This window comes from Lactuca saligna, chromosome 5 (genome assembly GCF_052625555.1).
Source record: "Lactuca saligna cultivar CGN05327 chromosome 5, ASM5262555v1, whole genome shotgun sequence".
Taxonomy (NCBI): Eukaryota; Viridiplantae; Streptophyta; class Magnoliopsida; order Asterales; family Asteraceae; genus Lactuca; species Lactuca saligna.
Genome location: NC_136421.1, coordinates 261,417,872 through 261,562,050, shown reverse-complemented (window position 1 = coordinate 261,562,050; position 144,179 = coordinate 261,417,872). Strand labels below are relative to the sequence as shown.

General features: G+C 36.0%; 5 protein-coding genes and 3 pseudogenes across 6 annotated transcripts; 5 read left to right on the top strand and 3 right to left on the bottom strand.

Annotated features, from left to right (window-relative positions):
* The first annotated feature begins 29,418 nt into the window (after positions 1-29,418).
* Positions 29,419-32,253, top strand: LOC145047595 (putative elongation factor 1-gamma 1). The gene is made up of 8 exons (XM_078995900.1): positions 29,419-29,550; positions 29,659-29,703; positions 30,376-30,525; positions 30,621-30,681; positions 30,770-30,822; positions 30,910-31,011; positions 31,121-31,619; positions 31,718-32,253. Exons 2-8 carry the CDS (start codon positions 29,695-29,697, stop codon positions 32,095-32,097), a joined length of 1,254 nt encoding a protein of 417 aa, XP_078852026.1. The 5' UTR covers positions 29,419-29,550; positions 29,659-29,694; the 3' UTR covers positions 32,098-32,253.
* A 5,318-nt stretch (positions 32,254-37,571) lies between these two features.
* Positions 37,572-38,406, top strand: LOC145047593 (uncharacterized). The gene is made up of 2 exons (XM_078995897.1): positions 37,572-37,736; positions 38,152-38,406. The coding sequence occupies exons 1-2, from the start codon at positions 37,661-37,663 to the stop codon at positions 38,388-38,390; spliced, it is 315 nt and encodes a 104-aa protein (XP_078852023.1). The 5' UTR covers positions 37,572-37,660; the 3' UTR covers positions 38,391-38,406.
* Positions 38,407-39,707: 1,301 nt separating this feature from the next.
* On the bottom strand, positions 39,708-42,727 carry LOC145047592 (stromal 70 kDa heat shock-related protein, chloroplastic-like). The gene is made up of 8 exons (XM_078995896.1): positions 42,044-42,727; positions 41,708-41,960; positions 41,530-41,609; positions 41,299-41,441; positions 41,112-41,210; positions 40,847-41,036; positions 40,385-40,783; positions 39,708-40,320 (listed from the first exon to the last, which is right to left on the bottom strand). Exons 1-8 carry the CDS (start codon positions 42,581-42,583, stop codon positions 39,913-39,915), a joined length of 2,112 nt encoding a protein of 703 aa, XP_078852022.1. The 5' UTR covers positions 42,584-42,727; the 3' UTR covers positions 39,708-39,912.
* Positions 42,728-46,015: 3,288 nt separating this feature from the next.
* On the bottom strand, positions 46,016-46,913 carry LOC145046589 (uncharacterized; annotated as a pseudogene).
* A 3,643-nt stretch (positions 46,914-50,556) lies between these two features.
* On the bottom strand, positions 50,557-55,738 carry LOC145047591 (shaggy-related protein kinase kappa-like). The gene is made up of 13 exons (XM_078995895.1): positions 55,424-55,738; positions 54,369-54,634; positions 54,074-54,166; positions 53,905-53,964; positions 53,007-53,279; positions 52,185-52,259; positions 52,033-52,089; positions 51,794-51,934; positions 51,679-51,729; positions 51,483-51,578; positions 51,296-51,379; positions 51,083-51,185; positions 50,557-50,824 (listed from the first exon to the last, which is right to left on the bottom strand). Exons 2-13 carry the CDS (start codon positions 54,522-54,524, stop codon positions 50,733-50,735), a joined length of 1,281 nt encoding a protein of 426 aa, XP_078852021.1. The 5' UTR covers positions 54,525-54,634; positions 55,424-55,738; the 3' UTR covers positions 50,557-50,732.
* A 20,140-nt stretch (positions 55,739-75,878) lies between these two features.
* On the top strand, positions 75,879-77,675 carry LOC145046588 (putative inactive ATP-dependent zinc metalloprotease FTSHI 3, chloroplastic; annotated as a pseudogene). The gene is made up of 4 exons (XR_013682031.1): positions 75,879-76,461; positions 76,547-76,871; positions 76,976-77,279; positions 77,361-77,675. The product of XR_013682031.1 is annotated as a putative inactive ATP-dependent zinc metalloprotease FTSHI 3, chloroplastic (transcript).
* Positions 77,676-78,989: 1,314 nt separating this feature from the next.
* Positions 78,990-79,988, top strand: LOC145046587 (uncharacterized). The gene is made up of 2 exons (XM_078994873.1): positions 78,990-79,611; positions 79,858-79,988. Exons 1-2 carry the CDS (start codon positions 78,990-78,992, stop codon positions 79,986-79,988), a joined length of 753 nt encoding a protein of 250 aa, XP_078850999.1.
* A 9,756-nt stretch (positions 79,989-89,744) lies between these two features.
* On the top strand, positions 89,745-90,593 carry LOC144997607 (cyclin-dependent kinase F-4 pseudogene; annotated as a pseudogene).
* The last annotated feature ends 53,586 nt before the right edge of the window (positions 90,594-144,179 follow it).

Sequence of the window (144,179 nt, the reverse complement as noted above, 5' to 3'; positions counted from 1 at the left end):
AGTCGTTCGGTACAAAAATATATCAACTCGTCGAGTCAGATGATGGACTCGCCGAGTAGCAGCGCGCATTCTCAAAATATCTGGAAATACAAAGCGACTCGTCGAGTCAGCTTAGTGCACTCGACGAGTTGGCACCTGAATGTAAAATCTAGGTATGTGGCAACTGTTTGAGTCCCTAACAACTTCATTAACGCTTCCTCACATGCAGACTCAATCGCTCACACTCCTAAGACCGGACTTGACACTTTGACGTTAAAAACTCGCTTCCTTGACTCGCTCTCACACGTAAAAACATCCATGCTTTACCTCATCCTAAGCAATCAAAATGCAATCCTGAAAATAACTAAAGCAAACAACTATTAAACAAAATAATATCTTAAAGCATACACACCAAAAATAAAACAAAATAAAAATGCAAATTGTTTAAACACAAAAACACAAAAATTAATCCTCATCCTCCTCATCATCGACGTTGGCTCCACTTCCTCCCGCTCCGCTATGGCGTGCACTAATCCTCTCGTCCCACGATGGAATGTATGGATAATTCCCACCATCAATATGTGGAATATTGAAGTGGTCAAAAAGTCGTATGTGGAATTGATTGCTAAAATTTAGCCCCCGCGCCATTTGGTCTTGCATCCGCCTCATCTCTATATTGTACCAATCCATTGGTACATCTCCAGTCTCTACCGGAATCACTGGCGGCTCATCCTCCATATCCCTTTCCCTTCGCGATCGCACCCTCCTTCCCGGTGCTTCGGGACCTACAACCGGGTCATCATTTGGGATGGCATAATGGCCACCACCATAGTCTTCAATAATTCGGGCCCTGCGGAAAAGAATGGGATTAAATGGGGGTGTCGGTATCAAAGTCATGAGGTTCCAGGCACCACGGTTCATCAACCCGAATGAATTAGCCAATCGGGTGACAAACATGCCTCCATTGATGCGCGATGTTTTGCGATCTTTGACCGCACCCGCTGAAAGGTATGAAGCAATGCACCACGGGATGTTGCAAAAGACGCCTGGTGTGATAATGCTCCAAAGGTAGAAAACATCAAGGTTGGAAACCTTGTCATCGTCCTTCCTCTGGTTGATGGTGGAAGAAATAAGTCGGTGAATGAGGCGGTGGATCGGGGATCGGATGCTCCCTTCCTGCGCGGACTTCGGGATATAAACTTTATTCCCAATAGTGTGCCACCAACCCGTGCTAGTAACCCCATCGGGAAACACCATGTGAGTGGTTGCCAAAAAGGCCCGAAAGAGGTTCGTAGAAACCAACGGTTGATCATAAATCCCTAGCCGGCAAGCAAGATCCACCACCGAGCATTTATGATACTCGCCCCCAAGACAAAATGTGAAACTTGCCGGATGATACAAATCTACTCCACCGGTAAAAGATACCGTGGAAAAGAACTCCAAGCAAAGCTCCAAATACACCGGCTCTTGCATGCGGAAGACCCGGCTCCATCCATCACATATCATTGACTCGTCGTCATGTTGAAACTCCTTTAAAAGGTATGGAGCTAATTCCTCTTCATATTGCACCGTTTGCAACCATTCCCAATCTATTCTGTTCGGGACATAGACCTCCTTCTTTTTAATATCGGCAAGCTTCTTTTTCCACTTCCGCATTGTTGAAGCGGACTCGATTTGCGGGAAATTTAACCATGGAAATTCCTCTTGGCTACCCCTTGAAGATTGTCCTCTTCTAAACATGATTCCTGCAAAACATATAAACCATACCCAGAAAACACAGAATGTTAACTAATCGGACTGTTTCTGCAACTCGACTGGACTCGTCGAGTCCATGCCCGACTCGGCGAGTCGCGGGACCTGTACGAGTCAGTCGACGGGTCTCACCAAATTGAACCATGTAATCTCTAAATTCTTGCAAGGTTTTTGTTCAGGGACTTCCTACTAAGTAATAAGGCCACAATAAACGTTCAAAACAACAAGATTCATGACAAAATCGAAAACCTAGAATTTAGTCACTATTTCAAAAACGGGTTTTTTTCATGAAATTGCAAGTGTAGATGGCCTTATAATCACTCTCTATCTAGAAAACAAGAAGAAAGTTGTTACCTTTTTAGTTTAATTCTTGAAGATTTGGAAGAAAGGTTGAAGAAGTCTTGAATGCTTGAGAGAGGATTGTACCCGGCGAGTGTAGTGTGAAAACTGAACTTTTAGGGTTAAAACCCTATTAGATGTAAAAGTAATTTCGAAAATGTTTATTTTTTTTCTGTAAATAAGCTCGACTCGTCGAGTCAGGGTCAGACTCGGCGAGTCCCAGCGAGCAGTTAATTTTTTTTTCTGAGATCAGTATGTACTCGTCGAGTCAGGGTCAGACTCGGCGAGTTGTTTGTAAAACATTTCTAATTTTTGAAATTTTGTTATTTATTCAAAATATTCTCACCCCACTCTTAAGCTAGGCGCTCCCTTAAGCAGACAAGTCCGATGATTTGGAAGATTAACATTGAAACACAAAACAAAAACAATAAATGAAAAAAAACTAAAGAGTAAAAGAAAGCAAACTCTAACGACGGGTTGCCTCCCGCCAAGCGCTTCTTTTTGAGGAGTCATTAGCTAGACTCCTTCCCATTTACGTTTTGTCGCCTTCAAGCATCGGGAATGTGCGCCGTACTTTTTGCGGTTTATACTTAGTCTTGTAGGCGTGAATCTTTTTCTTGTAAGCCCTTTTCAATTCGTCTCTTCTCTTTTTCGCTGTATCATCCTCAGCTGGTTGGGCCTCTCTTTTCCTCTTCTTCTTTTTCAACCCATGCTTTTTCACCAATTTTTGAACCTCCTTTTCTTTAAATTTGATAACTTCATACTTCATATTGGTCCGTGCTCTAGGTTTAGTGGTGAATTGGTGATCAGCTTCCGCTCCGCTTCCATTTATGGCTTCATCCTCTTTTGTGCTCGACTCTTTTCCAAATGGCATCGTATCAAGGCATGCCACGTTGGCGTGTTGGACCTCCATTCCTTTTACTTCTTCTGCCGATCGTTCTTCCAAAGAATCACTAACAGTAACTGAATCCAGGGTATGTGAAGAACGGTCAACAAACAAATCAGCTTGGGTCAAGTTTGTCTCCAAATCGACTGGACTCGTCGAGTCCATTATGTCGACTCGGCGAGTTGGGTCGGGTTCCATCAATTCTGGATCGTTGTCTGAGTCGGCTTCTTCCAGTAGCTTTTCTAGCTCCTCCAAGTCTTTGTCAGCATCTGCAACTTCTTCGGAGTGTAGCGTGAACTTACTTGGGTCTTCTTTTAATAAAATATCAAGCTCTCTTTGCAATACCTCATCATCTACTTGGATAAATGAGATTTCTTCTCTCTTTTCTTCTTCTTGCTTGATCTCTGGATTAGATTTAAACATCACCGACTCATCACCCACTCTTAATGTCAAAGTAGATTCGGATATGTCAATTAGGGCACATGCGGTGTTTAAGAATGTTCTTCCCAAAATAATTGGTATTTCGGGGTCTTCTTTCATCTCCACCACCACGAAGTCTACTGGGAAAATAAACTTGTCTACTTTGATAAGGAGATTTTCACATATGCCTTGTGGATGAATAATTGTTTTATTTGCCAAATGGATTCTCATATTTACCGGCTTTGGTGCTGGTAAATTCAGCTTCTTAAAGAATGAATAGGGCATCAAATTAATGCTTGCCCCTGAATCAGCCAAAGCTCGTGTAGAAACATCATTGCCAAATTGGCACGGAATTACTATATTACCCGGATCACCCTTCTTCTCAGGCAGCTCACTCATTAATATCTCTGCGACTTCAGCAAGATCTTTCCTAGCAGCAAACAAACCTTTAAGCAAGTTAAAGTATTTGGGAGTCTGGAGCATTGTGTCCACGAATGGCATATTGACTTGTAAAGCTTTGACATGCTCCATGAAGGTTCTATAGGCTTGAACTTTTTCTGAAGGAATGGCTCTGGATGGGTATGGCAAAGGAGGATTGTATGTCTTCAGAAAACTGGCTTTTTTATCATTCCCGACTGGACTCGTCGAGTCCATTTTGGTGAATCGGCGAGTCGGATCGAGTTCTTCTCGTTCTGGTTCTTCTTCCTTTTCTGCCTTCCCTTTGGAAACCCTTAGTGTTTCTGCCAATTCTTCTTCACCGCTGGAAGTTATAACGCTCACGTTCTCGTTCCTTGGATTGGGTTGGGTGTCGCTCGGAAGTTGGCCCGGTCTTCTTTCGTTTACTTGATGTGCAAGTTGGCCCAGCTGTTTCTCTATGTTGAGAATAGAGGCTTGCTGATTCGTCAACATGTTTCTGGTTTCTTGCATTGCCACATCATGATCATTATGCCTTTTCTCGGACGCGCTTATGAATTTTGTAAGTATGTCTTCTAAGTTCGTCTTCTTGTCCGTCACCGGTTCTTCCTTTTGATAATAACCCCTCTCCCTCTGCTTATATTTTTCTTCCTTAGCCTTTCTGTACTCTTCGTATGGGAGCCATTCCTTCTTCGGTTTCCTCCAGTCTTCATCGTATCTATCGCCGCTGGAGTAGAATACTTGAGCTTTCTTATTTCCATTCTCATCTCGATCACATTCCTTGGTAAGATGGGGACCGCCACAATTTTCACATCCGACTCTAATAGCATGGATCGTTTGATCCATTTTCGTCATTCTTCGGTCTAGGCTATCGAGTTTAGCTATCACCGCCGCCATACCATCGTTTACCGAATTTACTGCGCCGCGACTCACTTCATTCCTCGGGTTGTGGTATTCTCTAGAGTGCCTAGAGAATTCTTCAATTAACTCCTTTATGTCTCGAGGTGTCTTTCGAGTGAGTGGGCCTTGTGAATCGAGTAATTGCCTCGTGGTGACATTAACTCCATCATAAAAGATAGAGACCTCTTGTTGGCTATTGAGATCGTGGTGGGGGCAATTTCGAAGTAGGCTCTTGTATCTTTCCCAAGCTTCATATAGGGATTCGCCGGGTTGTTGCTCGAAGTTGGCAATGGCTTTCTTTAGCTTGGCTATTTTGGAAGGTGGACAGAAGTGATCTATGAACTCTTCTTTCATTTTGGCCCATGTAGTAACTGATCCGGGAGGGAGTGACTTCAACCAATCCTTTGCAGCTCCTTTGAACGTGACAGGAAGCATGCGTAGCAGCTGGACCTCGCGGGGCACATTAGGTACATTGAAGTAATCCGCCACATCATTTACTTCATCTAAGTGCTTATAGGCGTCTTCATGATCTCTCCCGTGAAATGGTATCTCCTTGAGTTGAGCGAGAATATGGCCCTTTAGTTCGAACGTAGCGGTAGCGGGGATTGCGGGTTGCACAAGTCCCGGGCCGGTGTCATCACGCATCCTTTTCTTCCACTCCCCCATGGGGATCTCGTCAATATTAGCCATTGCGGTGGCTAAGTCTTCTTCAAACTCGGATGTGTGCTCGCTTTCTTCTTCGGTCTCGTATTCGGTGTCTTTCGGGATCGGATCTTCGGTTGACAACGACGCACTGGATGCTCCTGCTTTGCTGCTCCTCTTCTTGCCAAAAACGGATTTGAAGTTTTTGAGTGGTGAGTTCTTTGAAGAAGTGGTTTCTCCAACGGTTTTGCCCTTGTTTCTTCTTAATGCGGTTTCCGGATCTTCAAGAGGAGGAATTAGAGGCGTAGCAGATCCTCGGGTCATGAACTAACTGCAACTTAAAACAAAACAGAACGCGTAAAAAAGAACAAAAATTTAATCTGATTCAGCGTTAGACTCGCCGAGTTCACGTTAAAATCAGTGTTTTTTTTTTTTAGTATAACTTAAACAAAAATTGAAATAGAAATTAACTTTGCGTAAGATGAATCTTACACAAAGGATCGATTGAATTAGAATTTAATGCTAATTTTAGAACCGTTCCCCGGCAACGGCGCCAAAAACTTGATGTGTGTAAAACTCACTTAGTTTTAATCCTACTTTAATTATCAAATAACACACAAAAGGCAGTGAACCTATCAATTGTGGTATAGCTAAATAAGCAGGGTATCGAACACAGGGAACGGCAAATTAAATTAAAAACTAATTCTATCTAAATTACTTTAGCAAATAAGGGTTTTTCTCTAGTTTTACAAGACTATAAACTTACTAAACAAAACTAATGCAAGGCTAGAAAAGAGCAAATTGACTAGATTCAATAATGGGAAAGAAACTTCTGTTTAGTTCAACTCGGTTAACTTTATGGTTGCTTTTAAGGTAATAGTGCAATGGATTAATTCTTTCGTTGGTTACCGATTCAAGTGATTAAGTTGTGTTCACTACCTTAATCCTTAGCAAATAAACTAATTCAAACAGTGGCCAATTGCTTTACTTAATTATATTTACTAGATTAATTATTCGGGTTAAGTTAGACTTGCAATAGCTAATTAAATTGTTATTCTTAATTAACCTCTTGTTCGATAGTCATCTTACAAGCTTGCACATGAATTTACTCAATTTCCTTATTAATCCTAGTTTCATATTCATTGATCCTAGACATATGATATAGTGGTCACTTATCATATGAGGTTGATAATTAATAGATGTTCATGCTAATTAACTATCTTCCTATTAACAGAAAATAAATTATCATTCATACACAAGGTTCTTTAGCAAGCTAAAATAACAATTAATCACCAACTTAGAATTAATCCTACCAATCAATCAAACCATATTGTCAACTTTGTATCCCCAAACAGAAGTATAAAGAAATTAGTTCATAACTAAGGTGAATAACAGCAAACAAATAAGTTCAAGTTGCTTAATCATATTGACAAAACAAAAGAATTAAGTAGAATGATGAAATTACGCCTCAATTACTCCCGGAATTGGATTCTAGCTTCTTTGGTCGACTTCTAGGGATTCTTCTGGCTTCTTATTTGCAGCTAAACACTTCTGAAACTTCCCAGAATTCTCCCGTTTTCGCATTATAGAGTTATCTTTATATATGCATACCGACTCGTCGAGTCATATGGCGACTCGTCGAGTCCCTCTCACATTAGTCGTAACCTGATAACTGTCTTGACTTCCGAATGCTTATCTTTCTGAATCCGCGACCGGACTCGTCGAGTCAAGAGACAACTCGACAAGTAGAAGCCTTTTTTGGTTGTTTTCTTTCTTCGTTCCACTCTTGAGCTCTTAACCGCTTCTCTTGCTCCCTTTCGCTTCCGAGCTTCATCTTTGGACTGAAAAACATAATTTAACACTTTTAAGTACCTTTTGTCCATAATATGCAACAATTTAGCTAATATATGAATAATAAACTACACTTAATATACACTAAATATGCACATATCATGCGGCAAGGGTCATGATGGAGTGTGTAGTGCGGGATCTTGCTACAAATGTGGCAAGGAGGGGCATATCGCCAAGGACTGCCCCAAGGGGTTTGCAGTATGTTTTCACTGCAACCAGACCGGACACCGGAAGGCGGAGTGTCCGTAGTTGCGGGGATCAGCTCAGGGAGCACCTCAGGGATTTTCCCCTGCCACCATCAGAGCTACCGGGAGTGGGCCAGTGAAGGCCGAGGCGCCGAGGGCACGTGGGAGAGCATTTCAGTTGACCGCGGAGGAGGTCCGTGCAGCGCCCGATGTCGTGGCTAGTATGTATTATTTCGTGTATTTATTATAATGTTGAAATATTATGCTTATATTATGTTATGCATAGGTACTTTTATTGTGAATTATGTACCTTCCTTGGTATTATTTGACTCGGGTGCGAGTCGGTCCTTTTATCTTTGGCTTTTAGTCAGCACATCAGTATTAGTCGCGAGACGCTAAGTCGGCCTCTGAGAGTTTCTATAGCTGACGAGAAGGCGATATATGCCACGTAGGTGATCCGTGGGTGCGTACTCGAGATTTTCGGTGTTGAGCTCCCGATTGATTTGGTTCCTATTTCCATGGGGGATGTTTGTGTCATCGTGGGTATGGACTGGTTGAGCAAGTTCGGTGTGGTTATCGACTGTGAGCGACAGCTAGTGACCATACGAGACCCTAGTAGGGGAGTTCTTACAGTGTACGGTGAGGGTACCCGTTCTGGATCAGCATTTTGTTCGGCCGCTAGGGTGAGGCAGTGTTTACAGCAGGGCTGTAAGGGTTTTGTGGCGTACGTTTCAGATACGCGGGTTGATTCCAGGAGGCCGAGGTCGGTGGAGGAGGTTCCTATAGTGCGTGAGTTTTCGAATGTTTTTCCAGAGGAGTTGCCGGGGGTGCCTCCTGTGAGGCAAGTAGAGTTCGGTATTGATTTGGTCCCGGGGGTCGCGCCTATCGCTAAGATGCCTTACCGTCTTGCACCTCCAGAGATGCAAGAGTTATCCGCAGCTTCAGGAGCTGCTGGGTAAAGGGTTTATTCGGCCAAGTAGCTCGCCATGGGGAGCGCCCATTCTGTTTGTAAAGAAGAAGGATGGTTCACATCGGATGTGTATTGATTACCGAGAGTTGAACAAGCTGACGGTCAAGAACCGTTACCCGTTGCCGAGGATCGACGATTTGTTCGACCAGTTGCAGGGAGCATCTTGGTTCTCCAAGATCAATTTGAGGTCTGGATACCATCAGGTGAGGGTACGAGATGAGGACGTCCAGAAGATAGCGTTTAGGACGCGTTATGGGCATTATGAGTTTGTGGTGATGCCTTTCGGGCTCACCAATGCTCTGGCAGTGTTCATGGATCTCATGAACCGGGTATGCAGGCCGATGTTGGATCGGTCGGTGATCGTATTTATTGATGACATTTTGGTATATTCGAGATCTAGGGAGCAGCATGAGGATCATTTGAGGGAGATCCTCGGAGTTCTGAGATCGGAGAGGCTTTATGCCAAATTCTCCAAGTGTGATTTCTGGTTGCGAGAGGTCCAGTTCATTGGACATCTTGTTAACCAGGATGAGATATTGGTCGATCCGGCCAAAGTGGAGGCAGTGATGAGTTGGAAGGTGCCAAGGTCACCCTCCGAGATCAGGAGTTTTCTAGGTTTGGTTGGTTATTATCGGAGATTTATCAGGGATTTCTCTAAGATCGCAGTGCCACTCACTAAGTTGACCCGGAAGGGTGTTGCTTTTTCATGGGGTCCCGAGCAGCAGGCTTCCTTTGAGACGCTTCGCCAAAGGTTATGTGAGGCCCCGGTGTTAGCCCTCCCGGAGGGAATGGAGGACTTTGTTGTATACTGCGATGCATCGATTTTGGGTTTGGGACCGGTACTGATGCAAAGAGGGCATGTAATAGCGTATGCATCGAGGCAGTTGAAGCCTCATGAGTCGAGGTATCCTACCCATGACCTAGAGTTGGGGGCAGTGGTGTTCGCCCTCAAGATTTGGCGCCATTATTTGTATTGGGTTTGGTGTATGATATACACGGACCATAAGAGTCTGAAGTATTTGATGGATCAGCCCAACCTAAATATGCGGCAGAGGAGGTGGTTGGATGTGGTTAAAGATTATGATTGTGAGATCCTGTACCATCCGGGCAAGGCTAATATGGTAGCCGACGCCCTGAGTCGTCAGGCGGAAAGTGCCCCGTTGCGAGGTGTATGTTTGCTTTTGACCGTGATGACTCCGGTGTTGGACACCATTCGAGGAGCACAGGCTGAGGCAGTGAGGTCGGAAAACCAGAAGAGAGAGCGAGTTTTTGGATTGGTATCGGAGTTCGTTACTGATGGTCGGGGGCTTATGACTTTTCAGGGGCGTATTTGGGTACCGTTCGTGGGAGGTACGCGTGCCATTTTGATGGAAGAGGCTCATCGGTCGAAATTCTCAATCCATCCCGAGGCCACTAAGATGTATTTGGATTTGAGGAAGGAGTATTGGTGGCCCTGTATGAAGAGAGATGTTGCGTGGTTCATCGAGAGGTGCTTAACCTGCCGTAAGGTTAAGGCCGAACATTAGAGGCCGCATGGTAAGTTGCAGCCATTGGAGGTTCCTGAATGGAAGTGGGAACATATCACCATGGATTTTATCACTAAATTTCCAAGGACTGCTCGGGGAGTTGATGCAATTCGGGTGATTGTGGATAGGTTGACGAAGAGCGCTCACTTCCTTGCCATCAGTGAGAGTTCTTCCGCAGAGAAGTTAGTAGCGATATATGTGAGGGAAGTGGTATCTCGGCATGGGGTGCCGATCTCGATTGTCTCCGAACGGGACGTGCGTTTCACTTACAGGTTCTGGAAGAAGTTCCCCGAGGAGTTGGGTACTAGGCTGCATTTTAGTACCACATATCACCCCCAGACAGACGGACGATTCAGACCCTCGAGGACATGCTCCGAGCATGTGTTTTGGATTTCGGGGGAAGTTGGGATACGTATTTTCCATTGGCCGAGTTTTCTTACAACAACAGCCATCATTCGAGCATCGGTATGCCACCCTTTGAGCTGTTGTACGGGAGGAAGTGTCGGACCACCATTTGCTGGGGAGAAGTCAGGCAGCATGTTATGAGCAATACGAAGATAGTGCTTCAGACGATAGAGCAGATCCAACAGGTCAGACAGAGGTTACTGACTACTCAGAGTCGACAGAAGAGTTATGCGGACAGACGCCGGTCCGAACTTGAGTTCCAGGTCGATGATTTTTTGCTCCTGAAGGTCTCTCCTTTGAAGGGAGTGATCCGATTCAGGAAGAGGGGCAAGTTGGGGCCCCGATATATCGGACCATTTCGGGTAGTTGCTGTTGGATTAGTGTCTAAGTCCATAACTATTTTGGTATGTACTTGACCCGATGGTGCATGGTCCTTTTGGGTTGCCTTCACCAAAGCAACTTGATTGGAGAAATAAATAGAGAGAGAGGTTATTTTGATTTATTAATATGTTATAAGAATAATATATTAAAGGAGAAATCATATTTGTTTAATTAATACTGGTCAATAATTAATTAGGAATTAATTTTGTGATCAAGTGTAATTAATTAAACTAGAGGGGCTGATTTGTAATTATGTGATAGTTAAAAAATAAGGTAAGGATTATCTTATTATTAGGTTGGACGAATTTAAGGTGATAAGGCCTTAGAATTTGACTATGATAAGGATTCAAGGATTATCTTATGGGTTGCTTTGTGGATAAGCAACTAGATAAGGATAATGACTGAAACCCTATCTCTACACCTATATAAAGACCCTAAGGCTCATGAATTCGTGTATCCCTTCCCAAGAAGTCCTAAGGACGAATTCCAACCTCTCTCCTCTCTCTTGATACCTTCTCCATTTGCTCTTGGTGTTTGTAAGCCATTAGAGGAGTGACACTTGTGACTCTAAGCATTCCAAAGTCAATTCAAGGTGGAATTAGGATTGTTATTGCTATATAACAATCAAGGTATGTTCTTAAACCTTATTATATGTTAATATCGATTTCCATATGCTAGAATTAGGGTTTGAAGTCTTGGATTCAAAGCATGTACAATAGAGAAACCTAGATCCAAGCATTAGGGTTTGTATGAGCACATAGGATGTCTTATGACCAAAAACCCATCAGTGGTATCAGAGCCTAGGATGGTTTCAATTGTATTGATGCATTGTATATCTAAAAAATTCGTTTTTTTGGTGTTCTAGAGGCTAGACTCGCTGAGTCCATAGCTGAACTCGCCGAGTCCAGGCTTGACTCGACGAGTCAACTCGTCAGATAGTGCTTATCTCGGGATTTCTTGTTGTTTTTGCATTAGGATAGTTACCTTATCATATTAGATCAATATAAATCCGATTTTATGATATATATGACTATATTCTTGATCTAATTAAAGATAATTATCAATTAATAAGATAATTGTATCCTTATAAGATAATTGATTAATTATTTTGAGTAAATTGATAAATTGTTTTGCAAGAAATCATTAAACAAATCAAATATTGATAATTATGTAATTAAATGTTAGTTTAGATTATTTGTTATTTGATCCTTGTTGTTATGAAAAGTTTCATATTTTGCCCTTTAGGTTTTATAGTTTAAATTTGAACCCAAAAGTTTTGTTGTTTTAAAATTTAAATAGTTAAAACCCTAATGTTTTGAAAAAGGTTTCAAAACTTGTCCTCAAGTTTTGGAATTTAAAAGTTGATTAAGAGTTTAATTAGGAATGTTAAATTGTAAAACCCTAGTAATGTTTTGAAAAGTTCAATTCACACCTTTATGGTTTTATTAATTAATTAAGGAGTATAATTAAAAGAGATTTAATAAATCCATAAAAGTTTAGGTTAACCATTTAATTGAATTATAAGTGTAATTGTTAAAGTTAACCACATAGTATTTTAAAAGTGTAAAATGCGCCCTATACTATATATAACATTAAAAGTCTAACATTATATATATGTATAAGCAAAAGTCAGTCTTACCGTTAGTAGGCCTCATTCACGAAGCTGGTCTATAAGGGGTGTTTAACGAAATTGTCTATAATATAGCGATTGAATGGGTATCCACTCTTACCCACCGCACTCTTGACTAGTGGAGGGTCGTTAGCCGAACGGGTAGGATATGACGAAACCTTCCATTATAAGTATTATGAATTACTAAAGTAACTAAATGTTTTTCTAAATCTTAGTTACTTAGGCAAAAGTGAATTGATGCAATTCCATGAAATTACACTTTGTGCCCTTGCGAAGACGTTAGTGGAGCGTGTGTGGTTTACCGGCACACTAAATGGTTCTAAGCAAAGGTAGCAAATGGTGACTCAATGTTTTTCATATTTCGGTGGAGCGTGTGTGGTTTACCGGCACATTGAATAGGTGACTGTAACATGTGAGGGCACCGTGTAAATTTGCATGGTTATTCACACCCGCTTTGTGATCCTCGACATCCCAGTCACAAACAAGAGGGGCATATCGAGATTTAAACATGTCATTGAAATGTTCAATGAATCTCAAAGGATCTAGGAGTTTTCATAGATTTAAAACTTAAATTTCTTTTTCGTTTTTCATGGTGGAAATTAGTGAATCGTCATTCACTTACCTTCAAATATTCTGCAAGTAGATTACGACATCCCTTTTCTAGGTTGTAGCGTATTGTGTTGGGTCCTAGCCTTGGTATCTCATTTGGGTGATTTACTAAGGACTCAATCGATCAACTAACTTGAATTTCGTGTTCTCCCGTTTTGTAGATGTCAAAGTTCGACAACTATAGTCTTCCCAAATCCCGTGGAACAAGCATTCCACATGAAGATGATATTCCACGATTCGATCGAGGAACAAGAAATCATGTTTCACTTCCTCCTCCTCCTCCAATTATTCTCCCTAACCCACAAGATTGTAAAATTGAAAGGTTCAATATCACTCAAGCCCTTTTGGCAAGTAAACATAAAGAAGGCAAGTCGGTGTGTGCACACATCTTAGGGATGAAGTCACACATTGATAGGTTAAGAATGATGGGATCCGTTGTCGGTGCAACGATGGCTGTTGATTGGGTTCTTCAGTCACTTCCTAACTCATATAGTGAGTTCGTAAGAGAGTACTATATGATGAACCACGACGTGACCCTTATTGATATCACATATATGCTTATTGCTGCTGAATCAGCAATGGTTTGGCGCAATAGAAAAGCAAAGTTGATTGGTGAATCTACCTTCAAGACCTCTATGGATATAGACAATGGTAATGAAAGACATGCAATGATCGAAAAGTTTGATCATAAGAGAAAGGCGATGTCTGAAGTAGTTCCATGTGTTGTTCCAAAAGAGTCAATTTGCTTTTATTGCCAAAAGAAGGGGCATTAGAGACGAAGTTGCCCTATTTACCTAAGAGATCTAAGAGATGGGAGAGTCAAAAGTATGGCTACGCTTCAGGTAAAATCCACTATCTAACTCCGTTAAGTTCCTATTCATTGATTCTTAATACATGATGTGATAAGATTGCATTTGAATGTTTTGAAGGATCGGTGAAAAGAAGGAAGCTTGATAAGAGAGCAAGATGAATCTAATCACAAGAGATGGATCTTGATCGCATGGACTTGAAGATTGGATTTTGAGCTTAGATAGTTATGATAGAGTTGTTAGAAATTTTCCTTTTACATAGTTTTTCAATAGATTTTGCATTGTAAGGACAAATGTTTTCCGTTGTTTTTATAAATAAAATAAATTTTGACTTATTTATTTGTTTATTTCCTTGCAATGAAATCGTTATGAAAATTGATGTTTGAATATTTCTACAACGAATGGATATGATTCTTAGTTATGTTATTTATGGAAATGTCAAGAATTTACCAAGTAGGGAGAGTTTCTCATCGCCCAAAGTTTCAATTGGACAGAAATTTGGAATCACGCAACTTGGTTGCATGATGAATGAGAAATTTCATATTTGGAAATTAGACTAATTCGTTGACAAGGTGTCAAGTGAAGAACTAGGAAATCAAGCACACAAAGTTGCGTGTTGATTAAGTTCACCATAAGAGTAACAAAGATATTCGTCATGATTTACTAAAGGTTTAGTAAATATGATTATACTTATAAGAATAGGTGTAATTTTGAATTGATTAAAGGGTTTAGATCAATAGCAAAACGAATAAGAAGAATTAAGTAGGCAGAAAGATAAGAGTGCCTCCATTCTAAGAAGAAGGGAGAGTACCTTTTATGCTTTATGATAGGTCTTAATGATTAAGAACCATATCTCAATTGATCCTCTAAGAGAGTCTTAGTACAATTGTATGTCTAAGAAGAGGATTCAAGAATTGAAGAAATGGTTAAATCAAGAAGTCAATCATACTTCATTCCAATAAAAAGTCTTAAAGTTAAGATTGTGACAATGAGTGAAAAGTATTAAAAGGTTTATAACATTCATCAAATGTGGAAAGTTGTGATGTCTTGAAGAAGACAAAGATCAACTAGGACCAATTTATGAAGTGTTTTGATAAAAGCTATACTAACTCTTGAATATTTGTTTGTCAAGAAATCTTCATTGACAAGAGAATCTTATATGTCAAGGAGTCTGTGGGAGTCTTAATGGTCTTGAAGAGTTTCAAGAACAAATCAAATAAACCTTATCAATCATCACTAGCACACGAGTAGAGTTTTACAACCTATCGTGTTAACATTATTTTGTTTCTGTGTTGTTTCCAATTGAGTTAATTATGCATGAGATTTCTTTGAGTTCTCATTTTGAACGCGTAAAAGGCAAAACATCTTGATCAATGAAAGGTACATTGATAGGAAAAGGTGAGTTGCTTAACTACTTGGAAGACGTGGTGGGCAGCTGTGTTACCATAAGGCAAGAAATCAAGATTAAAAGAGTTCGGTCCATATGAGTTTGCATTTGTTGTAAATTCTGGTTTTAACAAATTGTAACGCCCGTGTTTCTAGGCTTGCCATTTTTAGCAATGTAATAGTCTAGGTTAACCTTGTAACTCAACTTGAAATAATAAGAATGTATTATTTGTGAATTATTTGAATTATGTGATTTATGTGTGTATTTTCTTAATTTTTATAATTTAATGAATTAAGAATAAAATGAGCGTCAAAATTTAAGTGTGAGATAAGCCTGACATCTTTGCATAAAGTTGTAGTGGTCGAAACAAGGAATCCGGAGATATAAGGAATGCCAAAATCCGAGTTATAACGAAGAAGTTATGACCTGTCGAAGTTTCGCGACAGAACCGACATGACGCCGAGTGACGTAAAATATGAATTTAAGATAGAGCGATATTTAGCCTTAGCGATCTAAACAAAAGTCGTAGATTTCGTTAAACCGAGAGCGTGCATAAAAGGAACGCCCAAATCTGACTTCGTATGAGGAAGTTATGATTTTCTGAAGTTTCGACTTAGCAGTATACAGCCCGAATACTCGATTTGAGATCGAGCGGTTTTTAGCCGAAACAATCTAAATGAGAATCGAAGATCTTGTTGTTAGTAGCGAAGCAATGAAAAGTTAGGCGAGAACGGACATCAGACGAAGAAGTTATGAATTTATAACGAAGTTTTTCTGTCCCGGCCTTCTAAAAATAAATAATAAAAATAAAAGTCAAAATTAGCCGACGGAGTCTAAATGAAAGTTGTAGAGTATGGTCTGACCTTCGCGTGGATATAAAGAACGTCGAAAACGGAGCTCGTATGCAAAAGTTACGCAATTTAGAAGTTTGACAAGTCAATTACGTCCCGCGTAATTTGAGTACGCCCCGCGTACTCAGTCGGATGCAACTTGTCTGACCAATACTCGAGTGCCACCAGTCGACGCACGCAGTGACGTCAAAGTACGCCCCGCGTAATTTGAGTACGCCCCGCGTAATCCCAGACCCAGCAGCCTATAAATAGGACTCGAATTCAGCCATTTTCTCTTGTTCAAACTCTTCCCTCTCTCTAAGTTTTGCCTCGTTTTGCGTGTCGTTTATACCCCAAAGCCCCGGTAATATTCCCGAGCCCCGAAGTAAGATCCAAAGCCCTGAGGATCCCGAAGAGCGTTATTCCCGAGCCGAAACGCTGCCCGCGAGGAGCCCGGTTTTGTGAAGATCTTCCAGATCTACGGAGAAACACCTCTTCTGCAAGCCGTAGTGCTGCCCGATCATCTTTTGATCAAGTGAGTGTGTAGTTATTTTCTTTCCAACGCAATATTATGAAGTATTTCATATAAAATACGTGTTATGTGTATATATTTGGTTTTTATACGTGTGAGTGTATATTCACTCTCTTCTATCTTATAGATCTGATGTATTCTCTATGAAATACGTGTTATGTGTGTATGCCTCATCTGTTATGTGGAATATGTGTTGATTAAAACATGTTATACAGGTTTTTAAACTATGTATACAAACGTATATTTTTATCTACTAATATGTTGGGTAGAACATGGGTAGATAATTGGTGTGTAATAAACAGATGAGAGGCCTCGGTGTTATTGGTGTTATTCTAGTCATTCAGCAGAGTATGGATGACGACCACGGACTATTCTAGACTGTCCTGTGGAACACTAGCAGGCTCATTACCTGTAGGTGTTGTGAACGACGTGTTCACCGGTGTACTCTATCCCCCACATGGTTGCCTTTAGGACACTTATTGTTGAGGAAGCCCCTCTGCAGTGATGTCCGTCCCGATGAAAAATCCTGAAATAGGTTCCTTATAATAGACGTTATTTTTAGGAACGTAAGGTGAGGATAACGGGAATGGGTAATCGGGTTTATTGTTGATTGTTGAAATTAAATATAATTATTGTGGGTTGAAAACCCTATATGCTCACCAGGCTCCCAAGCCTGACCCACTCAGTTGATTTATTTTACAGGAAGTGGCGCAAGAGCTTAAGATGGGCGAACATCAAGTTGTTTTGTTTACAAGTCTGTATATGTATATATTTGTTGAATGACTTGTAATGATATCGTTTATGCTTTATGATCTGTATCGGAACATGACATCCCGTCTTTTGATTATGAAATGAAATCATATTTCTTTATGAAATGTTTTGATAAATATCTATTTTATCATGTTTTGTTTTTGGGAACAAATTCCGCATCTCTTTTAAAATTAAAAGGATTTACTCTGAAAATTATTTTAAAAAACATAAATGAAATCGGTCTTTTCTGGCCGAGATTTTGGGGATGTCACAGTTGGTATCAGAGCATTAGTTTAAGCGAACTAGGAATTTGTAGGATTTCTAAACTTAAACTTAGCATTCTAAGTGGAGATTGCGAGGTGTGTGTCTGTTGGATCTTAGACACAAGCACTAGTTTATTTTAGGAAAGTTGCCTAAAATGCTTTTATGTGCTAAATGATATATGTTGCCATATATGATATTATTTGTTCGGATCTACGGTTTGTTGCCAACCGGATCTGAAGGTTTATGTGTTTAGGATTCTAAGCGTATGTATACGATATTAGAACTAGCATGTAATCGTTTGGAGTAATAAGGTGAAATTATTCGGTGTAAAGATCAAAATGGTGAGAACAAGAAGCGGATTTGGAAATCCTAATGAAAACAGGAATCAACCACCTGTAATCAAGCAAGTACCTGTCGTAGCTGCTGCACCTGAGCCGCTAACAATGGTTGGTGTACAAATGATGATTCAAATGATGTTGGATCATCAGATGGAAGAAACAATGACGCCTGCTTAGGCAGAATCGTGAAGAACCGTCGATTCAAGCGGAAGAGCCCGAGGAGAATGGAGGGCAGTCTGAAGGAGAAAACTTTAGTGGGATCATTGGTCAAGAAGAACAACCAGTGGTTAGACGCAATAAACAGTATGGAGGAAATGATGGTCGTGGGTGCAAGTATAAGGATTTCATGGCATCCAAACCACCATGCCTATCCGGAAGCCCGACGCCGGTGCAAGTTATGGATTGGATCTCCGAAATGGAGACTATGTTTGAAAGTTGCGAATGCAGCAACAGGCAGAAGACCGCTCTTGCGATCCCTCTGCTAAAATCTGGTGTGTTGAGTTGGTGGAAGCTGTTAGCTGACTCTATGCCCAAGGGAGAAGCAAGCAAAATGTCTTGGGAAGACTTTCTGGAACAACTAAAACTGCAATATTGCTCCGAGCAGGACCTTCTGGAAATCAGTAATGAGTTTCAGAATTTGAAGAAAGGGAAATTGAGCGTTACTGAATACGCTACAAGTTTCACGGAAAAGATGAAGTTTATCCCATATTTGGTGCCTACAGAACTCTTTAAGGTCAACAAGTTTGCCCTTAGACTACCAGCGGACTATGGTCCAATGGTTAAGCAAGCAACCACATTGAAAGCCGCCATCTGGGCTACTGGAAATGTTGAGACCCAGATCAGGGAAAAAGGTCTGGAAAGGTCAGAGGTTGGTGAGAAAAGGAAAATCGATGGATTTTCAGGGTCCAGCAAGAAAAGTAAATTCTCGAAGTCTAGTTCGAGAGGAAGTGGAGGAAAGGTAGAGGCAAAATGGTGCGACAAGTGCAAGAAGAAGCATCATGGGAAGTGTGGCGGGGAAACCACATGCTACAAATGTGGAAAGCCAGGGCATTATGCCAACGAATGCACTTTCACCAAGAATGTTTGTTATGGTTGCGGTGAGGAGGGGCACATCTCAAGAGATTGTATGAAGAAGAAGGAGGCAGCAAGACCCAACATTCCGCCAAAGCCAAAGGCGAGAGCATTCCAGATGACACTGGAAGCTACTAAAGATGAAGCTGATGTCGCTTCAGGTACCTTTCTCGTTAACAAATTGCCTGCCCAAATTTTATTTGATTCTGGAGCCAACTACTCCTTTATATCGCATGAATTTGGTAGAAAACTAGCTTTGCCTATTGTGAGACTAGATAATGCTTTATTAGTCGAAGTTGCTAGTGGCAAGATTGTACCTGTTATCCATCGTATGAAAAACATTTTAATTGATTTGAAAGGGAATAAGTTCCACGAGGAATTATTACCTATAGAACTTAATGGTTTCGACATCGTTTTGGGAATGGATTGGCTTAGTGCCAATGATGCCAAAATTTTATGCAAGAAGAAAATAGTGAAAGTGAATCCGCCTGGAAAGGAATCGTTTATGGTGTATGGAGATAAACGCAGAGTAAATTCTGGAATCATTTCCCTAATGAAAGCCAGAAAATGTTTGACCAAGGGATGTACATCATACTTAGCATTCGTGATCGATGCTAAGAAGGAAAAGAAGGTGATGCAAAATATTCCCGTTGTGTGTGATTATCCAGAAGTATTTCTCGAAGATCTTCCTGGATTACCGCCCGATCGACAAGTAGAATTTCGTATTGACTTGTTGCCCGGAACAACACCAATTGCAAAAGCACCTTATCGATTAGCACCGACGGAGATGAAGGAGCTAATGATGCAACTTCAGGAGTTATTGGACAAAGGTTTCATTAGACCTAGTTCATCGCCCTGGGCAGCTCCGGTGTTATTCGTAAAGAAGAAAGATGGAAGCATGAGGATGTGCATTGATTACCGAGAGCTGAATAAGGCAACAATAAAGAATAGATATCCGTTGCCGAGGATTGATGACCTATTCGATCAGCTACAAGGTTCAAGTTATTTCTCAAAGATCGACTTGAGGTCAGGATATCATCAGCTAAAAGTAAGAGAGCAGGATATAGAGAAGACCGTATTCAGAACCCGATATGGACACTATGAGTTTTTGGTTATGTCGTTTGGACTAACCAATGCTCCAGCAGCATTCATGGATTTAATGAACAGGGTTTGTAATCCGTTCCTTGATAAATCTGTGATAGTGTTCATTGATGACATTCTGATTTATTCAAAAAGCCAAGAGGAGCATGGCAGACACTTACGAGAAGTTTTGGAAGTCTTGAAGAAGGAGAAGTTGTATGGGAAGTTCTCCAAATGTGATTTTTGGATTCGAGAAGTCCAATTCTTGGGTCACGTGGTCAACCAAGAAGGTATAATGGTTGATCCAGCAAAGATTGAAGCTGTAATGAAGTGGGAACAACCAAAAAGTCCCACGGAGATTCGAAGCTTTTTAGGATTAGCCGGATATTACCGAAGGTTTATCCAAGGCTTTTCTTCGATCGCTAGTCCATTAACAGCTTTGACCCACAAAGGAGCTACTTATGCTTGGAGTGATAAGCATAAAGAAGCATTCGAGAAGCTAAAGAAGAAACTATGCGAGGCACCGATACTTTCTCTACCCGATGGAGTTGAAGACTTTGCTGTTTATAGCGACGCGTCTGGTGTTGGATTGGGTTGTGTTTTGACCCAAAGAGATAAGGTGATCGCATATGCATCTCGACAGCTGAAAGAGCATGAAAAGAACTACCCGACTCATGATTTGGAGTTGGCATCGGTGTCCCAGAAGTACCGGCCCCATCAAATCGTGACTGGAATGGTGGTGGAAAGGAAACCGAATACTGAAATCCCTGATGGGCAAAGAATGCATTCAACGCATTCCCTTGCCACCGCTGTTGCGCGTCCACATGTGCAACATACACGCTAAGGTTCTGGACCCTCAAGTCAAGACGATCAATGCCCTGAGCCAAATAACGCATATCAATCTCCGGCTCAGGTCCCTGCTGCGCTCCCCGAGGAGCAGGTCAACGCCGCGGGACCCGTCTCGGCTGTGGCTCGGCGGCACCCTCCTCATCCGCCACATCATCTGCTCGAACCCTCAAAACACCATCTCCGCCCCGCTCTAATACGCGCATCGACTCCAATAGCTGAAGACTCATCGGCCTCATGTCGTGAAACACCATTGATCTCGTGATCTCACGTGTCATCAACTGATATGATCTAGCTAATCGTGTGATAAAATGCCCTCCGCATATCGGGCTATCTCCCCGAAGTCCCCTGGCCCTCCGTCCCAAGTATGCAGCTAAAGCAACTGGAAGGTTCAGGTGCCTCCCTGGAGTAACTAGTGCCCATAGGAAATACAGGTCCGTCGAAGGCACTCTCTCACTATTCTTGTGATGCGTGAGAGACATAGAAATCAACCGGTGCAACATTCGGTATGTAGTAGACCGAATCATCCCCCCTCGAGCGGTAGATGGTGTATAAATTCCTCCCGTAATATCGGCCCAAAAAGTGTTCTCATTGTAGTCCTCCGGCCGCTCCGTGAGACAGTCAGCAAGAAATGTCGGGAAGTGGACACTCCTTGTCTCATCGGCTGTGTAAATACCCACCCGAGTAGCAAGCTCTATCACGCTGGATTCCCGGCTCACTCCTCCCAGTCTGAAAGCAAAGGCTGTCCTGTCATTGAGTGACTTCCTAGGATCATAGGAAACTGTAGCATAGAACTCCAGCAAAAACTCTCGATATACCGGCTCCTGGATCCTGAACAAACGCACCCATCCCTGACACACAAACAATTCCACTCCACTCGCGTCCGAGTGTGTGTATTGCAAAAATTCCTGGATCAATGCAGCAAGTCCAGTCCTGGTAGCCAACTCCCAGTCGAAAGAGGGTGCAATATCAATCTCCTTTGTGAGAAGCAGGCTCAAGTTGGTGCTATAATGCGCCCTAGTAGCATCGCTCAGTGTTTGCGGAAATTGTAAAAAGCGATGATCGGTCACATCCTCGGGAGGGTTGGTTCTTTGTGCCCTTCGAGCCATAATCTGCATATATTAACACAAAAACACAAAACCAACAAAATATGGCAGCATTAATAGATTTTTAAACCAAAAAAAAAAATGGGGCTGGATAGGTGCAGTACGCTGGGCGTACGTCCACGCTTGTGATTCTGTGTCCTGGTCCCAGTCCCTTTCTTGTGCTAAGGTCATTATCCATATCCAAATAAACCTTGAGGTTCAAGGCAGTAGAAAACAAACGAAAAAAAATCGAAGTCACCCTTTAAACTTATGACCAAAAAGATAACTCAATCCCTTATTAGTTCCTGATTTATTCAAGATTGGCAAACAATTAACATAAAAACTTCACAGGGCATTCAATCAAAATTTTTTTTTTCTTTTTGGGCGTACGCTTGGCGTGCGACCCCAAGCGTAAATCGATGAACGTGGGGCGGAATTAAGACGAAATTAGGTTCGAGGGTTTAATGTATTAACCGAAATCGGTCCATTCAAGCCCTAATCAACACATACATTTGCGAAATCGACCCTAATTCGAAAAATATATAAACCCTAGATTTCAAGCAAAAGCTAAATGCAGCTTATTCCTTTGAATTAAACACAAATCCAAGCTATTGAGTATCCGAAATACTTACTTGTGTGGTGGATTTAACAAGAAACGAGAGAGAAGCAGGAATCTTGGAGAGGGCTGCCGTCACAGTTTGCGCGAGAGTAGAAGAGGGAAAAGAATAAAGAAGAAGTCAAAGGGTCAAAAGATATACCTGGTCACCGTGTTACGCGGGGCGTAACTCAAGAGTACGCGGGGCGTACCCCAACCCCCTGAAATGTTCATTCGCGATCCGGGGCATATTACGCATGGCGTAAGTAAACTTACGCGGGGCGTAATTTTAAATGAAAATTTCCCTTTCTTCTTTTAATTGAATCATTTCATCTAGGAACTTAAAACTTATTTAATTTTTCCTTTTTAATTTCTTAAGCTAATGATGACTTCACGATGAGTGATAAAAAAAATTGAGATGTCATAATCACTTATCTTTGTCAAGATCAAACAACAATGGTTGATCAAAAACCTTTGCATGCAAGAATTGGTTTGCGAAAACACCCACTTTCGGGACCCGTTAGAATATTTCCTTTGTTTTCCTTGCACCATTAACTAGAAGCGGAACAAGAAGTGACCTAACTAGTCAAGAACATCAAGAGCTCGGTCTTCCACTTAACCACCACAATACGCCTTGCTATACTACGCCTCATGGATTGAGTTGGACAAATCAACAAAGTAGTAGGCTAAGCAGGTCAAGAATTCCCTAATCGCTTTCATTCTCGAAACCCATGCAAAAAGTAAAGTCAAGCAATGTGTACAATCCCAAATTCCTGCAAAATAAAAACAAGAACCTTCCCGACAAGTGAAAAGATATCATCGAAAATCAAACTAAAAAAAAAAAATAAAAATTGAGAACTAACTAAAAACAAATAACGAATAATCAAATAAAATAAATTAATGACAAGCCGTTCCCCGGCAACGGCGCCAAAAACTTGATGTGCACGAAAGTACCCATTAATTTTAATATTTATAACCTAACAAACTTAGACTAACTATGCACTTATAGGCAGTGTACCTAGTCAGATTACAGTATAGCTTAGGTAAGTCGGGTGTCGATCACAGGGAACGGTGGATTAATTTAATATATTTAATTATAGGTTACATGTCACACAAAAAGAATAATTTAATAAATCTCAAACTAATATTTAATTAACCATTCTCGATAAACTAACAGGAAAAACAAATCTCTTTAGGTACTTTGGTTTAGACAAATTTCACCTTGAAAACATAAACAATTGCATACACAAATTCATTTATTCATGTTCACCGATTCCTAAATTGATTAGATTCATGTTCACTATAACTAATCCTTTAGCAAACAAGTTAATTCAAACAGTGATCAATTGATTAAACTAACATGCTTCCTAGTGTTCAGTTCGTATCAAGCAAGACTTGTAAATTTAGTTAATTTAAACATTTAATTAACCTCTTGTTGATGGTCATCAAACAAGGCTCACACATTAACTTACTTATTCCCATGTTAATCCTAGTTTCACATTCGTTATTTCTAGTCTTATAATCTCAATGGTCATCAAAAATCATAAGAGACAAGCAAATCAAGCAGGTTTTCATACAACTTAATTCACTTAACAATTAACAGCAAATAATCATCATTAACACATGAGGATCTTTGAACAAGCTTGGCAAGATAAATTAAACACAAATAAATTCTTTAACATAACAATTAGTCTAAGAATCAAAACTTCATTCAATCATAAACACAAAGTAAAAGGTTTTTACACCCAAATCATAAACTAAATACAAAAAGTACCATAAGGAAGTGCTAAACATGGTCACGTTAGCAATCCATATGATTACCGACATGTATCCGCTCTCCAATCCTTCAGATCTCTGCTCCCGTTAGCTTAACGGCCTTCCGGCCGCCTTCTAGACCCTCAAAACGGCTTAACAGAAGTTAATTGTCGACTAAATTAGGTTAGAAGTCGAATCCCCCCTCCTGGTTGGCTAAAAATCGACATTTATAATCCTTGTGGCCGACCTAAGTACGCTGGGCGTACTATGGATTACGCGGCGCGTACTATGGATAATCACGCGATCATGCATATCCGGTGCAAGCAGGTACGCGGGGCGTACTCTTAAGGTACGCGGGGCGTAACCGCGACCTCAGCCCCCTTTTCTTTCTTTTAGCTTCTAAGCCCAGTTTCCGCTTCAGTCTTTTCTCTTGTGCTTTATTGACAACAAATAGCTGCAAAACATAATTCAAAGCATTATGAGTACTCTTTAGTTCTAAAATAGAATAAATAAGACCAAAATATTAAGATAAAGTGCATAAAAATATATCTAAAAATACACATATCACCCGCCATCTGTCGGTCTCGGTCGAAGTACCACCATTCTGCAAAACATCATAATAATCATTAGTGATACTGCTACTTTCTGAGGGATCTCAACTACTTACAGGTTCCTTGGTCTCGTCTTGGCCTTCCTCGGCTAGGGTACGGATCCTCTGCTTTCAGTAGTACGGGCCCATACTACCTTTCACATCTATCCGTACCTTCTCCGAGAAATTCCTCGACTTCACCAGATCCCCTTTACTACTGCTACTCCCTGCTATTCTCATCCTAGGCTTGCCCTAGGGAAAACTCAAGTTCAACACGACTGGTCCTCATCTGCTGTAGGACTCCTCATAATGCCAGTTAGCCACCACCTAAACACCATCACATGTGATGAGGATTAGATAATCCTTCAAGTAAAAGATCCGTCCCTACAACGGTTGGACTCAAACAAGAGCTGCGCAATAGGGCCAGTTCCAGTACTTTGGGATTATTCAAACCTGATTACATGTGGTGTGACGTGTTCACCTAGTGGCTAACTCCCATTACTCAGAACCCCACCAAGCATGAAGCAAGCAGCATTCGGTTAAGGGGAAACAGACTCAAGCCAAAACTATTCTTATAACAAGAAACGGCACTAGCATAAGATGCTAAGCTCATACTATCAGGCATAACCTAAACAGGCTATCCTACTGCTGTCTACTCAATTCTAGCATGCAATACTCATAAAGCTGTAACACATAAGCAGGCACATAAGGCATCACTCCTAGATCCTTAGCCCTATTCTAGCATGCGGTTCTACGTAAGCTGATAAACATAACATAAACTTGTATGGGTACTATGGGGAATACTTACTTGAGCTCGGCCGGTCGCGCACGTCACACACTTCGCTCTTTCTTATGACTCTTTTCCGAGTTTTTAGAGAACATTTTCTTTTGGAAAATCTTTCAATCCCTCGATTTGAGTTCAGACACTCCCGAAGGCGTGTCCGAATCCCTCAAACCAGGGCTCTGATACCAACTTGTAACGACCCAATTTTCATGTCCAAAAATTTCATTTTAAAATATTACTTTTAGAAAACATTAATAAATAAAAACATTGTTTGATCACGCCATAACACATCGCAAACCATGTTTTAGTAATCAAGCCATACAACCCATCAAATATCAGAGTACAATCCCAGTGAATCTCGTAAATGCGGAAACCGAAGAGTGTGTGTGTGACATGCTGCTACCGTGCCGGCTCCTTTCCCCTAGCTGAGGAGGTACCTGAAACCAAAACTGAAACCGTAAGCACAAAGCTTAGTGAGCTCCCCCACAATACCCCATACCATACAACATATAACAAATAACATGCAATTAGGAGATACGGGCCCCGCCCACACCCGTGAAGATACGGGCCCCGCCCACACCTCACTTTCTAAGAGATACGGGCCCCGCCCACACTCGTGAAGATACGGGCCCCGCCCACACTTCGCTACCTGGGAGATACGGGCCTAGCCCACACTCCATTCTCGGAGAGATACGGGCCTCGCCCACACCCAACCGTCAACACATATCATACAAGTATCACGCAGACAACAAGTGTAAACAGTTCTATCATACTGGTATATATCACAATCAACTCGACTAATAGATACGGGCTCGGCCCACACTACAATACTAACGTCTCATCTACACGGGCCGACCTTGGTGCCTTAGACCCGTTACTACTGAAAGGAAACTCACCTCGAAATAGCTGCTGGTCTGTGTGGGAATTGATCACCTACTACTGCTGCTGCTGCTCCGGAAACTCCCCGGCTGTAATTCCCACAATATACTTAATCATACCCTGCTAACTGTCCTTTGGGTAAAAAGACCATTTTACCCCTGGTCTAGCCCTAAGTCAAATCGAAGTCAACTTTTAGTTGACCCGACTCGCCGAGTGGATCTCCACTCGCCGAGTCCCTAGCAAACTATTGTCTTGGGTCCCTGATTCTACTCGTCGAGTTGGGCTATGACTCGACGAGTTCATCTTCTAAACTGTCATTCAACTCCTTCATCCTACTCGCCGAGTTGTATGAACAACTCGTCGAGTTCATCTTCATCCGAAGAACACATATGCTAAGACTCGCCGAGTTGTATGAACAACTCGCCGAGTCTATTCTTGATCTATGAAGATTGCCTTGGACTCGCCGAGTCAGGGCATTGACTCGCCGAGTCCTATCATGAGTGAGTCCAACTTTCAACTCACCGAGTCACCCCCTGTGACTCACGGCTCAACTCGATACGTCTAAAAAGGACCAATTTGGTGACTCGCGAGCCGACTCGCCGAGTCACATGAACGACTCGCCGAGTCGTCGCCATGCATCCACTAGATACACCGATTTGTTTGATTTCAGTCCATGCCATTCATAGATCTGGGCTTCTAAGACACGAATCATACGTAAAGTTTCCAACTTTACGTGTAGATCTTCACTAATATGGATTTTAGGGTCCAAAATGCCTCAAAAAGGGTAGATCTAGGATGAACAAGCCACATGGGTCCATAAAGCTAACAGATCTGAGCTCTTGGAGCTCAATCTTGCCTAGATCTAAAGGCCAACCCACTTATTACGAAACATTAAGCACAAACAAGCTTGGGGAATGGCTCAAGAGTGTCTTAAATGAAATCTTAAGCATAGAAACAAGGGGGAAACGAGATATACCTCAATGAAACCGCTGAAAAACACAATGATGCTTGGATGGCTCTCCTTCCTCTTGATCTCTTTCCCCTTCTTGCCTCAAAACCTTCAAGAATCCACACAAGAGCCTCAAATTCACAAGAAACAAGCTTAGGACGAGTTAGGACGAGGGTTGGGAGCTCTGGGGGTGAATGGGGGCTGGCAAGAGGCAGATATGAGGTTTAAATAGGGTGCAAACCCCTGAAACTTAGGGTTTCATCCAACAGCGGTGACTCGCCGAGTCGCCAACTTAAACGTGTCCTGGGTCTCGTCCCTACTCGGCGAGTCGGACCTTGTGACTCGCCGAGTCCAAGGCTAAAATAGGGCAATACTCAAATAAAATTCACATACCGGAAACTAGGTGCTACACTTAGACTCGCCGAGTCGCTATAGTGCACTTGCCGAGTCTGGTCAAAGTTGACCGTTGACCGTTGACCAAAGTTGACTTGTTAAGAGTAGTCAACCTTAGTTGGGAAAGTGTTAATTAGAGATGTATTGTGATTTAGGAGGACTATAGCTCGGGAGATCGAGCACTAGTGATTTCAGGATTCACGACTTACCGAGACATGCGAGGTGAGTCTTCTCACTATACTTTACCTTGAGTAGGTAACCAGAGTTATGTGATAGAGTATTTGTATGCTATGTATGTTATATGTTGTACTGCATTATTTCTATGTGATTTATGCTGTGCATGTTTACAGAGTTAGAACCTGAGGGTTCACAGAGTTTGGGTGCACGGACCCACAGAGTTATAGCCTCGAGTGGCTAATATGTGTTATATATGGTATTTTAGGAAACTCACTAAGCTTTGTGCTTACAATGTTTGATGTTATTGTTTCAGGTACTAGTGACGACGGCGGGAAGGCGCCGACTTGATCCGTACACACACGGAGTTTATACAGTTGTGATCTTGGGATTTTGTATTTACTTGAATTGGATAATTAAATATGGTTGTTTTATGAATATTAAATGAATTATGTTTTATGAAAAATTTGTTTTGAAATTTACGGTGTTACAGTATATATATATATATATATATATATATATATATATATATATATATATATATATATATATATATATATATATATATCAGTGTTGCAGAAATTGGCTTTGGCAGCTGATTAATCATTTGACGGCCTCGAACCGATTACGATTAGGGTGCTTGGCGGAAATTGATCGAAATCTGTCAAACTCGGGTTGGCGGTCCTCAGCGGTCTTAGGCGGGAAATATTTAAAAAATTAAAACAAAAAATTATTTTCAAATATTACACCAAAATTTTAAAATTTTACAATTTTAAGCTTTCAAATTTTAAAATATTATACTAAAATTTTAAAATTTTCAAAATTTTAACATTTAAAATTTCCAATTACTTAATTTTTTAGGAAATATTAATTTTTTAAAATAATTTTATTAATAATTTAGGGTTCCTGATTAATCACCGATTAATCCCCGTCAAATCTGATTAATCGTTTATCGCTAGTCGACCGTCGAACGATTTCTACAACCTTGATATATATATATATATATATATATATATATATATATATATATATATATATATATATATATATATATAAAAGGCAAAACTTCATAAATCATCCATAAATGACGAAAATATCATTCATTTAACTGACAAAAGATGACGGAATGAACAATAATATTATACATTAAAAGTTTTGAAAGCATAGAAATACACTAATTTGGAGACTAAAAACCAAATACACTAATTTTGTCTCTTTTTGTCCAAACTGATTTAGCAAAACCAGCCAGATAAAGAACCCGGTTTTTAAAAACCTGTTTGCCCTCGTTGGGAAGAGAGGACCAAATCGATGATTAAAAATCGAATATTCCAATTTGGGAATTGGGCATCAGCAATCAAATAGGAATATACGATAACAAGACAGATTGAAGTATTGAATGGTGATGTAATTGGGCTGGGCCTCGTAATATTTTACTATGATCTGCTGTTAATAGTGGAAGGCTTACTCTGTCTTTTAATATGCCCGGCTACCTCTATACCAAAACCCTAGATTTGTATTTGTCACTGCTTTGGGAGTAAACGCTCGTACCAGGTATCCTTTTTCTGCTCAATTGTTCACCATATATACTTATAGTCTCATTTAGTCGCCTTACTCTTCTTTACACCCTGATATACTGTTGAATTTTCTTTGTTACTGTAGATCGGCATCAGAAGGCGATCGTTTGTTCCTTAAGCAATGGCGCTGGTGAGTTTTTTGTTCGTTTTTGTGTTAGTTTTGATTAGTTGATGTTTTTATGTGCTGAGTTTGTGATGGATCTCTGTTGTTTTGTATACAACTTGTGCGGATGAGGCTTCGGATATGCATTTTTTCGTAGATCGCTTTGTTTCAATATTCATGTTGTTTGTGTAATCAATCGATCATGCTTGGTCTGTGCACTAATTTTGCTAGTCCATGTGGGTGATTTTGTTTCATAATCAACTGGAAATGACAGATATTAATCATATATTCAATATCCTATTTGTTTATATTCTCGATGAGACCAAATTTATAAGACATTGACATCCAATTATCTGATAGGGAGATAAGGATTCAGCGGTTTAGTAGGCCTCGGGAAATGTTAATCATGCTTTTTGCTCTAAACGGAATATCATTGTTAATGTTATTTACTTTTGAGTCTTATGTTTTCTCATGCAGCCTTTTCAACATCCTGAAGCTCATAAGTATTTTATACAACAAAATCAATAGCTGAAACTTCTATTATTGTTGCCTTTACTTGTATGCTATTTTTTTGGTAGATATATTGGCTTCTGATTCATATAAATTGACGTTTTAGTGTCTGCTGGTTTGTGATCATTTGGTATTTACATTCTTGTGTCAGTTATTTGCTAATCATATGATGTATTCTGCTTGTTGCAGATTATGCATGCTGGGGCAAACAACAAGAATGTTTACAAGTCATTAATTGTGGCAGAATATGTTGGTGTTGAGATTAAAATGGATGAAAACTTTCAGATGGGTGTGTCTAATAAGACTCCTGAATTTCTTAAAATGAACCCTATTGGAAAGGTATTTTCCTCTTTATTTATAATCCAATTAAAACGTTCTACGAAAAGCAAAATTTTATATAATGTTTTATACTGTATGCTTCATCATTGATGCAGGTCCCTGTTCTTGAGACTCCTGAGGGTGGAATATTTGAGAGTAATGCTATTGCTCGCTATGGTGAGGCTCCAAATAGCCATTGTTTCTAATCTTGTTTTGGTTTTGACTTTTGAGTAATGAGCTTACTTTGTTATGTTTTATGCTGCAGTTGCTCGTTTGAAACCTGGAAATTCCCTTTTTGGTTCTTCACCAATAGAATATGTAACTTTTATGTGCTCTTTAATGATTATTAAGGAATAATTATACTTATTAGAAAGCTTACCTATCTTTTGAAAATATTTTATACAGGGCCAAATTGAGCAGTGGATCGACTTTGCAACCTTGGAGCTTGATGCAAGTATGAGGGGTTGGGCCATACCAAGGTTTGGATATGCCACCTACATCAAACCTGTTAGTCACTCCTGCTCTTTTCATAATGTTATTTTGAACTTTTAATGTTTCTTTTCCATGGGTTTTTGTGAAATGCTTTAAATGACAATCTTGTGTGCATGTTTTGAAGGTTGAGGAGAGTTATATTGCTGCTACCAAGAGAGGTCTTGGTGCTCTAAACACATATCTTGCTTCACATACTTTCTTGGTTGGTGAAGGTGTTACTTTGGCTGACATCATCTTGACATGCAACCTTGTGATGGGTTTTAAATTTTTGCTCACAAAGAGTTTCACAGCTGAGTTTCCTCATGTTGAGAGGTATTTCTGGACCATGGTTAATCAACCAAAATTCAGTAAAATAATCGGAGAAGTTGTACAAACCGAAGCTGTTATTCCTCTTCCTTCAGCCAAGAAACCAGAGGATAAACCAAAACCCGAGCCTAAAAAGGAAGTCAAGAAAGAAGAAGCCCCTAAACCCAAGCCTGAAGTTGCCCCAGAGGAGGAAGAGGCACCAAAGCCTAAGGCAAAGAATCCTCTTGATTTATTGCCTCCGAGTCCTATGGTTTTGGATGACTGGAAGAGGCTTTACTCAAACACCAAAACTAACTTCCGTGAGGTTGCAATCAAAGGTATTTTCATTTTTTATTTTTTTATTTTTTCCTAAAAGATCAGTCTTTTCAAACTAACACTTGGCTGATATATTATATATTTATTGATTTTGTTGAAGGTTTTTGGGACATGTATGATCCAGAGGGATACTCTCTTTGGTTTTGCAACTACAAGTACAATGATGAGAACACTGTCTCATTTGTGACCATGAATAAGGTTGGTGGATTCCTTCAGCGTATGGATCTTGCAAGGAAATACGCGTTTGGAAAGATGTTGATTATTGGAAACGAGCCTCCATTCAAGGTCAAGGGTTTGTGGCTTTTCCGTGGGACTGAAATCCCAAAATTTGTGATGGATGAGTGTTATGACATGGAGCTTTATGAGTGGACCAAGGTTGACCTTTCTGATGAGGCACAAAAGGAGCGTGTGAATCAGATGATTGAAGATTTTGAGCCTTTTGAGGGTGAAGCACTTTTGGATGCCAAATGCTTCAAGTGAGGGGAAATGCTGGGACCCTTGACCATCAATTATTGTTGGTGATGGTGTAGATTTTTCTACAAAGTGTGTTTTTAGATATATGTTGACTTTGTTTTGTTTTGCTTTGTTTCATGATGATTACTAGCATATTATATAAACCAAACCAGTTTTGTTTTTTGGGTCTAGAGTATACATTTGCATCCCACAGTTGGTTATTGCTCCTTCTGCATTTGAAATGTGTGGCTTACAGGTTGGATAATGTTTGTCTTTCAAAACCTGGAAGAATACATGATATTTGCTAATTATTGGAAACAATAACTAGAGTTTCATCTATGTATGTCTATCGAGTGGGTTTCTTTAGATCCTGCAACAAGTTAAACTGCAACACCTATTGTAGTCTAAAAAACCTTTTTAAGTGTGTTATACATCCCAATGGAGTAGTAATCTTTTGCTTGTTTGCAATGTATTGATTAACCATATAATGTACTTGGTCTATTTAAGGGTTTGGAAATTCTACCTTATTACGTAATTGTATGATATATGCAATGTGATGTTTGGCCATTTCATCTCAATTCAAATGTGTTTACATATAATAACACATTAGTAAGTCGTTTTTTTGATTCATACCAATTGTTGCTGCTCTTACTCTATTAGGGTTGAGCATTTGGACCGGTGGACCGAACCGGATCGGACTGTTTTTTTGGACCCCCGGGCTGGTTTTCGATTCTAGGAATCCATCAAAACCGGTCCGGTCCGGTTTTTATTGGGTTTAGAATCTGTTTGATTTGATTTTAATTTTTTTTTTTGTAATTTGTGAAAATTTTTAAACAACTATAACTCATTTGTTTTCAATCAAATTGACATCCGTTTTTTTTTTCAACGTTTAATTTACAGTTTTTAGATGAATTTAGATTATAATTTTGTTGATTTTGGTATTTTATTTGATGAGTTACAGTTTTTTAAAGTTGAGCTATCAAAGCTGAAAATTTTCAGTTCTTCAGCAACATTTTTAAAATTTTGTAATCTTTGAAAATTTTTGAATAACAACTCATTTGTTTTAAGTTGGATTGACACACGGTTTTCTCCAACGTTTAATTTACAGTTTGTAGATGAATTTCGACTATAATTTTGTTGATTTTTGTATTATATTCAATGAGTTATAATCTTTCAAAGTTGGGCAATCAAAGCTGAAAATTTTCAAATTTTCATCAACATTTTTAAAATTTTATAATGTGTGAAATTTTTTAAACCATAACCCATTCGTTTTAAGTCGGATTGACCTGCGGTTTTTTCCAACATTTAGTTTACATTTTGTAGAGGAATTTACACTACATTTTTGTTGATTTTGGTATTATATTTAGTGAGTTACAATCCTTCAAAATTGAGTTATCAAAGCTGAAATATTTCAATTTTTTAACTATTATTTTAGACTATAATTCTGAAATTTTATTTATCTTTGACAGATAAATCACATGAAAAGGATTTTGGTGAACTTGGTTTATATGTTAGTTGTTTTTATTTGGAAAATTAATTTTGCAAGTTATAATATATTTTAACATCAAGGTAGATTAGTTACGCATGAAACGGAAACGTAATCATTTTGACAAGTTGTATCGTATTAAACACAATAACATACTTGTTTTAGTGAGTTCTATCAAACCCAAAAAATTATTTTAACGACTTGTACGCTATGCAATTAAAGTTGTACCAGTCCAAACGGGTCGAAGAACTGAAAAATCCGGACCTGGACTCGGACCCGAACACGGACACGGACATAGACACGACTCATCCGGTCCGGTCCACGGTCCACAACATTCACCATAACCGGTCCGATCCAAGAGTCGGTCTGGTCTGATTTGGTCCAAATGCTCACCCCTACTCTACCTTCTACGTGAAACGTTGCAGAAGACAAACATGTAATTTATAATGATTCCGAATGAAAAGGGCAAAAATGATAAATTTATAATGCTTCAAATGAAAAACAACAAACAACATTAAGGATTAATCCATAATTTGTAGTCAGAGAGTGATTAAGCAATGTTGAACTAGAGGATATGCACTTTTCAAGATTAGCCAAAACAACTTAGAATCTTCTTACTAGACATGCCTGATTTTGCTTTGACGAGATCATGTTGAGAATATCTTATAATTTATTTATTTTTTCTATTAGATGCATTGTTGCTTTATTATCTAGCAAATAACAAGATGCTTGCGAGGAGTCGGTTTGTTTTATTTCTTAATGTAACAATTCATTCTCTAATTCAACATTGTTTTCATGAGATAGTCTATTGAACAAATATATTACTTGCGAATGTCTTGCAATATTCTCATATATCTGTATTTATTGGAATTCATTGAACATAACATCTGTTTCCGATTAAGTTTTACGGGTTTTTCTTGAATTTTCATTAATTTTTGCGAATTCTTTTTATAAGATTGAATGTTTGGCAACATAATTTTTCATAGTTTTTAATTTTTTCCACATAAATTCGTTTTATATCTAACGTTTTCTCTATTTTGTGTTTTAGGCACGCACATGTTGACTTCTTTTGTTCAAACTCCACGGGATGTTATAAGTTTTTAACTCGATCATTTTATGCAGGTCTCTATCATAGTGGTAATATTCGTTTGGACAAAAGAGAGCATGTACCAAATGGTGGATCGTGTATGCATACAATTATAGTTATGTCAACCATCTGGTTATCAGGATCGGTCTGACCAGTTGAACCATCAAACTAGTAATATGACCAATTCAATATTCAATTTGGTTTTCGAAACATGCTTTTATCATTTCACATTTTGATTTAGGAAAAGATTCATTTGAGAATCACATCGATGCCAATTAGTTTTGGGAAAATGACTTAAGGTAACTAACTATTTCAGTTGTCCATATATAGGTAATGTTCTTTTTGTTGTACACATTAAGGTAACTAACTTGTTTTGTTTGTGCACATTTAGGTAATATGACTGGCTATCACATGTTTTTGCTTATGTGGCATCCACCTGGCATATGACTTGAATACGTTGCACCTACGTGGCATGGTGCATATATTGTCTTCATTCGATTACACTATAACTGTGTCATACGATTCCACCCCCAATTCTAAACCCTAGATCGATCGACGATGACTTCTTCTTCCTCATCTTATTCTTCAAAATGACAAGATGAATTTCAAGCTGATGATCTATGTGATTGCGGTTTACCATCTCGTGTGAAGATTTCAAGAACTCTTGCAACATATTCAACAATATTGATTTACCATCGAGTTTTGACAAACTCTAAATTTTCTTCCGTGGTTGTCAGGAGTTCTTGAAATCTTCACACGTGATGGTAAGCCGCAATCACATGGATGATCAGCTTGAAATTCATCTTGTTATTTTGAAGAATAAGATGAGGAAGAAGAAACAAAACAAGTCATATGCCAGGTGGATGCCACGTAGGTGCAACGTATTCAAATAACATGCTAGGTGGATGTCACATAAGCAAAAACAGGTGATAGTCTGTCATATTACCTAAATGTGAACAAACAGATGAAGTTAGTTACCTTAATGTGTAAAAAAAAAGAACATTACCTATATACGGACAACTGAAATAGTTAGTTACCTTAATAAGTCATTTTCCCATATATGCACCATGCCACGTAGGTGCAACGTATTCAAGTCATATGCCAGATGGATGCCACATAAGCAAAAACAAGTGATAGTCGGTCATATTACCTAAATGTGAACAAACAAAACAAGTTAGTTACCTTAATGTGTACAAAAAAAAGAACATTACCTATATATAGACAATTGAAATAATTAGTTACCTTAATAAGTTATTTTCCCATTAGTTTTATGATAAAATAAATTTAACAAAATTATGTCTATATTGCCTTTGATTAAAAAAATTGAAATGAAATGTGAGAAGTTATAATTTTACTTAAAATTATCATTACTAGGACTATACCATTGAATAACATGCACTTATGCTTTAGTATAAATACTTACAAAATAAATCTAACATTTAGTAAAATAAAATCTAGACCAACCTCCATTTAAATCACCTTTATAACAATTACAATATTCTAATCTAATAAATAAAAATGAATTTGCCATATGTTTTTCTTTCGTTTAATTGACTACATGTCATTTTATCATAATTTTGACATATATTTATTTTTCACTAGGTTATAACCCGTGTAACACACGGGATGACAACTAAAACAAATTTAGAATTAATAATACATTTTCAAAGTTTGAGGGCACTTCATACACATTAGACTAATTTTTAAACACTTACATAAATTAAAATTTCTTTTTCTTTTATCAAACATAAATTATTCTATGTTATTACATATAACTAAAGCCCACCTATTTTAAACTTATAAGGCACCGATAAAAAATAAAAATAAACCCCTTTTGACTCTAAAATACCCACTTTTGAAATCTCATCCAAAATTCGGAAAGTCCTTTGATCTTATATTTGCATGATTTCATTCTTGGTTTATTACTGATTTTTAGGGATTTGTATTATCAAGAGAATAGGCAACCAACTTATCTATATGCTACAATTCTAAAGTTGTTGATTTTATGCAAATATAGTTACAAAAATAAATTTTGAAACGGATTTTTTTGGTTTAAGTTGAATAATAAGAAAATAGAAAAATGACACATGACAATATGGCTTTTGAAAAATTGATGTGCCAAAAAATGGTTTTGTTTATTAAAAAAGGTAGAAGGTGGATTTTCAATATATTATTGATTTAGTTTTCATAAATTAAACCTATTATAATGACTATTAATTTCAATTTTGAAATTTCAATTTCAGTTTCAAATAAATCTCGCTATTCTAATAAAAGAATAGGTTTAATCTCATATTGACAAGTGTCATGCAATTAGAACCCCTCATTAATGCTATATATCATTTATCATGCCACTTGTCAACTTATTAATTATTCATTTCAAATTTCAAATTTTAAATTTCTCACTCTAATTTTATTAAATTAATAATTGATTCTTCATTTTAAATTTCAAAATTTAAATTTTCTTCCTTTAATTATATTAAATTAATAACATTAGATTAAAAACTAAAATAAAATTAATATAAATTATAAAATGATATAACTCCACGTATTTATTTAAATCAATGATTATAATTTTATATAACTAAAAAAATAGCTTTGAAGTAATAATTTATTTAAAATATCTTATTAATGATTTTGATTTTTTAATACGAAAGTTTAATTAATTTTATAACCATGGTTATCACAGGTTATAAACTAGTTTATAGTTTATATATGTTTAATATTTTGTTATAATTAATCCGTTTAGTACATTAGTCTGATAACTAAATACATAATTTTTATTTATTTGTTTATTTTCTGGATGTTTTTTTTCTCATAATATTTCAAATTTAAATATACTTCCTATCTAAAATATCCTATTTATTTAATCGAAAATGATAAATTTGGAAATTAGTTTTTTGGAACCCAAGTTTACTGTGACTTGTAAATAACGCTGAATGATGCAACTTATTATATGAACACTTGTCTGCCATATCCGGAAAACCCTGGCAATTTTGCGTTGATATTATCAGAGAGAGATGACGGAGATCTCGCGTCGGAGTTCGCTCCGCTTCTTATTATTCTTTTCCTCGATTTCTCTACAATTCTTTGCTGGTTCGTTCCTCAGATCTCTACACTACAACTATCTTTGTCTTTGGTTTAATCTGTTTACTCAATTGCTTGTTTTCTTCAAAGATCTACGCCTGAATACGTCAATTATAATAACAAAATCGCGAGTCAGTAGAAATTTTCTGTTCATCTCGCTTTAACAGTAAATAGGGAGGTTTTGATATATGCGTTTTAATATTCGATTGCGTTTATGCATATGTTTATCTTCCTAGATTCTGACATAATATGTGTTCTGGTGTTTATTCCGATTGCGTTTATGCACATGTTAATGAAATTTAACCTATTGCATATGATGAATTTAAGTTGCCAATTTAAATCGGCTCCTGTGGTGTTACACCATTGAGTTACTACAGTTATCTGTTGTCATAATTCATTTGTGCTGTGTTATAAATCATTTCAGGGTTTTCAGAGGATTCAAATTCCAAAGATGTGACAAAAGTTGATGCTCATTCTTCTTCAAGTAGCAAAAAAGGATCTACAATTCTGATAACATTCATCACGATTGGGGCATTTGCTGGTTTGTCATTTTTCCTCTACAGGTTATGGCAAAAGAAGAAACGTGATGAACAATATGCTCGTCTACTAAAGCTGTTTGAACAAGATGATGAGCTTGAGCTTGAACTTGGTCTTCGTGATTAAGTTAACTTCAATCAAGGTAAGCTCCCATACCCTTTAATATTTTGATTCCTATATGTACAATATATAACAAGTTTTTGTAGCTTAATTCACCCAAAACTGATTTTTTTTTTAATCAGAACAAAGGTGTAAGTGGTAGTTGTGCATCAGGAAGGCGACTCCCAGCATTTGTTTCTGGAATTAAGCAATTGTATAAATTTTATAGCGTGTGATTGAAATTTGTATGATTTTTAACAACATGATGACAAAAGATGTACTCATCTTTTTTTCAATGCTTTTATCTGTTTTGTTTATGAAAATATATGTTTTATAGGAACCACCATACTTTTGACATGTTGCTGAAGTCAGTTTATGGATAACAGTTAAATTAGTATTGTCATAATATCATTTTGTAGTTATATTATTTATAGACTTTAGGAGAAAGAAGATTTTGTAAGGTACTTGTTTTGACATATACTAAAAGCCAAGGTTATCCAATTAAACCCGTTACCTATTTTGTCTGGTCTGCCTACTTTGCATCTTTTGACATCTATCCACAAAAATATAACCGCTTTTGAGTCGAAAAAAAAAAAAAAAAAAAAAAAAAAAAAAAAAAAAAAAAAAAAACTATCTATGCTGGGTCTGATTTGGTTGGATTCATATTTATTTTACTTGTGAAATGGTTTAATGTTATCCCAAATTTTATTTTCTAGCATTACGACATGAATAGTTAAAAGGCATGTCACAGATTTTCTTGGAAAGTTATTCTTTTAACAATGTCACATTTCCGTTATTATAACTATATACAACGGTTGTTGAGACTCAAACACTTGATCTTTGATTTATTGATGTACATAAACCCATAACAAGCTATCGATCATGATAACATAGATGTGAATTCTAGAGACAATAATACGTTTATTTAACAATAAAAATAAACAAAATGTTCTCCAATGAATTAAATGTCGCAAAAAATCAGTTAAAAAAAGACAAGTCGAATGGGCCAGGTAGGCACATGGTGTGAATTTGAAAGTTATCTAACATGTATTTATAATGCTTACGATCTCTAAATCAATTTTAATAAACTATTATTATATTAAGTTTGTTACTGTATAAAAATCTAAAAAAAGATAAACTGTTGAGCTTGAGCATACTATTAGCAACCAGGACCCACCAATCAATTATCGCCTCTACCATCTTCAGAAAGCATATTATATTATGAATTGAAGTATTATCAATTAAAAAAATTCATTAAGTCATGATAAAAGAAAATACGAACATCTTACATATAAGAAACATATTTTATGAATCAACGGAAAAAGATGAACCAGAACAAGGACAAAAACGAAATCCATGTCATCTCCGTTCTCAAAAATTCAATATGTCAAGTGCCAACACTTATTATACTTCTACCTATAGCGAAGGAAAATTTCAATTCTTTCTGTCCCTTTTCAACTCTAAAACAACATAATCATCGTAGATCCAAAAATAGAAAATCCCTTATACACAACTTTTAACAATAAAAAATCAATCACATGACTCACTTTCACTTGCTGTCAGTGAAATCTGCATCAATAACATCTCCCTCAGAAGCAGAAGTAGGACCCTTGCCCGATGCTTCTGAGCCCTCAGCACCCGGGGTCTCACCGGGCCCAGGTGCACCTGCACCAGGCTGGTTGTAAAGTGACTGCCCGAGCTGCATAACTTCTTGGTTTAGGGCAGCCATGGCATCTTTTATGCTCTGTGTTGACCCGCCCGAAATGGCCTCCTTCAGCAACCCAAGCTTCTCCTCCACCTTCTCTTTCACCGGAGCAGGAACCTTCTCTCCCAATTCTTTCAGCTGTTTCTCTGTCTGGTAAACCACTGAATCAGCTTGGTTCTTTGTGTCTATGGCTTCTCTTTTCTCCTTGTCTTCTTTCGCAAACTTCTCAGCTTCATTCACCATTCTTTTTACCTGTTTCATCATATTATATTAGTAGCCAAAAAAAAAAACTGAGCCTAGAATAATTAACACATACCTCATCATCAGGGAGTGTGCTAGCACCAGTAATGGTGATATCTTGCTTCTTTCCTGTGCCTTTTTCGATTGCAGTTACAGACAAGATACCATTTGCATCAATGTCAAATTTGACTTCAATTTGTGGGACCCCACGTGGAGCAGGAGGAATTCCATCTAGACGGAAGCTTCCAAGAGACTTGTTGTCTCTAACGAATTCTCTCTCACCTTGAAGAACATTGATTTCAACACTTGTTTGGCCATCAGCAGCTGTTGAGAACACCTCTGATTTTGAACTTGGGAGAGTTGTGTTTCTTGGTATGATCTTTGTCATCACACCACCAAGGGTCTCAAGTCCAATCGACAATGGTGTCACATCAAGTAGCACAATATCACTCACATCTCCCGCCAAAACACCAGCCTAAAAACAAAAGAATTGATTGGATGGAATGGAATGGAATGGAATGGAATGAAGTTTTTATACCTGAACTGCAGCTCCCAAAGCAACAACTTCATCCGGATTGACAGTAACATTTGGTTCTTTTCCAGTTAAGCTCTTAACAACTTCTTGGACAGATGGAATTCGTGTTGAGCCACCAACAAGGATCACTTCATCAAGATCCTTGAATGATAGCTTTGCATCTCTCAATGAATTTTCAACTGGGGTTTTAAGCCTGAAAGAATGATCCATACTTTATCAGTTTTAAGTTTTAACAACAGTTGGAAAATAAAAAGACTCATTCACTAACCTATCAAGTAGATCTGAGCAAAGTTCTTCAAACTTTGCCCTTGTGAGGGTGGTATCAATGTGTTTAGGGCCATCAGCTGTGGCTGTAATGAAAGGCAAGCTAGGAAGAAAATAAACCACAAATCAGTAAAACTCATTTGCTAGAAAGTAAGAACAGCAATAAAAACTTTTTTAAATGATTCATGTACCTGATATTTGCCTGTGTCAAAGTAGAAAGTTCCATCTTAGCCTTTTCAGCTGTCTCAGTCAAACGCTGCAGGGCTTGCTTGTCCTTTAGTAGATCTATGCCTTCATCTTTCTTGAAGCTTGCAGCAAGCCAATCAACTATTCTCTACATGGAAGTGTAAAAAAAGCTTATAGCAATGAAATTATAAAAGGTAGTAAATGGACAATGGTATTGGATCTAAAACAATACTAACCTTATCAAAATCATCACCACCAAGATGTGTGTCTCCGGAAGTAGAAAGCACTTCAAAAACTCCATCACCAACCTCAAGAACTACAATCCACAAAATGAGAAACAAACATCAGAAAACAGATTTACAATAAAACATCATATTGGATTGAAAACCAAGTTATTTCAAGTCGTCCCCTCACCTGAAACATCGAAAGTACCACCTCCAAGGTCAAACACTAATATGGTTTCATTGTTTTTCCTTTCAAAACCATAAGCTAGTGATGCAGCGGTGGGCTCATTGATAATACGAAGAACTTCAAGACCAGCAATGCGACCTGCATCTTTTGTTGCTGTTCTTTGGGAATCATTGAAATAAGCAGGAACTGTTACAACAGCTTTCGTGACCTTATCATTCAGAAACTTCGAAGCATCGTCCACAAGCTTCCTCAAAACCTGATAATGGAGATGCAACAAGTTAAGCCAAATTAGGGCAAAAATATCTTACAAATTAAGTGGTATAGGGAGAACTGGTGTACCTGTGCTGAAATTTCCTCAGCGGCAAACTGTTTTCCAATAGCAGGGCAATCGAGCTTAACGTTCCCGTTCTCGTCACGCACAACCGTATACGAAATCTGCTTTGACTCCTCGTCCACCTCCGACATCTTCCTACCGATAAACCTCTTCACTGAAAAGAAGGTGTTCTCAGGATTCACAACGGCCTGCCTCTTAGCAATCTGTCCAACCAACCTATCTCCGTTCTTCGTGTACGCCACAACCGACGGCGTCGTCCTCTGCCCCTCGGCGTTGGTCACGATGACAGGCTTCCCACCTTCCATCGCACCAACAGCAGAGTTGGTAGTTCCGAGATCGATTCCCACAACTTTCTCAGCGACGACTCTAAGAGGACCATTGCTACGATTTCTTCTACTCTTGTTAAGTTTCGCAAATGATATTTGCTGTGAAAAGGAGACAGAATTCCTTAAACCTTGGCCGAATAAGACTGTTTTGGGGAACTTGATAGTAGAAGCAAAAGGTTTGCCTCCAAGAGGGTGAATCTGAGCTGTTGTTGACGCCATATGTTGCTGCTCAGGTTGAGAAGTGAAATCCTGAGCCGCTTAAACCCTAGAAAATTTGGGCAAGACGAAGGAGTAAATGGGAAAGGAAATTGAGAAGAAGATAATGTAAGGACAGAGGGTTGGGTCTTGGGTGGGTCGGAGGTCCTGTTAACAAAGCTTAAACCAACATGATAAGAAATGTAAAGCATAGGGTAGATATTAAACTTTTTGGCATAATTTAAAAATAGAGGGGCTTTTATGATACTCTCAATATTCAAGGGGCGATTTTGAATTCGACATTGTTGAGGGTGTTTCGACTTGGACTTGTGGAAGTGGCGATTTTGAATTTGACATTGTTGAGGGTGTTTCGGGACTTATGGAAACGACAATGTTTACCAAAACTTTTGAGTTTTTGGCCATAGGCAAAGTTTTTGGTCATAGGCTTTGTTAAGGTGATTTTTTCGGTTTAACAAAACTCAAAAACTAAACTTTTGGTGATTTGGATTGAGTTATAAAACTCAAAAGGGAATATTACTTATGAAGGTAATTAACTTTTCGGTATGTTTACATCTGGGTAATTATCTTTTTTTTTTACACATTTGAGTAACAAACTTGTTGGAAGTGTTCACATATAACAATTATGACCTGTTATAACATGTTAAATCATAGATGTAAACGCTTTCAACAAGTTCGTTACCTAGATGTGTAAAAAAAATAGTTAACCAAATATGAACAAAACGAAAAGTAAAAATTAAATTACACGAATAGTCCCTGTAGTTTGGGGGAATTTGTATTTTTGGTCCCTAACTTATTTTTTTAACTTGGATGGTCCCTACTATTTATTTTTGTTGCGCGTTTGGTCCCTGACTTACCTAAAAAGACTATTGTGCCCTTATTAATTTATTTTTTAATTAATTTTCTTATTTATTTATTTATTTTTTACATATTTAAAAAAAATTAATAGACCACACATATTTGTATCTCCTCGGATGATCCCTACTATTTATTTTTTAATTAATTTATTTTTTTTAACTCGGATGGTCCCTACTGTTTAATTTTGTTACGAGCTTGGTCTATGTCTTACCTAAAAAGACTATTGTGCCCTTATTAATTTATTTTTTTAAATAATTTTCTTGTTTATGTACTTATACTTTATGTATTTAAGAAAAAATAGTAGATCCCGCATATATGTATCTCCTCACCATCCCGTCTCTCATCCTTCTCAGCTTCTATTTATTTTCCATTTTTATTGATATCGACGTCTTCATCGTCACTTCTTTTTTCGGTCCTTTAACTCTGTCGAATCAATACCACAACCCACTAATGATGAAGAGACTGTAGGTTATGGTGTTGGTTCGCTAGAGTTGAAGTACCAAAAAAAGAAGGATGGTGAAGACGTCGATGTTACTAAAGATGGAAAAGAAATAGAAGTTTGGGAGGATAAGAGATGAGAAGGTGACCGGTAAGACCCAAATTAAAATTTTCAAATGTGGTTTCAGGATTACGGTGAAGAGATACAGATATGTGGGGTATATTAATTTTTTTAAATATATAAATAAGAAAATTAATTAAAAACAATTAATAAGGGCAAAATAATCTTTTTAGGTAAGACATGAACCAAACGCGTAACAAAAATAAACAGTAGAGCCCTTCCGAGTTAAAAAAATAAATTAATTAAAAAATAAACAGTAGGGTGGTCTATTAATTTTTTTAAATATACAAAAAATAAATAGATAAATAAGAAAATTAATTAAAAAATAAATTAATAAGGCACAATAGTCTCATTAGGTAAGACATGAACCAAACGCGCAACAAAAATAAGCAATAAGGACCATCCAAGTTTAAAAAAAAATAAGTTATGGACCAAAAACACAAATTACTCTAAACCATAGAGACCATTCGTGTAATTTATTTTTTACTTTTCGTTTTGTTCATATTTAGGTAACTATTTTTTTTTTTGTACACATCTAGGTAACGAACTTGTTGAAAACGTTTACATCTAGGATTTAACCTGCTATAGCAGGTCATAATGGTTATATGTAAACATTTCCAACAAGTTTGTTACCTAAATGTGTACAAAAAAAAGATAGTTACCCAGATGTGAACATACCGAAAAGTTAATTACCTTCATAAGTCATATTCCCAACTCAAAATTAAACTCAAAATTGTAATATATTTTGTATGTCAAAATTAAATTCAAAAGGGATTTGAGCTTATTGATATAAAATTCAAAAAACATCTTCTAGGATTTTCATGAAATTCAAAAAACATCTTCTAGGATTTTCATGAAACTAAAAGGGACTTGAGCTAAACTGATACAAGTTATTAGATACGATACACACAATGGAAATGACAATGTTGACCAAAACTTTGACTAGGATTTGAACGTATAATTGTAACATATTTTAATATTTTGTATGTGAATAAGATCGAATTATTTTGACCATAGGCTTTGTTAAGGTGATTTTTTCAGTGCGGTCTAACAAAACTCAAAAACTAAACTTATGGTGATTTGGATCGGGTTATAAAACTCAAAATTGTAATATATTTTGTATGTCAAAATTAAATTCAAAAGGGACTTGAGCTTATCGACATAAAATTCAAAAAACACCTTCTAGGATTTTCATGAGATCAAAAGGGACTTGAGCTAAACTGGTACAAGTTATCAGGTGCGAAACACACAATCACATAAGCTAGCTACTTTGATTTGGGTCACAACTACTAGCGGTGGTCAAGGGGTAACGGAGAGGTTGTAAAGCACACTGGGGAAGTGGATGACATGATAGTGCATGTGTAGTGATACAAATGGGGTTGTGTATAAATATACATTTTTTGTTGGTGCGCTTTTGGTGCCAAAAACCTATTTTAAGTACCATTAAACTATCTCCATCAGCAACCCAGCCCAATCCAACTTTTTAATAAAAAACTATTTTCTCTCTTTTCCACTTATACAACCCAACTCAATCCAATTTTTTACACCCATTAGCAACCCAACCCAAACACATTTTTCCTTAAAAAATATGATTTATTTTACTAAAAACTACTAGAAATATTAAAATTAAATATTTTATTTTGAAACAACTAAATTATTTATTTCAAGCATGAAATTATTAAAAATTATTTTACATTCCTGAAAAATACTTAATAAAATAGATAAAATAAATTACAAATACGGAAGATGCAAACTATATAATTATTCCTCAGTGTTGAATTTTTTCCATATATGCTCAATCAAATCGTCTTTTAGAGCGTTATGATCATCTCTATTGCGAACTTGTACCCTATTGGTCATATAACTGGATAGATCTGCAATTCATTGAGTAGAGTATTCAAATGATTGTTCGTCTTCTGCTGTTATAAATTCGGATGGATCATAATAATGAAGGTATGTGTATCGTTCATCCTCAACTATCATATTATGAATAATGATATATGCAATCATAATTTTACCCATCATATCTTTGTCCCACACAAGACAAGGGCGATGAAAAAAAATACAAAACGAGCTTGTAAAACTCCAAATGTTCGTTCAACATCTTTTCTAGCAGCCTCTTGATGTTCAGCGAATTACTTGTGTTTTTGAAGTTGTGGAGAACTTATTGACTTGACAAAGGCAGCCCATGAAGGATATATGCCATCAGTGAGATAATAAGCCATATGATTTTCTCGATCGACCTGCCAAGACATCATGAAAAAGAGGAAATCTTTGGAGGACGTTAATATCATTGCATGAACCCGATGTTCCGAAGAATGCATGTCATATCCATAAGTCATACGATGCAACAGCTTCCAAAATTATTGTTGTCTTACCGCTTCTACCTACATATTGTCCAGCCCAAGCTGTCGGACATTTTTTCCATTCCAAGTGCATGCAGTCAATACTGCCTACCATACCTGGAAATCCATGTTCTTCTCCAACATGGAGCAGTCATGCCAAATCATCTTGATTGGGGCGTCTAAGGTACTCTTCACGAAATCATGAAATAACACCTTCCACAAACTTTACAAGAGCATCCCTTGTTATAGTCTCACTCATTCTCAAATATTCATCATGTGCATCTACTGATGTCCCATATGCCAACACCCGCATAGCTCCGGTACATTTTTGTAATGGTGAAAGACCTTGTTTGCCTGTGGCATCACGTCTTTGTTGAAAATATCAGTCATTGGCTATAACAGCTTCCACTATACGGAAAAATAGTGGTTTTCCCATTCGAAATCTACCTCGAATTTTTTCTTCACCATACGTTGGGTTGTCAACAAAGTAGTCTTTCATCAAACGTGTCTTACCCTGCTCACGTTCCCAATCACAATACCTCCTTCTTGCTCTTGGGTGATCTCTTATGCTCATAATTGGTATGCTTATGAGTAACTCACTCATGATAACATCAAGTTGTCGATTTTGTTTAACAACTCATGCTTCCCATTCATCATATTCATTCACATTTGATGAACCGGAACCATCTGATGAGTTTGCATTATGAGACATTTTTCAAATACATTAGAAATGAAGAGTGAAATGAAGAGTTAAAGGTGGATATGAAAGTATGTAGTGGTGTCTCTGAAAGATGATAAACAACCCTACATTTAATAAAGATGATAATGACAACTCTGCATTCAGTAAAATAGCTTACAAATACATAATAAAATAGCTTACAAATACATTAAAGCACACTGAAAATAAAACATACACTAAACTGTAATCAGTTTCCATAAAACTTAGACATTAGAAAAAGTTTTATGTTTTCTTCTTCAGGCGACAATTGCTTATTCTGTAGGAGTGTGTTCAAATGCAAATTATGCATCTTTATTAGCTTCCCTTCATCCATTTTTTGCTCCCTTTGTTGATCCAAGTCAATTCTTTTTTTCATTACTTCTACTTCACTATCTCTACTAAGCCCCATCGCACGAAGTTCTGCAACAACTTCATTAGAAGACTTACATTTTTCTTTTCTTTTAGCTGCATCTTTACCTGTTGGACGGTTAATTGTTAAACCACCAATACTTGCCCCTTCTGTGTTGGATTGGACACAATAGTATCCTTCTTCAGTTGACCTTGATCTTTTTGTGCTACCACCACTTTCTTCATCATCCACTTTATATTCAGGACGTTATCGTGTTGCATCATGACCTAGTTATAGATCCCATTTTCGATGCTTACACATAACCTCATTAAAAACAATCGTGTCATTGAACTTGCTTCCAGGTGTCTCATATAACTTATGAGCTTCATTCTCAACATCTTTCATACTCATTCCACTTATTCTTTTTCTATATGCTTCTTAATAAACACCAACCCATTTTCCAGCACTTTCATTAAGTTGTTTATAACGACCTTTCATTTGAGCTATGTTCATATTACCAAGCTTTCCTGGGTTTTCTGCTTGATTTACATCATATAGCTCCTTCACTTGTGCCCATATTGATGTTTTCTTTTGGTTTTTTCCACGACGCTTATCTTCACTAACGATGCAATATGCTGACATTAAAGCGATATCTTCATCAGCATCTCATTTATCGCCTCTTGGGTTTTTTCCGATATTTTGTGAGGTTTGAATATTTTCAGCGATAGGGAATTGATTCAAATTTAGGAAAAATTGAGAGCTTTCATAATCTTGAAAGTTTTAATAATCTTGATAATCGTCAAGATTTAAAACGAAATTTGGATCCATGGTATCAAAGAAATAAAAAGGTTTAGAAAGGAAGAGTTAAGATGAGATATGAACTATATCAATATTATACTCTATTTATAGAGAATAAAAACCATGAATTTTAATATTTTAAAAAAAAAAGTTTACTAAAATAATATTGGATTTTTAAATATAATAACTCTTACCTAAAAATCTAAAAAATATATATACAGTTCCCCTTTCAATTTATAACATGTGGCAAGATAAGATGTGGTGAACTTTTGTGAACTTTGGGTCGTCCATGTGGCCTAGGCCACAGATATTAATTTATTTTTTTTAAATTAAAATGGGTGATCCGCCCGTCCATGTGTGCCGATTGGGGTAGTCTTAATCACAAGTCATCCATATGCCAAAAACCTTTTTAGATTTGTGTCATTTTGTTATATCAAAATTGCGTTTCGGACCATGGTTGGTTGGGTTTGATCTGAACTTACCCTTACCCTTCTCTACTTAAAAGACTTTCTCTTCGGTTTTTAATGAGAGATCACCCATCTCCTTTGCTAAAGCTTCGTGCTCTAACTACAAGTTTTCAAATTCAATAAGTGATGGTTAGGTAGATCATCCTTGTATTGAAGCCACAAAACTTCTAAATTCATGTTTTAAACCATGAATGATGATTCCTTTCATCATTGGTTCGCTGATATGTATATATATATGAGGATCAAAACCAGAGATATCTCTACATATGGACTTTACTTTGTGAAAGTATTTGGGAATAGACATGTCATATTTAAGCACTAAGGTGCTGTTTGTTTTTTCGAAGCGAAAATTAATGAAGTCTGCAGATCACCTCTGCAATCCTCTGTAGCAGAAGAGGTGGAACAAACGGCTGCAACCTATAATAATAAGAAGCATGTTTGTTTTTTAACATCTACAGACTGCTGCAGTAAACTAAAATTTAAATAAACTAATTTTATAAATTGAAAATAGTTCTCAACACTTAAACTTAATAATTCTAGTCTTAAAACATTGAAATAATAATAACAAGAACATGTATATATATATATATATATATATATATATATATATATATATATATATATATATATATATATATATATATATATATATAACTTAAAAAAAAAAAAAAAAAAAAAAAAAAAAAAAACCTTAAAAAAATATAAAAGAAGCTAATAGTTTTATTCTAGAAAAAAAACTAATTTTAAAAAACATTAAAAAGAAAAATAATAAAAAAATTAAGAAAATATTGCAAACGTTGTCTACAAAGTTCGTAAAAAATTACACACGTTAAAAAAAGATGTAACTGAAACTGAAAATATTATTAATAAAACAGTAAAAATAATTAAAAAAATCAAGTTAAAAAAAATCATGGAAATTATAAAAACAAAATGTATCACATCCGTAAATAAAAATTTAAGAAAATCAAAGTTTAAAAAAAAAAATTAAAAAAAAAAAGTTATACAAAAATTCTTAAAAAAACACTTAGAAAAAATGAAAGCTGAAGAGGTTAGAAGAGGTAAGTCAAGTGCTGCGCCACGCAGCACATACGCAAAGGTTTTATAGTCTGAAGTCTTCCAAAAAATAAACTACTGCGAGAGGGAGAGGGAAAGTGTTGCGTGTGTGCTGCGCCGCGCAGCAATAAGTGGTTTGAAGATGTTTTTATAGAAAAACAAACAACACCTAAGAGAAATTTGATTTCAAGGAGTTGAAGTTTTGTGTGAAGAGAAACAACGCATATAGAGTATCACATGCTTCTTAGGAGTCATCACATCTCTAATATGTTCTAATACATCTTATCCAAGGGTTGTCTTCAAAATAAAGATAGCCTTTAACCGCCTTGATCTTCCACATTAATAGAACTCCATTGTCGTAACAGTTAGACAACTCACAACTTGCACAAATATTGTCCCTGCATATATGAGATAATGCAAGTCGATCAAGAGTTGTAGTTTTGGTTATTAAGTTTCTTGACACCACATACTACTTGAAAACTCAGCCATTGATGAAGCCTCTAATACCGGTTTGTTAACTTGATGATCGGAACTTTCCTTGTACACAACAAAGAACTACAATGCAAGGAATTAAAGAAGGAAAAAACATATTACACACAAGTTGTATGTGCTATCATATTCAACGTGCAACTAAAGGGTGCCATATATAAAGGTAAAGACATGCATGCATGAGCTTGAACATTGAGAGGCGTTGCAAGTCAATATGAGGAAATAAATCAATAGTCCCCCAAACAAAAAAGGAAGAATTGAACCTGAGATTTCACCTAAAGATTCTCACCTACTTACTGCTAGGGCATAGGGACAATATACTAGGATGAATACGACACCAAAATGGAAGGAAATCAATTAACAAATACAACAAACCACAAAAATATATATTACGATTTAAAAACTTTAGGCTCACTTTCTATACCCAACTCAGCCTCATATCATAACAACAAGCTCATACGTAACAATAACATACAAGTAATAAGAAGCATATTGGTGCAGACACAAAATAGCCCAAATTCACTGAATGTTTAAAGCCATGAACAAGTTCTGTTTCCGAGCATGCTCTGGGATAAGCCTGTGAACAGTCTCTCTTGGAATTCCAGCAAGCTCTGTAACACAAAAACACAAAAATCATATATCTGAATTTAAAACATTTTCTTTTTTGGAAGCTTTACAATTTAAATACCAATGTTCCATAAAAAGATGATGCAACATTTGCTTCTTTAGACAGATTTCAAATGTTTGAAGTTACTCATTTGCCATTATTATCATTATTTATTAACTCATTTGTGTCTACAAGATTCTTTAATAGAAAGAATAATACCAATTTAAATTATTATTAATTAGGTTATGAATGTAACTCTTACCTTGTGGTTTAAAATTAAAGAGTGGAGGAAGGGGACGATTATTGGGAAGACGGGTAGCTGGGTCCCTCAATTCATCAAAGAAGGGGTGGACACATGCTTCCAACTGCAAAAAATGGTAAATTTATAAAAATATTTTAAAAAAAAATAAAATAAAACAATCACCACTTCATTCACCTATACAGCTAAAGTTTCATTTATAAAATTTAAACTCACAGCAGTGCAGCGCAAATTGGGTGAATACTGAAAAAACCTACAAACAAGATCCACTGCTTCAGGAGGTAATCGCTTCTGAAAAACCTGAAAAAAGTAGAAGAAAAATGTTAAATATTTATCAAATAAAGAAATAATTTTAAGGATCCATGTGAAGTATTGGTATAATTAAAGAGTTGTATTAACCAACCTTGTGCCATGGATGAGGCTTAATTTGAGGAAACCTGAACTCAGTGTAGTTTGGATTCATACACTTTATCTCCTCTCTTGTAGGTGTTCCCAAAACCTATATAAACAATTACACAAACTTATATTTTATGTTTTATATATCTCTACAAAATGTAATTTTTTTTATATATATATATATATATGAAACCAAAACTTACCTTGATAATCTCAACCAATTGATCAACACCACTTTCTCCAGGAAACAGAGGCTGCAAACAAAATAAAATTTTTAAAAAATTAAAAAAAAAATTGAAAAGAAAAGTAGAAGAGTACCTGTCCAAGTAGTAGTTCAGCCATGACACAGCCTGTTGACCATATGTCTATGGCTGTTGTATATTCAGTGGCACCAAATATCAGCTCTGGGGCACGATAATATCTTGAACAGATATATGAAACATTAGGCTCTCCTTTCACCTGAAAAAAAATAAAATAATTAATAATACTTAAAAATAGTACATAACTCAAAAAGTACATAACATATTGAGTTACTATGCACTGTTGATAAGACTTACTAGAACTTTAGCACTTCCAAAGTCACAAAGTTTCAGCTGATGTGTGTGTGGATTCACCTGAAAGTAGCAAATAAGATTTAACACAACACAACCAAATAACAATAATTAAAAAAAAAAATAATAAGTGCATAAATCATCAAGACTAATCTTACAAGTAAATTCTGTGGTTTGATGTCACGGTGACATATCCCGATACAATTATGAATATATGCAAGTGCCCTGCATATCTGCACCAAAAAGTATATAAAAGATTCAAAAAAAAAAATTAAAACTGGAGCTACATTTTCATGTCCTATTTGTAAATTGGATCTTTAATCTTTTCATATCTAATCTGAAAATAATTATGTCCCATATATACCATAAATTAGAAACGGTCTAAGCAAAAAATAAAAATAAGACTAAATTAACAAAATTGGTCCCCAAGTATCGCTGATTTTTGCAATTTGGGTCCAAAAGGTTTAATCATGCATATTAAAAAAAACAAAAAAGGGTAATATAGTCATTTTAAGTGGAACACAGACCAAAACATTCAAAAACCTCAGATAATGACCAAAATTGCAAGAGAAAACTTTTTGGGACCAAATTTGCCAAAAATAGTGATACTTAGGGACTAATATTGTACTTTAATTTAGAGTTAATAAAAAAAAAATTGGTCCCCAAGTATAGCCGATTTGTATTTGTAATTTGGTCCCAAAAAGTTTGCTTGTAATTTCGGTCCTAATTTGAGGTTTATGTAACTTTTTTGGTCCATGTTTCAAATAATATGACTATTTTTGGGACCAAAATTGCAAAAACCAACAACACCAAGTGACCAAAAGTAGTCATTTTACTTTGTTCCTGGACCAAAAACATTAGAAAAACCTCAAATAAGGACCAAAATTTCAAAAGAAAACTTATCGGGACCACATTTGCAAAAGCAAAGTAAAATCAGGGACCAAAGATGTAACATAAAGTGAGGTAGCAGTAGCACATGCCTGATAGGTATACAACTTGACATATATCAATGGCATTCGTTGGTTCATCCTAGTGTAATGCCTTGCAGTTCGGCTAACAGTTTCAGGAACAAAATCAAGAACAAGATTGAGGTAAAGCTCCTCTTTTTCAGTGGTTGAAAAGAACGAATGCTTTAATGCCACAACATTTGGATGATCCAACATTTGCATGATTTGTAGCTCCCTGTTCTTGTAACGCTTGTCTTGAAGAACTTTCTTGATTGCCACAATTTCCCCTGTTTCTCTGCATTTAGCCTACACCAATATTACAAAAAATGCATCAACTTATCAGAAACTGAACCAAACCACCATCTTCATAAATGATGTTGAAAGTTGGAAGCCAATAATAGATGAGGGTAGATTTGTAAAATGCTAAGACTTAATGGGACAATTTGTGTTAAAAGGAAACACCCATATATTGTTTCTTTTTCACTTAATGAGCTTGATAGGTTAAGCACTTAATCTGGATAGCTATATATGATTGTTTCTGTTTTACTTGATCTGAACAGAATGACTTAATGGGTTAAGCCAAAAACCTTGCTTAACGTATTAACACACCAACCCTTTTCACCTATTTGCCTCTCTTATCTTTTTTTTTCACCTAACTGATCTCACGTGAATATAGATGAATATAGTGAAACTATTTGTTACAATGCAAGGGTAAAATAATTATTTAGTTTCATTCAGATGGTTTATTCATTCTAGAAAAGAAACAAACAGACCTTATCACCTTATGTAAACACCATTTTATTCAAACAGACATCATTACCCATTCAGCCACTTTACTCATACATGACTCAATGAGGAAAAAAAGAAACAACTCCTATGTCTTCTCATTAAGCCCATTAAGACAAAAACGAAACAACTGAGCCATACTTACTTGAAAAACAACACCAAAAGAGCCAGTCCCAATCACATGCTCTGCTATGTAGCTCACAGTCTGTCATAAAAAGAAAAAAAAAAAAAAAAAAAGGATATTTTAGCATATATAACATATTTTCATGAGAATCCATGTAAATATTACAAGTTTAAAACTTATTACTTCTCACCTGTTCAGGTTGACCATTACGCCCTCCAGTTGTTGTTCTTATCACATGTCCAGCTTCTGTACCCGCCCCATGTATCATCACTGGTTCACTATCCTGGAATATTAAATTCAATTTTCAATAAAATAATTCAACTCATCACTAATTATAGACCCCATTTGTTACAAACAAACAACTACTGTGTTTGGCATGCATAGGACTAAGACAAAGATAAATGGGACAAAAGTAGAATTATTTGTCCAACTCAAAAGACACAAATGCCCTCATCATAGAAAATATCCCAAGAGAAAGTACTTACACTGACTTTGTCATCATCACGTTCCACCTTGTCTCTAATACGCATTTCAAGCATTCCCCTCCCCAATCGATCAACTGCAGCACTAGACGATTCATTAAAGCCACTAACTGTTCTTGAACTCCCAACTCCCCCATGTCCTAGGCTAGCAGAGGCCATCTTCTAGTTCTTTTCTTATGCCAAATGATGCCTAAAACTTTCTAATAATTGTTACCCTTCACAAACACTTTTGTGTCCCTCAAGATTATTCCACTCACAAACATGTGCTCCTGACAAAACATAACAAACCACAGATTAAAATAGTAAGTTTCTCGCATAATCTTTGATGTAAATGAAACAATGTATGTGACGAAATTGATTACAAATGCAGCATAAATGGTAAGCTAGATGTTATGATCACCTAACAATAGCAAGAGAAACTTCTGATGCATGCATCAAATCTAGATTAGTCAAGCATAAATAAACAAATGAAAGGAAATATTCAAAACACTTATTCTATTGCTTTTTGAGAATTCTAGATAATAATAATAATAATAACAAAAGAAATCAGGCCGTCCTTGTTCCAACCAATCATTTAATAGTTTGAATTGGTTTTGGAAAGGGATTATGTAATAGTGAATCAAAATAAATTAATTAGCTAAGTAAGAGAGAGTTCTTGGATTTGGAGTTGGAGTTGCAAATAACATCAACCTGAAATAGTTAATAGAATCAGGCAAAATAATGAAAGTGTTTATTTGATGGCTAAATGCCAAATACAGAACTGATTATTGTCGTTTTATGTAATCGCTCTAAAAATTACATCCAAACATCCCATGTAAAAGGGAATCATAAATCAATTATTCGTCAGAAATAGCTTGATGGCGTATGAACCACAAAAATAGTATAATTCACCATCAGTCAGATCCAAGTACAATCTAATCGAAATTAATCTACAAAAAAGCATAATAAATCTGAATTTTAAACGATCAGTCATTCTTCAACCCATCATGTAGTGGATCGGAGATGATTTCGATCATCCAGGAGCTAATCGGTGTAAAAAGCAAAGTTAAATCACTCACCGTGCCGAATTTCGCAGAGAATTGGGAGCAGGTATTGTGCATTTCACTGTAGTTTGTTGAAATAGACGAGTGACAGTTTCTTGATCCGATTGCTTTATCGTTTTGGGTGTTGGGGGGGTTTTCTTCTTTATTTTACCATTATCTGTAATTGGGTTTTCTCTCTCCACCAGTTTACTGCGTCTTCTTGAGAGATAGCGAGAGGGTTTTTTGGAATTTTGATCTTTTGGGTGTGGGATACTATCACAAACTTGCAACTGAGAGATGATAAAAGTCTTTTGCGTTTCTTTGTTTGCTGACAAGTAGGGTGTCAGATCTTTGTTTTCATTTCACTCTTTCATTAAATAAACGGGATAATAAACTCATAAATTACCATATTTTTTAATTTAGTTTATTATTTTTCTATAGTCTATACTAGTATTAAATAAGGATATTCGATTTCTCGTTAAATTATATTATACAATCATTTTGTTAAACCATTATATATATATATATATATATATATATATATATATATATATATATATATATATATATATATATATATATATATATATATATATATATATATATATCAATTAAATGCAACTGGTATTCGTACACATTTGAAATACATTATTAATTTTTAATAAATGTTTTACATTGGTTGATAATATTATTGGTTTTTGAATAATTGATATGTACGTGTACGTTATATATTAATTGAAACGTTACGTGTTATTTAAACAAACGAGAGTGAAAAACTAATACATTGTTTCTTATATTATTATTATTTTTTAAGTAGTGTTACATATTTCAACAAAAAAAATCTCGTATATTTTGATAAATGCATTAATCATATTATTTTCATTGGTTGTAACAAGTTTAACTAAATAGTTAATTCAACTGTGAGGTCATTCATGATGGTCTTTCCAACTACTACATTCTTCTACATCTACATCACCACCACAAAGAGAAAACTCATGGTCAAATGTTGTGACCACAACCACAGAGGGTTGGGATAGTATGTACAGCCGTTGGTTGTGGCCACGGCGAACCTCGTGTTCAGTATACCAGAAAGTCTGAGATAGAAAGAAAAAAGCAAAACGCAAAAATTAAAATATATTTCTAATAAAAAAAATTAATCATATCGTTATGTCGTATTCGATGCTATATTATGTGAAGTAATGAAACCTCATGTATAAGTTAATATTTCACTAAATCGGTCAATATCACAATAAATTTGATTATTTGTATTAAAAAAAAAAAAAAAAAAAAAAAAAAAAAAAAGTAAATCCGATGTAAGCAATGCATATTGTCCCAAATTTTTGTTGCGTACTCTAGGAACATAAATGAATATTGGCCTTTAAGTTTCGTTAATAATCAAGATCTCCAAAAATAATGTTGCATGCTTTCATCTTTAAAATTGGTGCCTATGACAAGTTAAAGGGATGCTTGGATTGTTTATCTAAAATAATTTATGTTTTTCTTAAAACGCTTATAAAACTTTGGTTGAATTAAAGTTATTTTTTTTTTAATATTTTGATTAGTTTGTGTAGGTGTTGTATGTTTTTTTATCTCGAGATTTTCTTGGTCTTTTTTGTTCTTATCGTGCACACCACAAACATACATTATGTTTCGCAAATTGTTTGTTTTTTTAAGAGTGCAGATCTGAACTAGAGACTTCAAATATCTTTAGATATTTTCTAACCTAAAAAAAACATATATTTTTGTATGTTTTTTTTTTTTAAAACTTAGATTTATTCTAACATTATCTATGATAAACAATTTGAAAAAAAAAGTTACAATATTTAAAGAAATAATGTTCGATGACACAATCATGATATTTCTGACAAATTTATAAATAAATATTTAATTACAATAATGATCCTTAGAGTTGTTTATATAGATATTAAAATAAAATCCTAATATTGTTATATTTGTTTGTACTGAATTTTATAAAATACTATTTAATGTAGTATCATTCATTTTTTTGGAAAAATATTTATGCCTAATTTTAATTGATTTAATTGAAAAAGCAAAATAAAAATTTTCATTTTGAATCAAAGTTTATTTCCATCCATTTATGTGTTAAATTCTTTTATTCCTAATTACAATGTTTCAGTGTAATTTTGCGACCAAAGTTTGTTGGTTTTTATCAAATATATACATTACTTTATACCATTTTATTTTCACTTATTATACAATAATATATAAAAGTTAATCTACATTTGTTAATTATTTATAATAAAGTCAAAAATTATTGAAACAGTCATTTAATTTTTTTAAATTAGTTTAATTAGATTTTAGTTTATTCTAGCAGCTACCAAATATTAAAAAACAAACAATCTTCTTCTTTCAAACTGCAAACATTTGATCTCACTCTTCTACTACAGAGGTCTACAAATGCGGTCCATAGATTGCAGACATTGTCTCAGAAAAAATAAACATCACCTACAATCACGAGTAAGAAAAATGGCCCCAATCGTTATTATGAGTTTTGAGGTGAGTCTTCTCACTATACTTACCATATGTGGTATCTTTGTGTGAACGAGATGTCTTATGTGCTTATCTGTATATCATGATATTCTGCATTATGTCTTTGTGATTTATGTTGAGTATTATTATTATTAGCTTCCTGAGTTAGGACCGGAGGGTCCACCCGAGTTATGGGACCAGAGGGTCCCACTAAGGCACATTGACCGGAGGGTCTTATCTGAGTATATCTATGAGAGGCTACTGAGATTTGTATGATATTTTGGGGAACTCACTAAGCTTCGTTCTTACCGTGTTGTGTGTTATGTGTTTCAGGTACTTTTCGTGATATCGGGAAGGCGTCGACTCGATTGTACACATGAGAGAAAGAGTTATGTTTAGAGGATCCTGGTTTTGTGATAAACAATCTTAAATAAAAATATGTTGAAATTTTGTTACTAGTGATTTTGAGGAAAAGTGACATATGTTTATTGTGTTTAGAAATGAAAAATTAGTTTTAAATTTTACGGTGTTACAAGTTGGTATCAGAGCCTGGTTTAAGAGATTCAGATGCACCTCGGGTGTGTCTGGACTCAAACTAAGGATTTGAGAAAAAATTTCAAAAGAAAAGATTTTCTGAAACGAGTAAGAGTTCTAAGAGAAAAACGAGAAGAAGCAGTGTGTACAATCAGCGAGAGCCTGAACGGTGATTTCCCAAAACAACCTTACTTCTTTATTTGTGTTATGAGTTATTATTGAGATATTAGTGATGCATACTAGAAGATAGGCTAGGTATTTCATATATTAGGGCTAGAGTTTTCTGATTGTGATGCCTTAGCCTAGGGATTCTCGTTATCTGTTATGTGCCTTGAGTATGTGTTGAGTAAGAGTATCTAGCAGGAATCACACTCTATCACATTTGGAGGTGCCAGTTAGAATCCCTAGGCCCTCTTCTAACGAGTTTCAATGGAGCATACCGTGAGAAGGAATCACACTCTATCACATTTGGAGGTGCCAGTTAGAATCCCTAGGCCCTCTTCTAACGAGTATCTAGCAGGAATCACACTCTATCACACTCTGGCACCTCCAAATGTGATAGAGTTAGAATCCCTAGGCCCTCTTCTAACTGGCACCTCCAAGTGTGATAGAGTGTATCTAGCAGCAAATGTGATAGAGTGTGGGGACAGAGGGCCAAGTCGAACGAGTTTCAATGGAGCATACCGTGAGAAGGAAATCAGGTTAGTTTCCGAGAGATTTTTGGAGGTGCCAGTTAGAATTGCAAGACTTAGGGATGAGTAGAGTTGATGCTTATTAGAAGATTGTGGTTTGAGTTGAGCAAACGACCGATAGACGAGACATCACCTTCTGTGACAAAAGTTGTGTTGTCCTTGTTTTGGGGTAGAAGAAAAAGAGATAGCGAGTTCCCGTTTCAGATTTTGGAGGCAATCTTTGTGGGGGTAGCATAGGGTTGCAACCTTTCTGCCAGAGTATTAGGGCAGTATGTTGTTGCAAGGTATTTCTTATGTCATGAGAGAGTCGTTAGTGAGATTGAGATGGGAGAGACTAGAAAGGTGCCTTTTGTGTGAGACATGTTTTTTGGCAGCATTTCCAGGTGATCAAGAGGAGTACATCGGGGCGGTGGCCCTCGTTGTCTACGTTATGTATCGACTGTGAGAGTAAGGTCTCTTGCTTTTATATTTTCCCACGATGGGAGGTTCATCTAGGAATCAGAGATGAGGTGTGTGATAGTACATTCTTTCTAGATTGAGAGTTAGGACTGTTTCGGAGCAGTTAGGGTATCCAACGGTGTGTCGGTCTGAAGCATTCAAGATGACTAGAGGCAATCACGTTGGGAGGATTCTGAGGTTTTGTTTGAGATACATTATATTTGGAGTTGCTTGGCTTCCATCGGGAAGATCATTGAATGATTGTGTGGTCCGTTTCAAGAGTCGAGTGTGATGTACCTGGTGAAACAGTCTATGAAGTAGATTGTTGGTATGCCTAGGGTGATGGTTCGAACCCTAAGTGGGGGGGGGGGATCCAGGTATTTTATTGAAGGGATCAGAGATTTGTTCAAGGGCAGTTAAAGAACTGGATATAAAGACATGCGGTACAAAGACATGAGACAAGGGTTTATTGGTGGTCGAGGCGAGGTGCAGAGCGAGATAATGCATGTGATACGTGTTCAATAAAGGACAAGTGTCTCTACGGCAGGTGGCCGTTGGTACGAGACCTTGTGGTGGTTAGGAATTATTCAATGTTGTAATGGTAAATTCGAGGTGGTTGGCTCGAAGGGATAGTTTCGACGGTTGAGAACTTCGGGCTTAACGTATGGGTTGTTATATGCACCTTGGGAAAGGGCAGAAGTTGATTGGGCAACCAACTTCAGGGTTGGTATGAGTATTCTTGCATGGGTTTTGAGAAATATAGGAGGGAGTCTCATATTGTCGTCAAATGTTCTGGGTCATTGACGATTTCCTCCGTATTTCAAATTGAGAGTTGGAATATTTTGAAGTTACGAGCTGTACGAGAAGAAGATCTGTTGGGAGGTTCTGAAAGGATGCATTACGGTATCTGAGTATGGTGTCGTAGGTAGGAGGTCAGTGGTTGAGGCAAGACATCGTGAGATTCTATGATGGTGTACCGAGGTATTCGAGTATGATTCCCTAAATTTCGGATCATTCTAAGACTTGAGTTATGGGATGGCAATAGGAGCATCAAGTGACTATGGTTTCAACGGGAGCCCTTCAGCTATTATGATCAAACGGGAGTATCCAAGAGTGTAAATTTCAGTGGGAAAAGTGTTTGGTTGCGACTGTTATCGTCAGGAGTAGTGATGCTTAACTCGGGTGGGTGTGTATACCTATCTATGTTGGATCGTGGAGTATTCAGTAGTGAACTCAGTGGAGTGATGACTCGGGAATGAGATTATGGGGTGATAAGAGGGAGAGTGGATTTGAGTGGGAGTAATCACTTTGGGTTATCAGGAAAAACCATGGAGTGAGCCCATGGTGAGTTAACGAGAAAGTGTTGTGATACTGTCGTAGTATTCACCAGTCAGCGAGAGAGTGTTGTGATACTGCAGGGAGCTGTAGTATTCACCAGTCAACGAAAGAGTGTTGTGATATTGCGGGAAGCAGTAGTATTCACGAGTCAGCTAGAAAGTGATGTAGGCTTGCGGGGAGCCGTAGTCTTCTCGGGTTAGTGAAAGGGAATGTTATGATCCTATGGAGATCCATCTTATTTGCTAGTCAGAGCATGACATAGAAGACTTTTTAGGCTTGGGCAGCCTTATTATTTGAGTTTTTGAGAACTTGGTGGTTGGACCAGGGAGCGAGATTGGGGTCTCCATATTGGTCAGGAATTGTTATAGGCTGAGTTAAGGCGTGGTTATTGCAATTGGAAGGAATTAGAGAAGTGATGTACGCGTGGATAACGGGTCATGGTTCATGGGTTAAGTGCTTCATTGGGACGAGTGGTTCCAATTTTGTGTTGAATCAGATTCTCGAGTTTGAGTTTGACTCTAACGGTGTATTGAGTAGGCGAAATGAGATTCCGGATTCAGAGATGGATATCCTTTTTGGAGGGGTATTGTTTGTCATCTAACGTCTCAAACATGAGTGGCTCAGTTCGTTGGTATGGGAAGGACTAAGAGATGCATGAAACTTATGAATAATAGACGACAGAGGTCGAGGATGAGACAATTTCAGTTGGGATTTTAGTATTCGCTTGGGGTAAAGCGAACCTCGTAACTCGTGTGACAGCATGGGCCGAGATAGTTATTGTGAGAAGGAAGCCAGTGAGATGTTTTGGGTATGCTTTGGGACACCTTTGAAGGTTCAACTATTGGGTCGGGAGTTGACCTGGTGCTCAAGTGTTGAATGGATATTTGAAAGGAAGCTTGCGCTTATGATTATAGATATCAGAATTCAGAGGACACTTCCGAGTGAGAATGATCATTTTCTTATGTATGAGGACATGGTGTTGATAGTTCATTGTTCATATGGGTTCCAACAACAGTTCAGTGGATGAGTCCCTGGTGGAATGTGACCCCCCTTTCGTTCCTTTGGAGTATGGAATGGGTTGATTAGTATTTCTGGTATGAGTAATTGGTAGCCAATTATTGGCCATGGACTCGATTCTACCAAGTCGCAGCAAGAGAATCAGAAGGATAATGAGTTATCTGGGTCTATTATTCTGGGAGCGATAAGCATGGTGATATCGTGCGAGGGCGGTCTAGCAGGGAGACCGACCACTTGAGTTTTCTAGGTTCTAGAGAGTCAGATCGGGTATCGTAGCGGCAGAGGAGTCTGTACTTGTTCGGGATTGGGAGCTCCTATTTGGGTTCAGGTTTCCTTAGAGGAAGATAGTTGTGTGGTATGATATCCTCTCGGTGGTGTTTGCGGGTTTTTGGGTTTGATCTATGTGTTGATATGGGCGATTTCAAAGATGAAATCTAATTCAAGTGGGTGAGAATTGTAACATCCGGAATCCTAGGTATATTAACGGTGTGTTTATTTTGGGGTTTATTGAGTGACTCGACGAGTTGTGAGTCCAACTCGTCGAGTAGAGTCGAGATGACTGCGTGGGTTTAATGAGCGAACTCAATGAGTCGGAGAGCCGACTCGCCGAGTAGGTGATGTGTAGTGAAACCCTAATTCCCCGTGTTTGGGGCCTATATAAGGGAACTTAGAGCCTCATTTGTGGCTCATGAGTTGCCTAACTTCACCGAGAGAAACCCTAGTCGCCTTTTTGAGCTAAAAGAGAGAATGTTGAGCTTATAGTGAGTATTTTGGTGCATCTTTGGAAGGGAAGAGATGGAATTCAAGCAAGGAATAAGAAGAGGCTATTAGATATGTTGCTTGTCATCCAAGATCTTCTATAAAAGGCGGAGGCTAATTCGAGATTTTCGTGTGTGAGATTATTACTTGTAAGCTTTTGAGGTGAGTCTTCTCACTATACTTACCATGTGTGGTATCTTTGTGCGAACGAGATGTCTTATGTGCTTATCTGTAGGGATGTCACCGGGGGCAAACGGGGCGGGGAGTGCATCTCCCGCCCCCGCCCCCGAAATTTCTCTATTCCCTCGCCCCCGCCCCCCCCCCCGGAATCTTCAACGTTCCTACCCACGCCCCCGCCCCCGAATCCCCTTTATTACCCACGCCCCCGCCCCCAATTGATTTTGGGCTACTTTTTTTTGGGCTATAAGAAGTTGTTATTTAGGCGAAAATAAGTTATTTTTTAGGTCACAAATAATTATTTATAGCAAAATTTTATATGTTAAAAATAAAAAAGTTATGGAATTTTAAAAAATTATACTAACAACTTAAAAACATGTTTTTTGATGAATTTTGGAAGCTCCAAATCATGTTATTGTTTATTATATTTATATAATTAATATATGTAAATATACGTGTAATTTATTAACGGGGTCCCCATGGGGATTTCGGGACGGGATTGCCTACCCCCGCCCCCGCCCCCGAAATTAAAACGGGGGTTAACCTTGCCCCGCCCCCGTCCCCGCCCCTGATTTTTTTAAAAAAACTCCCCCATACGGGACGGGGCCCCCACGGGAACGGGGTCCCACGGGACTTTTTGACATCCCTACTTATCTGTATATCGTGATATTCTGCATTATGTCTTTGTGATTTATGTTGAGTATTATTATTATGAGCTTTCTGAGTTAAGACCGGAGGGTCCACCCGAGTTATGGGACCGATGGGTCCCACTGAGATATATTGACCGGAGGGTCTTATCTGAGTATAGCCATGAGAGGCTACTGATATGTGTGTGGTATTTTGGGGAACTCACTAAGCTTCGTGCTTACCATGTTATGTGTTATGTGTTTTCAGGTACTTTTCATGATATTAGGAAGGCGTCGGCTCGATTGTACACACGAGAGAAAGAGTTATGTTTGGAGGATCGTGGTTTTGTGATAAACAATCTTAAATAAAAATATGTTGAAATTTTGTTACTAGTGATTTTTAGGAAAAGTGACATATATTTATTGTGTTTAGAAATGAAAAATTCGTTTTAAATTTTACGGTGTTACAATTTTAGCAATATTTAGCCTTTCTCCATGCCCTAAACCTCTTCCTAAGACTAGTTTTGGGTGTTTAAGCCTCTTGAGGCCTTGCATGTACATAAAGTTAGCAACTTTACGTGGTAACTACACCCTAGGAGGCTAGGTCTACAGTTTGGAGCCTTGGTTTCGCGTAAAGCATCTGAATGAGAAAAGGGATGAATGAAATCGATGAGTTGCATAACCTACTCGACAAGTTGGATAGGGTTTACCTGCCTTCTGGATTCTGAGTGAACTCAGCGAGTAGGTGAGATGACTCGACAAGTTGATTAGGGTTTTCATAGTCTTCTGGACACTGAAGAACTCGACGGGTTACTCAGGTAACTCGGCGAGTTGACTCAAGTTTTTGGTTTCTGAGTTCTGAGGTAACTCAACAAGTCAGTAGATGAACTCCACGAGTTGGGTCAACATGGACTGTTGACCCTGACCATTGACTTTGACTTTGACCAAGGGTTGACCAAGTTAACTTCTGAGGGTATTTTGGTAATTTGGGATTATAATGGAATCAGTCATATGGTGGTTATAGGCAGTTGAGTTTGGAGCCTAGAGTTAGGGTTTGATCTTCTTGCTTCAGCACTACTTGTTTTCCTCACTATACTTAGGGGTCGAAGGCACCAAGGTCGACCCATTAGATATGATATTCTAGTAGTTGATGATATGCTGAGTATGAGTTAGTTATGCATGCTAGTTTGTTATGCCATTCTAGTAGATCTATAGGACTACCTATGATATTGTCTGATTATTTGTATGTGCATTTAGTTGTTACATGTCGATATGTTGTGTGGGTAGGGTTGACGTTGTACTGCTCAGTGCAGTGACCAAAAAATCCTGGAGTATGCCAGATATGAGTTGAGGGCCAGGAGAGCATGCCAGACTCATACTGAGGACTCTTAAGCATTCCAGATGCAAGCTGAGGACCAAGGGAGCATGCCAGACTCGCATTGAGGGTTGATCAGTTATGTTCTAGTCTTAGGACTGAAGGGGCAAGACAGTCATAAGTTATAGGCTCGAGGGCAAGCCAAACTTATGTTGTGGGCTCGAGAGCAAGCCAGATGTGAAATTTATGCCTGTAAGGCAAGCCAGACTCATATTGTTGGCTCGGGGGTAATCCATTCTAAAGAGATGTTGACCCATTACATGTTGTTATTATCTGTGTTATTTGTTATGTATCAGTATTTTGGGGGAACTCACTAAGCTTTGGGCTTACAGTTTTGGATTTTGTTTCATGTACTTCGGATGACCACGGGAAGGCAAATGGCTTAATCATGCACCTCCTCACATTTTATGATTTTGATTTCTGGAATACTCTAATATGAAACTGACGTGAAAACAATTTGTAATTAAATGGTGTTTTTGGATGTTTGAATTTTTTTTTTTAAAATTTTCATGAATTTTATGGATGTTATAGGTTGTAGGTACGGGGATAAGTCGGGGTTTTCAGTACCGGGACTTCGATAACACGAAGCCCCCAAATTTCGATGGGATTCAGGACCCGATCATAGCCATGAGGTGGCTATCTGACGTGGAGGGATGCTTCTTCAAATGCTCATGTCTAACTGACCAGAAGGTCAAGTGTGCTCTGAACCTGCTAAGGTCCGGGGCAAAGGACTGGTGGAGATTGATGATGGGGTCGTACTATAACGAGCAAAGAGTTGTGGTTAATTGGGATCAGTTCAGGGAGATGTTTCACACTCACTACATTCCACGGGTTGAGCGAGAGCGGCTAGCACATGAGTTATTGGAGTTGAGACAGGGTACGGAGTCCCTGACGAAGATCACCCGTATGTTCACTAAGAAAGCGATGTTTTTCCTGGAGTTTGCTTATGAGCAGGCTCAGATGACTCGTTATCTGAGCATGATCAAGACTGACATCAGACAGTTTGTTGCTACCCAATGATGCGATACATTAATGGAGTTACAGGAGGCCGCTAGGCGGCGTGAGCTTGAGATTGATTTGCAGTTGAGAGAGTAGAGGAAGGCCCGACGCAGTCGCAGTCGGCGCCGAAGCGGTCCAAGACCACTAATTCTAGGACTGGAGGTCAGCGCGACTGCACTTGTGGGAAGTACGGGAATGCTCATTTTGGGGTTTGTCGAGTTGGTAGTGGGTGCTACAAATGTGGCAAGGAGGGATTGTCACCAATCCTCCCCGATTCCGCGTGTGAGGATATGTTACCACTATGATCATATTGGCCACATGATGGCCAACTGTCCGTTGCTCCACGCCAAGCCGGCACAGGCTCCCATGCCAGCTACACTGAGGATTATAGACGGGAGTCAGGATAAAGCAGAGCCCCCGAGGGTTCGGGGACGTGCCTTTCAACTCACAACCGAGGAGGCCAGGACAACACTAAATACGGTTGTTGGTATATTTCTATCTCTTATCCTGTTGATTGTATTGTTTTATGCTTATATGTTTGTACCTGTGATTAGGTACATTTATAGTGAACTCCTTACTTGCGTTAGTATTATTTGACTTCGGGGCAAGTTGGTCATTTGTCTCTCAATCGTTCAGTAGAGAGTTCGGTTTTCCTATAGGAGAGCTAGAGTGTCCGTTGCGAGTCTCTATTGCTAACGAACACGAGATTTCTGCTTCTTCAGTCTATTAGGGTTGCGTTATGGAGATCTTCGGGGTATCCTTCTCGATAAACTTGATTCTAATTCCCATGGGGGAAATATGTGTGATTGTGGATATGGACTGGTTTAATCGTTTTGGTGCCATGATTGACTGTGAGGGTCAGCGGGTGGTAGTTCGAACCCCAAGTGGGGGAGAACTGGTTATCTACGACAAGGGCACCATATTGGGTTCAGGGTTTTGCTCAGCTGCCAGGGCTCGACAGTATATTCAACACGGGTGTGCGTGTTATTTGGCATATGTAGTGGATACGTGGGTCAGGGATCAGGTTTTGGTTTCAGATGTTCCTGTTTTCAGAGAGTTCGTTGATGTGTTTTCAAAGGAGTTACCCAGATTGCCTCCTGAGAGGTAGGTCAAGTTCAAGATCCACCTGAGATGCAAGAACTGTCATCTCAGCTATAGGAGCTGATAGGCAAGCAATTGATTTGTCTCAAGTATCATCACAACACCCTAACAATATACATATGCATGGTGGTCTCTCATTCCTCAATCCTAGAGGAAATCTAACTATTTAATATCTAGCCTACCAGCCTCACACAACCCACCCATGAAAATTCCACCAACCCTATAGCACTCGTGTATGCTAGTCATACATAACTCTGGACCCTATAGACTTCTGAATACCTGATCCTACCCTAATCCCTTCATCAAACAAGAACAGGAAATAAGGCTAAACCAAACATTCTCAAGCTATAAGATCTTAATTATATACAACCGTGATGTATACACAAGCAACTACAGTAATGATGCCAATTTCATATAAAAAACCCTAGGCTATCAGGCAACATGCAATCAGACAATTCTATCATGCAATTCTTGAAGTTCCCTAGCCTAGTACTAGTATGTTGTTCTAACATATCACAATACCAAATAACCATTTGGTATTTTGGGGTCTACCCGTGAGATCCGAATGATAGTACACTTTCATCCTCCTTTATGATTTTGAAAACATTTTTTTTTAAATTACTGTTTTAAAATATTGTCCTCAGTTTGAGACTGGAGACACATAAGTGTTTCCTCCAATTCACTCAAACCAAGGCTCTGATACCAACTTGTAGCATCTATAAAAAATCAGGCCAAATTTAAACTTTTTCAAAACATTTCAAAACCATTAATCATTACAAATCTTGTTTTCAAAATAGTATAGTGTTAGAGTATTCCAAAATCAATACATAAGAACATAAAATATGAGGAGTTGTACGATCACGCATTCGCGTTTCCGCGATCATCAGAGGTACTTGAAACATAATAAACAATTGTAAGCCCGAAGCTTAGTGAGTTTCCCCAAAATACCAATGGCATACAAATATAACCATATCATATAACGTATATGCAAACAACATGCATAATGAACCATCAGTATGACTGGACCGACTCCCAATCCTTAGTTTATCTGGACCGCTCTCCGAGCCCTCAGCACGTCTGGACCGCCCTCCTCAGGGCCTTCAGCCTATCCGGATGCTCGCTGGGCCTTCGGCCTGACTAGATTTTCCTGGCCTGGTCCTATTGTCTACCCGGTCAGCCCAGGGTGTCTTGGCCTACTACACACAACAGGACCTGCCTCAACCCTTTCCCCCCAAAACCAACGAACATGTACACATACATAAAAATAAATAATCATGCAGATCTAACAGATCACTAATCATGGCAACCATCTTATAACCAGGATACTGATCTAACCAATCTCTAACATAGCAACCATCACATAACCATGATACTGATCTAATCAATCACTAGCATAGCAGACATCCTACAACCATGATACATATCATAAAGCATAACGTGCAATGAACCCATATACAAATCCGAAAAGGGCCGGTATTGGTGCCTTCAACCTTGTTAGTATAGTGAGGACAACTCACCTTGCAAGTGTCGAATCGAAGTGATAAACTCAAACTCTTGAACCACGACCACAAACTCCACCACCTATATTTACCATAAGGCCATTTCCATAAATTTCGAATTTACCAAAAAACCCCAGAAGTCAACTAGTCAACCATTGGTCAAAGTCTAGGTAAATGGTCAAGGTCAACAGTCCATGTTGACCCGACTCTTCGAGTGTAGTTCACCGACTCGTCGAGTCCTTCCTGAACTCGAGCAGTCGTGAAATCCCCAGTTAACTCGTCGATTTTCCCTGAAACTCGAGGAGTTCATGCATGTCCAAATGTCGGGAAAACCTTAGCTGACTCGCCGAGTCATCCTACTAACTCATCGAGTCCATGCAGAAATCCTTGCATGACAATCTTCATCGGACTTGCTCAGTTGGCCATGCAACTTGTCGAGTCCCTTTAGTCATTTCTCCATTCAGATGCTTTTTAAGCCACTCCAACGCTCCATATTGCAGATCTAAGCTCTTAAGGCATATTTCTTACGTAAAGTTACAAACTTTACGTACATGCAAGGTGATAATGGCCTAAATCAAGCTAAATGAATGTTCTAAGGGATGAAGAAGGTATTAACTCACTAAAGGTTGAAACTTTATGATCTTACAGACCAAGATAAGCCTAGATCTGAAGTTGCAACTTCAAATCACGCCTAATACCCAAAATAACATATCAACATTGCCAAAGTGGCCCTAATCTCATACATGCATAGATCTAGATAGAAGAAGGTCAAGGTACCTCAAAAACGATGCTAAGATGAAGAAGAGCTCGGATCTACAACCTTCTTCTTGTTCCAAGCTTGAGTACTTCAATATCTTCCTTCCACAATCCACCATAAGGTTTAATATCACACAAAAAGAGAGAAAAATGGCGATTTAGGGTTCCTGGACTCTCAAGGGACTGTAGGGGAGGCTAATGACCCTTTAAATAGGGTGCAAAATCCCGAAAATTAGGGTTTCATCCTCCAGCTCCAACTCTTCGAGTCATGTCTCCGACTCGGTGAGTTGGTCATTTAAACACGTGGCCCCAAACGTTCCTACTCGACGAGTCAGGGCATCCAACTCGTCGAGTAGACCTTTTAATATAAAGAAAATAAAGCTGTAAAATTAATACATGAGAGTCGGGGCGTTACACAAACCCTAATTTTTAGGGTTTAGCACTATTTAAACATCTTTATGAGCTCAAGGCTCTTTCATTTCTCAGCCTCCATTGCCTTCTAGCCTCATTTCGGAAACCCTAATCTCATTTTGACTGTTTGAGAGATTTAAGGGTTCTTTTTGGTGTGTTCTTGCTCATTTTCAAGAAAAGGTTGCTTGGTGCTAGCTTGTGGTTCAAAGGAGGACGTTTAGATCCAGACTTTTGACATTATTTCTAGCTCATTCAAGGTATAGAGTTCTCATCTTGACTTCTTATTGTTAAGTTTGAGTTTAGAGCAAGATTAAGGATTTTTTATGGTGTATTAAGTTCTCCTTGTGAGTTTGAGCCACTCCATGAGTTTGGAGTGATAGATCTTGCCTCTTCTGATGTTTATAGTTCATAAAAATGCTTGCTTGATGTTTAATGTCACACCCCTGAACCAGAATGGCGGAAACATCCGGGGGTTTGGGTGACTTCATCTTGTAATATTATCAAAATGTAATAATTGAATCAAAACAACATCATCATCACACATACAATAATACAACCATCATCGTTTACATAAGTGTGTGTTGGATTACAAATTACATTCCAAATAAATAAGTGTATGATGATAACAAAAATACAACAAATCCATGTATTCTTGGTGACCAACCCACTTAATGATTTCCAGAGAATACAAGTTATTTTAAAAACGTCAACATATATAATGTTGGTGAGTTCATAAGCATGTTTGTATGAAAAGTTTTGTATCACTTTGTAAACACCAAAAAATCCGATATTTTCTATAAAAATGGTTTGAAAGTTTTGTGTCAAATCTTGTATTAAAGTATGTGTGTTTCTGTTTTGAAAATGTATAAAGAGAGTATTCCAGAAAATCCTATATTTTCTGTTGTAAGTAGAAGGTAATGTATAATGTAAGTTTCCCAGAAAATCCGATATTTTCTGCTTGTAAAAGTATTGTGGTCTTAAAACCCTAAGACCCGAGTGTCCTAGAAATGAATAGCTCGTACGTGTGTTAAAAGTATCGTATATGTGTTCCGTAAATCTGTACAGTGTTTGTTAATTTCTATTTGAGTCGTTATAACCATGCTTGATATGACTGATCTGCCTATCATGACGTTTTTCAGGTGTTGACTTGTTTAAGGTAAAACATTTATCACCCTAGACTGGCCTAGTCTAACTGTAGCGAACAACTCGGGTGCGGAGCTGTCAACCCCATATAAATCTATACACAAACTCTCGCTCTCCCTCTAGGAGACTCTGATTATAACTACAGGACTTAAGGTTGTACGCTGGGCATGTACGAATGAAAGAACGTCTCACAAGAATCTTAACTAAATTTACGTGAATAATGTATCACATTGTTTACCGTTTTAAAAATAATGTGTTCGAGTTTGCATTTGATCACAAAACATTGGTGATGAAAATACCATCTGTTTTTATCAAAGTGTCAAGTATTGTTTGTTATTGGCCCGATTAACATAAAATATGATGTGATGCCCAATAAGAAAATCAATGGGCCTATAAGGCTCAAATAACATGAAATGAGTGTACAAGGTCCAATAAGCATATAAATGGGTCATTAAGGCCCAATAAACATGAAATGTGTATACGAGGCCCAATTAAAGAATAAATGGGCCTATAAGGCCCAAGTAACACGTAATGAGTGAAAATGACTTAATTAGTCCGTTTGATATTATAATACATTGTTTTAGCTTAGTTAATATCAAGATGACATAAAATGCCTACTTTTTATTGAAATTGGCAATCTTGGCCCATTAAGCCGAGAATTTAGATTATAAGTCCATTTTTGATAAAAATGACACTTTAGGCCCATTAAGATCGAAAGTTTACATTTAAGGGCCCATTTTGAATAAAATGACATTTTTAGCCCATTTTTGTTAGAAATAATATTTTCGGCTGAAATATATTGGAAATGACATTTTAAGTCCATAAAGGCCAAAATTTACATTTTAGGCCCATGAAAACCAAGATTATCTAATTAAGGCCCATTTTTATGAAAGTTGACCATTTTAGCCCATTACAACCATGAGGGCCCAAATAGAAGCCCATTTTGTGAAAATTAACACTTTTGGCCCCTTTAAAACCATGAATATCATAAAGATCCATTTTTATCTAAAAATGACTCTTTTGGTCCTCTCAAAACCGTGAGTTAACATAAAGGCTTCACTTTTTGTTTATTTGTCAAATATGCCCCCTATATGGTTTTATTTAGTTTTCGAGTATTTCTTAACATGTTTGATCCTTTCAACTTCATAATAAGTGGTTTAGTTTACAAACATCACCAAGTATTAGTAGATATATTGAGTTTTATGAAGTTTTAACATGTTTTCATAACATAATCACAACATATAACATGAAAACACATACATACATGCATAGATACTTAGATCTAATACAAAAGCAACTTGTATCTCCCCAAAAAACATAGTAAAACCAAAAACAAGGGGATATGAACTCACCTTGGGTGATGGATTCAGTTTTGAAGAAGAGAAGGAGGTGTTTTCGGTCTAGCTTGTTCCCTTGATGAGATTTTCGGACTTATGAAGTTCTAAGAAGCAAGAAGAACGAAATGTATCGAATTAGGTTTAAAGCTTCACGAGTGAGTTTTGATTCGAATTGTCGTTGTTGAGTGAATATATTGCATTGTATCAACATTAGGGTTACAATGTATGCTACAAGTTAAATACACATGGATAAAATTTCCTAGCCCTAACATGCTAGTTGTGACATTTAAGAATGGTCCATGCATGTTCTAGTTGGATTATGTTGGGTATTAATGGATTAAGTGGGTTGTTGGGTCCCATTGAGTCATGTAAATGCATAAAGGTGCCGAATTTATGCATTAAGAGATTTTTTGGAAGATCTTCTGAGGATTTGATACAAGGACTTAACAGACTAAGTCGTCATTTGGATTTTGGAAAAGTTTCGGTTATGCCTCGCATAGCTAAAGGTACGCCTAATGTACCAAGCTAATTTCGTGATCTGGATTCCTCGAGTACGCCCCGCGTTTGCTATGGAGTTAGGCTTGGTATGAGTTTGGGCTTCACACTGTTAGGCCACTTCATTGGACTTGCTGTTTGGGCTTTTGGGCCATCTGAGATTTATTGTCGGTTAAGGAATTATTTGGGCTTTATAATAAGGCTCATACGGGATTGGGCCTAATTTGGAAAATTGGGCCTTTAGTAGGCTTTTTAGATCTTGTAGTTTTTGGGCCTTTTGGCTTTGGGCTTGGGCCTCAGTTTTGGTCCACGTTGGGTTAGGGGTAAAATTATCATTTTATCCCAAGTAAGGATTATAGATCATAGTTTGGAACCAAATTTCTAATTGGGCATCATTTTGGTGTTGATAACTTGGAAATTCGTTAGGGCAGCAACCAGGGATTTCTTTCAGCGAGCTTTTGCAGTCGAAGTGAGTTTCCTCACTATATTTTGCGGGTCGAAGGCACCAATGTCGGCTCATGGTTTGTTATGAAGAGTGCTAGATGTTTACGTGACTCTTGCATGTGTATGTGTTTGTATGCTTACTAGGTGGAGCCTGATGGTTATTCTGTATGCTAGTATCAGGTTATGCATATATGATTTGTATGTGGGCAGGGACCGATGATTGTGAAGTATGCTACTATCTTTTTGATTTTCACATATGTTTAAATGTTATATGATTATATGGTTATATGTTTATTGGGCGGGGCCCATTATGCGAGTGAGGGTGAGTCCCGTATCTCATTGGGCGGGGCTCGTTATGCGATTGTGGGCGAGGCCCGTATCTCATTTGGGCGGGGTCCGTTATGCGAGTGTGGGCAGGGCTCGCATATCATTTAGGCGGGTCCCGTTATATGATATGTATGGTATGTCGTAGTTTGGGGCACTCAGTAAGCTTTTTGCTTACAGTTTGTGGTTTATGGTTTCAAGTACTTCCGGTTCGTAAGGGACGGACCTGACTTGATTGCAATGCACACACCTATGTTTTTCCGCAACTTATGATTTTGGGATTTAATCTGATAATTATTAATTTGGAATACCTTAATGGTTGGATAAATGTAAATGGATGTTTGAATTTGTATATATTAAAAACAAAATTTTTACCCTTGATTTTCGGGATGTTACAGCAGTTGAAAGTGGGGACAGAAGACAATGACTTCTCTATTGCCATCACCGGAGAAAGGAGGAGCGGCTCACATGGTCTTGCTGGAGGGTTAGGTTTTTTGTGGTTGTTAGTAGTGATGAGAAAGATGGAGATGAAAGAAACTAGGAAAGGGAAAGGGAAGAGGGTGGGGGGGGGGGGTTCGATGGAGATATTTAATTATTATTTATTTTAATCTTAAAATAATTAACAAATAAAAGAAAAATAAAAAAGAAATTATTAAGGAAAAAATAGTCTTTTTATATATGGAGGGATGAAACATGCAATTTTTAACTAAACAGGAAACGATTCGAGTTAATTTTAAAAAATAAAGACTGAATGTTCTTTTTGACAAAATAAAGAATGAATGTTTTTTTTGACACACGATTCGCGTAATTTACTCTTAATGTAATTTACTGATTTAGCCATAAGATTTTCTTTTCCTACATATTTTTTTTCAATCTATCCAGACGTGTTTGTTTTGAACTGATTCCGTAGAAATTTGAAAGAATACGAAAAAAATTATAAAAAAAAATGTTTGGCTAAAAAATCATTTTAATAGATTTCTATTAAATTTAGTTAGACTTTGTAATTAAATGAAGTATCGTCCCTTGTGATAAACCCACAAATTAAACGAATCTTTCCTTAACAGTGAATATATACCCAAAGAATTGAAGATTCATTCCGTATATATCACCAATTAAAAACAAAAAACAAAAAAAACAAAATTAACCTCATACATAAACCTTTTATATAACATAAGCTTCTTTCAGATTGTCGCGCATTGCTTTAATTTCTTTGCCTCAACTCAACTTTGATATTGGTCGAATCAGGTATCATCGCCTCATTGCCAGGAAAGACATTTACACATCTGTTTTTTACTTTTATCAAATTCTCAGGTCTCAACAATTCTTGTTTTCTTGAATATTGCCTCATGACCATTTATTGTTTTAGAACCAAAACCCCATGGCCATGGCGATGACAAACCTTTTGTTGAAACCCCCGTCGATGATCATTGCCCCAAAACACAAACACACTCAACAGCCTCCTCTTTTTCGCTTTGAAAGGTGTTCTGTATATACTCCGCCAACATCCTCCTTCAAGATTCCTCGTCTTCATCTTTCTTTGACGCGTCCTGCAATTCCCATATCTGATATCTCTGGTCCTTAAGGTCAACTGGAATAATATTTATTTATTTTTTTCATATGCTGCATGCATGCATCTCGTAATTACTCTATTTTTCCGATTTTCCTCATATCCAGGAACGTATAAAGGGTTTTGGTGGCAACATAAACTGCGCTGATTTTTGGGGCCCTTTGTCGCGTTGATATGATGTGGTGCAAACGGATGAAAAGGTTCGTGGAGTGCACTTTTATTGTTAAATTATTCTTTCTTGCATGAAATTAGGTTTTCGCTCTTCCTCAACATTCATAAAACTCAAAATTGTACTCTCTTACAAGTCAAGTGAAAGGACTTGGTTTTGAATTCCAAAAGGGGCAAACGGTAGTAATACATTATACTATCTTTTCACTTTTGATGGTTGCATTATTTAACCTTTTCACTTTTGCTCAATGGCACAGAAGACCCTGTTTTTCACCTTTTTCCGTTTTGACACAACATTTTCCAATTTTTGTTCTGAAGATATTATGTGCATTTTTTTTCAAATTTGAACTATTTTGACATCACATTTTCCAACTCGACATGGCAAACCGGGTAATGGTCAAAATTGAACAAAATTGGAAAAAAAATATGTTCAGTTTAAAACAAAATATAATGCAATTTCAACATCGAAAAATAAAGCATTGTGTCTTTTGTCATTTGTCCTTCCAAAAACCAAAAGGAACAGTGTTGATTTTAGACATTCATCATAACTACAATTTGTAAAAGTTAAATGTTTGAACTTCTAGAATCAAAACTGATTATCTGCAACATCTTTGAAGTTACTAGGTCAATTGGTAGCCAAAGAAGTCAAAACTGTCAATTCAGTTGCAGAGACCAAAGGAAAAAAAGATGGTATGCAACTTTTGTACTTGTTTTCCCTTCAGGAGTTTTCATTCTTGAGTTACATTGCATTACATTACAGACAAGCAGGAGGCAAAAAGAAAAAGTCATAAAACAAGAAGGATGTCTGGTGGTGGTGGTGGTGGTAATCTAAGTCCAAAGGTATACGCGATTATAGTGGGAGCTTCTTTTTGTGTGGTTGTAGCAATTTTCTGTATTGTCATACCAAAACAACAAGCATCACGTTGCATAGTTGTCCCTTATTCTGATCTTGTTGATAGCATTGATGATGGTAGTGTGATACATGTTCGATTTGTGGAAGACTCCAAACAATTCTATTATAACACCAAATCATCAAATGAAACCCCACAAACTAAATCAGGTGGGCCACAAGGACTTTTGAATGCTTTTGTACCCACGTGGCAGTATAATACTACAAGGCTGGGGGACGATGTAGTTCAGCTTATTAAGGTGCTCAAAGATAAGAAAATCACATACAGCTCAGGCTCTGTCAACAAATGACTCCTTGTATGTAATGTTAAAGTCATCCGCTAGATGGATCGGGCTCTTTGTTTATTATTATCAGTTTTACCTTCACTTTCTACAAAATATTGGAAAAATGAGAAAGAGAGAACCGAGTAAGAAACTTTTCGTAACTTTCGATGACGTGGAAGGAGCTATGATGCTGCCAAAGCTGAACTTCTCGAGATAATTTACTAATTTGCACTTGCTTTATTAATTATTATAACTTGGGATTAATCCCGATTCCTACATGTTGAACTTTTGTACGTAGATTGTCTCATGCATTAAAAAAGATAGTAAATATATGAATCTTGGGGCGAAACTACCACGAGGGGTTCTGCTTACGGGTCCCACGGGAACCGGAAAAACATTGTTGGCCCGGGCGGTGGCCGGAGAAGCTGACGTGGCGTTTTTCTCGATTTCCGCTAGTGAATTGGTGGAGGTTTATGTCGGGACCGGGGCTGCCCGTGTTCGAGAGCTTTGCGGGAGGCAAGAAAACGTTCGCCTTCTATTATTTTCATTGATGAGATAGATGCTGTTGGAGGAGAACGTGGAAGCAGTTCGAATAGTGAACGTGACCAAACTTTGAACCAGGTAAAAATATAACCTTCCTTTTTCATTTATTGGCCATGGTCATGGTCAAAGTCAAACAAATAGTTGTTGAAATAAAATGTGGTGTTTTAATGTCATGTGTTAAGCTTTTGACTGAGATGGATGGGTTTGAGAAGAGTTCAAATGTGGTGGTTATAGCTGCTACAAACAGACCCGAGTCACTGGATTCTGCTTTGATGAGACCGGGTCGGTTTTCCAGAAAAGTGGTTGTGGGTGAACCGGATGAAGATGGAAGACGAAATATTTTTGGTTTATATATGGAAGAGGTGCCCATAAAGGAGGAGGACAAAGATGACATTTGTGACCTTGTTGCTTCACTTACACCCGGGTTAGTAGGGGCTGATCTTGAAAATATAGCTAATGAATCCATACTTCTTGCTGCTCGTAGAGGTTTGTTTGTGCTAAAACTTAACATTTTTGTAAGTGTATAGACATAGCGATGTGTTGATTATGTTTTGGGTATGTTGTTAGATTGTGATTTTGTGACCAAGGAGGATGTTCTTCAAGCTGTTGAGAGGGCCACAACTAGAGGCAGAGGCAGACCCATAAACAAATATCAGAAGTTGTACAATTTTTTCTTGGAGGCTACACGCCTACACTTACGTTAAATAAAAAGATTTTGAAAAGAAGTTACACTTCATCGGAAAATTCGAAGGGTTGCCCGAGTACAACCAATATTTGTAATGACATCGGAAAGGGTGCATTTAATTCCATGGTGGATCCGTGGGATTTAAATTTTAAACTAATTAACTAGGATTCATTCAAGATGGCTCATTCGATTTTGGTTTTATTAGATTTTGTGTTTCTTGAACGTATGTACATTTTTTGGCACAGTGGAGATAGGTTGTCGACAGTATGTGTTAGACTAAATCTAACCAAAATGACTAAAATGATTGTATATGGGGTCAGCTCCAAAAATAAACAAATTTTGGATTTGATTACTTCAAGATTTTGGAAAAAAGCCTCAATTAGTGGAAGACTCGAATCATATAAAATGGAAATTATATCAATAAATTTTCCTAACTAGTATTATTAACCATTACTTTACGAATTTGACACTTTTTTTTTTTTTTTTTTTTTTTTTAAATCTTTTTTTATTCCAAACGGATATATATATATATATATATATATATATATATATATATATATATATATATATATATATATATATATATATATATATATATATATATATATATATATATATATATATACATATATATATATTAAGCCTCAATTAGTGGAAGACTTGAATCATATAAAATGGAAATTATATCAATAAATTTTCCTAACAAGTATTATTAACCATTACTTTTCGAATTTGACACCTTCTTGGCTGTTTTTTTTTATTTATTTTTTATTCCAAACGGATATATATATATATATATATATATATATATATATATATATATATATATATATATATATATATATATATATATATATATATATATATATATATATATATAGATAGGTTATAGGTTAAAAAATGGTAGAATGTTTGAGTATTTATAGGTTAAGAAAATGGAAAGAATATATATATATATATATATATATATATATATATATATATATATATATATATATATATATATTCTTTCCATTTTCTTAACCTATAAATACTCAAACATTCTACCATTTTTTAACCTATAACCTATATTTTTCTCCACAAAATGTCATCATCTTCATCATCCGATTCGACGGCTGGAAGAGGCTAAGTTTATCGGTTCCATCATGGCAAAAACGGTTGCATACTATCAAAACCGATTAGGTGAAACATCACGTGCACGATCTAACCTAAGAAAACCGCCGTTGCGTAGAAATCATGAAGCTGGACACGATCGCCTTATAGAAGATTATTTTGTAGATGATGTCATCTACGCTGTAAAGTTTCGACGTCGGTTCCGGATGAGGAAGGAACTATTCTTACGTATTGTTGGCGATTTGGAAGGTTGCTTTCCATATTTCCGATGGAAAATGGAATGAAGGCGGAAAAAATGTTTCTCCCTCATTCAAAAATGCACGGCTTCAATTCGTCAGCTAGCATACGGCATGGGCGCAGACAAATGAGACGAATATTTTAGGATGTCAGAGCGTACCATGCGAGAGTGTGTGTACAAGTTCTGCAAAGCGATCCGTTTGGTTTATGGGCAACGATATTTGCGCAAACCAACTATCAATGATATCCACCAATTGTACGCGGTGCATAAATGCAAGCATGGATTCCCTGGAATGCTAGGTAGTATCGATTGCATGCTTTGGAGTTGGTCATTATGCCCCAACGCTTGGCGTGGTCAGTACATGCGAGGCGACCACAAAGAGCCGACGATCATTCTAGAGGCTATCGCATCACATGATCTTTGGATATGTCATGCATTCTTTGGTCCAACTGGTGCAAACAATGACATCAATGTGCTAGACCAGTCGCCGATATTCAACGATATCTACATTAGAAAGTCGCACGATGTACCTTTTGAAGCAAATGGGGTAGCATATAAGCGTGGATACTATCTTACTGATGGTATATATCCTCCCTTGTCTGTTTTTGTGAAATCGTTTACATGTCCTAATGAAACGAAAAGGAAAAAGTTTAAAGAGGCGCAAGAGTCAGCTAGGAATGATGTGGAGCAAACATTTGGTGTACTCAAGAGACATTGGCAAGTACTAACGGTCGGGGCAAGGTCATATGAGGTGAAAAAGTTACAACACGTAATGTATGCATGTATCATATTGCATAATATGATTCTTGAAGACGAAAGAAGAGCGATATGCTGATACAACGAAAATGAAGTTTTGCCAAATGTCGAAGGAGTAGCCGTTGGTACACAAGAGTATAGGGTGAATAAAAGAGAATTACACAATCGCGACATTCATCACGCCCTTCGTGCTAATTTGGTGGAGTACATTTATAGGGCTCATATTTAGCCCCCATTAACGTTTTGTCACGATGATTTGTTTGACGAATCAGACGAAGATTCTGATATGTTCGTCGAGAGTGAAGATTCCAACGACGAGAATGACACTGGGGAGAATGATGCAGACGATCCAGGCGATGACGAGGACGATGAGGCCGATGACGAAGACAACGATTCCGAGTGACGTATTTTGGTTTAAATAAATTAGGATATTAGTTATGTTTTCTATGTTGTGGGTTGTTTGATTTTTTTTTTTTTTTTTTTTTTTTTTTTTTTTTTTTTGCATTTTTTTCTACTTATTTAAATATCAGGTTTAATGTAATTTTTATTTTATTGATGAAATGCTTTTTATTTTTAATTAAATTTTATGTTTGATATTAATTTAAAAATTATAAATCATAAAAAAATTAATTGTATTTAATAAAAAAAAGTTAGGGAAGTGTGAGGGAAAAATAAAAAATTAATTTTATTTTTCCCACCAATTCCTTGGCTTTTTTTTTTTTGAATTGGCAAATCTAATCTACTCCTAAGCTAAAAACACCTATTCCACATATGTCCACAACGAGATTTGAACCCTCGACCTCAAAGAGGGAGGACACCACCTGATACCGCTGGACTACAAGCATTTTGGTGGCTTTTAGGTGAGACACAGGAAAGTGAGAGAAAAGAGGTATGACTCACAAAAAGTGAGGGAAACTTCATTCCCACACCCTCTAGTCTAAATAATAGGTTTATTTATACTTATTCATCAAAACAGAAAAATAGCATCATACTGCTTAGACCGGAAGGAATGGAAGGGAAGCTTCCTTCACTCTTTGTGGGTCATACCCTCCTTTCCCTCACCTAAAACCCAAGGAATGGGTGAGAAACCCTTCCCCACTCTTTCTTTTATTAAATAAAAATAAATTTTTTTGTTGTAAATTATAATTTTTAAATTAATACTAAACATAAAATTTAATTAAAAATAAAAAGCATTTCATTAATTAAAATAAAACTTACATTAAACCTAAAATTTATAAAACTAGAAAATTTAAAACACACACACACACACATAAAGTAAAAATCAAACAAACCAACAACGACCTATGAAAAATATTTTTTCAGAATTTTTTCCCTCTTCTTCATGACGAGCTCGAGAGCCGGTCCCGAGAGATGATCGACGTTTTCTATCAAAAACTTCATGTCCTCCATTTCTTGTCTTTCCGCCCGCTCATTTTTTCCTTGTTTCTTCTTTTTCTTTGTCGAAAGCCAAACGTTCGGAGAAATTTAGATTATATCGATCAAACGACGATGTTATCTTCCACATTTCGTCAATATCCATGCTGAAATCAGATGCACTCGAAGAAGTCCATTTTCCTTTTCTCTTCGCTTTCTCCCTTCCCATCGGACGGATAATTTCTTCTAGCTCGAGTTCGTCGTCCTGATTTAAATCTAGACCGACCCGAGCATTGGAGGAGAGTGTGTAACCACTAGAGCCTGTTTCGTCCGCTTTGATTGTTGGACTCCAAAAATAAAATCTTGCTCGTATTTTTTCCATCTAGGACTTTAGACCAATAATTTCTAACAATCGTCCCACTTGAATGGTTTTCCGACTTCCTCAAGGTAAAATTGCAACGCTTCTTGAAGTATTTGTTCGTCGCCTTGGCCGTTTTTTCATTGGGTTTTTAGTTTGTTGTACAACCCATTTATTTTTGAAACCCCCTTTGCTATTTCTTGAAACTTCGAATTAAGTTGATGTTTCGTACGGTAGTCGTCACCTTTTTCTAGCTCCTCTCGAAATCGTTCTAAAATGCGAAACCAAAAATGGTCTCCCGGTTGTGTGTTTCCGTGAATCGAATCTTCAGAAATGTCAACCCAAGCTTTGACCAAAACTAGCTCTTCGTGTGGAAGCCATGTTGTCAACTTTTGTCTTCCCGGTTGCGTGACACCCTCGCATGCTTGTTTTTCCCTTTTACATCTTTGTAGGGGTTGTGTTGGTTAAGTTTCGGGAACCATGTCTTCTTCTTCCGTGTCATTCGACTCATCGATAAGTTGGTGTTGTTGTTGGGTTTGGGTTTGGGTTTGAGTTTGAGTTTGTGGTTGAGGTTGATTTAGCGATTGTTGATCCGGAAACACAACAAACTTTGAAAACATTTGCGGGGGAACATTTGGAACTTGCATCGGGTAATAGTCCAACATTTTGGTATTGAAATTGTAGTGGGGATTGAATTGGAGCATCGATTTGGGGCGGTAAACTCCTTGCGGGGATGAATCGATAGCAAAAATGTTTCGAGAAGGGATGTTTATACTCGAACCATGGCTTTTTATTCCTTCGATCGGAAGTTGAAGTTTGATTGTCGGGATTATTTTTTTTAGAAGAAAATAAAGAGAAAAGAGGGTAGTGTGAATATTGTTTGATGTTAAATATGTATGTATTTATAGGTGTGGAAAAAGGTTAAAAAAAAAAGAGTTAGCCATTGCAGCCAAATTTTTTTTTTACTTTTTACGGTTTAATTTCAAAAAAGAAAAGAAAAATTACAACCAATCGCAGCAAGAGAGAGAGAGAGAGAGAGAGAGAGAGAGAGAGAGAGAGAGAGAGAGAGGGAGAGGCTCCCCTCTCCGTTTCCCGCACCTCCCTTCCCCGCACCGATGGTGCGGTGTTCCGCCGGGTGGAAAGGTTCCCGTAGGGCTTCCCCGCTCCCACTCCGTCCGACCTTAGACCAGAAAGAGTGGGAGGGAAGCTTCCCTCACTTTTTGTTAGCCATACCCTCATTTCCCTTACTTTTCTTTCCCTCATCTAAAACCTAAGGAATGGGTGGGAAGCCCTTCCCTCACTTTTTTTTTTAATTAAAATTATTTTTTTGTTATGAATTATAATTTTTAAATTAATACTAAACATAAAATTTAATTAAAAATAAAAAGCATTTCATTAATTAAAATAAAACTTACATTAAACCTAAAATTTAAAAAACTAGAAAAAAAAACATACACACAAACTAAAAATGAAACAAACCAACAACGACCCACGGAAAATATTTTTTCAGAATCTTTTTCCTTTTCTTCATCACGAGCTCGAGAGCCGGTCCCGAGAGATAATCGATGTTTTCCATCAAAAACTTCATGTCCTCCATTTCTTGTCTCTCCGCCCGCTCTTTTTTCCTTGTTTCTTCTTTTTCTTTGTTGAAAGCCAAACTTTCAGAGAAATTTAGATTATATCGATCAAACGACGATGTTATCTTCCGCATTTCGTCAATGTCCACGCTGAAATCAGATGCACTCGAAGAAGTACCTTTTCCCTTTCTCTTCGCTTTGTCCCTACCCATTGGCCGAACAATTTCTTCTAGCTCGAGTTCGTCGTCCTGATTTAAATCTAGACCGACCTGAGCATCGGAGATGGTTGTGTAACCATTAGAGCCCGTTTTCGTCCGCTTTGATTGTTGGACTCCAAAAATAAAATCTTGCTCGAATTTTTTCCACCTAGGAATTCGGACCAATAATTTCCAACAATCGTGCCACTTGAATGGTTTTCTGACTTCTTCAAGGTAAAACTGCAACGCTTCTTGAAGTATTGTGAATACATAACCAATCCACACATATTAGTCTTACCTCATAGATACTCCCATAACTATGAACGACTATGGACATTTAGAATAACCTAGTTATTCAATGATTAAGCATACTAATATAGAACACAACAATTTTTTTTAATGAAAGACTATATCCAATACAGGGGCGGACGTAGAAATATGTAGTAGTAGGTGCAAAAACAAAAAAATTCAGTCGCATATAATAACATAAAAAAATTAAGAGTGAATTAAATATAACAAACTAGAGTAGAAAAGCTTCATTAAAGACAAATCCATCATTTCATGAACATGTTCTTGGTCTCGTCGGAGTTTGTTTCCATGTTGTGGTTGTACAAAATTTTGAAGGCATTATTACCAAAAAATGCGTTCTCATGGTGGTAAGAAAGTTTTCAATCATTTTTAAAAATTGAAATAAAATGTTATCTAATCTCCATAAAATTTCATTCTCATGGTGGTAAGGAATCATCCACTGAATGTGTGTAATGTGGAAGGAAGATTATACTATGATTTTGATGGCTAGATATTTTTGGGGGCTAGTAACAAAAGATAAATTAAAAGGAAAAGTAAGGTTAAAATAAAAAAGAAAATTGTTAAGAGCAGGAGTTGAACTTGAGACCCATTACAAACGAGAACCTTAAGATGCATTTCAAACCAACTCAACTACCAAACCTTTCATTTAAATTTTAAATTACAATAATAATATAGTTGTTTTCTAGGTGCACACTAATAAAAAACAATTTTTTTACACTAATACGGAAAAATCTAGTAGTTGCACGTGCAACCCCGTGCACCACTACAAATCCGCCCATGATCCAATATATCAACTCCTTACAATATAAGTTGCTTGTACTTTTCTAATATCCAAATACTAAATTTCAATCAAACACATCCACTTAGGACAAAAAGTCCTATAACACTAGTGTGACTTTCATGCTTTAGCTAATTAAGGAACTTTGTTAATTAGATTCTACAAACTTGATTTGTATAAACTTTGCGAATACAAACATTTTCAGTTTTACATATATAACTCATATATAGAGAAAACTATTAAGAATATTTTAGATGCTTAAATATGACTTAGATATCAGTACTTGCATAATGAGATTATTTATAGTCATAATGAACTATACATTAAGCATCTATGTATGTTGTTCCGTGAATAGAAATGTATTCTAACTCTAATGTCTAACTCTGATGTCTAACTGTCGATGCAACTTTTTCCTTCATTTAAAGCGAGGACAATCCTAATTTATGATTAAGAGTCATCTCAATCTATTTGGAAGTTCAACATACATGTAAAAACTTAAACGTAGCTTTCTTTCAAATACTCTATATATTAGGAATATTTCTTTAGTTCTCTCAAGTACTTTAAAATGCTCTTATAAGTCATACCATGACTTTTTCTCAGATTATACTGATATCAAATTATAGTAATTATTGATATCAAATCATAGTAATTAGATTATGCATACAAATGGATTTACATACAAATGGATTTCTTGATTTTGTTATGTGTGAAAGAAATTAGGGGTTTTGTTTTATGAAATCTGAGATAGCTGCTTCCTTTGTTTGGTTTGGCTTTTTGATTGATTATGTATTCACAATATATTTATAAGATGTACTTCTTACTTGGAAGTTTTTTATTTTTTGGGAAGGTTCGTTGAATTGGATACGTAGATGACGTCGCATCAGATCACTCTCCTAAAAGAGTAGATAAAGACACAAACAAGGTCTCTAGGTGTTAACTCCATTGTTACTAGATTTGGAAACGAGTTCAAAGCTTTAGGCTCAAATGATGAGAAGTAAGATCCATTTTTTATGCGTTTTCAGATTCTTGATTCGTATGCAATGGTAACACTCAAATTTTTTTTAAATGGCAGCATAGGGTGTGTTACGAAGGCATCCACGCAGAAAAAGGCAACAGAGTCTCATCTTGCATAATGGTCGTTTTCTGAGGATGGTTTGCTTAATTTGGAGGATGAAGGGTGTGCAGAAAAGCAACAATATTGTAGTCGTTGCTTCAAATATTCTCAGAAATTTCTCTTTTATACCAGAAAATGAAGTCATTATGGGCCAAAATAGCCATTGTTTGGAGACAATCTTTGAGTGCATTGAGTTCCATGTTTGTGGGGAGATGAAAAATGTTGAATTTTAAGATTAATGAGATGGCTGTAAATACGCAAGTATGTTTTTGATATAGGTGTCCAAGTATCATAGAAACCTTCAGGGTACCTTTATTTCCTGAAGTTCATTGAGTACATATTATAGACAGAGACCTTCTAGTAACTGATCTTCTGAGTTTCGCAAGGCGGACGATTGCTTTATCACATCCAACCAACGATTTGTGGCAATATAGGTTTGATCCCATTGTCGGTTCTATTTCTTCCCTTCCGTTCTCACTCTACTTTTCCCTTATAAGTCTTATTTTCTCTTCCGGCTGACTCTATGTTATTGACTTCAACCTTCTGAGTTTCCCAGCCCATGCAACTTCGATTCATCATGTATATTTCTTTTTCAGTTTCTTATTACCATGTTTATTGATTCAATTTTGGTTCAAAGAATGATGATTTTTTTTTTTGTGTGTGTGTGTGTGGGTATACATATTTGTGTGTTGAACCCCGTAAAATTTTGGATTGCTAAAAGCTTATAATTTTCATAATTTGGTCTCTTTCAATTTAGAATTGATGGCACTAGGGTAGTTTCTCTAATCTCTTCTTTCTTTTTCTAAAAATTTAATTACATTTTTATTATATTTTTGTAAACAAATAATTGTTACAGAGTGTTGAAATGAGTTTGTGCCTGAAAAAAGTACTTAGGTTTAACCGCCCCTCTTATTGTTTGTTGTAAGGCTTTATAACCTCAGTTATGTATTATAATATGATCATGATGATATGATCGTATGATTTTACTTAGTCACTCAAATGAATAAATGCGGGTTTTTTTTATTGATTTATTGATATGAGTTTGTTGTATAGGTTTGATATCGAATAACTAGTGTACGGTCACAATGAGAGGTTGGGCAGGAGGGTGGTACTGGACTCTTTCAATGTGATTTCTGGAAAGGTTATCTTTTTTTTTTTTTTTTTTTTTTTTAAAGTTTATATTCATATAATCTTGCTTTGAGTGTATTATTTGTTTTAACGCATCACTTCCGAAAGCATTTCCAACCAAATGCCTTTTGGAACAAGCTTTTGATTAAGGGGAAAAATTGAACCAGAAAATAAGGCAGAGGCAAATTTGTCCGATGGAACCCAAAAACAACTAAGGGAAAAAGAGTACTATGCCTTCAAAGACGCAAGAGCCAAAGTGGATCTGAAGAGTGAAACTGTTGTTTTATGGAAAGATAGCCCTCCAAAGCTGAAGCAAGCATTATATCAAAAAACAAGTTTAATCTTTTAGCAAAATTATGAGAAACAAGTGCATGTGGAGATTGACGATGAAGAGTTCTTGCTATTCACTCCCATTTTGAGATAAATCAACCAAGGTTAGGGATATCACTCAACACGGTGGCTTTCTTATTATATATATATATATATATATATATATATATATATATATATATATATATATATATATATATATATATATATATATATATATATATATATATAGTAACATAGCCTCATTTTCAAATCCTGTTTGCAAAATCAATAACATTTTTTAAATGTCCTTTTTGTTTCATGTAAAGTAATCCCAAAGCCAACAAACTTTTAAACAATTTCATTTATTTCATGTAAAGTGCCATGTGGTCGTGGATATTTCTTTCCTGGAGTTTTTGTACCTCTCAAAAATTGCTTTTTTATTTTAACATGAGAAACTATCATTGTTATTGACCACTTGGGGTTGTTGGCTTTTGTAGCGGCGTCGTTGATTTAATCAAGAAGAGCACTGGAATGCATAACTGGAAACAACCCGTTTAGCTCCAATTTTTCAAAAATATTGAATTATTTTTTTTTTTAAACTTTGCATCAATGACGGTGCAGGTAATATTTATATCACTCGTATAATTTTTTAATTTTTTTTTATCTTTTTTCATAAAGTTGTAATGATTGATTAAAAAAAATTACAGGTTAAGGTGTTGGGAAAGAAGGGAAATTCGTACTCAGATTATCAATACAAGTTTGATCAACTCTGTGTTCAAAAATGCATGCTACTAGGAAGCAATAACGAAGCATTATTGGTGGTAATACAGTAACATGTGAGTATGAGGACTTGAACTGCAATTAACTCTATCATGTAGCCAAGAATAATTTTACTGATTGGAGTTGAAATTTGGAAAATGGGAAGTAGCTCTTGCTGAGAAAAATTGAATGGTATGGAGACACGGACAAAATGGTCATTTAAATGCAGAGCTCAACACGTATAAATAGTAGGGATACATGACACATGCAAATCAATTTTATTTGAATTTGATTTACTGTTTATTTTTTTATTACATAAAATTAGTTGACGTAACAATATTTTGAGAATAGAGCTTCCAATAGTAATAATTTCATGCCCAAGTGACATTAAAGAAGTCGATGGATGAATGGGTGTAAAATTAGGAAAAGACGCGTTGACACAATTGGCAAACAATTGGCAAGATGGCAACTGCATCAATATGATTTTTTTTTTTTGGCTTTTCTTGCATTTGCACTCTCTTCTCTGGTATTTGGTTATAATCTTTGTACTTAGAGTTCTCTTTGATCTTTGATTTCTCTAAATTTAAATTGTAAAGAGGTTGTATAAGCCAATAGTTGTCTTAATGAAAATAATACAACCTGTTCTTGCTAAAGTTTGCAACCTTTTTTAATTTGAAATGTAGGAGCTCCTATTGTTCTTTTTAAAGCAACATCCAACCTTCAATCCAAGAAAAAATCTCCTTTTGCTGATACATTATTTGCCAAATATCCGTCTATAAATTTTCTCAAGGTACGATTATCGAGAAGTGTTGGAATCCTTTGTCCGCAATTTAGATGCTAAATGACGAAATCGTAAATTTCCATGTGCACAATTATGATTTGCGTTGCTTGAAGTGGGGAATCCTAAATCACCTACTTCCGGTCCAACCACTTCAAATCCATAATATGATAACAAAAATTACCATATTAATCCACGAAAATGTGTTTTTTTAAACGTATTTATTATTATATATAATTTTATGTGCATATTTTTCTTTGAGGAAACGTCTACAACCTGCCCTTTTGACTAGTTACAGCCGGAGACACGCAATATCTTAATAGGATTGTTGATTTCAAATTCAGTAGAATTGCAGGAACTTGTTTTTACTTCATCATCATTTGTATTAGATGGGTTTGAATGTTGTTTATTCAAGTACAAGTAATATGTTATTTCTGCATTTAATTTACCATTTCGACCCACACAACACTACGCATCTAGTATGATATTAAAACTCTATAACATCTTTATTAGTTACAAAAACTGAAAGAAGATAAATCATAACTGTTGACCACTTTCAGATTCATTCTCTAATAAAGTTAATTCAATCATATAATATTATACTTATTTAGGCTAAAGGAGTGATGTATTTTTTCACAATGGTAAAAGAGGTTTCCTAGATTTCACACAATTTTTTGCGGTTTTTATATTTTTTTTACTTATGATTTATGAACTTAAGTGTAATGATGTTTTTAAGTACTAATTTTTCTCTCTTTTTTTTTAATTCAATAATATAAAAATAAATAAAACAAAAAAGAAAAATGAATTAAATAACATAAAATTTCTTATGATTTTAAAACAGATTAACGTTTAGTAATAATTTATAATTTTCTAATATATTTGTCATTTTTATTAAAGAATTTTCAAAAAGATATGAAAGAAATATTAAGATGGATATAGATTTGTAAAAGTGAGTATGTTTTGAGATAGAAAACAAATTTAAACCAATATCATTAACGATTCCTCACAAAATAAGCTAAAATATTCCTTTTTTTTTTTTTTTTAATGTAATTGACATTCGGTAGGGGGCAATATAGAAGTTGGAAATATCATCAACAATGGCATCTTGTTAATTATAATTATACAAAGCTCTTAATTTTAAGTTGATTGGAGCCATTTTTTAAGTTGTTTGGAGCCAAAGCAACCGTGTCTGCATGTCATAAGATGAAGTCAGGTATAACCGTAAGATAATTATATATGGAAACTTAAAACCCCATTCACCTATCTTCGTTCCCTATCCTTTTTCTTTAACCCCTTCCTCCATCGATTATGTTTTATAATTAAAATTTGTGAAGCATGCATGCCTGTTCACCAGAAACATTATGTTCTTTCGTGTCATTCATCAAGAAATTAAGGTGAGGTGTTCTTAATATACATAGCGATTGTTTCTGTGAGTTCCTCTTCCTCGTTTGTGTGTTTACTTGAGAAAGCTAGAAACAATGGAGCAGTATCAAATACTGAAGGAAATTGGGAGTGGATCATATGGGGTTGTCTGGGGAGCATGGGATGAACACAGTGATGAAGTGTTTGCCATCAAGAAACTGAAAAAGAGGTGCAACTCGGTCAAAGAATACATCAACTTGACAGAAGTCAAGGCACTGCGCAAGATGAATCACCCAAACATCATAAAGCTCAAGGAAATCATCAAAGAAGACGACAGTTTGTACTTGGTGTTTGAATACATGGAATGCAGTCTATGCGAGCGTATGACATGCAGGAAGAAGCCTTTTTCAGAGGACGAGATTAGAGACTTGTGCTTCCAAATCTTTCAAGGTCTGGCATACATGCACGACAACGGCTACTTTCATCGTGACCTCAAACCGGAGAACCTTCTTGTTTCCAAGGATGTATTAAAGATTGTTGATCTTGGTCTAGCTCGTGAGATAAATGGCAAACCGGCCACTGATAATATTGGGTCCCGCTGGTATAGTGCCCCTGAAGTTCTTCTTGGGCAAGAATATGATTCTTCAGTTGATATGTGGGCAATAGGTGCAATCATGGCAAAACTATTTACACGCCACCCACTCTTTCCTGGTAAACATGACGGAGATCAAATGTATAAAATATGCAGTGTGATCGGCAGTCCAACAGAAACCACATTGAGCATGGTAAATAGTAACTATCAGTTCCCACAACATCCTGGTGTCCAACTTTCTTCGCTGTTACCATCAGCAAGCCTGGAAGCACTTGATCTGATTGCCACGCTTCTTTCATGGAATCCATCCGTGAGGCCGACAACTATGGAGGCACTTGAGCATCCTTTCTTCTATCCTTGTTACTGTTAGTCAATGTTGACCATGTAATCAGGAGAATAAGAGGGACACGTGGGAGTGTTGCCAAGTAAAAGAACGTTGCTGATTTATCTGCTTTCAGTTTTATTTCTAGTCTATTTAAAGTTCAGTTGTTTTAGCTATTTTGAATGTAACTTTTCCAGCTTTCAATCATTCAATAAAACAAGCATTTGGCTAACTGTCTTCTATCTTTTCTTCTCGTTTGATTTGCCAATTTGCCAATAATTGGTATCAAAGCTTCAAGGTTCTGATTAGAGTGTATGCCCAAGTATATCAGACACACTACCATGACAGAAGCATCATCATCCAATCCATCCAAAGACAATCCGTTCCCCTTACAATGCCCAATGCTAACCTCGCAGAATTATAATACCTGGTCGATTAAGATGGAAGCCATCATGGATGCCCATGGATTGTGGGAAGCCATTGAGCCACCAACCGGAGTGGAAGTGGATGAGAAAAGGAGCAAGCAGGCTCGAGCCTTCATCTTCCAGTCAATCCCAGAAGAGATGCTTGCACAGGCTGCCAAGAAGAAGACAGCTAGAGAAGTGTGGGACTCTCTAAAGTCACGGTATGTGGGTGCAGAAAGAGTCCAGAAAGCAAGGCTAAGGGTATTGAAAAGCGAGTTTGAAGGTCTCCAAATGAAGGATACGGAAACCATTGATGATTATGCAGGAAGAATATCAGCCATGATCTCAAAATACAGCAGTGCAGGAGCAACATTAGATGATGAAGAACTGGTGAGAAAACTGTTTGATACGGTCCCTGAAAGGTTCATCAACCTAGTGGCATCGATTGAGCAAAGTTCAGACATGGAATCCATGCCATTTGAAGAGGCGATTGGGCATCTAAAGGCATATGAAGATCGACTTCGACTCCGGAAGACAAGCACACAAGCAGATAATGCCTTGTTACTTGCCAAAACGGAAGGCCCTTCTACTCATCGAAGTCCAAGCAAGTCAAACACGACAGGTGGTCGTGGAAGAGGAAGAAATAGTGACAGGGGAGGAAGAGGCAATTCACGTGGCCGGGGTTCGACGCGTGGCAGAGGTGGACGCTGGGGTGGTAGTTCACGACAAGAAGCTGGGAATTCCAACCGGAAGCCTCGTGACAAAAGTCATATACAATGCTTTGAGTGCCAAGAATTTGGCCATTTTGCTTCAGAGTGTAAATCAAAGAAGCAACAGGAACAAGAGGCTAATCTAGTTACAGACGAAGATGGACCTGCACTTCTGTTAACCGTACATGGGGAAGAAACTACAAGCATGGTTCTCCTAAATGAGGAAAAGGTGTACCCGAACCAATTAAGAGACAACAATGATAATGATATGTGGTACCTGGACAATGGGGCTAGTAACCATATGACTGGTTCTAAGGATTTATTTGCAGAGCTCGATGAAAAGGTGACCGGACAGGTACGATTTGGAGATGGTTCTAAGGTTCAAATAAAAGGGAAAGGTACATTACTGTTTGATTGTAAAAGTGGTGATCAGTTCATCATCCCAGATGTGTATTATATTCCAGCTCTACATAGCAATATAATAAGTTTGGGACAGATGACTAAGGAAGGATATGACATAGGGATGAAGAAGGAGTTCTTGAGAATGTATGATGAAGCAGGAAGCTTAGTTATGAAGGTGCAGAGATCCAAGAACAGACTTTATAAGATAAAGCTTACACCTGGAAAGCCTATATGCTTGGCCATGAGTATAAAGGATGACTCATGGCTATGGCATGCACGTATGGGTCACACAAATTTCAAAACGCTTGGGGAGATGACACGAAAGGGAATGGTAACTGGTATGCCTCGATTATCTCATCCATCACAGGTGTGTGAAGGATGTATGCTAGCTAAACAAGCAAGGATAAGTTTCCCAAAAGTGGCCCAGTGGAGAGCCAAAGAACCACTCCAGCTGCTACACGCAGACCTGTGTGGTCCCATTACACCAGCAACAAAGGGAGGCAACCAATATTTCCTACTGATAGTCGATGACTATTCACGATACATGTGGGTGTATATGATTAAAACAAAGGATGAGGCCTTTAATATGTTCCAGAAATTCAAGTCACAAGTAGAGAAAGAAAGCGATTTTAGAATCAAGAGGTTAAGGACTGATCGTGGGGGCGAATTCAATTCCAATCACTTCCTGGAATTTTGCGAACGAACAGGGATAAAACGCCAGTTGACGACGCCACACACGCCACAGCAAAACGGCGTTGTGGAACGCCGTAACAGGACGATCTTGGAGATGACCAGATCGTTGCTCAAGGCCATGGAGATACCAGACCAGTTGTGGGGTGAGGCGGTGCGACACTCTGTTTATTTGTTGAACAGAACTAGTACAATGGCCTTGAAAGAGGTAACACCGTACGAGGCATGGAAGGGTTCGAAACCCTCGATTGCACATCTGAAGATTTTTGGATGTGTGGGATTTGTCAAGAAGTTGCGAGGCCTAACCAAGCTGAGCGATCGAAGTGAATCGATGGTCTACCTGGGAACAGAAGAGGGAACGAAGGGATATAGACTATATAATCCCAGAAATCGGAGAATAGTAGTTGCAAGAGATGTAATCTTTGACGAGGCAAAACGTTGGGTCTGGACTGAAGAAACAAAGGGGGAGCCACTTACCACACCTTATTGGACTAACGTTGAAATAACCCAATCACCGCCAGCCCAACAACATGAACCAGCCCAACAACATGAAGATGACGTAAATGAAGAACCCTACACGCCATTAACTAATAACTCTCAATTTGAACATGTACCAGGTGATCCAATGAATGAAGACTCGCCATGGTCAAACTCGTCTAGAGTTGACCCACGTACAGCTCTCCCAGGTCAGACCTTAGAGGAATACGAAAGAAGCGGGTCAATAGCTTCGTTAGATGATACTCCAGCAAAAGGGTTCCGATCAATTAATGAAATCTACCATAACACAACAAGAATGAATGATGCAGAAATACATGAGATGTATGAAAGAAATCAGGAACTGCTGTTAATTGATGATGAACCCACGACATATCAAGAAGCATCGACTGAAAGGGAATGGAAGCAAGCAATGGAGTCTGAGTTGAGATCAATTGAAAGGAATAACACTTGGACTTTAACCAAGTTGCCATCAAACCGTAAGGCAATAGGGCTAAAGTGGGTGTTCAAGCTAAAAAGAGATGCAGCTGGAAACGTGATCAAACACAAGGCCCGCCTAGTCGCCAAAGGGTATGTCCAAGAAAAGGTTATTGACTTTGAAGAAGCTTTTGCACCAGTTGCACGGTTGGAAACTATCAGGCTGATTCTTACTTTAGCAACAAAAGAAAATTGGCTTGTACATCACTTGGATGTCAAGTCTGCATTTCTACATGGAGATCTTAAGGAGGAGGTATATGTCTCTCAGCCAATCGGATTCTCAGTTAAAGGAAAAGAGAATATGGTATATCGTCTGCATAAGGCACTGTACGGATTAAGACAGGCTCCAAGAGTTTGGAATGTAAAGTTGGACCAATCACTCAAAAGGCTAGGATTCACCAGATGTGCACAAGAACAAGCTGTCTATAAGGTACATAAACCCAATCTAGTCCTCATTGTAGGAGTTTATGTGGATGACCTTATAATTACTGGTTCAAGTGAAAAAGGAATCCTAGAGTTCAAGAAAAAAATGCAACAGGTGTTTGATATGAGTGATTTGGGTTTGTTGTCTTATTATTTGGGGATATAAGTGTCTCAGAAGAAAGATGGGATAATGCTCACACAGAAGGGGTATGCAGAAAATTTTTTAAGGGTAGCAGGGATGGAAGATTGCAATAAATCTCTGTATCCAATGGAGGCCAAGCTAAAGCTAACAAAAGATGAATATGGGGAACCTGTAGATGCAACAAATTACAGGAAACTTGTTGGAAGTCTAAGGTACTTAGTCCACACAAGACCCAATTTAAATTACAGCATTGGAGTAGTGAGCAAGTATATGCAAGATCCTAAACAAAGCCACTATGCAGCCATAAAACATATCCTCATATATGTGAAAGGAACAACCGAGTATGGGTTGATTTATCGCAGGGGCGGTGATGGTAAGCTTGTGGGCTATAGTGATAGCAGCTATAGCAATGATCGAGAAGATGGGCGAGGAACCACAGGTGTAGCTTACTACTATTCAGAAAATTTGATAACCTGGACATCACAGAAACAACAAACAGTGGCCCTCAGCTCGTGTGAAGCTGAGTATATGGCTGCTACAGCAGCTGCATGTCAAGGATTGTGGCTTAGGAACCTGTTTGGTGACTTGGTTGGACAAAAGGCACAAAAGGTGAAGTTGTTCATAGACAATCAATCAGCTATTGCCCTTATTAAGAATCCGGTTTTCCATGGGAGAAGCAAACACATAGATACTAAATACCACTTCATCCGGATATGTGTTGAAAAGGAACAAATTGAGGTGGATCATGTAAGTGGAGACCAACAAAAGGCTGATGTATTGACAAAAGCAATGCCAAGGATAAAATTTGCAGAAATGAGGGCACTCATTGGTGTTGCAGACTTAGAGAAGAAAGTCAACATTAAGGGGGAGAAATGTTAGTCAATGTTGACCATGTAATCAGGAGAATAAGAGGGACACGTGGGAGTGTTGCCAAGTAAAAGAACGTTGCTGATTTATCTGCTTTCAGTTTTATTTCTAGTCTATTTAAAGTTCAGTTGTTTTAGCTATTTTGAATGTAACTTTTCCAGCTTTCAATCATTCAATAAAACAAGCATTTAGCTAACTGTCTCCTATCTTTTCTTCTCGTTTGATTTGCCAATTTGCCAACAGTTACCATGTTCCACCACCCCCACCCATACCTATTGTATTCAAAAGTTCCAAACGTTATGCATTTTGTTATGAAAGGGAGGATCCAACGAAAGAACTGATTCATCTGCTCCCAGAAAATCCATTATATGAAACAATAGATCCTTCAGAAAACATGATTCGTCTACTCCCAGAAAATGCACTTTATGGTTCCGAAGCCGTAGATCCCTCTTAAAACTTTAGGCGTCTGCTCCCAGAAAATATGTTTGATGGTTCCGAAAAAGAAGACCCCTCAGCAAACATGGTCTCTCTGCTCCTACAAGACTCATTACTTGGTTCAAAGAATTGTGGATTGTTATGCAAAATGGAGATGAAGCGGGATTCGTTGAAGCTGGAAACAAGAACAAAGAATTGCACGATTGGTTTGGAAAGTGATGCAGGGCACATTGTCGAGCTAGCGATAGCATATATGGATAAATTGGAGAAGAACAAGAGGGGTATCGGAAAGAGACTCAACTTCAAGAGGATCAAAGGAAAGAGGCTCAACAAACAGACATTGTTGGATCACAAGCCCTCAAGTCGTCTCTCAAATAACACACACTCACATGTATATATGTATACAGAAAACAAATATGGAGAGATGGAAGTATTTTGGACTCAAAGCTGCTTCTTTTATTCAATCGATAAGAGACTATTTATAGCTATACATGCAGGAAATAGTAAAACTCATTGCCCCACCTTTCCAGCAGCAATCATGCTTCTAATACTCCCTGATACCCGGTCCTTCATTGACACTTTCAACTTACTAACATTTATTTAATTCACTAGATAAACTAAATACTAAAACACTTCTAGAATAACAACCTATCAAGATTAAAAACCCAACAGACATAACTCTTGACGGACGGATCTAACTTCAAAACGCCTCCACTGCCTAAATTCTGTTGTTTTGGACTCCAATATTGCCTTTTCCTCAAAATTTAGTTTGTTTCGGGTTTTAGAACTATTCTGTTTTTATTGTAAATCAATTGGTTTCCATCAATCATGTGAATGGTTAGCAAATTAATTTCATAATTAGTGTGTCAATTTTAGTTTTTAGATAATTGGCAATATATACCTTTGGTATTGAGCATGCGTCTATATAAAAGATGGAATGTAACCTTGGGATTTAATATGAACTTCCTTAATTTGAAAATTCTTGAACACTTTTAGTATTTGTGCTTCCCTTTTGGTGACATCAATAAAGGGATGTAGCGGAAGAACCGAAGCATCGATATGCTCCCACAACCAAAAAATCCAGTTTACTAATTTATAAGTCAGAAGCATGCATAGTAATGGTTATTCGATATTAAAGATGCATGGTTGAAAGCCTTATTGCATTTATATAAAAATTCAATGTTGAAATCTTTACAAGTATTTTCGAAATTTCAGTGAACCACTATAGCCATTTTCCAAAGAACTAAACTAAAATAAAAAAATCTCTCTTGTGTTCCATTATTGCACTTGGTAATATATATATATATATATATATATATATATATATATGTGTGTGTGTGTGTGTGTGTGTGTGTGTGGATTTCATTAAGGGATAATAACTTGAAAGAGTAACGAACTTTCGATTTTGTTCACATTTAGTTACTAAACTTTTTTTCGTTATCTATTTGCCACTAAACTATTGAAACTGTTCATTAGTTCAGTGGCAAATAGATAACGAAAAAAAGTTTAGTGACTAAATGTGAACAAAATCGAAAGTCCGTTTCCCTCTAAAAAGTTTAATGGCTAAATGTGAACAAACTTCCTATTGTATTATGTTTTAGCAAATTATTTTTTTTTTAAAATTGTAGTAACATTTGTTGATAAAGAAATATATGAAATAAAAAAAAAATGTAACATCCGGATTTCCATGTATCACAATTTAAGTATTTTTCTTGTGAGTTAAGACGAGAGACTCGACGAGTTGACGCCTCAACTCGTCGAGTAAGGTCGCGACTGATGACTCGGATTAATGAATGGACTCGACGAGTCAGTGAGGCGACTCGACGAGTCCGCACTGTTGGCAGAAACCCTAAATCTTTGGGCCCGAGCCATATTTAAAGGCACTTATGGCCTTCAATTGCGACTACCTTTCCCATAAGTGAGAACCCTAGCGAGCTTGAGTGTGTAGAGTGAGAGGAAGAGCTATCTTGAGTTTTTTGGTGCGATTTTTCAAGAAAGGAGAAGAGTTCCAGCAAGAGGGACCAAGGAAGGTTATTGTTCTGAGTTATTCAAGCAATGAGCTTCATTCTAAGGTACAAAAATGAACCCCTTTCTTCACGTATTGTGTAGATTCCATTTTGGGGTCAGTGCTTGAATCACTTCACCTTTGGGGTTTTGAATGCCTCAAACCCCTCTTGCAAGTTTGTGTTATAGATTTGGACCCTTCTAGGTCCAGAGAGCCGAGAATATGAAGCTTTAGTAGAGTAAAGCTTGGGGTTTGAAGTTAGGAATTTGGACCCTTCTAGGTCTAGAGAGCCGAGAATATGAAGCCTTAGTAGAGTAAACCTTGGGGTTTGAAGTTAGGAAGCATTTATGGGATTTTTATAGTATATATAGTTACTTTCATCTTACACATAGATATGAAGTATTTTATATAAATTACGTGCTATGTGTACATATTATTTGAATACTTGTTGTCCATGCTGGATGGACGATTTTATACATGTTTTAAAAGATTTAAACGGTATATTAATTTTGTATCTACAAATATGTTGCGGATAAAACATGGGTATATGAAATAGTTGGTGTGTGATGAAATAAAATGATAAGAGATAGGTGATGATAGAAAGGTGATGATAGAAAGGTAAATATATGATGATGAATAGGTGATGTAGGATGAAAGGAGATATCATAACCTTAACCGACAATGTGGCGATGTAGTCATCTACCAGAGTATAGATGGCGACCACAGACTATTCTAGACAACCCAGTGGAAACACCAGCAGACCCATAACCTGTAGGTGATGAATTACGACTTCAGGCGATGTTGTAACTACGTATTCATGCGATGATACTCTAACCCCTTACAATGAATTATGAGTTCAGACAATGTTGTAACTACATATTCATGGGATGTCACAAATTCCGCAGGCCAAACCAATGGTCATAATTCACATCAGTGAGAATGGTTCATTTTTTTGTAAAATCAAAATCAGATTGGAAATTTTGATTTTTTGTTTTGGAAAATGTCAAACCATTGGTTTTTTATTTCGGTTTCGGTTTTTTGTTTTTTTAAAATATATTTCAGGGTTTTGCTTCTTTTTTTTTCATAGATTTCTTCATCAACAAATGTTGCTACAATTTTACAAAAATAAATACTTTGCTAAAACGTAATACAAGAGTAAGTTTGTTCACATTTGGTCATTGACATTTTTAGAGGGAAACGAACTTTTGATTTTGTTCATATTTAGTCACTAAACTTTTTTTCGTTATCTATTTGCCACTAAACTATTGAAATTGTTCGTATTTTACCCTTATGACCGGTAACAGCCGATCATAAGGGTAAAATGTGAACAGTTTCAATAGTTCAATGACAAATAGATAACGAAAAAAAATTTAGTGACTAAATGTGAAAAAGTCGAAAGTCATTACCCTTTCAAGTCATTATCCCTTTCATTAATGCTATTACAACTAATATGAGAAAAAGACTTATTCTTGTGGCCATTGCATGGGTAATCCGTCGAAACACACTATATCGATAGATTTCCAACAAAATTAGCAACATAGATATTTTGTTGGTAACTCCAATGGATTTGAGCTTTTACTTTTTTGGGTTACTTTGTATATACCTTTGTTAAACAACAAAATACCGTATTTTCCCATCTTAAAATTTAAAAAATAGAAATAATAAAAATTGTCTTTATCCTTATTAACCTTTAAAATATCGCATTTGTCCAAAATTTTGTTATAAACTATTTTTCACAATTTGTAATCAATTATATAATTTGTAATTATTATAACTAAAAGAAAAGTAATAAAATGACTATATCGCCCTTAAATAACAAATCGATTTTCACATAAGTTCGTCCAAATTAACCTAGTTCTTGAATGTGATCACACCTGAGTATATACAAGCTCTAAAACCTCCATTGTTGTTTGCAAGAAGCACAAAGATCACCACGTATTAAGAAATCAAGAGGAGAGACTCGTTTACAAATTCTCATTGGATCATCCTTAATGTCGCACTACTACCTTTGATTCAAGGCTTTATCTTCAAAATTTGCGATTGGGGGGGGGGGGGGGGGGATTCCAAACCCTTTCTCCTGTTGTCTATACATCGAAAATGTAGAAGGTAGTTAAGGGTCAAAGTTTTATGTTGTGATCAGATTTTAATGGGGTTTCAATTTTTAAGGACAATATAATGAATCTATTTTTTTAAATTTATAATGATTATAATATATAGAAATTTTGTTATATAATTTTACAAAAAAAAAATAATGATAAAAAAATATTTGGTTAAATACCAAATTTTAGAATTTTAAAAAGGTAAATATGATATTTCAATTTAAGGTTAGACAAATACGATATTTTGAGGCTTAACAATGGCATATACGATATCCATCATACTTTTTTCGACAGATGTTACACATAAATATGGTTTGACTATTTTCTATGTAATACTGACAATGCTTTAGTGTCATTTTACCGATAGAATTTATTTTTATATTTTCGGAAGATTATCCCCAAAAGCATTTATTGATATTTTTATGGCATGTAAAAAGCATTCCTCTCATTGAACCAAAAATTCGTTCACATGTAGAAAGAAGACAAAATTCAAGTGCCTTTTACTTGTATCATCATACTTCTCAAAGTTCTTCACATTCATTTCAATAATAATAGTCGGTTTTCTAGGTTTTAACTAATGAATAACTCTAAAAGTGTTCCATTCATACATTTCAATAACACTAGTCAATTTTCTAAGCTAATCGATTGCTTTCAACATGTTGATTCTTCATTTTTCCATGATGATATTTCTCTTGAGTAGTCCATGATTGTATCTCCATACTTCTCAAATCTCTTGCTATCAAGACAATTGGTTATAATGTAATCATCATGATAAATGATTAGGTTTTGAAACGGGGATGGGTATATTGAGCATCGCATTCTAATCATCATAATTGAATCCTCATCTTCGTTCCCATAACCATCGGGTATTAAATATCCCGCTCATCTCCATCTCCAACAAGTAATGGGGATCCACTATGTGTATTTTGGAATTTGTCCTGTTATAAGTCAAAGAAACCTTAAACAAGCCAAAGCTCGCTCCATCTCGACTAACAAAAATGTTAAAAAGCTCAAACGTGTTGTTTTATATGAATATTTTTCAAATTAAGCAGAAAACCAGTAAAAATCGAACAAATATATTAATTCAATTTATTAGGTCTTTCACAGAGTCAATTGCTTACGAAATTGTCCTAATTTTGAATTTAAGATTAAAACACACACTAATCAACTCTAAGATTCAGCCGAGTTTTGCACTTTTTAAACAATAAAAACAGTTTCTTGGAATTATTGTCTTGGTAAGAACTAAAAGTATCCACTATAAGAGAGTATTTTTCATAAATATTTTTAATGTCATGTCATTGACACATCACAAACCAAAAAAAATTAATTATGCTTATAATATGAGAGCTTTTTCATATGTAACGCATATATATATATATATATATATATATATATATATATATATATATATATATATATATATATATATATATATATATATATATATATATATATATATATATATATATATTATTTTTTACAAGTTGGCTAATTATAATTGGTTTAATATATATAGGTCAACCAAAATAGTAGAAAAAGCTTCATAAAAAGCATGTTAATTAACAAGCTTTCGTTAAAAACTTTAAGTGAAAAAGCTTCAAATATAGAAAGAAGGTTTTTTATAGCTTTTTCAAAAATAAAATTAAAATTTGAAAAACCTCCTTCTGGATGCTCTAATCTATTTTAGTGGACATTATTAACGTTAAGTTTTTTATACAAGATTTTCTATATTTTTTTTAGGCTCGTCATTTGCAAATTAGCCACCCAAAAAAACAATATTATAAACACTCTAGGAGAGATTTCGAAACACCCTTATTTTAATTTATATTTTAAAAACTGTTTAAAATACTTTTTAAAGTAAGCGTCATTATTTGTAGAAATTGGTTCTTAAATCTAAAAAATCTTTCACAAAATAATTAAGTTTTCAAAAAGGCTATAGAAGAGGGTTACGATTCAAATATAATGCATAAGCTAAGTAACCATTACATTGTAGTGTCTTTCAAAATATCATGCATCCTCTAATCTTTATTAGCTACTAGAACCTGAATACATGTTTAAAGGTAGGAGGTTAGGCATTGGAAGTTCCTAATGAGTAATATTAATATCTGGACCTCACAACGTTTGTTGTCAAGGATTAACTCAATCGTTGACCTATGATGAATTCCCTAATAATCTTTTGAAAACACATAACTCATATCTTTAAAACTCTTGATAACATCTTTAGAATATTTGTAAATCATTACTCTTAATTCTCCAAAACATTTATCATACATAAAAATTTAAATTTAATAATAATAGAAAGAATGTTATGCAACTACATGCACCCATTTTCAGTCATCTATTTGCCCTGCTCTCCGTTCTCTTTTTATAGCAATGAAGTCTGTGTCATATTTAGCACATAACACCCTATGTCACGACCTAAGAAGTTAATATCGACGATTTGCAGGAGATTTCCAAGTGCGATATCGGTTATCGCTACCTTTCAAAAAACAAAATATCGCAACCGCAAAAATGACTAATATTTATTGATGTTTAGCTGGTATTTACCGATATTTTTAGGTGGGATATCAGTTAAGTTATTTTACTTGTTGTTGTTAGTGTTAATTCATGGTAAAAATACTGATATCCCACCATGATAATCAATATCTCATATATCGGCCCTTGTCTGATATTTATTTTGGACCGATATAACTGCATAGGTCACCACCTCTCACTTTTCAGCATAGTCTCTTAATGGGTATGGGCATGCTATCAATTCACCAGTCCTGTATAAGAGGCAACTAGCCTCTTGTACAAGTCGTCATGTTTATAATACCACACTACACCTTAGGTCACCTTAACACCTTTTTCTATGGACTTTGGAAGGATACACAAGTCGTTTCCTTGACACCTACAAAACATGGGCTTGTTTTGAGACCCTCTTACTATAAATAAATAGGAAAACAACATGAAACATAAAAACCCAATATTCGTAAATCATAAGCAATTTTGACCTTCATGTGATTTCTAACCCATTTGAATTAATATCTAATATACTATAAACAAAAACTATATATGCACGAGTGATTTGTATATATTAAGGATTTGTCAATGCAGCTTGGCATATATATATATATATATATATATATATATATATATATATATATATATATATATATATATATATATATATATATATATATATATATATATATATATATATATATAAGGTCGTGTTGTAAAAATGGGTCAACTCAGGCGAGTACTCGGATCAACTTGGTCAAACTCAAACTCAGCCAACTCGGTGAAATGGTTAAAGTTGACTTAAATAGAGAAAAAAAAATCAAGAAGTTCAAGACTAATATGAATATTTTATACTTTATCTAACATACTATCCCTAAAACTAATGTAAGATACTGGATAAACAATTTGTTTATGTTTGTAGATAAATTTCTACAAATAATGATGCGACCTACTTGATAGTTTTGGTCCCTACAAATTTCAAAGTGTTTCATGTCTTCGTGTTAATATTTCCATTTTTTCTTCAATTTATCATTTTTCATCTCTTCAATATTCACCACAATTTCTTCCAAATCTACAAGAAAATTTAAAAAAAAAAAAATTATTGATGAAAAAACACTCACAAAAATACATATGTGATTTACATCTGATTAACATATGAATCACATGCAATTCACATATGAATAACATTTACATATGACAACATATGTGAATTACATTTGATTTTCATATGAATCACATGTGAATCAAATATGATTAATATATGAATCATATGTGATTTATATGTGAATCTCATGTGATTCACATGTGAATCTCATATGATCTCATGTACCATCTTTTTCATGCTCAGAGCTTTCTGTTAGAATAGTGTCTAAGGCTGCAACTATATTAGGCAAGTATTTGACCCGATTGTGCATGGTCCTTTTGGGTTGCCTTCACCATAGCAACTTGGTAGGATGATTTATTATGAGAAAATAGATATTATTAATATATTATGAGAATAATATAAGGAATACTAATATAGTTATTTGATTAATATAAGTCATAGATTAATTAGTATTAATTTGGTGACTTAAGGAGATTAATTAAATAAGAGGGTATAAACTGTCAATTGCTTGATAGTTAAACTTTAGACTGTAAATCCTTATTGGATAGGGGTTGGACGATTTCTAGGCTAGGATAAGCCTCAAAATCGTCCAAGGCATTATCTTCGGAAGGATTTGGATTGCTTTGAGTAATAGTTATCCAACTAGGGTTTGAGTTGTAACCCTTAAGGAGTCTACAAGTATAAATAAACCCTATGGCAAAGAGAATTCGGTACATCATCTAAAGTAGAGAACCCCTGGCCGATTTCCTTCTCTCTCCTCTCTCTCAAATCATCCTCTTTGCTAGTTGGTGTTTGTAAGCCATTCGAGGAGTGACAATTGTGACTCTAAAGCTCCAAGAACAAGAAGATCAAACAAGTGTCTCAAGGTATGATTCTAACTCTGATTTTGTATTGTTCTTATACCTAATTAGCCATTAGAAGTCTTGGATTCAAAGCATTTTTAATAGAGAAACCTAGATCCGAGCATTAGGGTTTGTATGCGCACTTAGGAATGTTCTTATGTACAAAACCCATCAGTGGTATCAGAGACTAGATTGGTTTCTATTAAATTGATGCTTGAATGTTTGAATCTTAACTGCAAAATTTGATTTTTGTGTTTCTGAGTCATGGACTCGGTGAGTCCCATAGTGGACTCTGCGAGTTGGCCTGACTCGGCGAGTCCAGTGTGGGTACTCGGCGAGTCCGAGCGTCAGGATTAGCCAAAAACGGGATTTTTTCATATTTATCTTATGGAAACTTACCTTAATCATATTAGATCAACCCTAATCTGATTTTATGATATATATATGACTATATTTTTGATCTAATTGATGATATTTATCAATTAATAAAATATTTAATTTCCTTATATGATAATTATTAATCAAATATGGATAATTATGTGATTAATTGTTAATTTAAAATTATTTGTTATTTGATCCTTTATGTTTTAAATGTTAAAAACCTGTCCTTAAGTTTTGAAATTTATGTTTTGTGATTAAAAGTTTAATTTAGATAATTTAAATTTCAAACCCTAGAATTTTACAAGTTTAAAATACAACCCTATACTAATATAATATTACAAGATTAATATCTATATATGTATAACTTAAATGCTACTCTTACCGTTAGTAGGCCTCATTCACGAAGTCGGTCTATAAGGTGGGTATAAGGTTGCGACCTATAAAATGGCGTTTAATGGGTGTACACTCACACCCACCGCTCGCTTGATTGGTCGAGGGTCGTTAGCCGAACGGGTAGGATAGGGCAACCTCATCCTCTCATTAAAAGTATAATAAGAAATACAAAGTAACTACATGTTTTCTTAAAATTTCCCAATCTTAGTTACTTTAGGAAAAGTGAATTGATGCAATCCCATGAAATTACACTTTGCACCTTGCTAAGAAGTTAGTGGAGCATGTGTGGTTTACCGGCACACTAATTAGTTCTAAGCGAAGGTGGCAAAGGGTGATTCATTGTTTATCATAGTTCGATGAAGCGTGTGTGGTTTACCGGCACATCGAATAGGTGATCGTTACAATGAAGGCACCATGTGAATTTGCATGGTAATTCACACCCGTTTTGTGATCCTCGGTATCCCTGTCACAAACAAAAGGGGCATATCGAGATTTAAACATGCCATTGAAAAGTTTCAATGAATCTCATCCAAACCTAGGAATTCTCAATACATTTAGGACTTAAAGTTATGTTTTTCATGGTGGAGAATTAGTGAATCGTCATCTTTCGCAGGTATATATACAATTAAATCTAATGATTCATCTCACAATACTTCTTGGGTTCTTGATACCGGTTGTGGTTACCTCATTTGTTCTAATGTGCAGGGACTAAGAAGAAGTAGAGACGTGGAGCATGGAAGAATAAATCTAATCATGGGGAACAGAAGATCGTCGCCTGTGACCAAGATTGGAGTGTATTCTTTAGTACTTAGGAATAGTTTATCTTTAGATTTGAACAATTGTTTCTATTCGTATAAATGGATAGAAACATCATTTCTTTTCATGGTTTGTTTATACAAGGTTTTAGATTTTCTTTTAATAATGAGAATGGTTCTATTTTAGCTTATCTAAATGGTGTCTTTTACTTTGAAGCTATACCATGTAATGGAATTTATAAAACTGTTATGATTGTTCATAACTTAGGAAATGATGTTTTGTACTTGGATTCTTCCAATAGTATGGATAAGGCATCCTTATGGCATTATCGTTTTGGACATGTCAACAAGAAACGCATAGCCCAACTCCAAAAGGATGGAGTGTTGGAGTCATTCGACCTTAAGGAAGATGACACATGTGAGTATTGTTTACTTGGAAAGATGACTAAGTCACCCTTCGCTGGTACGTGTGAAAGGGGTGAGGGTCTATTGGACCTCATACATACCGATGTGTGTGGACCGTTTAGATCTACCATGAAGGATGGTAACCGCTTCTACGTGACTTTTACCGATGACTATAGTAGATATGGGTATATCTACTTAATCAAGCAAAAGTCAGAAACTTTTTAAAAGTTCAAAGAGTTTAAGAATGAAGTGGAGAATCAATTGAGCAGGATGATCAAGATGCTTCGATCCGATCGAGGAGGAGAGTTCCTAAGTCTTGAATTCCACGATTATCTCAAGGAGTGTGGAATAGTTTCACAATTGATGCCACCTAGGACACCACAATTGAATGGTGTGGCAGAAAGGCGTAATCGAACCTTGGTGGACATGGTTCGCTCTATGATGAGTCGTGCTTCACTATCTATCTCTTTTTGGGGGTATGTTTTAGAGACTGTCGCCCATATCCTTAACTGAGTCCCTATTAAGAAGGTTACCAAAACACCTCACGAGATGTGGACGGGGAAAGCTCCTTCGTTAGCACATATCAAGGTTTGGGGTTGCGAGGCTTTCGTAAGACGAGATACTCACGACAAGCTCGAACCTCGTAGTGAGCGAGGTATTTTCATCAGCTACCCGCAGAAATCCTTTGGATATCTCTTCTATAGACCGAAGGACAATGTTGTCTTTGTTGCGAGGAGAGGAGTTTTCTGAGAGCGAGAACTCATAAGACAAGGAGACAATGGGAGGCAAATCGATCTTGAAGAGATTCAAGAGTCAATAGATGAAGGAACCTCAACCGCTGGCACTCAACCCGAGGAGGAAACTCCGGTTGAACCGATTGACGTATCAATACCTCTTAGACGTTCTGAAATAGTTAGGTTTCAACCCCAGTTGTATGGTTTTCATATTACTACCGAAGGGGGCACGTATATTAGTGATAGTACACTAATAAACCTTGATGAACCTAATAGCTATAAGGAAGCCATGGCAGGCCCGAAGTCTGCGAAATGGAAAGAGGCAATGGATAGCGAGATCCAATCCATGTATGATAAGCAAGTTTGGAATTTGGTTGATAATGTGCCTGGACGTAAGACTGTTGGGTGCAAAAGGATCTTCAAGAAGAAGACTGACGTGGATGGAAATGTACACACGTATAAAGCGCGATTAGTTGCGAAGGGCTTTACTCAAACTCCCGGAGTTGACTATGAAGAGAACTTCTCACCAGTTGCGAAGATAAAATCTATTAGAGTGATGCTAGCAATTGCCGCATTTCATGATTATGAGATTTGGCAAATGGATGTCAAGACCGCTTTTCTTAACGGGAAGTTGGTTGAGGATGTTTACATGGCTCAGTCAGAGGGGTTTGTGGATCCGAAGCATCCAAATAGAGTTTGTAAGCTTGAGAAGTCCATTTATGGACTAAAGCAAGCGTCTCGCAGATGGAATCTTTGCTTCGATGAGAAAGTCAAAGAGTTTGGATTTGTACGAAGCGAAGATGAATCGTGTGTATATGTCAAAGCCAGTGGGAGTGTAGTAAGCTTTCTCATTCTATATGTCGATGACATATTACTCATAGGAAACGACGTCCCGACTCTGCAGGAAGTTAAGTCCTGGCTCGGGAAGTGCTTCGCTATGAAGGACCTCGGAGAGGCTTCCTATATTTTGGGAATAAGAATAGTAAGAGAAAGAAGTAAGAGACTAATAGGACTTAGTCAGAACACTTACTTAGAGAAGGTACTAAAACGTTTTAGTATGGAAAACTCAAAGAATGGAGAATTACCGATACAAAGCAATGCCAAGTTGAGTAAGACTCAAAGTCCGAGTACCGAAGCTAAGATAGCTAAAATGAGCCGAGTTCCATACGCTTCCGCAGTTGGCTCAATCATGTACACTATGACTTGTACTCGCCCTGATGTAGCCTTTGCTTTGAGCATGGTTAGTAGATATTAAGGGAATCCAGGCAGAGCCCATTGGATTGTGGTGAAGAATATCCTTAAGTACATTCGGAGGACGAAGGAATGGTTCTTAGTCCTCGGAGGGAGTGATGACTTGAAGGTGTGAGGGTATAGTGACGCCAGCTTTCAGACCGACAAGGACAACTACCGTTCACAGTCGGGATGGGTCTTTACTCTGAATGGAGGAACAGTAACTTGGAAAAGTTCCAAGCAGGAAACCGTAGCTGATTCAACGTGCGAATCAGAGTACATCGCAGCGAGCGAAGCATCGAAGGAGGCAATATGGCTAAAGAACTTCATTGGTGATCCTGGAGTTGTACCTGCCATAAAGGAGTCCATGGATATTTTCTGTGATAATGAAGGAGCGGTTGCCTTGACCAAGGAACCGAGAGATCATGGTAGATCACGACATATCGACAGAAAATATCACTTTATTAGACATCGTGTAGAAGAAGGACAACTCGTAGTGAAGAGGATATCATCAGAAGATAACCCAGCAAATCCGCTTACGAAGGGACTGAGTAGGGTTAAGCATTTGCAGCGTGCTAGGAGTATTGGGCTGAAGGATGATATTAGCGTAGATTAGATAGTATTAGAAACGTGTAATAGATAAATGTAATTAACATTTGATGATTAAATAAAGGAGTTTTATTTAAAAGTAATGTTACCATCTTATGTTAATTGTTTAACTATTGTTTCACTTTGCATGTTTTGACTTCCAGAATAATTGAGTTTATTAAGAATAATCGAATTGTTCAAATAATCCACAATCGTTCATATGTCGGAAGTAGATATGAATGAAGATTGTCATGAATAGGTGTGTAGAGTGTCTAAATGGTGTTAGACATAGCAAAAGATTGCTGCAACGTTCATGAATGCTTATGAACTAGGTTTGAGCATTGGAACAAACCCGCGCTTGCTGGAATCACCTTATGGAATAAGATAGTAAAAGGTGATCGCAAGACGATAATATCATATAGTCTTAAAACCTAGATATATGGTTTGTTATTGGTTAATTGATTGTAAATTGATAATGCGAAAACGCATTGGTAACTCGATGTTATAAAACGCATTGTTGTGTGTAGTTGGTTAATGAATAAGTAAATGCATATAAGTCGAAGTTTATCTGCAACTTTTATCCTTGAAGGAAAAAGTGATATCTCGGCCACTCGATGATTTGATTTGACTTATGTGCTAGGCCCGATTAGAACTGAATTGATGTGTTCGATTAAGTTCTATGTCAAATAAATTGGAGATCGAGAATTCAAATGCTAGACTAACTGTTCCATAGTATTGTCAGCATGATATCTAACAGAGGACTGTACGATCCCTTATGTGAAGGACAAGATTGATTAGATCAGAGTTTGACAGCGTCTTTGAGAGCTACGATTGCAAATCGGAGTGTACCTACGCATATAGTTACTAGACTGTTGGAATAGTGTCTAAGGTTGCAACTATATTAGGCAAGTATTTGACCCGATTGTGCATGGTCCTTTTGGGTTGCCTTCACCATAGTAACTTGGTAGGATGATTTATTATGAGAGAATAGATATTATTAATATATTATCAGAATAATATAAGGAATAATAATATAGTTATTTGATTAATATAAGTCATAGATTAATTAGTATTAATTTGGTGACTTAAGGAGATTAATTAAATAAGAGGGTATAAACTGTCAATTGCTTGATAGTTAAACTTTAGACTGTAAATCCTTATTGGATAGGGGTTGGACGATTTCTAGGCTAGGATAAGCCTCAAAATCGTCCAAGGCATTATCTTCGGAAGGATTTGGATTGCTTTGAGTAATAGTTATCCAACTAGGGTTTGAGTTGTAACCCTTAAGGAGTCTACAAGTATAAATAGACCCTATGGCAAAGAGAATTCGGTACATCATCTAAAGTAAAGAACCCCTAGCCGATTTCCTCCTCTCTCCTCCCTCTCAAATCATCCTCTTTGCTAGTTGGTGTTTGTAAGCCATTAGAGGAGTGACAATTATGACTCTAAAGCTCCAAGAACAAGAAGATCAAACAAGTGTCTCAAGGTATGATTCTAACTCTGATTTTGTATTATTCTTATACCTAATTAGCCATTAGAATTCTTGGATTCAAAGCATGTTTAATAGAGAAACCTAGATCCGAGCATTAGGGTTTGTATGCGCACTTAGGAATGTTCTTATGTACAAAACCCATCAGTGGTATCAGAGACTAGATTGGTTTCTATTAAATTGATGCTTGAATGTTTGAATCTTAACTTCAAAATTCGATTTTTGTGTTTCTGAGTCATGGACTCGGCGAGTCCCATAGTGGACTCGGCGAGTTGGCCTGACTTGGCGAGTCCGAGCGTCAGGATTAGCCAAAAACGGGATTTTTTCATATTTATCTTATGGAAACTTACCTTAATCATATTAGATCAACCCTAATCCGATTTTATGAGATATATGACTATATTTTTGATCTAATTGAAGATATTTATCAATTAATAAAATATTTAATTTCCTTATATGATAATTATTAATCAAATATGGATAATTATGTGATTAATTGTTAATTTAAAATTATTTGTTATTTGATCCTTTATGTTTTAAATGTTTAAAACCTGTCCTTAAGTTTTGAAATTTATGTTTTGTGATTAAAAGTTTAATTTAGATAATTTAAATTTCAAGCCCTAGAATTTTACAAGTTTAAAATACAACCCTATACTAATATAATATTACAAGATTAATATCTATATATGTATAACTTAAATGCTAGTCTTAACGTTAGTAGGCCTCATTCACGAAGTCGGTCTATAAGGTGGGTATAAGGTTGCGACCTATAAAATGGCGCTTAATGGGTGTACACTCACACCCACCGCTCGCTTGATTGGTCGAGGGTCGTTAGCCGAACGAGTAGGATAGGGCAACCTCATCCTCTCATTAAAAGTATAATAAGAAATACAAATTAACTACATGTTTTCTTAAAATTTCCCAATCTTAGTTACTTTAGGAAAAGTGAATTGATGCAATCCCATGAAATTACACTTTGCACCTTGCTAAGAAGTTAGTGGAGCGTGTGTGGTTTACCGGCACACTAATTAGTTCTAAGCGAAGGTGGCAAAGGGTGATTCATTGTTTATCATAGTTCGATGAAGCGTGTGTGGTTTACCGGCACATCGAATAGGTGATCGTTACAATGAAGGCACCATGTGAATTTGCATGGTAATTCACACCCGCTTTGTGATCCTCGATATCCCCGTCACAAACAAGAGGGGCATATCGAGATTTAAACATGCCATTGAAAAGTTTTAATGAATCTCATCCGAACCTAGGAATTCTCAATACATTTAGGACTTAAAGTTATGTTTTTCATGGTGGAGAATTAGTGAATCGTCATTCACTTACCTTCAAATTGTTTGCATATTAGATTACGACATCCCTTTTCTAGTGTGTAAATATTGTTGTTGGATCCTAGCCCTAATTTTTCTTATTGGGTGATAATTAGGGATTCACATTCTAATCTATCTTTGTCCTTTCTATTTACAGATGTCGAACGCCAACAATGCTGCTGCGAGTTCTTTCACTCTGATGAGCCTTTGTCAAAAGGTCACCTTTGATGGAACAAACTTTAGCGAATGGATAAGATACATTCGCACGATTGCTCGCTATGAGGATAAGGAGTATGTCCTCGACGAGAAGCTCGAGAAAATCAACCCTGAAATTGCTATTCCCGCCAAAATAACCGCTTTCGAAACTCACGAGCGTGATGCAACGAAAGTGCATTGCATCATGATCGCGACTATGAACTCTGAATTCCAAAAGTCCTACGAGGACATGTATCCGTACGAAATGCACCAAGACTTATTGGAAAGATACCATCAAAACGTGAGACAAAAGTGTTATGAGATTTTCACAAACATGATTTCCGCTAAGATGGATCATGGAGAGTCTCTTACCGTGCACTTGCAAAAGATGCAAAGGTATGTCGACCGCCTTCGCAAGTTAAATGTTGACTTTGAGGAAGACTTGGCGATCGACATGGTGCTTCACTCTTTGCCTCCGAGCTACAATCAATTTAGGATGACCTATCACATGAACAAAGAAGAGGTCACCCTAAGCAAACTCCAAGGTCTCTTGAGGGTCGCTGAGAGCAACTTCAAGGACAAGTCTGTTGCACCAACTCCCAATCCGCCTGCTGCTCCTGTCTTGGCAATTGGACAAGGAAAGGGAAAGAAGAGGAAGGCTTCACAAAGAACTATCGAAAGGTTAAAGCCCGAGATGGTGCCTCTTCTAGTGGGACCAAAGTTGATCCCGCTAAGCCCTGCTTTAACCCAAAGGAGGCAGAGTGTCACCACTGCCACAAGATAGGACATTGGAAGAGAAGCTGCCTGGAGTACCTGCAAGCCATCAAGGAAGAAAAGATCAAGCCATCTTTCGCAGGTATATATACAATTAAATCTAATGATTCATCTCACAATACTTCTTGGGTTCTCGATACCGGTTGTGGTTACCACATTTGTTCTAATGTGCAGGGACTAAGAAGAAGTAGAGACGTGGAGCATGGAAGAATAAATCTAATCATGGGGAACAGAAGATCATCGCCTGTGACCAAGATTGGAGTGTATTCTTTAGTGCTTAGGAATAGTTTATCTTTAGATTTGAACAATTGTTGCTATTCGCCAGAAATGGCTAGAAACATCATTTCTTTTCATGGTTTGTTTAGACAAGGTTTTAGATTTTCTTTTAATAATGAGAATGGTTCTATTTTAGCTTATCTAAATGGTGTCTTTTACTTTGAAGCTATACTATGTAATGGAATTTATGAAACTATTATGATTGTTGATAACTTAGGAAATGATGTTTTGTACTTGGATTCATCCAATAGTATGGATAAGGCATCCTTATGGCATTATCGTTTTGGACATGTCAACAAGAAACGCATAGCCCAACTCCAAAAGGATGGAGTGTTGGAGTCATTTGACCTTAGGGAAGATGACACATGTGAGTCTTGTTTACTTGGAAAGATGACTAAGTCACCCTTCGCTGGTACGTGCGAAAGGGGTGAGGGTCTATTGGACCTCATACATACCGATGTGTGGACCCTTCGCTGGTACGTGCGAAAAGGTAGTACTTGTCCTCCAGATGCCAAAAGAGCCCCAAATTCCAGCACTTTAGTGAGTTCGAAGTTGTTTGATTGACAAAAGTAAAAGGCATCCAAGTAAATATCAATAAGTGTGAGAAAAAAGTAGGTGTGTTAAAAAGAACAACCTCTGAAATGAAGCGCTTGAACTTATTTTGGGATTAGACTTTAGCCACAAAACCTCATCCTCAATGGCACAGCTTATGCCAGCTTCCTTCATCTTTGCCTCAACAAGATTATATAGTTCTGTCATAGATGAATGTTTAAAACATCCTACAATTGCTCTAATAGCATGAGCAACTGCAACTCTTGTATCCCAGTTTTTGCTATGGAGATACTGAGAGACCTAAAACATACAAGATAGTTGCCATAATTAAGTAGAGAACACATAAGTAATATGCTTGATGCATAAGTATACGGGTAAAAAAGGAAGAATCAATGCAATAATACAGACCTTATGTAGCAGAGAGCTCAAGTCCTGAAGATGTGAATATCATAAATCATAACAATATGAACTAATTTGTTTGTAATCGTGAAATTAGTAATTAACAAATGATACTCAAACATCCAGTCACGGATTACCGATTAGATAGAATAAGGAGATGAATTGAGGATTGAGAATGTTATAATAACTATGATTGATTACTGATTAGATAGAATAAGGAAGAAAAGAAAATGAGATGTTGAGACTGATGTGAAAAACAACAACAGCAAGTCGGTCCTTCTTACAAGCATTTCGTCGAGCACCTTATGTGCATAGCTCTTTCTTCACCCTTTTTTGCTTGAACATGTTAGGTTTTCCCTTGCTTAATCATCAAATTCAGTGAACAATAGAAATAGATGATTCAACTCAAAATCCAACCGACCACAATTAACGAGAATTAAAGAGTCGTTATCGGCTAAAACGAGGTCATACCAAGTTTGGATCGATCTGGATAAGCTCTAGAGAACCAATCACCAGAGGATCTATAGAAATGTTGTAAAAACTAAACTTTGATAATCAATTGACAGCTCCAAAGTCGATATTCATTTTTTGATCATAGTTGGATAGCTGTGATAGATGCTTTGTACCGGAGACAAGCATCATCGAAAACTCCACCGATTTCGTCGAAGATAATATCACCATCGGTAAAGAATGTCATCGAGGCGGGACGAAGAGAGTGAGAGAGCGTAGAAGTTGGTGTGATTCATTTGATAAGAGGGTATGACTTTTTTTATCCTAAAATGCCCCTGATTAATTTAAAAAACATGCCCCCGTGCCTTTTCTTTCCCAGGTATTACAAAAATCCACAAAAGATCTTAACCATTGTTTATTTTGCTTTAACGATCCCCGTTTGGTTCTCGGGAAACTATATGTTCTCAAATGATTCTTCCTCTCTCTCTCTCTCTTTATATATATATATATATATATATATATATATATATATATATATATATATATATATATATATATATATATATATATAGGCTTAGGTTTTTATATTCTAGCTAATTATTGTGTGAATGTATGAATGATTGTGGGTCAATCATTCTACTTATTTTAAGAAAGTGATTAATACATATTATTGAATTAAATATAATTGAAAAATACCATCTAATTTAACTAGAAGGGTATTTTAGTCAATTAATATATATTTAATAATGGAAATTTGCATATTTTAAAAGATCATAGATTCTATTAATTTTAAAAATCCGATTTTATGAATTATAAGGTTTTTAATTCGGACATTCTGACAGAATATGTTTGAGTATGTTCAAAAATAAAAGTATTCTTGAACCATAAAATAATAAAAACATTCTTGAACATATTTCTTGATCATGAATTTAAAAATTTCTTGTAGAATAACAATTTTTTCGAACCATCAATTGAAGAATTAAAACAAAAATTATATTAATTCTTATAGACTACATGCAACAATTGCTAAGAATTACATTTATTGTTAAAGAATAAAACTAAAAAACTTTTAAATCGTGAAAAAAAACATCAAAATCTAACAAATACACTAATTCAATCTAAAAGAATAATGTTGCTAAGAAACACTTTCAATTTTGTTGGCCGTTCTTCAAGCATCAACTTATGTTAAAACAAACCCAATTGTAGTTTAGATACCAATAATGCATTAGCAAATGATAAATAAAAAACTATATTCCTTTGGAAAAATATGCGGACTTGTTAACTGCACCAAAACCAATAACCAAAATTTTTGGAACATGTATAATCAATTTAAAAATATCCATATTCCGTTCCAACAAAATTAGAATTCAAGTTTCCATTCCAATAGAATTTGAATTCGTGATTCCATTCCGATAGAATTGGAATTGTATAAAATACACAAACCACTATGTATTACTAGAAAGTAGTTTCATAAGTTAATGGACAAATATATGAATCATACACAGAATGCAGGAGTAAAATTTGTGACAACTTAGATGCCTCTTACAGATGACCAACCATCCATGAAATTAAAAACCATCATATAATGAATATTAAAATAAAAAACTCATCAAATCTCCACAAAACATATATGCTCCAAGAAACAAGTTTTTATCAATCATTGTTTTATATAAAAAAAAACAATCAAGTTAATACAAATAAAAAGAAAACTTACTATGAAAGTCAAATAGATATAACATGCGATTCAATAATATATCTCAGTTTAAAAATGTGGTTGGATTTTGAACTTTAAATCTCAAAATAGATGATATCCTCCAATAGCCACAAGCCAAAAACTCCATAAATAGCTTAGAATTGGCATATAGATTACAATAAAAGCTTCTAGATCTAATGAAAGTAAAAAAAATGTCGATAACAAAAAAGTTTAAATTGCAAGATACAAGGAATAAATCAACACTAAATCTAATAGATAGGGTTAATTACCTAGTTTATTATGAAGAAGAAAAATATTACCTCAAAAGCCTGTGTTCGTATGTATCAAGCCCAACAAAAATCGACAAACCTTGATGAACCCTAGATTGTTAGGATTTAGGTTACGATGGCAACCAGTAAAACTCGCATAAACTTCAATTTCACCTGATGAGATCGATCGGAGGTGTGGACGTCGAAAGGGAGCGACAAGTGACGGAGTAGACATGGCAGGCAGATGACGTCGATGAGTAATTTTTGATGGCGATCGGAGATGGCGATGGTGTGACATCCCCATTTTCACGGTAAAAAAGACCGATTTTGTTTATGCTTTATAAAAATCAAAGTACCTCCTTTAATAAAAATGTTGCAGAATTTCTTCCCAGTAAAACATAATAATTACGTTATCAAATCCTTTTTGAAGAAAAGTATTTTTATTCATTTTAAAACATTTGGGATGTCATCATCAATACTGAAACATAAGTATAAACAGAACTTACATTCATTATCACTAGTGATTTATATCTCCTTAATCTGTCAGTGTAATGTGACTTTATATCAACACCTGTGATATAAATAAACTGAGTGGGTCCGGTTGCGAAACCTGGTGAGTACATAGGGTTTTCAACCCACAATAATATAATTACTATGTTTAATCATCAAACAGTTAACCTAATTACCCATCCTCATTATCTTCTTTACTCTTAAGGATCTACCCTAAGAATCAGCTATTTCTCATTCATTCATTCCTAAGGATTATGCTAAGGAATAGGCACGAAGTCCATCATTGTCAATGACACAACTGTGAAGCACAACTGCTAGTTCTATCACTTAGGCGCATCTGCCAGAATTGTGACATTCTCTATGAGGCGCAGCTGCCGGTATTGTCCTTCAAGCATAACTGCTAGGGTTATCTCATTTATTGATAGTATCGTTTTCGAGAGTCCACTCGCAATACATGTCAATGGGTTTTTAGAGTACACTGGTGAACACATCGTTTACAACACCTATAGGTTGAGAGCATGCTAGTGTTCCACTGGACTGTCTAGAATAGTTCGTGGTTGTCATCCATAATCTGCTAGATGACGGAGCCAGTATTTGGGAACAAGGCTTCTCACATTGTCCACCTCTCACCCTTACCTCATGGTCTATATCACCTCTCAACTCATCATCCAACTCATATTTCATCTACCCATGTTTTACCCCAACATATTATGTAGATATAAATACATATACAGTTTAAATCATATAAAACTTGTATAAAATTGTTCATCCAGCATAGATAGCAAGTATACATATAATATGCACACATAGCTTGTAGTTTATATAAACTACTTCATATCTATGTGTAAGATGAAAGAGACCATGCACTCACTTGAAAAGGTGATGACTCGGCACTCGGACGACACTTCGTTTACCTTAATCAACTTCTTTGACAAAACCTAGTATCATTACCACTAGAGTTTAGTCTAATGCTCGACGAGACTAATTAATAGTCTAACTATTATTACTATTATATAAGCGTTAACACAATACTTTTCACCCACTATATACAGACAGGGGCCAAACATGGAACACCGGAGGGCAGGATCATTTTGGCATATAGCACTTATGAAATCCAACAATCCAAGCAGCCCTCCAAACCAGAATCTCCTTACCGCGAGTGGTTAAAAAGATATTATAACGACACTTATATAACTCATAATAATAGCCTAAATATTTATTATAAGGTCCTAATAACATTACTATATTTAAATAAAAACTATATTTAAAATAGTGTAGGCGTATCTTACCTACGAGGGAGTTTGGCTAGAAGTCAGGCTCTGCAGGGGTAGAGCTTTTGATCTGAAAGCTCTTCTTCTCGGAGCCATCGAGCGCTCAGGGGCTTTCTTCTAGCGCTAGGGGAGTTTTGAGAGGTTTAGAGAGAGTGTAGAGAGAAGAAAGAATGGGAAAGGTGTGAAGAAAATGAGGGTGGGGATAGGTTCTATTTATAGGGTAAAATATGGTTGAACTTGGTGCCACATGTCACCATCTGGTGGCAAGACTAGTGGAGAAAGCAATGGCCAAGATTGTGCCACATCACCCATTTTCGCACAACACACTTCTGACTTCTATAATCCGTAACTTTCGCATACGAGCTCCGTTTTGATGTTATTTATATCCACGCATAGGTAAAAATAAGATCTGCAACTTTCATTTGGACTCCGTCGGCTAATTCTCGACCGATCTTAAATTTAACAGTATGGGGAGATTATAATGTTAAATGTCCGCATAAAATTCATAAATTCTACATACGGACTCCGTTTTTGTCTGTCTTTTTTTCGTTGAGTTTCTATTAGTGAGATCTTCAATTCCTATTTTGGTTACATTGGCCAAAAACCGCTCGAACTAAAATTCGAGTTTCAGGAAGTGCACTTCTATGCCAAATCTTAGAAAATTCATAAATTCCTCATACGAAGTCAGATTTGGGTGTTCTTTTTTTGTATGTTCTCGGTTTAACGTAGACTACAACTTTTGTTTAGATCACTAAGGCTAAAAAGTCCTCTATCGTAAATTCACTATTTACGTCTCTTGGTGCTGTGTCGGTTTTGCCGTAAAACTTCGACGAGCCATAACTTCTTCATTATAACTCGGATTTCGACATTCTTTATATGTACGGAACCCTTGTAACATATACCAACTTGGTGAAGATTAATCCTTCTAAATAATCTTCCATTAAAAACTCAATTTTGACACTCATTGTCTCTAAATTGACTAGCCCAGATCTGCGGGCGTTACAATGATCTTCCCCTTAGGATGATTATGTACCGGAATCATCAACGAAACAGGGCAGCATAATGAATCCATACGTTGTCTCTTCATCCTAGGTAATAATCATAACTTCTATGTTTCTTCGAATACGTATCTAACTCCTGATTTTCTTGACTGCAAGCGGTGCTTGATCTTGCATTCGTTCTCTATGTCTTGTTACACTTTCAATCATGACCTTCATGTCATAAACTCGCTCTTTATCAGAGTCTCCTTCTTCTTCTTAACCATATTAATATAAGTTTATTTGATTTCCATGATATACGGATGGCTTATGTTCTAATGAACTCTCATCGTATGTTCTAACACTCAGACTTAGGTCTCTTAGAGTCAAATTCCGGAATGGAATATGCTTTCCTTCATGTTCTAATGTGATATAATCACATTTTAACATGTAGCATTTCTAGCTACCAACTTCTTTAATTAGCGTGATACTTCTATAGACCGCTTCGATTATCTTTCACTTCAATCTTCTGGATTTAGTTAGATGCTACATCGAACTTGGTTCTCTAAACCACGTAACATACTCATCTTAGTCGGACTCAATTTGATATGACCACTAGGGTCGAAACAACAATCATCTTCTTAATCATTACCGAAATGATGGTAACAACATACTTGAATAAAACAAAATCAATTACTAGCTTCTTGGTAACCTTGTGACTTTCCCTGATCCAAGTGTGAGTCTTGTGCTTCCGGTAGTATAGGCCTCTACTACCTCTCACACCTACTCATACTAATCACAAGTATTGTCTCGTAGTTTTCCAAACCATCATACAAGAAAATCACATAACAACTTAACACCCCAAATAACAAAACAAAAGCTTTATATTATTCCTTGAAACGATTACATAGGTGTTCAAGTTCACCTAGACTATGCCTCTAATAGGCTACACCATACGATACTATCCACACGGCTACTGTGTAACTCTATCTTTGGATATGAAGTCCTCATCCTTGATTCCTCGCGTTGTTTTCTGCTTCGTCGAGGATCATGTGGAATGCTCTTGCTTTCGGCCTTGGTGGCACATTTGGATTTGTAGCCCCTTCTCTCTTTGGGCAGTCTTGCTTGAAGTGCCCTTCATCATTACATTCATAACATACCTTTTTTTTGAATGTACATTCATTGGCGTAATACCCATGTTTTCCACACTTGAAACAAGTCACCTCCTCACCACATTTTCCATAGTGTTTCTTTTTGCACTTCTCGCACCATCTTGCTTCACTTCCTCTTCCTCCTCCAGGCTTCAGGAATTTTCTCTCATTGTTGGACCTTGAAAATCCTTCAAACTTCCTATTTTCTCCTGCCTTATCATTTTTTAGACCCCTTTCTCTTATCTGTGTCTCTACTTTCTTAGCTGCTCTAAAGACTGTTTTCAAAGTAGCTGCCATTTTGACCATTAAGCCAAAGTTTGTGGACAGTCCGTTAGCAAACTTATCTATCTTGGAGAGTTCAGTAGGCATCAAGTAAGGAAACAACTTCATCCTCTCGTTGAATGCGGTGGCATACTCATTGACACTCATCTTCCCTTTCTTCCGGTTCTGAAACTCGTTGTTTAGGTCTATCAGATCTATCTCTGAGTAGTATTGCATTTTTAGCTACTCCATGAATGCTTTCCAAGACATCCGCATGGCTTCTCCCGTGGTATTGTATCTGCTAACAACTTCCACCAACTTAAAACACTGTTCTTTAGTTGTTTGACTACAAATACTGTCTTTTGCTTATCGCTACAGTCGCAACTCTTAAATATCATCTCCATCTCGGAGATCCAGTCCATAATCTCCAATGGTTTTGGGCTTCCAACAAGACTTGGTGGTTTGACACTCAAGAAGTTCTTATACATGCACCCATCCTGGTCGATCCTTCTGTCTGGGTCGTTTCTCCTAACTGCTCGGGGTCCAACTTGACTCACCGTACGACTGTAATTTCCCTCTTTTGACAACTCTTTATTCAGTTCGGGCTGCTCAACAGGCACCATAGGTTCATCTCGATTCTATTGAAGAAAACGCCTTGTTTCTTCCATTTGACGATCTAACATCATCTGGATCATTGCTTGTACCCCAGCCATAGTGATTGGCTCGGGTGCAGCTACTACTTCTGGCACACGCTCAATCACTTGTGGCTCAAGCTGCGGGTTACCGCTTCCCAATCCGCTTCGAGTTCTCACCATGTCGATCCATACACCGATTCAGACGTTCGGTGTCCAGTGACGAGAATTTAAATAGGAAATATTGTATTTTCGATCGACGTGTAAATCTCCCTATTACTCTGAAAAGTTACATGCCAGTTCTAATACCGTAATTAAATGTTTAGAAATCCGAACACATAAAGTTTCCAGATCCGGTCGACAACAGACCATAGATCCGATCATACATTTAGCATCATAAATCATTTAGTACATAAAAGCATGTTAGGCATTTTCCCTAAATAAGCTAGTGTTTGTGTCTATTCATGTGTATTACCTAAGAAACACTCCTCACAATCATTGCATAGCATTCTAAGTTTAAGTCTACAAATAAATCCATATTCCTAGTTCGCTTAAACTAATGCACTGATACCAACTATGACATCCCCATTTTCACGGTCAGAAAAGACCAATTTTGTTTATGCTTTATAAAAATCAGAGTACCTCATTTAATTAAAATTTTACGGAATTTGTTCCTAGTAAAACATGATAAATACATTATCAAAGCATTTCCGAAGAAAAATATTTTTATTCATTTTAAGACATTTGGGATGTCATCATCAATACTGAAACATAAGTATAAACAGAACTTACATTCATTATCACTAGTGATTTATATCTCTTTAATCTGTCAGTGTAATGTGACTTCATATCAACACCTGTGATATAAATAAACTGAGTGGGTCAGGTTGGGAAACCTGGTGAGTACATAGGGTTTTCAACCCATAATAATATAATTATTATGTTTAATCATCAAACAGTTAACCCAATTACCCATCCCAATTATATTCTTTACTCTCAAGGATCTACCCTAAGAATCAGCTATTTCTCATTCATTCATTCCTAAGGATTATCCTAAGGAATAGGTATGAAGTCCATCGTTGTCAATGACACAATTGTGAAGCACAACTGCTAGTTCTATCACTTAGGCGCAGCTGTCAGAATTGTGACATTCTCTATGAGGCGCAACTGCCGGTATTGTCCTTCGGGCACAACTACTAGGGTTATCTCGTTTATTGACAATATCTTTTTCGAGAGTCCATTCGTAATACATGTCAATGGGTTTTAGAGTACACCGGTGAACACATCCTTCACAACACCTGCAGGTTGCGAGCCAGCTAGTGTTCCATTAGACTATCTAGAATAGTTCATGGTTGTCATCCATACTCTGCTAGATGATGGGGCCAGTATTTGGGAACAAGGCTTCTCACATTGTCCACCTCTCACCCTTACCTCATGGTCTATATCACCTATCAACTCATCATCCAACTCATATTTCATCTACCCATGTTTTACCCAACATATTATGTAGATATAAATACATATACAGTTTAAATCATATAAAACTTGTATAAAACTGTTCATCCAACATAGATAGCAAGTGTACAGATATTATGCACACATAACACATAGTTTATATAAAAAACTTCATATCTATGTGTCAGATGAAAGGGACCATGCACTCACTTGAAAAGGTGGTAACTCGGCACTCGGACGGCACTTTGTTTACTTTAAACAACTCCTTTGACAGAACCTAGTATCATTATCACTAGAGTTTACTCTAATGCTTGACGAGACTAATTAATAGTCTAACTATTATTATTATTATATAAGCATTAACACAATATTTTTCACCCACTATGTAAAGACAGGGGTCAGACATGGAACATCGGAGGGCAGGATCATTTTGGCATATAACACTTCTGAAATCCAGCAACCCAAGTGGCCCTCCGAACCAGATTCTCCGTACCACGAGTGGTTAAAAAAATATTATCACGACACTTATATAACTCATAGTACTAGCCCAAATATTTATTATAAGGTCCTAATAACATTACTATATTTAAATAAAAACTATATTTAAAATAGTGTAGGCGTATCTTACCTACGAGGAGGTTTGGCCAGAATCCGGGCTCTGCAGGGGCAGAACTTCCGAGCCGAAAGCTCTTCTTCTCGGAGCCATCGAGCACTCAGAGGCTTTCTTCTAGCGCTAGGGGAGTTTTGGGAGGTTTAGAGAGAGTGTAGAGAGAAGAAAGAATGGGAAATGTGTGAAGAAAATGAGGGTGGGAGAGGTTCTATTTATAGAGTGAAATATGGCGGAACTTGGTGCCACATGTCATCTTCTGGTGGCAAGACTTGTGGAGAAAGCAATGGCCAAGATTGTGTCACGTCACCCATTTTCAAATAGCACACTTACGACTTCTAAAATCCGTAACTTTCGCATACGAGCTTCGTTTTTGACATATTTTATATCCACGCGTAGATAAAAATAAGATCTACAACATTCATTTTGACTCCGTCGGCTAATTCTCGACTGATCTTAAATTTAACTGTAGGAGGAGATTATAATGTTAAGTGTCCGCATAAAATTCATAACTTCTACATACGGACTCCGTTTTTGTCTGTCTTTTTATCGTTGAGTTCCTATTATTGAGATCTTCAACTCTCATTTAGGTCGCATAGGCCAAAAACCGCTCAAACTAAAATTGAGTTTCGGGAAGTGTACTGCTATGCCAAATCTTAGAAATTTCATAACTTCCTCATACAAAGTCAGTTTTGGGCGTTCTTTTTTTGTATGTTCTCGGTTTAATGTTTAATACAACTTTTGTTTAGATCACTAATGCTAAAAAGTCCTCTATCGTAAATTCACTATTTATGTCTCCCGTTGCCATGTCGGTTTTGCCGTAAAACTTCTCCGGGCCATAACTTCTTTATAACTCAGATTTCGGCAATCTTTATATGTACAAAACCCTTGTAACATATACTACAACTTGGTCAAGATTAATTTTTCTAGATAATCTTCCATTAAAAACTCATTTTTGACGCTCATTGTTTCTAAATTAACTAGCCCGGATCTGCGGGCGTTACAGATGGCAATTGATTTTTGTAGAACTCAAGATCGATTTTGTAGCGTATTCCAATTTGCAGATCAACCAATATTTGGTTTTTAGATAAAAAAAAAGGGGAACGACTCTAGATATAAACCTGGAGAAATTATGTTAAAAGTCAATACCATGATTATAGAGATTATTTTTTGAAGTTATTAATTATATTACTAAATTACCCTTATTTAATTATTTAATTATTTAATTATTTAATTTTTATTTAATTTTGATTGGCCCACATTTATGCATACAATCACACAATAATTACTTTGAACACTTGAACCTATCTCTCTCTCTCTATATACACACACACACACACACACACACACACACCATAACTGTTATCAAAAGTTTTGTCTGTATTTTGCATAACAATCCGCAATTCTTTGAATCTTGTTTTCAGCTTCAACGAATCCCGCTTCATCTCCATTTTGCATAACAATCCGCAATTTTTAGAACCAAGTAATGAATTTTCTGGGAGCAGAGAGATCATGTTCTCTGAGGTATCTTCTTTTTTAGAACCACCAAACTGATTTTGCTGGAAGTAGACGGCTAAAGTTTTCAAAGGGATCTACCACTTCGGAACTATAAAGTGGATTTTCTTGGAGCACACGAATCATGTTTTCTAAAGGATCAAATGTTTCATAAAATGAATTTTATGGGAGCATACAACTCAGTTCTTTCATTGGATCCTCCCTTTCATAACAAAATGCACACCTTTTGGAACTTTTGAAAACTAGAGGTATGGATAAAAAACCAACCCCAAACAATACCTTTCGTACGACTTGCATACTTGCCTTACAAGGTCATTCGATTGGTTTTACTTCTTGGCCAAGTCTTCCACAAGGTTTTACAATACCCAACTTAAGAAAATCTTTTCCCCTTCCGTACATCATCTACACTTGCATTATAAGATCATAGACCTAACGGGTTTGACTTAAAAGTCATTAGGGTGGGATTCTCCATCAAGTTAGTTGTCATTAGGCGCTACCAAAATATATTGGGATGCCAATAACATTTAATTTGACACCTAAATATCTTCATTCATGAAAACAAACAATTGATTATATATTAAAGAATTTTATACCGTCAAGCAATGAAAATGTGCATAATTCATACCTTAGAACGAGTGGTCTTGAGAAGCTATGCATCAAAGAAAATTAAAGATAAATTTCTTCCTTTCAATTGTAAAACAATAAAATTATCTTTCTCTTATGTTTCGAAAAAAAAATCTCATTCTCATTTTTGTCTTGGTTGAATAACACAACTCAAAAAAACAAACTTATGGTTTAATATGCCTATATACCGTTTGCAAATTGGTAAATTCATAATCAACACAAATTTAGTCCATTCTTTTGACTCAAAGATCAATAATTACTCTGGCTTGGTAATTTATTAAATATTAAGGAAAAAATAATATCGGTAGTAAACCTTAAAAACTTACTGCTTATCTTATATCAATGTTGTAGAGTTTGATATTCGATACTCGTTCGATCGATTTGGGAGTAACGAGTACTTGGCCTAGGCAAGGAGTACTCAGATACACTATTTTATAAAAAAAAAAAAAATTTGTGGAAATTATATGTATTAAAAATAAAAAAAAAATTATAAATCATTCGAAAGTATGTGAAATATCAATAAAAAATATACATGTTTGAATGTTAAACTAGTTCAAAAAAGTAAAGATTTTAATCATGAAATTCTTAAAGAATGAAAGAGAGAAAAACATAAACAAATTGTTTATCCAGTATCTTACTTTAGTTTTAGGAATAGTATGTTAGATAAAGTATAAAATATTTATATTAGCCTTGAACTTCTTGATGTTTTTCTCTATTTAAGTCAACTTTAACCATTTGACCGAGTTGGCTGAGTTTGAGTTTGACCAAGTTGATCCGAGTACTCGCCTGAGTTGATCCATTTTTACAACACGATCATATATATATATATATATATATATATATATATATATATATATATATATATATATATATATATATATATATATATATATATATATATATATATACCAAGCTGCATTGACAAATCCTTAATATATACAAATCACTCGTGCATATATAGTTTTTGTTTATAGTATATTAGATATTAATTCAAATGGGTTAGAAATCACATGAAGGTCAAAATTGATTATGATTTACGAATATTGGGTTTTTATGTTTCATGTTGTTTTCCTATTTATTTATAGTAAGAGGGCCTCAAAACAAGCCCATGTTTTGTAGGTGTCAAGGAAATGACTTGTGTATCCTTCCAAAGTCCATAGAAAAAGGTGTTAAGGTGACCTAAGGTGTAGTGTGGTATTATAAACATGCCCACTTGTACAAGAGGCTAGCTGCCACTGGTGAATTGATAGCATGCCCATACCCATTAAGAGACTATGCTGAAAGGTGACAGGTGGTGACCTATGCAGTTATATCGGTCCAAAATAAATATCGGACAAGGGACGATATTTGAGATATAGATTATCATGGTGGGATATCAGTATTTTTACCATGAATTAACACTAACAACAACAAGTAAAATAACTTAACTGATATCCCACCTAAAAATATCGGTAAATACCGGTTAAACATCAGTAAATATTAGCCATTTTTGCGGTTGCGATATTTTGTCTTTTGAAAGGTAGCGATAACCGTTATCGCACTTGGAAATCTCCTGCAAATCGTCGATATTAACTTCTTAGGTCGTGACATAGGGTGTTATGTGCTAAATATGTCACAAACTTCATTGCTATAAAAAGAGAACGGAGAGCAGGGCAAATAGATGACTGAAAATGGGTGCATGTAGTTGCATAACATTCTTTCTATTATTATTAAATTTAAATTTTTATGTATGATAAATGTTTTGGAGAATTAAGAGTAATGATTTACAAATATTCTAAAGATGTTATCAAGAGTTTTAAAGATATGAGTTATGTGTTTTCAAAAGATTATTAGGGAATTCATCATAGGTCAACGATTGAGTTAATCCTTGACATCAAACGTTGTGAGGTCCAGATATTAATATTACTCATTAGGAACTTCCAATGCCTAACCTCCTACCTTTAAACATGTATTAGGTTCTAGTAGCTAATAAAGATTAGAGGATGCATGATATTTTGAAAGACACTACAATGTAATGGTTACTTAGCTTATGCATTATATTTGAATCGTAACCCTCTTCTATAGCCTTTTTGAAAACTTAATTATTTTGTGAAGATTTTTCAGACTTAAGAACCAATTTCTACAAATAATGACGCTTACTTTAAAAAGTATTTTAAACAGTTTTTAAAATATAAATTAAAATAGAGGTGTTTCGAAATCTCTCCTATAGTGAGTGTTTATAATATTGTTTTTTTTTGGGTTGCTAATTTGCAAATTTCAATCGAAGGCTATGACGATGGGATTTCATCTGAGCAAAATCGGAATTTGTTGATCTAATTCTTGGCTGGGTAATCTAGAGGGCATGTGCTTGTTTCCTGAAATTTCTTTTCAAAACGTCACCTGCAATGCAGCCATGGTGGATTTTGACCATTAAATTCCTTAAATTAGAGCAGATTTGAGCCTTCGATGGTTTGTTTATTATAGAAAATTTGTCTACGTTTTCAGAAAATTTGTGTTTTATTCTTTGCTCTTATAAGTAGGTTTGCAGAAAATTTATGTTTCATTCTTCAAATCTAAAGAATTATATATTCAAATCTGAATCTCTTTCGAAACATCTTCATAATTTTCCCCTTGTCATAATTTGATTTCGCTTGTGTTCACCTATTGAATAATGGAGGTTTTTTGCTTCAATACACAGTTGGGTTGTGGGTTTGATAATGGTAGTGGGATTGATTTCTTCACCAAAGCATGAACACAACAAGAAAGAAGTGGTTGGAGCTTGATTAATTGTGTGTGTGTTTTTTAGGAAAGAGAGAGAGAGAGAGAGAGAGAGAGAGAGAGGACCATGAGGGTGCATGAAACAAAGGGTATTTTTGTTATTTAACAAAACTTAACAGAATCTGTTAACAAAGTTAGTCATAGGGGCCTTTTGTGTGCAAGATTTGCTCCGTAGGTAGCATCTGAAGGAAAAAAAGTTTCGTAAGGATTACTTTAGGGAAAAAAATCAAAACCTTAAGGATCATTCGTGTAATTTGTTCTTGTTTTTAATTACTTTTTAATTTATATTATTAGCATTATTATTATTGTTATTATTGTTATAAAATTCGAAAAAAAAATTATAAATCCGACAACATTATAAATTCAAATGACGTTATAAAATTCAATCGCCTATATAAAATCGGTTTTTAATTATTTATTATTATTATTATTATTTTTATTTTTATAAATTTCGAACAACATTTTATAAATTGCAACGACATTATAAATTCGAGCGGCTATATAAAATTGGTTTTTAATTCTTTTTTATTACACACACACAAACACACATACACACACACACACACACATATATATATATATATATATATATATATATATATATATATATATATATATATATATATGCGTCCGAATTTATAATGTTGTCCGAATTTTATATGGTTATCGAAATTTATAATAATAATATTAAAATATAAAATAAAATATAAAAACAAAAAAAACAAAAAGGGCGAAAAAAAAAAGAAAAAGAAAAAATATTGATGTCAAATTAAAAATAAAAAGATTGATTAGATTGATGTTAAAGGGTTAAAATTGGTTAAGAGGTCTTTATACCACAATCTCATTGTTTTTTTGAAAGGTTACCAAATTATAATAACCTTGTACTTTACTTTTTCCGCTAAATTATTACATTTTGAAAAGGCTATCAAATTCTTACAATAAATTACTTTGCATCGAATGACATCGTTACGACATACTATATTTTCTAGAATATAATATTATAATAAAAAAGAAATTTAAATATGAAACACTAATAAACAAATTAATAAAAGTATGATGCCATTTCTTTGATTTATCCTTCTTAAAATGTAAATGATCTTTGAAACTTTACTTGAATATTGACCTTGTGTGAAGGTAATAACTTTTGCATTAATGAAGTGTCATCATTTTGTCAAAGGAGTTTCAGACATTCCTTCAAATTATTCGTTTGTACATGACATCAGATTTAGGCGACGATTGAACACTATTTTATAAATGGAATATGTTTTCATGTATAAGAAATAGGTGAAAGTTTATGTATTAGGAATTAATAATAATAATAATAATAATAAATAAATAAATAATTTTTTTTTAAATTATGATATATTTTTTTCCCATAAATTTAATTATCATCGTACAACAAGTGAGATGACAAATGGACAACAAACTGCGCCGCTAAACCTTTTTGTATATCAAAACTCAATCTTTTAAAGACTACATTCATAGAACTAGGGGATATACCATTGCAATTCGGGCTGTCAAATATGTACCATGGAGAACCAACCAACATGCTACCAACCGAACTAAGATAGTTGGTTACCAATATGTTCGGTAGCCAATATGTTTGGTTGGCAGTACCATACCAATTTAGTAAACTTGGTATGGTAACGATATTAAATTTTAAATACCACGGTATTACCGTACCAACCAATTCATATATATATATATATATATATATATATATATATATATATATATATATATATATATATATATATATATATATATATATATATATATATATATATATATATAAACAAAATCATATTTTCCTTTATAATTTGAAAAGCTTGATATTAGTCATTACACTTACTCAATAGTTATTACCACATTAAACTAAAAAACTAAAAAGTTAATAAAATTCTTTAGTAACTAATATAGTTACTTTACTAATTTATATTACTAGACAAGAAAGTTGTCTCATGTTGTTATTGCGGATTTTTAATTATTACAATTAAAAAATAGATAGAATTTGGTAATGTACTGTTATCAATATGTACCAACCAAACTTGTTGGTAGTCAAACAAGTTGGTGCCAATTTTACTTGGTACCGTACCGGTAGCAAAAAATTTATATCAAATAGGATTGGTACGGTACACAGTTTGACTAAAAATAAATTGGTACCGTACCATGTTCAACCCTAATTGCAATGCATAATCCATTGCAATAAATAAATCGATTTAACAAATCATGTCTTGCTATATAAGGTGCGTCCTCTTTTCCAATAATAATAATAATAATAATAATAATAATAATAATAATAATAATAAAAAGTTGATACGAAGTTGACATGTGGAAATCCCTAAATTTCAACTCCATTGTTCACAAAAATCAACATCTAATTCATCAAATTTCAAACGGATCCTAGATATAATTTGAATAATAATAGTTGATGGCAGGGTTAGATTATGAGTGTACCAAGATGTCGATATTTTATTAGGTTTCAATGCTACTGATAAACAAAGTCTACATTCAACCAAAACAAAAATGACTAATGAGTATATAATATTACGAAAAGTAAATATTATTATTACACCAGGTAAATAATTAGCATTGAATTCACCCATCGTATCTGATTTTTCATCAGAAACAGATCATTGTTTTTACACCAAAAACATAACTTATCAAAACAATTGATTATCATTCGAACTTAAAAGTGTTCCGTGCTGAAAAAATACGTCGGACTTTTTATATTTTTGCAAGAACCATAATCTGTTTATAGCATAAACAAAATGAAATAATTAGAGTCCAAAAATGCGCTTACAAGTTTTCAGTATACTTCCCCTGCTCTTTTTCTTCTTAAATATTCCCATATGTAAATCTTCTCCTCGTTCTTGTTCTTGTGCTTCAAAATGATCAACATCATCAAGTGGATTTGCATACTGATCGTGGATCCTGGCATACCTTTCAGACACAGATGAAGATCTTCTGATTGAAAAAGCTCTTGTCACTGCTGTCTGCAATGCTCTTCCTGTACTGTTCTGTTTCTCGATCTTGAATCTGCTACTAAGAGTGCTTGTACCGTTTGCATTAGCAGTAGTACCACCAGAAGCAACTGACCTGTTTCTGGTCAGCATTTTCATTGGAAAGTTGGCATCTTCTTCTTGATGATTACCGGAATATTGCTTATAATCATCATCATCATCATTATAACGATCTGGTTTTTTCGGTTGTTGGTGAGTGGTGGTGATGGTTGATTTGTTGATTGAAATGGGTTTCTGGATTCTTGGAGTTAGGATTGTTTGATCTGTGAAATCCATGGATCTTGATTTGTTGCTTCTGTTCATCAGCTTTATCTTTGAATACCCATTCATTCTTCTAGATAGGGCGGTAGAGCGGTAGAGGTAATAGTGACCAAATTATATATATATATATATATATATATATATATATATATATATATATATATATATATATATATATATATATATATATATATATATATATATATATATATGTATGCATGCAACATATGTGTATCTGCACGTGCCAAGGAAGAGCCAAGACAAAAGTGAAATAGGTGTGGAAAGAAGTGGGCAAATGAGGATGCGATTGTTAGATTTGAAATAATGCAAAGCAACAGCTGGACAATGGTCAACTTTGTCTACCCCATCTCCTTCAATTATTCAACATTTCTATAATCTTGAACAATTTTAAAAAGTGTGATAAAAATTAAAATATCATAATGTTTATTCCAGTAATTGACAACGTAATGTGATATCTCCCTATCTAATAAACAAAACCAACTGGACACGTATCATTACAATCATTCATTTTTCGCCCTATGTTAAATTACTCTATTACCCCTTCAGCATCCTTTCACGTATCATTAGGTAATAGATAAAATAGGTAATTAGGTATGGAATTGAATTAGATTAGATTATATATGGAATATGGAATTTCACGTAGAATTACAAATTGAATATGGATGGAAATAATGATATTGTATCGAAATCTTTGGAATATTGAATCTGGAAATATCGATATTTTCTAATTTGAAATTTGAATATGGAATATCTGTTGTATACATTAAATCAATTCCGTTACATGCCCGATTAAGAGCATCTAAAAATGGTATGCATATCAATCAATTATTATGCGCATAACATACTATATCAATCATATTCCGCTTCAATTACATAATTCAATCTTTACGACAGTCTATGCATCTCGATTCTGCTTCTTAATTTCGAATATTCAATCAGCAACTTCAATCTTTCGGTGAGTTTCTCATGATTATATATGATTGCTTCTCAATGTTTGTGTTAATCGTATAATTGAAAGTTTTTTTCTTCTTCTGCGACTTCAATTTTGCTTCTCATTGAATTTGTTAATCAAGGTTTCTATTTATCTTTGATTCAGAAGTTGTTTATTAATTATTTTCGTCTGATTTATCAAACCGTTTATATAATAAACAAAAAAGTATCAATTTCTTTTTGAAGTTCCTGTTACACTATATCCCATTTTTAGTAATTTATTCTCAAAGAACAATGCTATAATCTGTAATTTATCATCTTTTAGTTTAATTTTCTAAATATATGTGTGGTTGTCTATGTGTGTGTATCTCTTTAAAAATTCTGCAATTTCATCATTTTATGACCCCCATTTGCGAAGTTGAGTATTTATTTCCAAAAATGCGAAGCTCCAGGGACAATATTTGAAAATTTCTGTTTTCTTCCCCAATTCGCATTCTACTGTGAAATACTTCGCATCTTCATTGATCAAGTTAATTCTAAAAGTCGGTGTTCCAGTTATGTTACTAAGAAACATTGATCAAAAAATGGATTATGTAACGGCACTAGACTACAAGTGAAATCTCTTGGCAAACGTGTTATTGAGGCAATTATAATATCTTGAACTAATATCGGAAAGCAAACATTTATTCCAAGAATGTCTTTAAGTCCATCTGAAAAAAAAAATTCCTTTCAAATTTCAAAGAAGACAATTTCCATTGGCTGTATGTTTTGCAATGACAATTAATAAAAGTCAGGGGCAGTCGTTATCAAAGGTTGGTCTGTATCTCAAGGATCCTGTTTTTTCACATAGACAACTGTATGTTGCCTTATCTAGAGTTCAAAGTAGAGAAGGACTGAAATTGTTAATTTTAGATAAGGATGGTAGACTTACAAACAAAACTTCAAATGTTGTGTATAAGGAAGTTTTTAGGAATTTATAACTGCTTCTTACCCATTAAATTCTAACAATTATGTTTTTTTTCTGTTTTTTTGTAACATTTTTTTAAAATAATTTATTCTTTATAGAGCATTGTAATCCATAATATTCAGTTTGTTTTGATATTTCATTTTCAGACTTTAATAGACGCCACATGGTGTTTCTTGATTCCTCCCTCATTACAAAAAATATTGATTTTGCCTCACACTTCATAAATCATTCACATATTCAAAGATGTATTTTAGTTATCTTCGTATTTAACTTTCGATGGATTGATTGTGTTTCTATTTAACATATATTCAAATTTATATACTTTTTTACAAAATTATATTAATTTTAATTTTAAATAATCATTACAAATATTGCTAAACAAACTTAATTCTTATCTTCTCTACTAATAAAACAGTACTAGAAATGTCACCTGGCATTCCCTTAGCCACTCACCCTTGCATTTTCCCGCTCAAAAATTATAAGTGAAGATCCCACTTCGCCCTTCTATTCTCAAAAGTCAAGAACAATGTCTTATAATTGTCTATATCCCATTTTTAGTAATTTATTCTCAAAGAACAATGCTATAATCTGTAATTTATCATCTTTTAGTTTAATTTTCTAAATATATGTGTGGTTGTCTATGTGTGTGTATCTCTTTAAAAATTCTGCAATTTCATCATTTTATGACCCCCATTTGCGAAGTTGAGTATTTATTTCCAAAAATGCGAAACTCCAAGGACAATATTTGAAAATTTCTGTTTTCTTCCCCAATTCGCATTCTACTGTGAAATACTTCGCATCTTCATTCTTACACCCTTCGCATCCCTTCGCATTAATCACCTTCGCATTTTAACCTAATTAATCAAATGCGAACCACAAAATTTTCATTCCATATGCGAACACAGTTTAGTTCTTGAACTCTAAACTTGCGAAATCAAAAATTCATATGTTGAACCCATATGCGAATATTAACCCAATTGACTACAAAATTGATTCACAGATCCAAACACTCGATTGTTTTACTTTCGCAAAATGAGCATCAACAACTCCACAATCGACTTTTTAAATTCTTGCAAACAACAATTTCACAGTCCTTGACTTCACGTTTTTCTTCACGAATCATCCCTCAATCATCAATCCAATTGCGAATCAAAACTCATATGTTCTTGCTTTATCGATTCATCGACTACACTCATACAAATGCGAACAATACTCAATTTCAAAATCGATTGAAACTTATAGCAAAGCTAAATCCAACTTCGCATTCAAAGCAGTGTTATTGATTGCATTCATGAAATACTAACAAGATAATATATTATAATACAAATATACATATTTTAGGTGGTGAAATCGTAACAGCCTAACAATTTGGTATGCAACTTTATTAAATCAATAAAAAAAGTTATGCAAATTGGAAAAATAAATAAAAATATATCTTTTGTTGTTTTAATTAAGGAAATAAATATTTTATATGAATACTCACCTGGAAAAATGCATATTATAATTGTCTAATATCACTATTCTTCATTTTTTCTAAACTTTCATATCTTTTTTTTGTTACAAATTAAAAACTATAATTATATTTCAATTTATCACCCGTGGATTTCCACGGGTTTAAACCTAGTTATATACTAATGTGATGTTAGTTATGAAAAATTGGATGTTAATTTATGGGAAATTAAGTAATCTAATCATTTAAAAAATGTATTTAAAAAAAAAAACAAGTAAATTTTTTTTAATAAAAATAATCATTTAAGGGTTGTTTGATAGTTATTAACCGAGTCAGATCTGACTGAGTAAATGCATGATTGAATCTGAAGTTCTAACTGTTTATGTCTATGATTGAAACCATATTATTTAATTACCATATATACTAAATGTTCAACATGATCATTTTATTCATTCTTTGTGTTATTCACAGGGCCGGTCCAAATATATACGGGACCCGGGGCGAAAAGAAAAAAAATGGCTCTTAAAGATAAATATAATAAAGATTAAAAAAATATTATTTATTATTCACTGTAAACGTATTCAATTAGCAATAACAAGCAACCCAAAATGTTTATCTTTTCACTTAGTTTGAGTTTGAACCAACTTTAGGCCCTAAAAATCATTTACATAATATATATATATATATATATATATATATATATATATATATATATATATATATATATATATATATATATATATATATGCACTACATAGCCTATAAATTTTAGGCCTCCTAAAGACGTGGGCCCTGGACGGTCGCCCGGATTGCCCACCGTCTGGACCGGCCCTGATTGTTCAATTGATAAAATAGCCAAAAAAAATACCCTTTCATAACAAATTATATATTTACAAAATGGCATAGAAAGGAATGGAATATATATATATATATATATATATATATATATATATATATATATATATATATATATATATATATATATAATTAATAATGATAAAAATACCCTTCATTTTATTCATTCTTTGTGTTATTCAATTGATAAAATAGCCAAAAAAATACCCTTTCATAACAAATTATATATTTACAAAATGGCATACAAAGGAATGGAATATATATATATATATATATATATATATATATATATATATATATATATATATATATATATATAAATTAACAATGACAAAAAATACCCTTTATAAAACAAATACATATATTTAAAATCTTTAATAAAATTATCTTTTGTCTCATGCTTTCTAGAAAATCAAGGAGAAACATATCATAATTTCTCGAATTTGCTTCATGTTGTCACAATGTTACTTAAGCCACATCATCAAGGTTATTGTTTCCTTTATTCTCAATGTTTGTTTCATCCGTTTCAAGAATCATTTCACATAAATAATATTTCCATTCATTTATGATGTTGTGTAAAGTTCTGTTATCCCCCAGTCTACCCCTCTATTGATGATTATGCTTGTTTCCCTCTCTATTCCAAACAACTTTTGAATTTATGAGGAGAAACCCTATCTTACTTTGCATCCTGTTGGAAATATATATATATATATATATATTTATATATATATATATATATATATATATATATATATATATATATATATATATATATATATATATACTCAAGTAAGCTAATGAATGTAACAGATCGTCATTGGTACTCATCATATCATAAAAGCAATCATATTTGACTTTCACTATTGAGAAGCAATCTTTTGGATGTAATCAAGAATTTAAAATCTAACACCCAAATAATCATGATTTGAATCTAAAATACATGGCTGAAAAAATCAAACTAAAAAATACATATAGAAAAATCGAAGAAAAATCAAATTGAGAAGGAAGGAAAAAGAGAGGGTGTTTCTTACTCGTGGATGGAGGCCATAACACATGAAAGTTGGTGCTAGAGGGTGGCAAATAAGGTGTACGTCGGAGATGGAGGAGTCGGTGCAAACGTCGGAGGTGGGAGGAGCTGCTGAAAGAAATTGTCTATAGGGGCAAGGAGAAGGAAGTCGCGCAGAAGGAGAAGGGCACATATGGACGATTTCTCAGTCATCATTTTATTTAAGTGGACTGAATAAGAACCTTGTGTACTGATTGTGGACCGACTAAGAGGCAAAATGGATGATATCAATCACGCTTATTGGATCGGATCAGAGATGACGTCTTACTTGACCCAGTAAAAGATCTATCAAACAAGCTCTTTGTTTGGAATAGATATTCCGGACAAAAAGAAAAAAAAAAAAAAAAAAAACACATTTTTTGATTGATTCTGGACTAAAATTCGGAGTTCAGGAAAAAAAAAAAAAAAAACAACTCACTCTGGAATTTCAAGAACAAATCCAAAATCCGAAAAAACAATTTCGGAAATCAAGAAAAAATTCATTTTTTGTGCTTAAAATTAACATAAAGTTAATCAAACATAGTAATCTGAATTATATATGATATTAATGCATAAAATTAGATATTTTATTGGAAAACAATGACATTAAACAATTTGAAGTGTATTATTCAGAACCCCAAAAAACAAAAAAAAGATTTTTTTGAGAATTATATATAAAAAAAAAAAAAAAAAAAAAAAAAAAAAAAACACTAGAATATGAACAATACATGGAAATTAGTCATTGTGAAGAAAGTGATTATTTTTATAAAACTGAAAATATATGGTTAATTTCTTTGAAATCACTATTTATAATGGTTAGATTACTCAATTTCCATTTATTTATGTATTAATGACATTATAAACCAAGAAACTATTTGGTTTCCACTTAAAATTGCTAAAGACTTCAGATTTATCTTAAGAAAAAATGTCATTCTCGTAGAGACATCAATAAAAGTAACATAATATAGTAGTGTGATTCTTTTATCAAGGAAACTATTCTACCAGCTCCAAGTTCCTAGCATTTGGGAGACATTTCCATAATCACAAAGTTAAATTTGTTCCATATTAAGAGTCTTAATATCTAGAATTTTGTCTTTAGAAGCTAGTAGCCTAGGTTTGTATTTAAGAGTTTGAGCTTGCCCTAAGGGTTTGAACATATCAGGTGTCCCAAAGGCATAAAAATATGATCTTGATGGTTGATATCATCTCATGCATGTGTTTTAGTCTCTTTGATGAAGTTGTAAAGTATGAACTTGGATTTGGGACTCACTGAGCCATGCAAAAGCTCAAAATTAGCAACTTTATGGATTAAGGCATGTTTTGGAACTAGATCTGAGGTTTGGACGTTTTGGATTAAATGATTAAGTGCTTAATAGAGTAGGATGGAACTCAGTGGAGTACGTTGGGCGTACCCATTTGGTACGCAACGCGTACTGGCCTCAAAGGTAGTATGATGGGCATACCAACTAAGTACGCAGGGCGTACTCGACCTGTTTGAATTTTCTTGAAATGTTGACTTGTTGTCCATGGATCGTTGACCAAAAGTTTGACTAGGGTTGACCATTGGTTATTTTGGGCATTTTTGGATATTGGGCCATCTTGGGTTAGGCCCATGATGGGTTTAGGTCTTTTAGGCCTTGTGGTGTCATTTAAGGGTTTGGGCTTATAATGCTAGTGGATTGATTTTGGATTTTGGCAAGTAAGGAAAAAGGGTAAAATGGACTTTTACCCTGAAGATCTGGTTATTGGACTAGAATTCTTGTTTGGTTCGGGAATTAATTATTGATGAAATATTATTTGATGATGTCAGTGGGAGGATTCCTGTAGCAACGGCTCGAGTATTTGGTTATCTTGGGTTGATGTGAGTCTCCTAACTATACTAGGGGTCGAAGGCACCAATGACGACCCATTGGTTTATGTATTATAGGAAGACCAGGGGGTGACCCTTTCCATTTGTATGAAAGACCCAGAGGTGGCTCCTGGCAAATCAGTATGCAAGACCAGGGTTCGGACCCTGGCAGTTAAGTAGATAGTTAGTTGTTGTTTATATGCTAGTTGTCTTTATGATGCTTACATGGAAGACCCGGATGTGGCTCCTAACACTTGTCTGTAAGACCCACGTTTTTGTCCCTCGGCTTGGCAAGGAAAGACTATGATACGGCTCATGGCATAATGGCAAAACTATGGTTGGCACATAGCACCTCCTATTGCATGTTTGATATGTATGACTCGTATATTATGTATGGCATGTGATATTTTGGGGAAACTCACTAAGCTTTGTTCTTATAGTTGTTGTTTATGGTTTCAGGTACTTCTGGTTCAAAAGAGAAGGGTCTTCTGGTTCAAAAGAGAAGGGTCTGACTTGATCGCAGTGCATACACCCATATTTTCCACAACTTAGTAATTTTGAGATTGTACTCTGATAACTATTCTTCTATATTATAATTTTAAATGTTTAAGTAAAAGATAAATGGTGTTTTTGATTAGATTTAAAAAAATGAAATTTTTACCTTGATATTTTGAGATGTTACGGTAGGCAACATTCTTCATTGATGACAACTTGATCATGCGAAGGGTATGTTGATCCAACATCACCAATCCAACTATTTCATCAATTTAAATTCTTGTTTGGACAAAGATTCGTGTAATTCCTTTTAGTAAGTGTAATCTTCGATCCACATCTTACGAAAGCCAAAATAGTGTCATTCAATTTTTTTTATCTTAACATTCTCGTCTTCGGTCATCTTTGATATCACTTGGTAGGATTTTGAATGACAAACATGCAATTAAAGATGAAACAAAAATAAAATAAAAACACAAGGATTAGCATAGTTCAAAACGATTTGGATAATCATGCTATATCCATATGTGAACTATAGAGGGTTCTTGCTTTAGTAATGAGATTTATAGTTACATTCAAGATTTATATATAGAATTAAAACCATCTCCAATCTTATTTTATTTTTAACATGAAAAATAGTACTAACGTTATTTATCTTTAATTTTTTTTTTTCATTCGAGTTTTTACACCAAAAGCATGTTCTAAGTATTTTCAACTTTTTTACATTTTCATTAATACCCTTGCAATTTAAAAGATTTTACAATTTGTCTAAAAGTCTTTTTTTTTAACTATAAAATTTCTATTATTAAATAAATATAACTAAACAAATAATTTTTATTAAATAGTTACAGCAAAACATGTTCATAAATTTATATTATAAAGTAAATAAACTCAAAATTATAACAAATTAAAAAGATTAGATATGTATAAAATCAAACTTGAAGGACCAAATACAATATAAAATTTTGAATTATATTTATTGAATTTATGAATAATGTAACTATAAATATAACATCCCAAAAATTATAAGGTAAAAATTTTATTTTTAAATCAACCATTATCATTTTCAATCATTCAAAAGTATATCAGAATAAAAATAGTTATCAGAGTACAATTCCAAAATTATAAAGTTGCGAAAACATAGGTGGATGCACTGCGATTAAATCAGATCCTTCCCTTTCGAACCGGAAGTACCTGAAACCATAACCATAAAAACCGTAAGCACAAAGTTTAGTGTGTTCCCTAAAATACCACATACCATACATATAATAGAGTTTGGTATGTGTCGGCCATAGTCTTGTCATTATTCCACTAGCGTATCATGGTCTTTCCTTGCCAGGTCGGGGGCCAAAACCATCGGTCTTACATACAAGTGCCAAGAGCCACATCCTGATCTTCCATGCAAGTATCACAATGACAACTAGCATACTATATATATATATATATATATATATATATATATATATATATATATATATATATATATACCTATCTTCCAAGGTTTGATGCCTGGTCTTGCATACAATTTGCCGGAAGCCACCTCCGGGTCTTTCATACAAATACCAATGGTCACCCCCTAGTCTTCTTATATAACATAAACCAATGGGTTGACATTAGTGTCTTCGACCCAACGTATAGTGAGGAGACTCGCCTTAATCATATAGCCGACCTCAGCTAACTACTCTCCTGCCAAAAGACAAGTGATCGAAACTTCCTATCAATCCATACAAGATAAACCCTAAGTTTACCATCTAAAAATGGAATTTTGACCGAAAGTCGAACCAAGCCAATAGTCAAGGTCAAAGTGTAACATCCCGTTTAAAATAGAATAATTAAATAATAAACCCTGAACCCCGAGAAGTAATTTTATTATTATTTTAGATTATTATAGGCCAAAATCAAATAATAATTAGCGGGATGTTGGTTTTGGGAAGCCAAATGACAAGATTAGAACCTCCGGGGGTTAAAGTGATTTAGGACTTGTTTTGCAAAGGATTTTAGAAGTCAAGGGGTGTTTGGTATCATTTGGATTTAATATGAAAGGATCTTGGATGCTGGGGCCTGATTTGTAAATTATAGCCTTATAATGAAAAGAAATTAGGAATGGGGGCCAAAGGTGTACATTGATGAAAAATTGGATATGATCGGGTATTAAACCCGTCACCATGCATCGGTCACAAACCATAACACTAGGTACACTATGCAACCGCCACCGTCTCCACCCTTGTCCCTCCAGCCGCCACCACCCCTTTCTTCCTCCGATCTCCGGCGTCGCCACCCCCCCCCCCTTTTGTCTAGTCGCAAACCACTATTGTTAGAGTCATCGAGCACCACCACCATAGCCTATGTCGGCTGTGAAATCGTGAATGGACGGAGAAGACCCCACCAAGAGTGAAGGCATCACTGTTACCTCACTCTTCCCGGTAATGTCGTCGCCCCTTACCTATTCATCTCACTCTTCTGTTTCCTTACTCCACCGTTAACAGCCACTACCCATTTTCGTTGAAGACCAAGTTGTCGCCGGGAATACCCTTCTGCCATCATGAATTGGTGGCTGATTTCGTGGACTCGTGAAGCTGTTGCATGTGTGTTGCTGTAACAAGGTGAAAATGCGGGCATGTGTAATGCCCGTAGATCCGGGCTAGTCAATTTAGAGATAATAGGGATCGAAAATGACTTTTTGACGAAAGATTATTTAACCAAGTTTTAGAATATGTCTCAAGGTTTTCGTACATATAAAGAGCATCGAAATCCGAATTATAACGAAGAAGTTATGACCAGTCGAAGTTTCGCGATGGAACCGGCACAGCACCGAGGAGACGTAAATAGTGAATTTATGATAGAGCGAATTTTAGCCTTAGTGATATAAATGAAAGTCATAGAATATGTTAACCTGAGAGCATCCATAAAAAGAACGCCCAAATCTGACTTCGTATGAGGAAGTTATGATTTTTCTAAGATTTGACTTAGCAATGCACGACCCGAAACTCGAATTTTAGTTCGAGTGGTTTTTGGCTTACGCGACCTAAATAAGAGTTGAAGATCTCATCAATAGAAACTCAACGGTAAAAAGACAGACAAAAAGGGAGTCTGTATGAAGGAGTTACAAATTTTTCGCGGTCATTTAACAATCTAATCTTCTCGTACTGTTATATTTAAGATCGGTCAAGAATTAGCTGACGGAGTCAAAATGAAAGCTGTATATCTTATTTTTACCTACGCATGGATATAAAGAACGTCAAAAACGGAGCTCGTATGTGAAAGTTACGGATTTTAGAAGTCGGAAGTGTGTTGTGCGAAAATGGGTGACGTGGCACAATCTTGGTCATTGCTTTCTCTCCAAGTATTGCCACCAGATGGTGACATGGGGCACCAAGTTCAACCATATTTCACCCTATAAATAGAACCTCTCATACCCTCATTTTATTCACACATTTCTCATTCTTTCTTCTCTTTACTCTCTCTCTAGCCCCGAAACCCCCCGAAAAGCCTAGGGAACCTCCCTAGCACAAGGCGGAAGTCCCGGAGTGCTTGACGGTTCTGAGAAGAAGAGCTTTTTGGCTCGGAAACGCTGCTCCAAGCAAATCCCGGTTTTCTATAAAACCCGTTGTAAGTGAGGTACGCCTACGCTATTTTTAATATAACTTTTATTTAATTATAGTAACGATATTAAGAACTTATAATAAGTACTTGGGCTATTATTATGAGTTATATAAGTATTTTTTTTAATGCTTATATAATAGTAATAATATCTAGAGTATTAATTAGTCTTGGCGAATAATAGACTAAACTCTAGTGGTAATAATACTAGTTTTCGTCAAAGGAAATTATTTTTAAGAAACGAAGCGCTGTCTGAGTTCGGAATCACCACCTTTTCAAGTGAGTGCATAGTTACTTTCATCTTACACATATATATGAAGTATTTTATATAAATTACATGTCATGTGTGTATATTATCTGGATACTTGCTGTCTATGTTGGATGAATGATTTTATACATATTTTAATTGATTTAAACTATATATTTATTTTATATCTACAAATATGTTGGGATAAAACATGGGTAGATGAAATAGTTGATGTGTGATAAAATAAAATGATGAGAGATAGTTGATGATAGGAAGGTGATGATAATTAGGTGAGGATAGATAAGTGATGATGAATCAGTGATGTAGGATGAAAGATACTACAACCTTGTCCGGCAATTTGGAGATGTAGTCATCTACCAGAGTATAGATGATGACCACTGACTATTATAGACAACCCCGTGGAAACACCAGCAAGCCCATAACCTGTAGGTGATGAATTACGAGTTCAGGCGATATTGTAACTACGTATTCATGAGATGATACACTAACTCCTTACTATGAATTACGAGTTCAGGCGATGTTGTAACTACGTATTCATGCAATGATGCCCTAACCCTTGTTGGGCACGTATTGAGGGAGTAATCCCTGAATAAATATTGTCTATGTGATGTAGGCGATGATCCTTAAGGAGAGACCTTAGGAACAAACATATAAGGAAATGAGATGTAAGGAGATGAGAGGTAAATATGATGTAGGAGACGATCCATAGGATAAATCCTTAAGGAAGGTACTTATGAATAAAGAAGATAATGATGATGAGTAATTGGGTTAATTGTTTGATGATTAAACATAATAATTATATTATTGTGGGTTGAAAATCCTATGTACTTACAAGGTTTCCCAACCTGACCCACTCAGTTTACTTGTATCACAGGTGACGATGTGAAGTTACATTACACTGAGAGACTAAGGAGATATAGATTACTAGTGTAAATGAATGTAAGTTTTGTTTATGCTTATGTTTCTGTATTGACGATGACATCCCAAATGTTTTAAAAGGAATAAAAATACAATTCTTCAGAAATGCTCTGATAATAAAATTATCATGTTTTTCTTGGAACAAATTCCGCAACGTTTTTATTGAAAGAGATACTCTTATTTTTAAAAAGCATAAACAAAATCGGTCTTTTCTGGTCGTGAAAATGGGGATGTCACAGCATGTGAGTTTTCTGATGAGAGCAAGTCGTGAAGGACCACCATGGTGGTTGCCGCCGTCTGCACCGTTTCTGCCGCCTTAAGCCACCAAGTGGGTGGTTGGACTCTTTTTATGAATAGAAGACATGTGTGTGCATATGTTTATTATAGTGAAGTGGTGTTTAGGTGTTTATTAGGCCAGAAAAGTCACCACCACCACCGTGAGGTGGTGGCTGCCACCACAAGGGCGGTTGAGTATGTGTGTTTATCTATTAGTGTGTGTGTTTATTTTTGGGTAAAGCATTGTAAATTGTAATTAGTGAATAGTGTAACTAGGAAAACTCATAACCACCACCATGAGGTGGTTGCTACCGCCTCCTGCTGCCGTATTGGGCGGCGGTGTGCTTTTGCTTGTGCTTAGCTGCTTTTGGGATGCTTGGACAAAAATGGACTAGAGCCATAACCACCACCGTGAGGTG

What these genes read in the sequence shown, in the direction of transcription:
- LOC145047593 (XM_078995897.1), top strand. Translation starts at nt 37,661, where the DNA reads ATGACGGAGATCTCGCGTCGGAGTTCGCTCCGCTTCTTATTATTCTTT. An exon ending in TTCTCTACAATTCTTTGCTG is followed by an intron (nt 37,737 to 38,151) that starts GTTCGTTCCTCA and finishes AAATCATTTCAG; the next exon opens with GGTTTTCAGAGGATTCAAAT.
- LOC145047592 (XM_078995896.1), bottom strand. Translation starts at nt 42,583, where the DNA reads ATGGCGTCAACAACAGCTCAGATTCACCCTCTTGGAGGCAAACCTTTT. An exon ending in TGGTACTTTCGATGTTTCAG is followed by an intron (nt 41,610 to 41,707) that starts GTGAGGGGACGA and finishes TGTGGATTGTAG; the next exon opens with TTCTTGAGGTTGGTGATGGA. An exon ending in CTTTGGGAGCTGCAGTTCAG is followed by an intron (nt 40,784 to 40,846) that starts GTATAAAAACTT and finishes TTTTGTTTTTAG; the next exon opens with GCTGGTGTTTTGGCGGGAGA.
- LOC145047595 (XM_078995900.1), top strand. An exon ending in AAATGAACCCTATTGGAAAG is followed by an intron (nt 30,526 to 30,620) that starts GTATTTTCCTCT and finishes TCATTGATGCAG; the next exon opens with GTCCCTGTTCTTGAGACTCC. An exon ending in TAATGCTATTGCTCGCTATG is followed by an intron (nt 30,682 to 30,769) that starts GTGAGGCTCCAA and finishes TTTATGCTGCAG; the next exon opens with TTGCTCGTTTGAAACCTGGA.
- LOC145046587 (XM_078994873.1), top strand. Translation starts at nt 78,990, where the DNA reads ATGCGAGAGTGTGTGTACAAGTTCTGCAAAGCGATCCGTTTGGTTTAT. An exon ending in ACAACACGTAATGTATGCAT is followed by an intron (nt 79,612 to 79,857) that starts GTATCATATTGC and finishes TTGACGAATCAG; the next exon opens with ACGAAGATTCTGATATGTTC.
- LOC145047591 (XM_078995895.1), bottom strand. Translation starts at nt 54,524, where the DNA reads ATGGCCTCTGCTAGCCTAGGACATGGGGGAGTTGGGAGTTCAAGAACA. An exon ending in AATTGGTTGAGATTATCAAG is followed by an intron (nt 51,579 to 51,678) that starts GTAAGTTTTGGT and finishes TTGTTTATATAG; the next exon opens with GTTTTGGGAACACCTACAAG. An exon ending in AGCCTCATCCATGGCACAAG is followed by an intron (nt 51,380 to 51,482) that starts GTTGGTTAATAC and finishes TACTTTTTTCAG; the next exon opens with GTTTTTCAGAAGCGATTACC.